Source organism: Indicator indicator, chromosome 16, assembly GCF_027791375.1.
Source record: "Indicator indicator isolate 239-I01 chromosome 16, UM_Iind_1.1, whole genome shotgun sequence".
Lineage (NCBI taxonomy): Eukaryota > Metazoa > Chordata > Aves > Piciformes > Indicatoridae > Indicator > Indicator indicator.
Genome location: NC_072025.1, coordinates 17018146 through 17162324, shown reverse-complemented (window position 1 = coordinate 17162324; position 144179 = coordinate 17018146). Strand labels below are relative to the sequence as shown.

At 41.5% G+C, this 144179-nt stretch overlaps 3 protein-coding genes across 4 annotated transcripts; 2 read left to right on the top strand and 1 right to left on the bottom strand.

Annotated features, from left to right (window-relative positions):
* Positions 1–36812: 36812 nt before the first annotated feature.
* Positions 36813–93922, bottom strand: EFL1 (elongation factor like GTPase 1). Of its 2 annotated transcripts, XM_054388044.1 has the most exons (20): positions 93832–93922; positions 93084–93151; positions 92811–92895; positions 91322–91455; positions 90644–90781; positions 89605–89822; positions 88833–88956; positions 87888–87964; positions 87613–87749; positions 86592–86714; positions 86125–86224; positions 78514–78665; positions 77673–77860; positions 76863–76998; positions 53468–53599; positions 50955–51102; positions 46029–46741; positions 45738–45965; positions 44425–44609; positions 36813–37001 (listed from the first exon to the last, which is right to left on the bottom strand). In XM_054388044.1, exons 1-20 carry the CDS (start codon positions 93920–93922, stop codon positions 36813–36815), a joined length of 3366 nt encoding a protein of 1121 aa, XP_054244019.1. The 2 variants fall into 2 exon arrangements, with proteins under 2 accessions (XP_054244019.1, XP_054244020.1); XM_054388045.1 differs by lacking the exons at positions 92811–92895; positions 93084–93151.
* Positions 93923–94793: 871 nt separating this feature from the next.
* Positions 94794–100471, top strand: SAXO2 (stabilizer of axonemal microtubules 2). Its single transcript, XM_054388204.1, has 4 exons — positions 94794–94834; positions 95782–95961; positions 97768–97970; positions 99495–100471. The coding sequence occupies exons 1-4, from the start codon at positions 94794–94796 to the stop codon at positions 100469–100471; spliced, it is 1401 nt and encodes a 466-aa protein (XP_054244179.1).
* A 15839-nt stretch (positions 100472–116310) lies between these two features.
* Positions 116311–142461, top strand: PLEKHO2 (pleckstrin homology domain containing O2). The gene is made up of 6 exons (XM_054387743.1): positions 116311–116319; positions 121803–121955; positions 128479–128595; positions 136162–136266; positions 138725–138823; positions 141250–142461. Exons 1-6 carry the CDS (start codon positions 116311–116313, stop codon positions 142459–142461), a joined length of 1695 nt encoding a protein of 564 aa, XP_054243718.1.
* Positions 142462–144179: the final 1718 nt, after the last annotated feature.

The window sequence follows — 144179 nt, the reverse complement described above, 5'->3', positions numbered from 1 at the left end:
TTCACATCTAAACCTGGATATATACAATATATCTCTCTCTGGCTGCCCCAGCAGATGCAGGGATGCATTTATGTATCACAGACATTACTGTCCCAGCAGATGCTGCAAAGCTGTCACTAACACAGATGCTTACTGTCCCCACAGATCTGTATTTTCGGTGAGAATTTTCGTACCACAGACACCACTGTCCCTACAGAACCACATCTGCTGGCAGAGTTACTGTTTCACGTGCTCTTCTGCCTCCAGCAGATGTGAGAGACTGCCAGCATGACAGACATTTTTGTCACAGCAAATCTCCATCTACAGAGAATTAAATTGCAGCTTAAACTACTGCTCTTCCTAAGTGTGGACAAATACTGACAGGGAGGAATCAACATAAACCAATGAAAATGCAGTACTGGCTACCTACATCACGTTAACTCTGCCTAAATACAGCACTCAGAAGTGCTGTCTGGGGATGTGTCAGGAGGAGGAAAATAATTACTTGTGCCCTCCTCCCACCCTGCCTTTAACAAGGATTCGTTCTGAGAAATATTTGAAGGAGAAAGTGTCTGACGATCCAAGAAGGCACAAGTCAGTCATGACAATCTTAATGCCCTGCTACAGGGCCCGAGTGAGTGTGCTAGGTCATTGTCAGCTTGCTTTTGAACAGATGGAGGCACTTTGAACAGAACTGGAGGCACTCTGCATGAAAAGTTCCAGAGTTTCCAGTTTGGGGATCAAATCCTCTGATGTTAAAGTCTAGAGGCCCAAGAGCAGAAATAAAAGGGAGGGGTTTGGGTTTAATCTCTGTTAATTTGGGCCTTTGTTTTTTGAGACTCCGTATCATCTTCTCTCAGGTTCAGGGTCCAACAGCAGCAGCAGCCACTGAGGAGTTTTGCTTCTGTGCAGCTGTACTGCCCAGGAGCACCTTTCCAAATACAAGGACAGTGCTACAACATGACTATGGCTGTGCTGCCCTTCTGGAGTGAACTCGGCCTACAGCCCTTATTGTTTATGTATAAGTATGTAGAGAGCCATGTACTTACACATAAATAATATGTATGGTATGTGAGCCTGGGCTTGAGAGCTGTCTTGGGCCTTAGTCTGCCTGATGGAGTAGACATACCCTTTCTGATTTGGTACTGGAGAGAGGACACCTCCCCTCCCTACTCAAAGAAACACAACATCTAACTTTGGAATTCCCCCGTGGGCAGTCTGGGCATTTATCTTTATCCAAAGCATCAAGAGCTGTCCATTGGCAAAGGCAGGACACACAAATCCCCAGAGTAATAATCTGATACAGCACAGCAAAACCTATATCCTTACAGCAGATTGTGGGAAAGCATCAAGATTTTGGTGGCTCTGCCAAACCAAACAAGATGTTTCAAGCCCCATCATCTGCTCTGCAGTTCACACCCTTCCAGTGCTATCTTTTTCAGATGCCATGCCACACTGGCTAGTGGCAATGGTGCTGTCATGTGTGACTCATTCCATTTTACTGGAAATCAGAAAACCACACGCTGTACTGAAGAACTGCTTATTTATGTAGTCATATCATATTACTGTAACATTACATATTACATATCGTATTACTCCTGCCATTACTGGTACAGAGATTCTTTCATCTAGAATTGTGGAAATACAGCTCCTTACCAGGGTTCCCCTCAGAGGACTAATTTATCAATAGCATATTGCTCTCTCCAGAGCCTGGTTAAGCCCCTCACAGTTTCCAGTGCCACCACCCTGACAAAGTCCATGGTATTTTAGAAGAGAGTATCTTTGCCATTACAGGATGTGTGGGAAGCAAAATGGAACAGATAGCAGTGGAATTGGAGTTGTCTTAGCAGAAGAGTCTGGCACATATTTATTGGAGCTTTGGGCAGGTGAATTTCACCCACAAGAAACAACGTAGACTGCTTTTGTCTGGAATTTTAGTAGGGTGCCTTTATAAAGCCTCACCAAATATTTCCTGAGCTCATCATAATGCTGCATTTACTGTAGTGATTAATGCTCTGTGTGAGTGATGAACTGGCATATTTAGGACAACAAAAAACTCTAAGAGATGTCAACAGTTCATTCTTTCTGTAGAAGAAGAATTACCAGATAAAAGCATCAATGCTTTTAAGCAATGGTGACAACAAATCAAGCTGGCTAAACTTTTGAGTTCTGAAGCACAGAATTACATGTATATAACAAAACACCATTTCCTGGAAGAGTTTTTCTAGCTTTTATAAAGGTGGTGTTACTAAAGCAGCAGCACCAGGATCAAAAGTTAGATTTGATTGTGTGTTGACAGACAAAAGCTGACCCCTACAAATTCCTACACTAAAAGACTGCACTACCCTCTACAGATACAGATAAATCCAGTCTTATCTTCAGATGAAAATAACTGTTAAGCATATTCAGGCACCACACATTTAAGAAGAAAGAAAATAGAAATGTGAGCCATTCTTCTTTAAAGTTTAGCATAGCTTAAACATTCCTGGAAATGTTTATTGTCATAACAGGCCAGACCTGCTGAAATGTCCTTGCCTAGAGGATTTGGTCGTTGACACTCTCAGCAATCCTGTTGACTTCAGCTGCACCACAGGGCTGCCATGGAAAACAGAATTTAGCAAGGAAAAGGAAAAGACACAAAGTAGTTAAAGCCCATTTGGAAAAAGATGTTTACTTTCAATGTTAAAGACTATCCCTCAGGACCCAAACTAAGAGCTCTGTTATATATTAAAGCATTGCTTTCAAGCTTGCTGGAAGTGTCAGGCAGTTTGAACAGATCTTCATTTTAATTTCCAATCTACCAATATGGAACAGCTGCCACAACTTTGTGCAACGTGGCACATTCAACATCCTCAGTCCTCTAAGGGCAGTCATCAAGAAGGGACACTGAAAAAAACCAAACATAATATGCTTCTACTTTTACTGCCTTTAGTAACTTACAGTCAAAATTTTACTTTAAATAAAGCACTCAAACCTTCAGTTGTACTTTTAACTTGCACTATCTACAACAGGAAGCAAAGGTGTTGGGTGAAACTTCATGGGATTTCTACAGCTGTTTCACCTACTTACAGCTTGTGAGCTGGAGGTAAATCTACATAAGCCATGGTACCTTATGTACCATGCTCAGTGTTAAAGGCTCACAGTCAGGACTTCGCCCACCGACCTGTAGGAGTATCTCTGGTTGTTAGAGTGCTGTAGCTTTGATGAGTTGGTCCTGTTCTACCTCACATTTTGTTATTCATTTGCAGATTGTTATGTGCACTTAAATAAAGCTAGCTCCCTCATTCTTCCTAATTCTGAGCAGAAAACTCAAAGGAGTTATGAGACCTATCACCACACATCATGATGTCACCAGTGCACAGAAGAAGAAGAAAAACATCTAGCAGAGATACTGTTGCTCCAGGATGGACTATCTGTGTCTATGCAAATAAACCACAATTAAAAAGTCTCTGGCATGGTGAAATTAACATCTCTGCTCTCGTTGCTGCAGCATTTTTGTAGTACTGACTTTATGGCTTCTTGCCTTCCACATGACACAACCCAAGATTCCTCCCTTTGATAGTCTACATTTCTCATGAAACTCAATTTCCAAGCGCAAACCCAACTTTCACTAATCTGTTTCAATATACTAACAGGTACATTTATACATTGGGAAGGACACACATCAGGGTAGCGTGGATGGCTCTTACTTGAATTTGCCTCTAGCAGTTGCCATTTGAAACAGAGGAAGCAGAACAGAAATATCAAGGTCAGCATTTTTCAAACAGACTCCAACTTTGAATGGTATCATTTCCAGTCAATAAGAATAATTTAATCACAAAACCAGATTCCAACCCACCTTCCATCACACAGTCAACTTAGATTCCAAGGGAACAGGTTAAGGGCAACAGATAATACAGGAAGGCAAAGAGGGTAGGTTAAGCACACTTCACCTCCATCCGAGAGTGGTTGGACATGGCAGCATGGGACAGGAAGCAGGCTGCAGCCTCATGTGATCACCTCCAACTCCTATCTATATTACACTGCATTTTCTTTATTAATGGAGAATGTATTACTTTGAGACAAAAAAATGTGTCAAGAGGCAAATATTAATCAAGCTGTGGTAAAGTGAAACCAGGACTCATTCACCACCAAAGACGGAAGCTTTCTGTTTCTGTAGCTTGGCTCTGAGACAGAATATATCTAAAGCCTTCCTCCAGGTGCAGGAGGACTACAGCTCCCCGAGTTCCATGGGAATCTGTTCAGCCTGACTCAGACACAGATCTCCTCTGGGCTACACTAATTCTGCTTCTGGGAAAGATCCATTAGTACTCCCTTCCTTACTTTCACTGCAACTGCTGCCAGTGTACCTTGTGGATACTGGTGACACAAACACGTTCCCTTCACCTGGCAATGAATGGTTCTCTCTCAGCCTGAGTGTGTGCCAAGAGCAGCCTAATCTGCTCAAGAAATTATAAGCTGTATAGCTATTTGCACCGAAACCCCTGCAGAAACAGCCCTCCCCCACTTCCTTCTCTGCTAGCTTGCTCTAACAGCAGGCAGACACAAGTGAAAGGAAAAACAATGAAAAAGGAAACTTGGGAGGAACAGGTTAGAAGCAGAAGGAAGAAGCAAAAGGTCTGACACTGCAGACTGTATTCATGATGAAAAACATTTACACAAATAACCTAATTGCATTCAGTGGGACTGCCGGGATCAGTAAAAGTGCTACCAGTGTAAGCAACAATTGCAGAGGCAGGAAATAAGTAGGAAAAGAAAGAAAAAGGAAGCCCCACATGAATCAGACACCTGCACAGAGAAGGCAGTCTCACATACCCCAGGAAAAACAAATCAACCAAAACATTAACCGCCTTTGAGTTATTGCAGAAAATTCCCAACCTCTGCCTTGCTTCCTGGCACACAGCACCACAGAGGGAATTTGTACCACTGGCATCCTCTTCTTCCACCAAACAAAAATTCACAACAAAGGCAGTAACAGAGACCAGCTGGGCTGCAAGAGCAGTTTGGGCATTACCTGGGGAAGGATGAATGTCCACCCAGGTAGTCAGGGACATACTCATAGGAGATGTAGTAACTGCTCACACAGGGAGGAGTGTGGGCATCTCTTCCTGTATGAAGAGTTGAGGGAAGAGCATTTTGTATAGGTTATTCTCAGCAAGGAAACACAAGGGCCAGTGGTTTCCACCCAAATCCCACATCTATTCCAGATGGTCACTTCTTTCCTTATTTACAAAAAATGATGTGACATTGAAAACAACTGGATGTCCAGTAACTGTATTGCTCCATTTTCAGTGAGCTCTTTCAGGAATTCTCCAAACAGCTTCAATAACAGAGCAATTATAAGTTTATAAATCATTAAAATAATGCATTTATTTATCAAAAGCCCTCCTCCTAAAATGAAACACAAGAGAGCAATCCAATCATTCCAATGAACACATGCATTTGAATTCTCAGGGCTCACACTAATTGGCACTTTTCAAAATGTTTCCAGTTAGGTTTGTCCATAATCTTAAAAAAATCAAGATGTGCCTCTCTGAGATGGGCTGATGTTTGTGAAGCAGAACTATTATACCAGTGAAACCAGGGACTGAATGCAAAGTAATGATGGTTTAAGATCATGCATTAAAGATGACAGGATCTTCTGAAAACACCTCAAACATGAAACACTTGCAATAGTAACTTAAGAACTTATCTGAAAAACACACACTACCACCTACTGGCAATTACTCATAGATGTCATTTGCATATCAGTAAGTGCTAATAATATGCACACCTTTGATCTGCATGAACTTTGCCAGGACAAAGATCAGGCTTCATCTTTACAATTACTAGACTTGTATTTGAAGGAAAATATATTCCTGGGTATGCATTGCCCACAATGTGTGACCCAGTCAGTTTCTTCTTTTCAGTTAGACCTTAAATCAGATTAGCTCTTCATCTAAATAATTCTCACTTAAGGTTGTTGCTTTTGTCAGTGAATCCCTTTAATGGAAGATTGCAGGGTTGGTTTTCTTTTTGCTCAGCCATAGAAGTCTGGTAATGTGATACCACCAGGCTTACAAGCCTTGCCATTTTATACCCACTGTTCTGGAAACTGGACATAAATTATGAGGGTGGTATGGGAGCAGGGAGGAGAATCTGGGCAAGTGCTGCTCCTGGGTGTGACCTCTTTCCTGCTCCCATCACACAGAAGGCCACAGATAGAGGAGGTAACACCAGGCAACAACCACACTCAAAAGCGTTTTTTCCTCAAGCAATTCCTTGTCATCTCTCACCTTGCCCTAAGGTTCACAGTGATGCCATAGAAACATCTTGGAGGTAAAAATGCTGTGAGATACATGCCAGAAAGTAATATTAAAGGGCCACATGTGAATATCACAAGCATCATCTTTGCTGAGCCTGGATGACACGTTTTCCAGATGCCTACTGGAAAAAATTTGATTGCTGATGCGGTGCTGGCATGGATGATGCTTACTTCTGGACTTATATAGGACTTACACCAGCCAAAATACAAGTTGATGCTAGGACTATGTCAACAGGACCTGCAGCATGACTGAGTCCTTACCCGTGAAGGAAAGGTGTTAGGAAAGCTGGGACTGATCTTACTGAGTCACTCTATGACCGGCAGTGCACTCAAGCTCAGTCCTGGTGCTGCAGCACAGCTACTGTCACTTCTTCCACGAGATCACCTTCCAGAGCAGATTCTGGTATGTGGGTGGTCATGTCAGAAAGATTGGCTGGTCCTGCTGTAAAGGCCAGAGACTGAGACTGGGAAGAACTACCCCTGCAGTTCTACAGGGGCACCTGCCAACACAACACCCAGTTAAACCTAAGACAACACCTGCTCAAAAGTCAAACAAGCAACAGTAGAAGTGGATTGGCAGGTACTGTAGCCCTGAAGGAAAACAACCTTTTCAGTGTCTCATAAAGAAAAGATTCTATCTCACAATGGCATTGTTAGATATGTAAAACCTAACAAGCTGATATAATTAATCCAATTGATAGTTTAATGATATATTTTTAACCTTAGTCAATTAAATAATTTTTTTTCCTGTTCCTTGTCTCTTAATTAAACACAAGGTCTCCTGCTGGCAAGTATTAGACTAGCTCAAGACCAGCCTTCAGATATGCTCTGCTAATGCCTGACACTCAGCAACAGACACTTCTCGTTCTCTTCAATATGTGCATTACAAGTAGTATTTTAATTGGGCTCCAATTCAGAAGCCTGGAATGAGCTTGTGAGTCATTTTTACAAGTTGACTCACATGCTGCAAAACTGAAGAATTTGGTGTAGGGAAAAAAAAAGAAGAAGAAAACTAAGAAGAAAAAGCAGACGGTGGCTTTCTGCACATTGCTGTCACTGGGTGAGTTTGTCCCCGGTACCCAGCTGCAGTAGCACAGTGGGTACAGCAAGAGCATCACTTAGATGAGGATCTTTTGTCTGCAACTGTTGAAGAAAGGATGCTCTTAGAAGGCTTTTGTTTCATGAGAGCAGTGGTTAGGAGATTATATAAAGCATAATAATTTTGAGATTCTTTTCTCTTCATAAAAGTGGGACTGTCCTCTCCCTTAGGTGCCAAACCCACAGACTCAAAATTTGAGACAGATTACATTCTTTTCTTCTTGCACATCCCCACTGAGGAAACGTCCCACAGCTCCCACTGCACCCCTGTGAAAACTCCTGTTGTCTTTCTATTGTCTTTCTATTGTACTGGCTGCATTGCTTGTGCAACCTCACAGCCTCAAACAATTTGCATGGGTGCAAGGGATGGGAGCTCCATCGCAACAAAGCAAGTGGAATCAAACCTTTTTGCTGTGTTAGCTTCAAACAGTGGTAAAAAAAACTTATTTACTGAAGCAAGTAAATGTGAATTGCAAGACGGAGAAAATGCAGGTATGCTCAGTAAAAGGCTTTTTTGAACTGTCACTTCTGTGTGGTATAAGCACATTGTAAAATGTTTCTTTCCATATCCTTAGAGGAATCCACACAATGCACAAAGGAAAAGCAAATCCAGAGAAGGCAGAAAACGCCAGGGTATTTTTCATTGTCCTGAGGATAAATGCCAGAGCCTTTCTGGGACATTCAGAACATCTAGTCACTGTATCTTATTCAAGGGAAAAGCCATCTGTCAACAAACTAATCACTGGACAGATTCAGAGACAACCGAAAATAAAAAGCCAATACAAACGTGCAGATGAGGTTCCAGTCAGCAACTAGCCACAGAAAACAAACAAACCCCAGGCACAAAGCCTGGCGTTTGGGCTCAGCCATTTTTCAGTGAAGTCAGAAGCAGCAAGGGGAAAAATGCAAAGTGATTTTCAAATGCAGGCTTTCAAATGGATGAATGTGACTAAGGAAAGATGGGCATGAACCGAACCAAACCTGGCTCCAAATCCTACCCCACACCAACCAGTGACAGAACAGAGTAGGTACACAACTGAGCATGCCACCACACGTTTCTAGTACTAGGAGAAGCCCTACTACTATACATTGAAGCTTTCAATAATAGTGGACAACTTGCTGCTTAGCTCCTGGCTGAAAGCAGCCTTCTTTTTTGTTCATAAACAGGCACTGCTAAGGGAAATAATCCAAGTGAGTAATGTTCATAGTGGCCAGGATTCTATCAGCAATGAAAAGTGAAGCATCTGCCCCATATGTGGACCCAATTCTCATATTTTTTTCCATGACTGTCATCTATGACAAGGGACTTTATATGTGGATTGAGATCTTTGCCAGCTTTCCCCTCGAAAAATGAAAGCCATCTCCTGGGTCACCAAAAGTACACTTTCCTCAAGCACAAAGCCACAAAGGAGAACACTCAGCAAAGGAGTTCCTCAGTGATGAGGCTCTGTAGTTGCTTTGTTTTCTGAATCTCACTTTGGGATGTTCATGTAAACAGCAAAATGATTTCAGTTGCTTTGATTCTGCATCAGATCTGTTTTCCTACTTGTGAGAAAATTTGACAGCACAGACAAAAATCAGGGTGTTTCAGAACATGGGTGTGTGCCATGCTAAATACACAATTGACTTAGACCTCAGTACCAGCAACACAAAAGAAGTTCAGCCTTGCCCTAGCTGAAATCCACCTGAAGTAGTCAGAACTCCTGAGAGGTAAAATCATAATTGCTTCCTTCAAGGCATCACTTGAATAAAATTAAATGCATTTCTCCAAAAGCCCTCACTGGCATAGCAACTGATTGGCCCTTGAGGATTCCTATAGATACTTGTCATTCAGCATGAAATCAGGTCAGCAGCTAAAATTAAACACCCACCTCTCCCCTGCACTGCATGTGGAGTCATCGTTTTTAGTAGTGCTCAGCCTCTGCCTCCCCAAACAGGCTCATTCTTAGCACAAGCTCAAAGGATGTCTTATCAAGGAACACTGATGGATACAGTCGTTCCTGTTTCAAGATGAAACTGCTGGGAGTTAGACTCACAGTCCCTTTGACTCTGTCTGCATTGATTAGCTCTTGGGCAGCCTGCCAAAGCAGTGTGCTGCCTCTTTACCCTCACCACTGTTAATCTGCCTGAGCAAGGCCTGCAAGTCCTACATAAACTGCAATTTCTCTTCATTAGTGTGATTCTGCCTGCATGAATCTGATAACATATGGGATATTATGATAAAACAGCCTATTTCACCAATTCATTTTCTCCTTTATGAAGAGTATGAATGTACTGCAAGTGCATTGGACAGGATAAAACAGAGGAGTCTAGAGTACAGTTTATCTTTGATTTAGTTTCTCAGATGCAGATAGCTTTCCTTTTAAGTTCACATTTCCCAATCAGCCTGTGCCAATACATTATAAAACCTGCTGACTCTCTCCCTGATTTCCTCTAATGGGGCTGCACCACACTACTTGTCACTTGCCTAGACAGAGACTTTTAACGATGAACAGAGCTAGCAGATGCCACACAATGGAAAAAATGGGAGGTACAGTAACTGTTTAGTCAACCCTAATCACTGCCACAGTCTGACTAAGCATGAACATGAAACATGATCACAGCTTGACTACGGATTATGTAATTCCAAACATGTGCTTTATGCCCCCTCACTTCCTGCCTATTTCAGATAACACAAGTCTGTAGGAACAGGCAGCTTCTGCACAGCTGAATGAACGCTGTGTCTGGGAACAATATGGATGCAGGTGGACTCCTACCTACTCGTGAGACTGATCAATTAGCACGTCCCCATTGATGAAGCCCGCATGCCCTCTGCTGGTGCCTGCCTGCATGCCCAAGAACATCAACCCTCCGCAACACAACAGCCTTATAGAGAGGCTGCTGCGCAAGCTCCTGGGGCAATGCATTCGTGCTTGGACTGGCATGCTTCCATGTGCAACACAGGACAAAATGAAATTAAGACCCCCACTTATTCTAAACCTCACAGCTGTTTTGTCTTTAAAACTATTAGGTTGGTTTCATGCCCAGGTTCTGAGGGCGTTTTCTGCTGATGCATACCGTTATAATTGCACAGTGCCTGTCTCCTTCAGAAGAGATCTGGTATGCACTGATCCATTAAGGAGCTGCAGTAAGGGGATGTTGCAGAGGACAGAGAACACAGAAGCTTGCAAGAACTATAGGCTTGTTTTGAGCTGCTCCCAAGAGGAAAAAAAAGTTCAGCTTTCCAGGATTAATCCATTATCTAAAGCTACACTAACTCCTGGCTAATCTGTATCAATTGCTGAGGACAGACACATGCTGCAGAGGTCATTTTAATCGATTCTACTGCCAAATCAAGTCAAGATGCCAAGATCATAACTAAGGGATCATTAGCTTAACCCATCTGAAAGCCTTTTCTGCAGACCCTTTTAACTATACTATCAACCAAAAATAGCAAAGGTAGACCCTAGAAGAATATAAAATAGCTCTTTTTAACAAGGAAATAATAAAATATAGCACAAACCACAGGACAGGCAGGGGGAAAGATGCATCAAATGACAATAAATGTGCCCATATACTAGCAGCTGGTCCCAGTGTCCAGAGAGATGCTGACAGTCCCCTGCAGTTGGGTGGTTCCTAGGGGGAAGGGGACATGCCCAAGTACCATTCATAGATGGTAGTAGAGGAAAAAATACCTTGCTGTGCCCTAGACCCTGACAAATCTCATTAAAAAAAAAAAAAACTTTCATGCCTCAGTTATGGCATTTGAAACAACGAAAAAGGAAACAGCTGAGTGCATGGCTGACTCCTTGCCTTGGGAAGTGTGTTGGCATACACTGATCTGTTCTTGGCAAGTGCAGAGCATCACTGGCTCAGGTAGCACTGTGAGAGTGTATCAAAAGGGTTAACCACTGCATATCAAAGAGAAGGTGCAGGTATGAATGTAACTGAAAACTGGCTACCCCTGGGCATATTAAAAGCTGTGTAAATTTTAAACACTGCTCATCTACCAAGACTCAATTCTGAGTGCTGATGCAGTGACCTATGCCAGTGAGGTCTGGTTGCAGGAGGATGTTACTGTTTAGATGCATACCAAGAACTCCTGTCTACTCTTTCCTTTTAAACTCAGCAGAAGCATGTGAGCACAAACTGGACTGGAGTACAACTGCTGCAGAAGACAGAAATGTCAAACAGCTTGACAAGAATAGAAATCAGATTGTATTCTATCCTGCCTGGATGAAAGTGTGGCACAAAATTACCTATAGTAGCATCTTCTCCATATTTCTGTGATTTCACTTCATTATTAATCTCCAGTCTCGCTGCGGTCTCATCTGGACTAGAAGAGGTCACATCTAAACTTGGAAGCAAAGATGGCGTTAAACACAACTTTCTGACCCATGTGCTGATATTTCAGCTCTGTTAAAACATCATGATCCACCCTCCTGAAAGGAGTGAGGAGGCCCACTAACTCACAGGAGCTAACGCATTTTGAACCACGAGCCTTTTTACAGTCAGGGTACAGCAAATGTCTGCACTCTGTTGCTAATCATGTCTAGAAATCTCATTCTGGTTGTATATTCTCATTTAGTATTTGGTTGGACTGGGAAGAGACTGGATAATCTCCCTTTCCTCCTGCTAAGAAGATGCAAAGGAGAGACAAAAGCTAGGAGACTTTTTATACAAATATGTATGTGTATGTACAGAAAAATCCTGGGCAAACAGGAAAATCCTGCCTGAATCTACAAGCTTTTCTTTCTTCCTTTCTTTCTTTCTTGTCCATCTAATCTATCTAAAATGATCTATCTATCTAAACTGCTAGCCTCCATCTGAAACAAGGTGCTGGCCCAGGCAGATCTGGAGCCTGTCCCAGTAGAGCTGTCCTGGTGGAGCAGAAGGGAGAAGGGAGGAGTTGGCTCTGAGCAGCCTCAGTCCATAACTCTCTTTCTATGCTGCCTGCAAGCACAGGTGCTCTCCCTGCTGAAGGTTGCCTTGCCCACTGGTGGTAGCAATATAATTGTCAGACCAGGTTTCTCAACCAAACATGAATTTTCACATCTGGCCAGGTGGTTTCCTGATTTCCTCCTACCATCCTGTGTCGGTGTGAGCTGAAATTCCCCCCCCCACCAACAATAACCAGGCTAGCTCAGTCTGGAAGCAAATGAAAAGCTGTATTTACAAGCAGAGTCTAAAATCTACAATGAAATGCGATGAATATGTACAAATATACAAAATTCACAACATTCACAAATATATACAATCAACAGAAAAGCACAACCGATCTCCCTTTGCTTCCCCCCAAGGGGACCCTCCCAAAGGGGCCTCCCTCTCCCAGGAGCTTCCCCCCCAGGCCCCCCTGGACAGAGAAGCAGAGTTAGTTAAGCAGAAAGTTGTTAACTTAGCTGCCAAGGTCAGTATGTGTTATCTTCAGCCAGAAGAGAAGAAGAAACAGCAGCCAGACAGCCCAGCAGCTGCCCCCACTGCCGAACGCAGAATGTGCAGAATGCCTACTTTGTTTTGGGTAATAGTTCTTAAACATTTCTATCTATCCAATGGAAGTGTTTAGAACAATCGTTATTTTGCTTTCTTACACCCAATAGTGACTTATTTACATTCTTTCACTTTCTCTGTTCTGAATTTTGCAAGGAAAAATTAAAAAGAGAGTTTCAAACCATCACACATCCTTACACTGAATACAAATGAAGAGGAAGGGAAAGGGAAAGAAATAGCAGCTTTAGAAGAATGGAGTTAGGTAATAAATATCAGAAACTTTATTATAACTTCCAGCCTGTGAGGATATTAGCAAAAATTAAGATCTTGAGGTGCAGTTGTGCAGAATATGGAAGGGGGATGACACTGGGAATCCACCAGACCTTGCTCGTTAGGAATGCTCTATTCTGTTTAGCAACAGGTGAATAGTAAGATCTTAGCTAACAGAAATTGCCATGCTTCAGTTTTAAAGCAGAAAGACATTTAATGTCTGGGTATTCACCTCTTAAGATTATCACTTATAAGGTTACCTGCCAGGTCTATCTTCATTTCTCCTACATGTCCTGATCAAGCAACAAAGAGTCATATAAGACTGGATTTTACTCTTTTAGTTAAGACAAGCATAGAAAAGAGTTTTAATTTCTTGTGAACAGATCTGGCTCACTCAGTGTCTTCTCATGCCTTAATCCTAAGTTTACAGGGACCTTAAGGCTTGGCAGTTACTTTTGTTTCCTCACTATTAACCAGCAGCAACCACAGCATTCACTGCAGAATCAAAGTAAAACCTTTCTCTCATTGGCAATTTTAAATAAGGAAATAAACTATTTCAAGATTTTAAGAGAAATTCCTGTACTCAGAAAGATCTTAAAGTTTAAGAGAACTGAAAGTACTCACAACAGTGCCCCATTGATAAACTTAGAGAATGAAGTCCTGTTTCCACCCAAACAGTAGATAGCCTGCACAGGACACAAGTTCTTACACCTCAATCTTGTTCTGACATCATGTCTAGGGCTGAGAAAGTTGCTTGGTCTCCACATCCATTCACTCATGCTATTCTTGGAATTGGAGTTGTGCCTTCAGGCCTCAGCCAGTTCAAGATCCGTTTGTATGAAGCATTCATAATATGAGACAGTCCCTGCCCCAAACAGCTTACCATAAAAATAGCACTTTCTGAAAGCAAGAAACACACAGTCCAAGCTTTGCATTTCTGTATCAGGCCCTCCACAAGGATGCTAATTCTTGCCAGGTTTTATGATGTGAAAGTCCTGTCTATTGGGGGATCAAATCTCCTACCGAGCAAAGCAGCTATCAGATGACAGTAACTATTTTTAGGCTACTTCTGACCTTTCAGAAAGTAAGGACTGTTTAGAAAGATTAAAATACTAAGTAAATTATGCAGAGAGTTGAACAGTCTGAAGGAAATGTAACTTCATTGAGTCTTGCACAATGCCTTTGGTAACACAGATTCTTTCGTCCCACAACAGTCAGATTTTCCACTGTAGTGTGAGGATGTAAGCTGGGCTGGTTATTGAGTAATAGAGAGGGCTTTCCTATTTGTGCAGGCTTCTTAACCTTCAAGAGAACAAAGATTAATCAACAACACTGAAGAGGCTGTTGTCATGAGATCCAGTCATAAGATTTACAATGCTTAGAACTGGTTTGGAATAAAAGCTGAGAGATGAGAGCACATAGAGAAAACATTTTCCAAGTAAGATCCAATGTGGTTATTCATGACGGAATAAAGGAGGTTCTACCACTGCAGGAAAGAAATCCAGAGAGCAAACATCAGTTCCAGTGCATGAAGCAGACATCATGAGGTAGGAAGAAATACAGAAAAGGCCACCTGGTTCTGAGTTTGGTATCCATAACACTGGCTTTCAGAGCTCCTCATTTGGAAATTACCTCACTTCTCTTGCTTCAGGCTTTTGTTGTTGTTAGTATGGAAGTGACATAAAGGGCCAGCTCTGTACCTTAGAGCAAGGTACCTAAGGGATGCACAGCTGTGTGGCACAGGTAAGCATCCACATGCAGTTGCAGTCCATGCAGTTCCAAGAAACTGGGGACAAGATTCCTACAAATGTTTGAGATTCCTGACTTCACCCTGCTCAGCAACAAAATTGGCCTCTTAATGGGAGGAGATCTGCACAGATGCTGGAGAAGCTCTTGAAAATTGCCTCAAAGGATTTGTAAATATTTGAAAAGTGGGCCATGGTGTTCATATGTCTTTGTGGCCATACTGACAAGTTGCATCCAAAGAAATCTTAGCAAATACTCCTTCCTAAATTATGGACTAGGGAGTTTCTGAAATTCCTTAACTAGGAAAGAAGCCTCCTCTCCAGGCTTGGCACACAAGGCAGCCTGAGACAGGGTGGGCTCAGCTTGTCGTATCACCTTTCTCTGAGCTGCTGGCTTATAAATAAAGTGCTTAATACTACATGGGAGTGGAGTTGGTACAACACTGATCAAGTCGAGGAGCTGGGAAAGTACCAACCCATAACCACATTAGAAAGTGCCTCCTGAACTCCCTACAAAATCATTACTTATCTACCAAGCAAATAAAAATCTTGAGATGTCATAGTATTGAAACATCTAAGGCTTTGCTACCAGACCTCTACAAACAGGGGAGAAAGGGAACAAACAGCTAGTGGGAATCATCAAAATGAATGGGCTCAACTTAGAAGTATTAGCTGTCTGGAAAACTTGGAGGAAGAAAAAGGAGGAGAAAGCTGGAAGCAGCTGCTTGTACAGCTGATTGAAGAGCACTGATGAGGAACCAGTGGAAGTAGTCATAGGACTAAAAGCCTGGGTTGGATGCAGGGAAGATGGTGCTCCAGCTGGTTGTTCTGCTGTGGTAAGAGCAGGCAGGTCCAGACCTGCATGTTACGTTTCAAAGCAGCAGGAACAGAGCAGCCAAAGCCCAAAGGTCACATTTTCTCAGCTACCAGTAATCAAAATGAAGGTGGCACAGGAAAGGATGGTGAAGGCAAGCTAATGCTTGTGGAATTTTGTGGAGTTTTTGAGTTTTCCATGGGCTGTCATCAGCTCTTTGAACATTTCAGGGTAACCAGGAAAAAAAAAAAAATGAGGAAATGAAAACCCACAGGTCAAGCTGAAGGCAAAGAAGTGCACAACAATGTGTGAAGAATTAAGACTTGTCTTTGCAGCATCCAGTGGCTGGGAAACAAAGGTGTGCAAGGGGGAAGGGAAGCAGGACACAGGCTCCAGGCCAGCCCAGATAACCAAGGGGACCAGAGGAAGGAAATCACAAAGCTCTGCAGTAAACACAGGGATTAGAAGAGAGATGGAGGAACAAGTCAGAAAAAGTAACTGGCCCAAAAACTCTTCTTCTCAAAATTCAGACAAGATTTGTATTTTAAAAATATCTAATGCTCTTTTCTTCCCCCACTTCCTATAGACTTTTTTTTTTTTTAAACTTTCTGGTTTTGGCCAGGAATGGATAACAAAGTGCCAGGATACCACTGCTCTCGCAGTGTTTCTGGCCCAACCAGGAGTAGGAGGAAACAATGGTGTCATTGGTAGGCTACTGTCATGCCATTACAAAACATGGAGCATGAGAGCCTCCCATGCTACCTTTTTCTAAATAACTCTGTCTCTTTCCAAGGCCAAGTCTCTGTTTTGTAACAGAAGCTACATGAGCTTATTTAAAGCATTAAGTCAGGGACAGCTCCCATGTTCCACAGTACCAAACAGACACTAAATAAAATTTATTTCATTAACCATTAAATATTTCTTTAAGTTCTGTAACTTGCACTTAAAAAAAAATAATTTGAGAAACACTTACCATTGTGAGCTGGGTGATGTAGGCAACATCTGGTTAAAATGCCAGAAGATGCTCAAGGGTTTACTAGGCAAGGGGCCCTTGCACGCTACTCACAATAAGTGCTGTGATTCTGTGGGGTAGCTGAGGGTGTTTTGAAAAGGCCAGGGAGGAAAAGCATTCAGGGGCTGATGACTGAAAGGCAGGAAAAGCCTCTCTGAAAGCAAGCAGAAGTAAAAGCAAAGCCTTGTGGGAACTGTCAGCATGGGTGTAACTTGCTAGAGGTTTGTTTGTCTCCCCACTCCTCCCATGGCTGCAGAGCCTGCATCAGTATCATTTTGACTTTCAGCTTCTGTCATGACACCACTCTTTGTGTAACTCTTCTCCACAGACCAGCCCTGACAAAAACTTAAAAGAACTTTGTGATGACTCTAAGTGTCATTAAGCAAGTGGAGAAATTGAACCTGTCACTCAAAAGGCCTGGGGAGTCAGTACAAGAATTTGTCTAGCTTTTCTTTAGCACTTCCCTGGGGTTAAGTTCTCAGCCCTTTGAATATATTTATTTTCTTTCAGCATACCAAAGAAACTACCCATTTAAAAACATTTACTTTAAAAAACCTGAACCCATCCAACAATCAAAACTAAAAATATATTTTCTGGAATTCAAGAGTGAGGAGAAGCAAGGATTTGTATTTTAGATTTTTGAAAGAAAGTCACCTTACCTCTAGGTGCAGTTCAGACCTTTACTATTTTTTTTATTTTTATTCTTCTAATGGAAGAAAGTTACTTCAGCCCAACTCCTTCTGTGCTGCCAGCACCACTTTCTAACAATCCAAAGAAAGCAACACCTAGCCATCTGATTACATAACTGACATGTCCAAAGCAGAATGACTGCAGAAGATGTCCCATACCAGGCAGAGAGCTAGCAAGAGACAGAAAAACAGTATATAAAAGCAGCTGCTTGAGTTAAGTTATGTGATGGCAACACATGACACACAAAAAATAAATTTCAGTAACTCCAAAATACTTCCCAGCAAAAGTAAATTCAGAATGAGCAAATCTCCCTCTCTGGAGATATTCAAAAGGCATCTGGATGTGTTCCTGTGTTATCTGGTATGGGTGATCCTGCTCAGGCATGGGGATTGGATTAGATGATCTTTTGAGATTCTGTCCAACCGCTAACACATTCTGTGATTAACGTGAGCTCACACTGGGCTTATCAAAAGACAGTGGGGGCAGGAGTAGAATTTGCCTGTCCTAAATTATTTTATAAAGTATAGTTAAGAAACAAATATCACACTTCCAAACTCTTGACTCCTGCAGAAATACCAATTTCTGATTCCACCTGCACGTTTCAGAGACTTGTTAGGGTCTGAGGATTCTTGTACCAGGAGAAACTTCTTTGTAGGAATGCTCAACCTGCTCTAGGTGACCCTGCTTGAGCAAGTGGGTTGGAGAAGACTGACCCTTCCAACCCCTATCATTCTGTGATTCCTTGTGTACAAGCCCAGGGCTATGGGTGATGGAGAGAAGCAGAAACAGAGGCATACATTTTATCCTTGCTGAAAAACGTTCACTCTCCAGCCCTCATTTGCTCTGCACCATCCCATGCCTCTTCTAATGAGCAGCCTCTTCATTCCCTTTCGTCTTCACAGTATTCTCATGTAGGTCAACCCTGAAGACAAACTTGCAACAACTCACCAGGAGTTTCTACACAGATACAGCAACCAAAAAAAACCCAGTTGGAATTCCGTCAGTGGAGATACCTGTGGGGATACTGTCTGGAAGCAAACACTGAAACCTTAGCAATTTAAAGTGCTGCTTAAAATACAGAGGTGCATGCACCCCTCCCAAACTTGGACTTGCCTAGAAGATGTGCCATAATTTAAATGTTTTTTCAAGAACTTAGGCAAGATGTGAAAAACAAGCTCACCACGAGATAAGGTGAAACCTTAACTGAAGAGGCTACAAGATTTCCAGTTAGCAGGTATGCTACAACATCTCTCCAAACCTGTTTTAAATGGCACAAAAAAATTAAAAAAAAAAGTGCAACTGCTATTACAAAGTAAATATTTCACATGCCTGCTTTATCTACAAAAGTTTTAGAATCAGAAACAAAGGAACAGTGAAGGTTAAACAATCATAAATGGTACAGGTAATGGAAACCTGGGCTACTAATGTTCAGTGCTGCACAGATGCTAAGAAGCAAGGGCACAAATGGATATCTTACAAACACCATAAGAGGCATTTAATTTTCTGACTCTGAGCTTGATCAACATGTGGAATACTTTCCAAGCATGTTAGTTAAAGCAGTCATAACATGCATGAATGCTTAAAGGCAGCCCAGGGCTGAGAGAGGAACCAAGGATGAACTGCCAGACGGTGTTCATTACACAAGGTGTCATCTACCACCTCAGAAGGAAGGATTTTAAAACCCTCTACAGATAAGAAGCATTTTCTAAAAACAACTTTTGAACATCAATATCTTGTTTTGAGATTATTGAAACAGCAGCAGCTTCTATCACCCACTCACTTCTGGGGAGAAGGGCAACTACACAGCATGATACAGACAAACGTTTGACCTCTTTGATGTTAGATGCTGCCAGACAATTACCAGAATTGCACAGCTGCCTTAATGTTAGAATTCCTTGGTTGTGTGTAAGTATTGTAGGGTTTAGCCTTGGCAGAAATGCCCAAGGCCTCCAGCTGATGTGATTTTCAGTCATAAGCAGTAATTGTAAATTAGCATTCTGAACGTTATTTGGCCACTCCATAAATTCTTTAGCACTGTAATACCTTTTTCAGTGCACTGAGTCTTGACCCAATGACTACCCTCTAGTGATTCAGTGGATCGTAGTTTACCTTTGTAGGCACTGAACTTTAATGAGTCTGTGAACAAAAGCCATAAGGCAGATATGTAATGAATCTAACAATCCACTGGGGAACTCAACAAAAACACTCCTATTTTTGCCAGCCATGTAGCTTTGGGCTTTGGAAGATAAAATACCCTAATTATTAAACCACCCATTCTTCCCATTAAGTGACAGGCTGAATAAACATTTTGGCTAGTTCAGTAACAATCTCTCTGTCTAGGAAAGGAAGAGTTAATGGACATGGCAGATGATGGAGTTTCACCAGCCTTCCTAGAATACACCAGCTGGTAGGCCCTTGACAGCAGCAGCTGCAGGCTCACTCTCAGCCTGCTCCCCAGCTCAGCTGTCATATTACAGATTGGGATACAAGGAACCTCTCTTGGCCTAACAGCTGTCTCCCTTAATGGATTGTCCAATTTGCTGCTTCCAGATATCATCAGTTTCTCCCTGCTCGAACCCTCTTTGCACATATTTATGCAGCTTCTAGTTCAACCCTGCCCTGGGGATAGAGGAATGGTCAAATTCCAGACTGCTTTTGCACAGGTGAGAAACAGAATCATTTCGTTCTGGCATTCAGGCTGGAAAACAGATAATCCCTTAAGCGAGATGAACCAGTCACAGTTTGAAGCTTTCAGAGAAAGCAGTTACAATTTCATAACAATCTTCAAAATAAATATGGTAAACACGTGCCCGAGTCAAAGGCTCCTCTCTGAAGGATTCAGGAGGCAGTTGTCTTCCGAAGCAGATTTGCACTGCTTGTAGTGGCTAAGTCCTGAGATGTGTCTCTAAGGGAACTCTTATTCAAAAGAGAGGCTCTTATCTTTGCAATCTTCTCACTGCAATAGGAGCAGGGTAAGTAAAGCCAAGGTTAGATACTGTTTGGCTAACAATAGAAGCATTTGGTGCCTTTCAGAGCATGAATGTCAGGTTTTTTTACTGCAGGTGCTCATGTGGTGTGGCCACAGGAGGAAAGCGATAACTGACACCCTTTTCCATTCAATTTACAGTCAAAAGAGTGTTTGTAATTTAGTAGTTGACTGGCTGAAGCTCACCCCATATGGTAGCTGTTGTTTGGCAAAGGCAAGAAAAAAATACAGTATTTAAACAGGAGAGAAACGCTCAAAGCTGTGCACCAGCTCAAAGCTTCGAGGGGGTTCTGGCCCATTTTCATTCACATTTAAATGTGCATGTTCACACTGGAGATGGGGATACTGAGCCACATTTCCTAATATTGCAAATTACTCCTTTTCTTTAGGTCTTCTGTGGTATATACAAAGAGAAAAAAAAAAAAAACAAACAAACTTGAACTCAAATTTGCATCAGTGTCCCATGAGGAATGCTGAAGGTCAGAAACAAAACCAGCTGGAAAATACATTACAATTAAAAAAGAGATTACCCAAAGTCCCATTTGCCTTCTGATCAGCAGCTCTAAATGAGGCTCAGAAGTCACTGTCTACAGCACATAATTCTCAACACAAACTGCAAAGATCATTTCAAATACACCCATGAGGTGAAATATAATTCTGAATGGAAGTGTCTGAACTTATGAGGAAAACCTGGTTTTTCTTATCAGTCTTTTTAGGAAAAGATAGGCTGTTACAAACATTTCCTTAAAAACATCAAAAAGGTTAAAATGGCAAAGAGTCCTCCCACGGATTCTTAGGGAGAAAACAATACTTGGAAGAAGAAACTGAACAAACACCATTAAGCTGAAAGGGATAGAATAATGATTTCAGGTTAGTTTTAACTTGAGGGGGGGAATACTGCAAAATAAATCATGATCCATACAGGGTGCACTGGCTGCTTGCAGAGAACGTGCAATCTTTGATTTATATTCTTCCACTATGGAGCTTCTCAAGAAAGCAAGGAATAAAGGAAAAGGGCAAAACCAAAAGCAGCGAGCTGGATGGAAGGAAACAGAAAGGGAACAAAGCTGCTACTTTTTGCAGCTGGATTTCACTACTGTCCAGTCAAGTTTTTTAAAACACATTTATGCTACAGTATCGCTGGGGGCCTGGAACAGACACAGGAGTCCAAGTAGAGAAGTGGTTATTAAATCTGTGGTTAGCAATCACAAGTGCAGGGCTTGTGAAATTGCTCTTTTCCTGTGCAAGCAAATCCCAGAGACAGGAGCTTCACAGAAACTGTATCTGCACATCACCATGCACATGAGCAGCTACTAACAAGCAGCTTCAGTTTTTGTTCATTTTCCCTTCAGTTTAAGACAGGACAGAGACCACACCAAGTCAAAAAATTACGTGTGCCAGCCTGAAATAAAATCAACCAAAAAGTGATAAAAAGTAGTTCCCAAACTGTCCAATGTGCATACCTTGCAAATCACACCTTCTTAGGAACTGTTTTCCTCTTGCACGTGAAAAGCCAGACAACGCAACAGGAAACTGCTTGCGCAGGCAGCAGAAAGGGTGGAAGTGACTGTACACAAATTGCCCTCAAACACACAAGAAAATGCTGGTTTCATTTGGTTGATTTTAATGCCAATATGAAGCATTAATTAGGCACTGTAAGTTAATATCAGTATCGCAGAATATCCACATTGCCCAAAAGCTAAAATGCACACAAGACAAGACATGGAAGGACCAACAATGGAAAAGAGGCTCTCTTTGATTCAACTCCACAAAGGCTGTGGCAAGAATATTAAGTTCTTCAGAGTCAGAAAAATCACAGCTTGTCACCCCTTGCAACACCTCATATGATAACACAGAGGTATTTACTAAAGACACTGATAGGCACCATTCAGAGCTATTTTGAAAGAACCTCTTGCAAGAAGCTCCACTGAAAACATGCTGCATTAAATGAGAGAATTATCTTTGCTGGGTCATGCAAAACTAGCCTTTTGATAAATTAAGACCATTTGCAGTGGGTAAACTGATACATTTTGATTTCTTATAGTGTTCCTGCAATTTAGAAGTTGGTCATTGTGGAGAAGAGTGTCTCTGCTTTTGTGTTTCAGGCAGTTTCAGGCTGTTGTGTTTATAATTGTATTAATTGTAAAGACATTTACACCACAGAATTAAAAGAAAACACCTAAGTCACAGCTTAGCTAATGTGCATACTATATGGCTTGGCATATAATGGACATATTGAGAACATTAAATCAGGCTCCAAGTATCCAAACTTACTGCCTTTCAAAAGCAGGTTTGAGAAGCTAGAAGTTAGTTACACATCTAAAAATACTAATGTAAGCAAGCTGTTATTCCATATGATATTTCTACAGGTTTTGGCAAGGTCAGGAGTCAACATTAGTGATTTAAATTCTACAGTAAGGATGATGTCATTGACATAGGAAGGAGGTCATAATCCCCAAAGGCAAATTATCTTAACAACGAGTGAGATCATGCTCCAAGGGCCAGCAGTCAAACAGACCTGCATGCACAGCCTGTGCTGAGCATTAGATAAAAGCTAGAGCTAGCACTTTCTCCAGTGTAATAAAGGAGAGTGCTCTAAGTTTTGCTCTCAGCTTCACTCATGAAAAAGCTTACACTCCATGGTTCCAATTCCATTTATTTCTACTAAAACATTACAACTAAAAGCTTATAAGCATATGTGAGCTTCAATAGAAGATCTGGTTCCATTTCAAATAGAAGCACATGCATCTAAACAATGGGGCTCCCCAAAACAGGAGAGTTTGCCTTTGAACTGTCCTGTAAGGTTTAATCTACAGCTTTTCCCTACACTAAAATTGCACAGCCTAGTTAAGATCCAGATATGAGCAAAGAATAGAACTGCCCATGGGTTCTCACATCAGAATTAATCAGATTAACTTCTTTGATGCAAAAGAGCTGCATCACTAGCTACCCTATGTTAGCTACCATTGCACAAGTTTACCCTGTTTGAGAAAGCATCCACATTTTTGTTATTCCTTGAGTAATTTCCACAGAATCACACTGGTTGTATCTCTGTTAACTCCTGCCAATATTTTCTTATGGATATAAAGGGTGGAGACTGCTGTGTTGTGGTAGAAAGAAAAGCTGTCTCTACACAGCAAGAAGTGATGATAATAATTTGTAACAGGAACAAGCAATTAATCAAAAATTAAGAAAGTTTTTTAAAGTTATCAACTAATCTGTAACACAAGGTGTCCTCTTATTCAAAGGTGGTAAGTGTTGAATTGTTAGCTTGCCTCTTTCATCTCATATAGACTGCCAAAGTTCAGTGCTTCTGAAGTGAAAAGAAGCCCCACATAGGCTGTCTAATGAAGGACTACAGTTGTGCTCCTGCATGAGCTAACCAACTTCCTGGGTGTGGGTGTTTCATTGAAATTTCTCTGAGGACATCAGAACACATTTACATGAACACAGATCATTGCTTCCGCTGGGTTATTTAAATGTATCTTACAGCTGTGAAGGATTTTCTCAGTATTCAAAACATCCTTCTTAGGAAAAGGAATTATTACTTCCTTTTTATACACATCAATTAAATTGGACTCACCTCTGAACCCCCATATTCTCTTAGCAACAATTCTTGGTCTCCTTCCATTTTGCCCTATCCCAGAACTCTGATATTTGTATCTGACAAACACCTGGTGGCATATTCTGACTTCACAGTCAATGCTCCTCCAGGTGGCAGACACTCCTGGCAGCTATTCCCACCTGATGCTACCACAACACCCAGCACAGCCCACACAGTTTCTAAAATCAGGTCTTTCCACTATTGATTAATGTTGGCATACTGCAAGATTGACCATCGTGAAAAAAATAGCCCTCTGCGAAATATGTTGTCTGTGGGCAACATAGGGGGAGGAAAGGGGGAGGAAAGGGAAAAGAAAAAAGAAAAAAGGCGAAAAAAGAAAAAAGGCAAAAAAAGAAAAAAGGCAAAAAAAGAAAAAAGGGGGGAAAGAGGAAAAATGAAAAAAAAAGAGAAAATAAAAAAAAACCCAAACAACAAACAAACCCAAGCAACCAAAAGCCAAAGCTGTTTCTTTAGCAGGCTTTGCTGAGAATTAATGCTCAGCTTTGGACTTCTTTCATCAGGTAGTTAAATGTTTGTTCATTTTGCAAAACATTTGTGTGGGTGAAAGTGAATGACAGAGCCCTATCAGCTGAACTCAGGAATGCAATCCCGTAAAGAACCACCCTGCCCTGAGGGACCCAACAGGGTGTATGTAAGGAAGGCTGTAGGAATTGATGCTGCATAAACTGGTAATGACTCCTGAGAAATAAGCATGGAAGAAAAACACTCCAGGTTTTGCCACCGATTCCTCCTCTATTAGACAATCTACAAATCATTTATTTCACTTTCCACAATCATGCATTTAGCTTTTTATAAAGTATTGTATAGCAAACTATGTAGTGTTCCAAAAGACATTCGCCGGAGTTGAAGGAAAAGAGAAAACACATTGTTCCAGGAACTCACTGAGTTCTCAAAAAATTCTCCTCTATTTATTTATCCCCAAAGAAAAGCAGCATGCTCTTCAGGGGTGTCATTGCAAAGTCAGTGATTAATATCATCATCAAGAGGTTTGATACAGCAGCATCAGAAAAGGAAATACGGCATAGCACGGGAAGTCCCCATCTTTGCCTTGAAGCACATAAAATATAACCTAGAATTCAAATAATTTCTTTAAATCCAGAGTAATGCAGATGTGACATAAACAAGTTCCTCTTATTTTGCTATAATTCTAAAAAAGGCTTTTTAGAGGCTAATAACTTAAACCCAACATAGCTTCAAGTCATGGAAAATATCCTTTGACTTGGAAATCAACAACAGTTGCAGAATTTCAATCTCTAAGTATTAGGAAATCATTATTTCTGCAAAGCTCCTCTGTAACAACTCCATCAACCTTTCCAAAATAATATCTGTTGCAGCACAAAGGCCTTTGAAGCTACCAAATTATTATTGTTACCTCTGGTTGCACAGCTTTTGCAGGCGAGTTTGTGTTTATCCAGTAAAAATCTTTCTTCTGATCCTGGTTACTGCTTCATCTACAACAGCACTCATTGTCAACAAAAGCAGAGTGAAAAGATTACACTGTGAATTTTTGCCCTTTCATTACTTATTCAAGATGATTAAAGCCGACCTGAAAATATTTCAGACTGACTTTCACATCTGAAATATCAAAGGCAACAACTTGTTGTTTCCCCCCCTTTTGATGAAGTGCTGCATAAGGAGGCACAGGCAGGAAGCCTTCCTCTCACTGGGCACAGCAGAGGAGCCCATTCCACAGAACGGGTGAGACAGGAAAGCTCTCAGTCTCATTTGGTATCACTTGACAGCTCCCCAGCATCAGCCTAAGGACTCTGATTCACAGAACTGATGACTTGAGACTTCTCTAGTGAAAGCACAGGACACACACACACACTTGTACTCTCCAAGCCAAGCTAGGGGCTAAAGTAAGGCTGTATGTTGAGAAAATCTTTACAAGCTCTACAAACTAAAACAGAACAAAATATACTTTAAACATTTACCCTAATAAAAAGCAGAGGTAACTCAGCATGCATGCAGCAAGGAAGGAAGAATCAAGACTAGCATTTCTCCCCCCAACAACAGCTCGATTTAGCTGATTTACTGTCAGCCTCTGACCCTTCTGCTTTGGATCATGCAGACTCAAATCAAGAAGCAAGCCTAGAGAAAGAAGGCATATTTTCAGGGACAATTAGCAGCTCTTTGTTTTACAAAGTGGCCAATGTTCCCAAAGGATTCAACATCTTTTGTTTTTAAATAAGCGTTTTGCAGTGAAAAAAACAAACCACAGTCACTTGAAAAAGTATTACAAAAGTTGCTTTTACACTTACAGTAAAAGGCCACAACACAGACATTATGAGGCTGTCCTTCAAAACCACAGGTCTTTCATTTACTTGGTGGATTGGGCTTTTCTGTTTGTTGCTTTTCAAGTAAAACACTATATTTGGAGGGAGCTGTATGCATTTGGGGTTTTCTGCCATCATGGTGAAACTGCAAACATGTTCATGTTTTTCTCCAATTTGATGCCAACATCAAGCTGGAAACATCGGTTGTTTGGTTTTTTGTTTTTTGTTTCTTTTAAATGAAAACAGATCCTGATGAAATACAAGACCTGAGGTTTTTAGGAAAAACAAAGTATCACAAGATTTGTCAGAAAACCACGGATCTGGCAAACAGTAACAGTCTCCTTCAGCACAGTAGCTTGCTATTTATAGGAGTGCTTACAAGACTGACTGCAGACCCATTTCTGCTCTCCAGTAATAAACCTATGAAGGAAACGGCTCAGCTAGCATTATCACAGATACTGGCCACTTCCTAAGTCAAGAACAAAAGCAAAGCGGCACAAAACCCAGATCCTCATCTGGAAGAAAGCAAGTTGGACTGAAGTCACATAAAGCACACTAGATTATCCAAAATAAGATTCTGGTCCTAAATCAGTCTATATGCACTAAAAACTGAAGGCTAGGCTGTATTAGATACCACACTTCCATGTAATCATCTGCAAAAGAAGTGCTTATCCTCCAGGGAGGCAACACAAGTGAATCGATTTGCCACATCAGTGCGAATGCCACACTAGTCACGGCTGCATTGAAGACTGTCTGACAAAGTCCAAATGATTTCCATACTGGACAGTGATTCTTCCAGCTCTTCAGTGACTTTCTTCACTGAACATCATCCCCTTTGTTCCTTCCAACCCAAGTTTAAAGCTACTATCCAGCTTGCTTCTGTTTTCCTTTGCTTGCTTGCTCCCAGGACAGAGCTCTCTGGGTTACCAAGGCACAAAGTATGGACTGGGGAACTTGTCTCTTCTGATCAGCTAAGAGTGAATCACACAATATGACAACGACATCGCTCAAGTTCAAGCTGCTGCCATCAGTACTAAATCTGCTTGTACAACATAAGCAAGGGAACCTTACAGCTGCTTCACCTTTAACACACATTTAGAAGATGCAGTTCTTTACCTTTTTTTTTTTTTTTTAGTTAGCTTTGAAGAAAGTTTCGTTCCTTCTGGCCAGAAAAACGGTACCTGCAAACTCCTGAGCAAAAGCAGAGCTCAGCTTGTCAACCACCATCTCTTGTCTACACAGTTAGGTGTTTTCCTTTGTCAATCACAATTTTAGCATCTTCTGTTTGGCTTGGGAGAAATGTTGATAAGATCAAGCACAAGCAACAGCTATGAAAAAGCAGTTACCCTACTTCCTTTTTCTGTAGCCCAAACTCCTCCAGCTCAGATGGCAGACTCCTTCATGTGCTTTGGGGTGCTCAACTGAGAGCATCACAAGATCAAAATGCAACTAAGGAGCTTCCCTTCTAGCATTCCCTTACACATGAGAAGAGCAAGCTCTGCCATTCATGACCCAGGGCCTCCCACTTTTTTGCAGCCTGTGGATCCAAGAAACACATCCCTTCAGAATATGCTTGCATGGAGAACTGCATGCTCCACCTGCCACAGCAGGAACATTCAATAGAAGCCATGTTATACTACTGGGTCATGGTAGAAAGGGATTAAAAAAAGGTTCTTTAGACCTGATATCTATACAGCCAGTAAACTGGTACCCAGGAATTGCTGCTGCTGGGAATGCACAGCAGCCTTGCACCATGCTCCCTGAAATGAGCCTGCTGCAGTCAAGGGGTTTCTATGGAATCTAAACACAGTGAGGGAGCAGAGAAACAAGCTAGAGAGGTTTTGTTTCACCATCCTTTCCTTAGCAGAGGCAAGGCACACTCTGACTGGCAATTACATTCTGCCTGTCAAGGCAGCATGTCTTCCACATAGCACACTTGCACACTATCTATTATTGAACACTTTCAGAGCAACAGAGCAACCTCGTTATGCAATTAAAACAGTTACTACAAAGGCATCCATACAAGTGGGATGTTATTTTTTTTCCCCCACATTTCTTCTCCAGCCTTTCCTTTCACACCAGCTGCAGCTGAATTACTCACTGGCCCTGATACTTACAGTGTTGGATGTGATAGGAACAGACTTGATATTGTTTTAACACAGGAAGGTTAATTTAAAATAACCTTCCTAAGCTGCTCATACTGCATGACAGCAACATTACAAGAAGACATGGATTCATAAAGAGGATCGGCTTTCAATCCCCAGACCAGTGATAGCAGCACTTGTCATGAACATGCTGTGCCTAGTCTCCAGGGGAAGTGCAGCTTCAGCTGCCACATACACAGCTCCTTCTGTCAGTCACTCCATGAAGCAATGCCACTTTTTTCTTCCAAAGAGCCACTCTATTGACCTCCTAAAGGTAGATGCTACCATGATAAGAGATGAAAGACAGAAAATAATTAGCTGCAGGTATGCTCCATAGCATTCCTGCTACTGTATTTCAGCACCAGTCAGCTCTGGGCACCTCTGCATCACTCAGGAAACAGATCAGCCTTTGGAATTAGGTTAACTGTTACAAAATGATCATTTAAGGGAGCATTAGAAAAATAAAAAACAGACTTAGGGTCAAACATATTAGAGGCAACTGGAAGCCACTGCTTAATGGTTTTATCATCCCTGCCATGAAAACTTGCAAAGGTTTTTTTTGTCATTGTAGTTCCTTGAGGAAGAAGTTCTTCCCCATGAGAATGGTGAGAGCCTGGAATGGGTTGTCCAGGAAGTTGGTTGAGGCCCCATCCCTGGAGGTGTTTAAGGCCAGGCTGGATGAGGCTCTGGCCAGCCTGATCGAGTGTGAGGTGTCCCTGCCCATGGCAGGGGGGTTGGAACTGGATGATCCTTGTGGTCCCTTCCAACCCTGACTGATTCTATGATTCTACTCCTACCTGACTTTGGCTTTACATCCTCCCTATGAACAAAGTAGGAGTAAATTCTGAGTACTCCAGTGGTAAGTCTAGCCAGAAAGCTGCACTGCCTTCAGATGTGACAAAGGAGTAGGACTCCTAAATCTGCCACTGACTCTTTAAGAATAAATAAATCTGCCTCTTCATCATGATCAACCTTACAGCTCTACTTAGGACAGCATTTAGGCTTGCATTGTATGGTGGCCACTCCAACTATTTTCCCTAATTCTAAAATTATAAGGCAGATGAATGCTCCCTTTTTCAAATGCCACAAAATCATCACAACAGTGAAAAATAGCTTTCATGGGGCACACCAAGTTAGAAGGGCAAGGATCAGTTTGTACTAACTCCCTTCAAAAAAAAGTTTATTGCTTATTCCACTGCCTTCTTATTCAAGGAAGATTGTGGGCTTTCCCTTATTTTTTTCATCCATTTATAATCCAGAATTGTTTTCAGGAGAATACAGCAGAGGGAACATAAACTGTCATGGAGTCATTGCTAAAGCCCAGTTTCTTCAGACTTTTCTCTAAGTTTGAGGCCTTTGCCACCGCAAAACAAATGGCAAAATGTTGCAGGGTAGCAGTTTACACTGGCATAAATCATTCAGAAAGCAATGGAACAAGAGTGATTTATTCATTACCTGATTAAATTTTTTACAACATAAAAGAAAAATTCTGGAAAGAGCTCTCCAAAGAGCCAGCACTGAATTGGTGATGATGATCAGTCTGCCTCTCATTTGTAGTTCTGCTGGAGAAGATGCAGATTTTAGCTGTGCTTTGTGGCCATTTCACAAAAAACTGGCATAACATTACTGAATTCCCCTCCCTCTCAGGGGACAGCAAACATGTTTGTGAGCATGTAGGAAATGCAGAGTTTCAAAAGGCTACAGATTCATTTGACAAAAGTTTTATTTTTGCTGTCTGTGCAGATTATTATTTATTGTTGGCCTTTTAGACCAGCAGCTTTTCTGGGGGGAAAAAATGGATCTAGTTATCTCACTGGAGAACAGTGAGACATGTCACTTTCGTAAGGGTGAAGGACCAGTCTTTTATATGGCCATCAAAAATGCTAACAGGAAATAATTATTGAATTTCGCTACTCTTTTTGTGGTTCAGATTCCAGAATCAGCAAGTTTTACAAAGATAAGCAGTTCCAGTTAAAGGAAGTAAATAGGTTGACAATAAAAATACCCCTCTGAAGAATCAGGGGGTATGGAGCTGGATCTTAAGTAAAATAGGAAATGAAGGAAAAGAGATCAGTAGAAGCAGAGGAAGGGTAAATCAGAAATAAATAAATAACACAGGCTTCTGTGGGAAAACAGCATCTGTTGAAACAAAACTCTCTGTCAAACAGCCCAAACTACTTCATGGTGTCTATTTTTTCCTCCTGTTAGTCATGGTTTGCAGGAGTTTTATAACCATGGAATGATACAGCTGTAAGAGAGCAATGCCCCTCCAAATGTTTAAGTTTAGTTTATTAATAGAAACTAAACAAATCAGTATTAATTTTTATCTTACTGACTTTCAGTAGAGCCAAACCAGCACAAACCAAGTCAAAAGGCAGATACTCACGTATGACTAAGCCACATTAAGTAGACAAGAGATCAAAATACAGAAATACTGCTAAATAAGAATCACAGAATTGTCAGGGTTGGAAGGGACCTCAAGGATCCTCTAGATCCAACCCCCCTGCTATGGGCACTAGATCAGGTTGTCCAGAGCCACATCCAGCCTGGCCTTAAAAACGTCCAGGGATGAGGCTTCCACCACCTCCCTGGGCAACCTGTTCCAGTGTCTCACCACACTCATGGTGAAGAACTTCTTCCTAACATCTAATCTAAGTCTACCCTCCTCTACCTTGGATCCATTCCCTCCAGTCCTATCACTACCTGGCACCCTAAAAAGTCCCTCACCAGCTTGTTTGTAGCCTCCTTCAGATATTGGAAGGCCACAATAAGATCTGCTTGGAGCCATCTCTTCTCCAAACTGAACAACCCCAACTCTCTCAGCCTGTCCTCATAGCAGAGGAGCTCCAGCCCTCTGATCATCCTCATGGCCCTTCTCTTGGCATATTCCAGCATATCCAGATCTTACTAATAGAGGCTCCAGAACTGGACACAGTACTCCAGGTGCGGTCTCACCAGAGCAGTGTAGAGAGGAAGAATCAACTCCCTGGCCCTGCTGGCCACACTTCTCTTGATGCAACCCAGGACACAGTTGGCTTTCTGGGCTGTCAGTGCACACTGGTGGCTCATGTTGAGCTTCTCATCTACCAGCACCCCCAAGGCAGGGCAGCTCTCCAGCCAGTCACTGCCCAGCCTCTGTCAGTGCCTGGGACTGCTCCAACCCAGCTGCAGGACCCTGCACTTGGTCTTGTTGAACCTCATGAGCTTGGCTTGTGCCCACCTCTCCAGCCTGTCAAGCTCCCTCCGGATGGATGCCTTCCTTCCAGCCTATCTGCTGCACCACACAGCTTGGTGTCATCAGCAAACTTGCTGAGGGTGCACTTAGTGCCACTGTCCATGTCACCGACAAAGATGTTGAACAAGACTGATCCCAGGACTGAGCCTTGAGGGACTCTACTGGTCACTGGCCTCCACTGGGACATGGAGCCATTGACAGCCACTCGGCTGTCAAGCCAGTTCTTTATCCACTGAGTGGTCCATCCATCAAACCCATATTTTGCCAGCTTGAAATGGTATTTACATGGAGATGTTTTATCTTGTATGCAAACTATTTGTCTCAGCACCAGTAAAACCAGCCAGGCCTATGCAGACATCTCATGCTAACACTGTGTTTTCCTTCTCTGGGCTGTACTGGAAGCAAATCACAGATACCACAAATTTGAAGAGTAGAACTGCAAACTGATGAAGAATAGCAAAGTAAAAAAGGAATGCACCTTTTAGCATTTTACAGACATTTATGCATGGTTGACTGTCTAGACAGACAGGCAGAGTCCAACAGGATGGCATTCAACAAGTCCAAGTGCCGGGTGCTCCACTTTGGCCACAACAACCCCATGCAGAGCTACAGGCTGGGGTCAGAGTGGCTGGAGAGCAGCCAGGTGGAAAGGGACCTGGGGGTACTGGTTGATAGCTGGCTGAACATGAGCCAGCAGTGTGCCCAGGTGGCCAAGAGAGCCAATGGCATCCTGGCCTGCATCAAAATAGTGTGGCCAGCAGGAGCAGGGAGGTCATTGTACCCCTGTACACAGCACTGGTTAGGCCACACCTTGAGTACTGTGTCCAGTTCTGGGCCCCTCAGTTTAGGAAAGATGTTGAATTGCTGGAGCATGTCCAGAGAAGGGCAACGAGGCTGGGGAGAGGCCTTGAGCACAAGCCCTATGAGGAGAGGCTGAGGGAGCTGGGGGTGTTTAGCCTGGAGAAGAGGAGGCTCAGGGGTGACCTCATTGCTGTCTACAACTACCTGAAGGGAGGTTGTAGCCAGGAGGGGGTTGGTCTCTTCTCCCAGGCAACCAGCACCAGAACAAGAGGACACAGTCTCAAGCTGTGCCAGGGGAGGTTTAGGCTGGAGGTGAGGAGAAAGTTCTTCACAGAGAGAGTGGTTGGCCATTGGAATGGGCTGCCCAGGGAGGTGGTGGAGTCATCATCCCTGGAGGTGTTCAAGAGGAGATTGGAGGTGGCACTTGGTGACATGGTTCAGATAGTCATGAGGTGTAGGGTGACAGGTTGGACTCGATGATCTTTGAGGTCTCTTCCAACCTTCTTGATTCTTGATTACAAGAGTCCGCTCCACATTCTGCCAACCTCTCCCCAACTCTGTTGGACCCCACTCTGCAGAAAATTCTCAAGAAATCTGAGTGGAAATGGCATCAGCTTTTCTTAGAAACACCTTGTGCCAGGCAACACTACCAATGTGGATTTTGTGTCTTACACACCTCAGATACTATGAATGAGTCCAAGAATTCAATTGCAGGCTTGCAATTAAAAAAATAATAATTAACAATAAAAAAAAGAAAGATGTTTCAGCCAAGAATGTGTATTTATGTGGCTTTCTGCATATAAGATTTTTATCTGTTGGGGGTGAGGGAAGAAATACAGGAAGAAAATATTCCTGTCAGAAATTTAAAAGCTTTGGTGCATACTCCTTAGCTTAAAACACTTACTTTCAGGTGACTTTTCCTATCAATGATAACCTATATTACACACAAATTTAATGAAAAGGCTTTCAGATGTGTAGAAATGGCCAGCTATAGTCAAAATAAGATAATGATAACACCAGAACCCCCCTCACATCACAGTATTAAGAGAATATTTACTACCAAGAAATTGGTGTAAGTATTTGCTCTTCAAAAATCATGTTTGAGAATTGGTTTCATTTCCATGGATTTTTACATATCAGAAGTAATGTCAGTTGATGGGAATTTTAAAAAAAACAGTGGGGCTCTAGTAGTATGCAGGGAAAAAAGAAGAAAAGTAACATTTAACACCCTCCAAGGAAAGATTTCAAGTCATTTATGAATATCAAAGGAATATGTGTCAACATTACAACAGGTACTAAAAAAGACCTTGGCACTATTTTCTTGCCTGTCCTTCTCCTATACATGATGCAACAAAAAACCTACACTCCTTTGCCTAGTTTCAACTCTTGAGTTTTCACAGGCAGCCTGGCATGAAAAATAATCAAAATGAATCAGAAGCTATGTGAGAATTCAAACCAAGCACTGAAAAAATATGGTGCTGACAAAATAATCCAGCTCATTCACATCCTCTCCTCCACAGGCTCTTCTATTTCTGCTTCCAAAGGAAACTAGGAAGAAGCACAGAAAGTCTACACAACATTCTAAACCACAGTTAGAAAGAAGAAATCCCTGTAGAAGAATCAAAACCTTTAGATACCCTGTTCAAAGAATTCAGGTTGATATGACCAGGGCCAGGAGAAAGTCACCTGAATTCCCAGTTTGAGTTCTGCTGTCAAGTCACACTGTGGAAGGTTTCAAGCAGACCTGCAAGCTTCCGTTCCTCTGGTTGACTCATCTGTAAATGGTACTTGTCTGGCACTAGGTTTATAAATGAAAAAGGTTTCAGACAGATAGATTCAAGGAATACCTCTCCAGTCAAAAGTGCTGCTACTCCCAGAAGGGACTTACTAGCTTCTGCTTCATCTTTATTTGTCTCCAGGGACATTCAGCTCCTGTTTTCATTTATTCTTTCTACAAAGTAGAATCATTTGGTTTATCATATGGCTTGCTCAGTGAATAGTTACCATTCTCTAATAAATTTGACCACATAGGAGCTGACTGTTGTTTTTATAAATTATCAGTTCTAAGGAGCTGGTGTAGCCAAAACACATCAACTGAGGGTCTAGATTTAGAAAGTTAAAAGTGCACTGAACACATATAAAGTATTTTTAAAGCTGTGTATGGTTATTTTAAGTATGTATTGTATTTAGCAATAAAGATGGTAAAAGAAAATGAAATCACATAATGGCTAACTTTCAATTCAATTGTTACATGGCTTGCTCCATCAGCAATTTATTTATCCTGCTTTACAGAGATCTTCCAAAATTATGTCATATTGATATGTATGGGTAACAAAAGTGGGGAAAAACAGCTGTATCAAGTTACTTCTTGAATAAAACAGAGAAAAATGGTTAGAAATTCATGGCACATCAGCAATGAGATTCTCCTCCCACTAGTAGCAACAGTCGCAGAAAACAGATCTCAAACACTGCTGCTAGCAATTTGGTTTGATTTTCTTCTGCTAGTCAGTGAAGTTTTTGCTCTTTACAAATAAAAGTGTTTCAACATCCTGAAGCATCACCTTTATGCTGTTTGAGATGCAAGCTAAAAATACTCCAAAAACATGAAAGCTATTGTTACATCTTTTCAAAATCTATGTTAAGGCTCTTTCTGCTCACTCAAGTATAGTAGATTACAGTAAGCAATTATGTAGTCAGAAGAATGACCAACCTGTCAATCTCTGCATCTATACTCAAGCACCTTTGTGACTCCAGAACACATATCACTAACTGCCTTGGAGTCAACTAGTAAGATAGCTGTATTAGCCAGGATGTAACTATAAACATTTGTATCTGGACTCTTTTGCAGACTGCAGTAAATTACCATACATTCCACAGCCATACCAGCTGGCAGTGCCCAAACTACCTGAGTGTGTTAGCTCAAGCTCTAATAAAGCTTCTATGCAGACACCCCTTGAAAAACAGCAGCCATTTATGGAACAGCCTTCTAAGAAAGGCAAATATTTCATTTGCTTGAATAATTCATAAATTCAATCTTAAAAAGAAACATTTCCACAATGAAAGCAAACAAGCTGGAAAAAAAGCAGCTGGTATTTAAAAGCTAGGGATTCAAAATCCTTCTATGTGTAAAACAAGTAATAGTTTTCTTTCTCATAGGAAGCAAAACTGACATGAGTTAATTCTGCCTGCTGCATTAATTGACACACAGAATATTTACTCAGAAAGATCAAGTAGGTGCTAAAGGAGTGCAAGGCAATCACAAATTAAGGAAATGTTTATATTCTGGGAAAAAAAGGACAACCTATCTGCATGGTTATCTAAAACTCTTTGCAACTAGTGAAGACAAGAGGTAGCAATAAGTCAGTTCACACAAGATTTAAAGACTTCTTTTCCATTTAACTAAATATCAGAAGCTCTTCCAGGACACCTATCTACTTATTCTTAACCTTCTAGCATTCCTGTCCATTCCTTTTACAAATCAAGATTTCAATATTTCTTAACTAAAAACTATGTCTTGTGAGGACATTTTTTCCTGTTAGTCTTGGTCTGAATCATTTTGGAGCCTTCTGCATCCCAGACACCTGCAAACAGCAAGACCTTCTGTATATTTCCCAAATGTTTCCCTTTGCTGAATTCAAGTCAACAAGCTGAATGGGTAGAAATTTCTGCAAGAGTCTGTAAACAGTCACACAGGATTGGCAGAAGTAGCTGTGTGGCTAGTTCAGAGACTGCAGCTCCCAGCTTAGGATAATAGCAAGATGTGTACTAAGGAGAGGAAAAGGCCAAATCTCACTTGGTTTGCAACTCTTAGTCTTCCATGTGTGCTATTTTTGAACTCTGGTTTAAAGAAAATACATTACTGCTTCAAATGACTGCTTACATAGAGTTTAGAAACTCCTAACAGACTTACCTCTGTTTGCATCTAGGCAACTATGGGAAGTACTGGCGAGTAACAAACATTACAGAAATTAAAATAAAGAACAGACTAAAAAACATTAAGCTAAGTTCAGAGCATAGTCTATTTGCAACAAACTAGCTAACCAGCTCTAACTGTAATTAGCTCTGATGAGACAGAAATAAAAATCAAATTAGGGGCTTCTAATCCTGTGACAGAAAATTCAATAGGGCAGTATGTTTTAAAAATGGAGATCAACTGCAATGCATATGCCTATATTTTATTTAAATAAATAATTTCTCTGTATAAAAGTTGGAAAGGCTTAAGTTTATTAAAACATAAGCCACAGACATTAGAGCATGTAAGAAAAGTGGTGTCAAAGAACAATGTCCAGATGAAACTTTGAATCTGCTGCATAGAAAACAATCCACCCGCACTTAGCTGAGTCAGGAGAGAATGGGAGCAGGCACAGCTACTTATTTCTACTGAGAGTTCTTTGCTTCTCAGCATGCTCCACAATTTTTTCTTCTACATAAAGTCCCTTTCGCTTTCTTACTGCATTCATGTACTTGCGGGCCTGGTTCTCCGAGTCTGCCTTTTCCCCAAAGTGCAAATATTCTTCTTCGGTGGTTGGTACCCAGAATGGATCACTTGAAATGATCTGTAAAAAACAAAACCCAAAATAAAAACAGAACAAACAAAACAAAAACAGCAATGACAAAGGAGTAAATGAGTGAAGGAGTAAAGTAGTACCAAGGCCCCAGGTTTATCAGTGCATTTCTGATAGTAAAGCTCTGATGTAACAAAACATGGAAGTAGAGCAGGTAGGGTTCTCTGGAAAGCCTGCAATTAGCTATTTAAGCAGAAAGCAAGAGTTAAAATACATTCCTGCAGCACTTGCCATAAGAAGCCCATAATAGCTTTCCAAATTCAGTTGCATTTATCTGCATACTATTTTTTTTAAAAGCAAATTTAATCGCCAGTCAGCAAACAACACCAAACACCATTCTGAAAGCATCATTTCAAGAAGAAATTCCTTATTTAGAACATTATCTCACTATGATTTTATTAGAATTTATAAGAACTGAAGGTTTTGTTTCTGTGCCCCATGTTCTTCAATCCCTCAGTCAGGCAGATGGTTTAAAAATCATTATTTCTGGTGCTAGCATATTTAGTAGAGCTGTTTTTACAGCTTAATATCTCAGGGGCCCTCCTCTAGAATAGATTTTAGATATAACATGACCGGAGAATAACTGCACATGTCCTTGTTGCCAGTTCATCCTACAGACCCCACACCTCTCAGATTAAGAGAGCATTTCAAAGATGTAGTTGTCTTACAAAGACTAAAAATCTTCTGTCTTTTCAGCCTACACAGCAAACCTAGACTTTTTAATTCCTCAATAAAGTCTGAAGGGATATTTGCTCTCTACCTTCTGACTATGCAGACTTCACACAAATTCTAGGCTAGCCAAAGTTTTAAGCATTTCTTTCCTTACTGGTAGTGATTCTCATGCAACTTAAGAAACTTTAGTTACAAGTAACGGTTTTAAGACCTATAGGGAAAAAAAAAAAAAAAGAGGAGCCACCACCAGTTCTAAGCTCCTAACAATCTACACCAGTTCCCCTCACATGTTAAACTGTTGCAGGCACAAGAAACTGCGGTGTAAGTGTAAGCAGCTCACAGAAATGCTCCTTAGTGAAGAGGTGTCTGGGTGACCAACCAAAATTGCATAGGGTTATAGTCCTGAGATTTAACTTTCCTTCCTATTAGTGGCAATTAACCATAAAACAGAGTAAAAAATACTGTAGTTAATGAACATTAAGGAACTTAGTGAAAAATTGGACATGGCACGTGGTGACATGGTTTAGTAGTCATGAGTTCTTGGGTGACAGGTTGGACTTTGATGATCCTTGAGGTCTTTTCCAACCTTATTGATTCTGTGTGATTCTGTGTGTGTGAAATAACAGGATGACCTTCCAAGAATGGTAAACGTGAGCATGTTACTCAGGTTCTGTTGTGAATTTCAAGACTTATTTCACCTAAATGATTACAGAGTTCCTTACATTTTTACTAACCCCCTCAGAGGTAACACTGTCTCCATTTCCTAAAATCCTTGTGGAAAAAGGGGTGCAGACACGTATTAGTTGCTCAAAGAATCATGATAGCTATGACACTTACTGAGGGCAGCATTCCATTATCATTTTCAAATATATAATACTAGCACTAACAATAATAGCTGACAAGGAGGGAACAAACTTCCCAAAGCTATCAACCTTAGCCTAGTGTTACAAACCTTTTCTAGTGTTATAAACAGACCAATACTTTTAACTGCTATGTGATATTTCAAACTAAGCAAAATTTCTTAAAGCTTGTTACACAAATGAGCAAGAATAGGAATTAAAAAATGCTTTAAGATGGACAGTCTTCCCCAGAACTATCAACCACTGAAACCACTGCTTTAATACTTCATCTTAAATAACATCTAACACAATCAAACAATGTACTTTATGGGGAGTTAGGAAAATGACTATGGCAGAAGATGGCTGTTTTGTATTAGGTAACATTGTAGGTTCAGTCCTGCAAAACAGTATATTAAGCCCTTAAACCAACAAATATAGTTCTGCTTTCTTACAGTTAAGTATATACATAGTCCTGGTAAATTATGAGCTGGAAGTGACATCCAATCTCAATTATTTATGTAGGAAGTGACTATGCATAGGGCTCTCTGGCTGAAAACCAAAAGCAAGTAAAACTTAGAAATAAACAGTATGAAATTTAGCTTTCCAAATGTTTCTGCATTTATTTTTAACATAAAAGGACAGCCTGTCTAACCACAGAAGAATCTGCCTGGGTCTTAGCCATTTTTTGATGTCTTGTACAGGGCCTTATAACCAATGCCTAGAAACTTAAAGGGGATTCCTTAACTGCTTACATCAATAAAAAAGGAATGGTCTCCACTCCTGGAGAACTGAAAAGTTTTACCATTATTTTATGCACTAGAAATGAAAGGGCAGTGAAGAGTACTGCGATTTTCCCCAGCTTTTGGGCAGAAATTGCATGATGATGAAGTTGTGGTGATGTTACCACTGAACATCTTCATGGTAGAAAAGCATCAAGGACTTCCCCACTCATCATCTCATTAAAGAGTTGAACAAACAAAAAATTCATAGTCCAAGAACACATGAATAAGGTGATTCATGCTCAATGGATTTGCTCTGGACTGCACTGCTGAAGGAGATTATACAGCTACAGACTATGATAACTTAAAAGGTTATTAGTCTCCCCTTTGGTATTTTTTACATTAGCAAGAAATTTAACAGCTCTGCCTATGCAGAGAGAAACACTGGTTCTTGAAGAATGAGCACAAGTCTAAAAGTACACAAAATTGAACTTACAGATTTAATCTACCTGTAAATATTTAGATAACGTGGTGATGGATACTTAAGAAAATCCCCAGGTTTGACAGACTTGTTCTACTAATGTTAACTGAAGTTTTGCTGGGACTCTTCTTCCACTGATAATAATCCTTTATGCTTCAACAGCTCTCTCTGCCTCTCAGGAAATTCACCACAGGAGGTTTGAGCATGTGTACCATTTAGTCTTTTGCAGCCAGCAAGGGTAAACCTACAAATTTATTGCAGTTTGGGGCTACAGAATCCTGAGTAAACCTTTGATGGAGAGCAGCACTGTAAAGAGACCTGAATGAGGATTCAAAAAGGCACCTGAGGAGCTAGCTTTGCTTCTCAGCCTAAACACCACATTCTAGGCATACTGGTTCTAGAGCAAGTTATTGTGGCATCTGAAAATTTCCTCTAGAGGCTCACAGGCAACTGAATGGTGCAGACACTGCAAAAGATGAGGTTAATCAGAACAAGCTATTTTTATTACCACACCATGGCAAGAAACAAGAACAAGGAAGCAAGACTTACAAAGTCAGCTGGAACCTGGGGCATCAGCTGTGCACTGCCTTTAAGAAGCCTGCAAACAGCCACCTTAATATAACCCTAACATGACTCCACAGAGCTGACACTGACACAGCCATACCAAGAGGAGTAAGTTCTTAAATGTTCCCATTCTGTAAGTGTATTTCTGTGCCACATCCTGCAAGACTCTTCTGAAAATAATTTTCTTTTAAAAAGTGAATTAGGTTTGTGTAGTGGATCACAGCATTTACTCTATTAGAGAGCAAGCAATCATTTAAAATGTAATACAATAAAATTAATTTGTTCACAGCAGCTGATACAAATACAATTCTTAAGTGACAGAAACGTTCCTTAATAGTATTTTTTAACAATATCTTCATTGATCTGCTTCATAGAAGTCTGGAGTGATATAGTTTGTTTGAAGCATGACTATAAGCAAACCACTAGAATTCCATTATAAATAAAGAAAAAAACCCAACAATTGAACAAATGCTTACTACAGAACTAAGCCCACTCTAGGTATAAATAAAATTCTGTTTATAATGAAGTCAGCTGGGATTAGGTATTTCGAAAGAAATCAAATCAGATTACTTCAAACACTGTAAGTGCAAGGGTATTCTTGAGAAAAATAATTCTAAAGCAAGATGTTTCATTAAATATCACCTGTTCAAACCAATGCACCCAAACAAAATGAAGTCTCATAAGACTTGTTCAGTAACAGCAAGCAGACCAGCATAGGCAAAAGAGCTGTCAATTTCTTTTAGCCTAATAACCTACATATCAATTATTCAACCAATAAATGCCTGCATCTTTGTCAGAGACAACCTGAATACCTGTAATAATTAATCCATAAAAATACAAATATTGTGAGTGTACTATGTTAATACTGAAAGATAACACAGTACTAAATTCTGTGAATTACTGGGTAAGCTGATCTAATACTGAAGATTTGAGCTAGAACAGAACACTTCCAAGTCAAGGGGTCTTGGAATTTTAAGCCTTAATTTGAGGATAATTTATTATTTGCATGTTAGTGGCACCCAGATGACTCCAATAGTGATCTTGGTCCCATTGTCTAGTGTATTTCACAAAATGATGGCATGAAACAGCCTCTGCCTAAGGCAGTCTGATTATGCAAAACAAGGTTGAGAGAAGTATTAAAAGCAAACAGAAGGGATCTGCCTAGTTCATCCACGAGGTCAAGCAGATCTGGGAACATAGCCATGTTCCTAGTAGCACTTCCCCTACTGGGCCTTACTGACTGATGAGGACAGAGAATTTCTTTTGAGCCAAGTATCACCAGTGTGGAAAATGCTTTAGTTGGACCATGAACAGAAAGAGCAGTTTTACACTGTCCAATGAAGACCAGCAAGTGACTTCATGGCCTTTGTCAACTGCTTAATAAGAAATCACAAGAGCTACTAAATTCAGTGTCACTGGGTAATACCACAAGCAGCACTTAGAAGGTGAGGAGAAACATTATGCCAGAAGCTGTTTTAAACCCAAAATTTCCCAAAGAACTATTATGCACAATTCAAACATAATACAGGCTTCATCGTATCTACCTTAGACAAAACGATGCTAGAAAGACACCTCAAGAATATTCGCAGGTCCAACCGTGTCCATCACATAGTAGTGACAGACCAAGCAATTGACTAAAAGAGTACAGCTGATATGCATGTCTTAGATGTATGAAGCATCCCTGTCAAACAAAAATTACCTCTACCTCTCAGGCAGGATGACAGAACTTTGCAGAGGTTTACGGGAAATGTGACCTTAAAAAACTTTTATCTGCTGGGAAGTGCCATAAAAGTGTTTCTGCACTGAGAATAACCAAATGGTGCAAGGCCACTCTCTTGTCATACTGCCACCAGAGATTTTGAAGATTGTATTTATTCAGCAGTTCTGCTGTTGAAGGGACAGTAGCATGACGCCCCTCTGCCATCACTGCACAGAGTCAACACTGCTACCAGCTTAGTAAAAGGCTTATTTTGTCACAAAAATATGTGAGCATGGTTTTCAATGTGACAAAACCAAAGCAACTTCTCCCACCAACTGGTGTGCCAGGTGGAAAGGTGACTGGCTTACACAATCATTTTTCCTGCTACCACTACATTTTAACATAATAGCTGTAATTATAATCTCTCCTGAGGGTCAGTTTTAGAAAACAGTGACAGTTGTTCAACCCACCCCCTCCTATGCATATCTGTAATTACATATGAACATTTTCTTATGTGAAATTTGTAACAGCTGACAGAGTGAAAATATGGACTGAGGTCTGGGCATAGAAGGGAACGTCAGAGAGGCAAGGGGGTTATGTTTTTGCTTAGTATTGGAGCACAGTAAGCTACAAATCCCAAAGAAACTGGCACAAAACAATGGTTAGGTGGAATTAACACCCTCTGATGGGTATCACTTCAAGGCACTGATATCAGAGCTGCTCAGACAAAGGACCAGTTAAGCCACAAAAACCTGACCCCTGCACTTCAGACAAGAACATCCCAAACTGATGAGACTACCACACGCTACACTGACACCACTCATTGGTTTGAGGTACACCTAATCTGTTACTGCCTCACATCTAGATTCCTACACCTCAAACACTGTTGCTTTATCTATTTTTTTGTGCACTACCTATGGAAGGTTGCCTTTTTGAATATTTTTTTTTCATACAGTGTAGCTGTTTCTTCTCTTCCATGGCTCTCTGTGAAGTCAGACTCTGTTACAAGAAGATGCAATTAAAAGTCTTGAGGGGAGAGAGATAAGTCCCTGGTCCACTCTATTTTGTAACACCAGTAAAGCACCACTGTGAAGGAAGACATCGTATACTTTTCCAGGTTTACTGTTCCAAGGATTCCCAGCTCTTCTGATAGTACATGACTTGGCTAGTTTGCCTAGAGCCTCCTTTTCCATTAGCATCCACATAAAATTTCTGACGAAGTTACAATTAATTACTAACAAAGAAATACTGCTAGTAAGATATTTGACAACTATTACCTACTAGGACAATTTAGCCACAGGAAATGAGGAAGAATCCACACCACATGAAAAACCTCACATACTTTGGAGAAAAACAGTGGTAAACAGACCATAGCTGGCAACTGCATTCACTGCTACAGACCTCAAAAATCTGTAGTTGTTTTTCTCAGAGACTTGATGTTTGAGGTCAAAAAATAAATTAAAAGATGAAACAAACAAAAAAAGACTAATTCGTTTACAAAAGTTTCTATGGTCCTAACACCAAATAAAGGACCCTCCCTGTCTAAAAAAAAGCCCAAAAAGCAGAACAGCCTAGACTTCAATTATTTTCAAAACTGACTGTGAAAAGCTGGTACCCACTGACTCTTGCCCTTCAGCCTGCTTTTACCTCCTTTAGTGGTGTCTTCCAAGGAGCCCTACAATGCAGCTCCATTTGTCTTGAACAAGGAACTCTGATTTACAGCTCTTATACTTCTCCTTGAAGATCTACTCTACAGCAACAGGAACAAGCCACAGTGCACTCTCAGCTGATGACACTCCTCATCAGCTTCACACTGGCATTACCTCCTTTATACCTTCACTTTCATCTCTTCATTTATCAAAGATGACTAAAAGGAGTAATTTTGAGGACAACTTCCACTTACGATAACCATACTTAACTCTGAAAGACTGAAATCTATTCCCTTTGTCTTTGAGTATGAAAACATATTCCAAGCCAGCATATATAAGGACAAAAAATAAATACTTAGCCACCTGCTAACCCCTAAAAGATTACTTATCATATGCATTAGATTTATTGTTACATTTTCTCTTAGTGGTACATTGGGGTTGTTTTGAGGAGGTTTCTTTTTTCCACTCCTCAAAGAAATTTACCAGAGAACTCATTAAAATAGGCAGATAGAATTCAGGAAAACACATTTATGAAGAATCAGTTTCATTTGCGAAGAACTTATTTTCTATTAAAATTAAAAAGCATCCCATCTAAACAAAATAAGTACATTTCTGAACAGTGTACCTATAAAAGGAACTAAGATTAATGTAAAGCTACTTTTTCCCTCTTCATTTCAAAAAGGAATTAATCAAATGTCTTGACTAAAACTTAACCTTTTCCACTTATTTCAGTCTGCCACATCTACAGGAAAAGGATCACCAAAACAGATGGAATAAATAGATATTTTTACCTCCCAGTGGCTGAACACCAGCTGTGGACTGGCCAGGCCACTAGTTCTCTTCCTGATTTCATCAGCAAAGCCAAAACTTTCTGCTACTGGCAGGACTGCCTTAATAATAAACACATCTGTCCCCTCTTTCATCTCCTCCTGTAACACTCTGCCTTCTCTTTTGGACAAGACAGCATACACACGACCTGCAAAGACATAACTGCAATGAGCTTTCAGATATACTTATATCCTGCATCAGGAAGAAAAAGACATACATTTAGTCAAGAAATTTCAGCATTAAGTAAAATACATAATTTCTTGGGCTAAAATCGTTCTTAGTAAGTGGATCAATTAAGTGAACCCATTAAATTCAAACATCTGTCAGTGCAACATGCAGAACTGTAAGAGAAATATGTAATAAATTACTCCTGTAGGGATCCAGAAAATGGTCATACTAGATGCATTTTATACAGTCATCAGGCTATTTTAAAAGGCACTTTGACACCATGTGCCTAGCTCACTTGATTTCTCACAAGCAAATATTTGAGAAACATTACTAAGAAATACTGCTTTGTTTCAGGAATTATATCTTAGCTACCTTCAGAAGTTTTTACAGAGTTTTTGTGGTTTGAAAATTGGTATCTTACAGTCTGGCAGAGAGATTCAGAAGTACTGTACTAATGTGCTCCTGGAACAGTATCAAACTCTGGTTTTGATAGGCATTCTTATGTGTTAGAAAACAGTAAAAGGTAGTTTAAAATGCTCAAGTTCTGTGCCATAGTAAGTTGCAGTTTAAGGTACTGTGCTAATAAGCTTACCACAGGACATCTTTTACCAGGCCTACTAAAGAGTACCTCCAGAAAAGAACAGGATCATGCATCTGTACAACACAATTGCTCAAAGGCACTTTTTTTCCACTACATACAATTTTAAGTTTTGCTCTTCAGATTAATTTGGTTTTGTACAACTGCTATCATTATGCATATGTGCACAACAGCAGAGACATTTACAACAAATAACCAAATTTTAATTGTTGTTTGTGGGGCAGGCTACAATTTCTGTCACAATTAGTACAGTCAGAACATATTTGCTGATAGCTTAAATGCAGTGGAAGATAATTTTAAAGAAAATCTTGGTTCATTGGATCAGATTCAGTGTGCAAGCAACTCCCACAGAAAACTCCAAGAACAAATGTTAGGGTAAGGTAAGTGGTGGTGTAAACAGGTCATTAAAACAAGTTCAAGTAGGTGTAAGCAGTAAGGTAATATAAGTGACACAAATCTGGTACACACTGAGTTTGCATACCAGCCAAAAGTTCATTTTTTATGTCTTACCTAAAACTTCTGCAGTAGCCATGATTTCACAGGTGTACATTGCTGCCATTAGCCTCTGTGGTTTTGCTTGCAAAGCATAACGACAAGCTTCCTTCATGGTGGCAATCAGTTGCCCAGAGAAGGGACCATAACAATCTGCAAGTAAAACTTCCCCCTTTTGTTTACTAACTTTCTCAGGTGATTTTGTAACACTTTGACTGCTCTCCTGGTGTTCATTCAAGCTGCAAACTTCATCAGTGCAACTGTTTGTTTGAGTAGTATCTTCGTTCTGTTTGTGTTCTATGGTATCACCTTCCCCTGAATCCTGACCACTAGTTGACAGCATCTCTCCAGCTTTATGTATTTCCCATTTTTCCACTGTAAAACAAACACCCATGAGGGGTTCTTCACACATGGGACCTGAAAGCGTAGCCAACTGAAATCCACTTACTATGCTGTTGTCAAAGTCTCTGTATTTACTTACTTCTTTCTCAGCGTTGCCAAGGCACTGCCACACAGACCTTTTATAGCCCTCAAAATTATACAACAAAATATTAGGCCCACACTTCCTCGGCCCAAATGACCAGATCTGATCAACAGCATTTCTCCACTTTCTTCCCTGCAGATTTTGCTCCAACTTTTGTTTGAATTCCTTGATCCTGTCAAGAGTCTTCTGATTTATCTCATGACTTTTTTTATCTTCATTCAGAGATGTGTTGAGCTGCTCCATAGTTCGAATTAAGTCACTGTTTTCTTCAAGAAGTCGAGTCACCTCTTCAGGAAGTGGCACTGCTCTTACACTGAGAGTAGCTTGTTTGTTTGGAGTAGACATTGTAATAAGCCCATCTGGATCAACCTGAACTCCTTCAGGAATTTTATTTTGGTCCTCTTTTGTTTGGTGTATGACAGCAACTTTCTGCTGTTTTCCTATTTCTTCATTCACCATATCGACTTTTGGAGGTCTTGTTATCGTCTCTCGGAATGGTATGATAGGTGCTGATACACTAATCTCTACCTTTGCAAACCTATAAAACAAAGTCTAGAAGTTAGTTTGAAATTTACAAAATACTTTTAAAGTTGAGGTTGAGAGGTAGGTCTTAACATGGAACAGATGTTTATGAATAAATCTGATTGCAACACAGACTACTAGGTGATGCATTTCAAACTCAAACAAGAAACATTGTCTTTTATGTCTGCGGGAAGATTTGGAAAATAACAAGAGAATAAAAGAAAAAGCATTGCTGTGCCTCTGTGTAAATCACTGCTTCACCCACATCTTGGAAACTATGTGCTGCTGTCCTCTCCCCTCAAAGGAGATTCAATAGAACCAGGAAAAGAAAAAAGAAATGAGAAAGAGTAATGATGATCAAAAGCATGAAAGTACAAGCAGCTTTCACATGGTTCAAGGACACAATAGAGGTCCACAAAATCATGGGGAGGGAAGGCTATCAGGATTAACTGACAATCAAACCACAAAAGGCCCTGAACTGAAAACAACTGGAGCCCAGTTACTCTGTTTTCACTCCTCCCCAGACACCTGTTCTAGGCTACACTGCTGCAGACATGACACTGAGCAAGACTGATTTGAATCAGTCCATCTGGTTGCATGGGGAGATGCTCTGGAAAGATGAAGCACTGGTTAAGCAGTGTCTTTTGTAAAGAAGCATGGAGCCATAGTTCTCTAACTTTTGGGTTCACAGCTAGTGGAACCCTTAACCACCACTCTCCTTGCAAACCTAGGGGATCACTCGACTGTGATCTTACAACAAATGTAAATATGCGAGGCACCGTCTGGAAGGTAGAAGTTGATGACTAACTGGAATGCCTTTAAGTTGGCTTGAGGAAGGGAACAAATTTCAAGTGAAATAGCTAACCCTGATTATCACCAGACAGGACACATTTATTTCAGAAATATATAGATAATTATTTCATGTACAGACCTGGCATTATAAGCAGCTTTTTCTCAAACCACAATCTCTCCTTTCCCTCATACTTCCCCAGAAGCTTTATACTGTACAGTCATTTCAATGAAAATTAAGTGATAATTGTTATTTATAAAGTTACTTATATGAGCACAGATTTATACAAAACTAAAACAAAACAAGAGAAGGGAGATCATTAAAATAAATTGACCATTAACTATAGATAAGAATTAAACTATCTATTCTATCCCAGGTCATTAAACACTCCTCAGTTTGTTAGAAAAGCTTACACTGGAGGAGTCTCTAAGATAATAAAATTCCCTAATGGAAGAAAGCAAACAAAATTAATGCTGCGGATGAATGTTATTTTTGGACTACTCAAGAAAAGGTAAACTCATCTTTGCCTTTAAAGGACCACAGAAAGCACAAAATAAAATGGGATATAAGACTGCAGGTGAAGATTTTGGTCTTTTTCTATGACAAAAGAAAAAAAAAATCTTACCAATGCAGTTCAGCCTGTTGAACTATAACTAGTCTCTATTGCAAGAGTGCTAGCAAGTTTTAAAGGAATTACTTTCTGTCAAGAGATGATACAACTTAAGAAGCTTTCTTTTTTCTTTTAAGCTAAGCTAGGAAATTCTCTACAATAATAAAGAAAATCTGTGTTGAAAAGAAAAACATTTAGGAAAGGCCAAGTGCAGCAGACCACAAGACAGAATGAGAGGAGGTTTGACAATGTTGTATTATTGGCATTTGGAACAGGGATAAAGTGTGACTATTAAGGAACTGATATATTGCTCACTGTAATGCTATTAATCAACAGCAATTTCTTTCAGATTAATTTGCAGTTATTACTTCCTTGCCTTGAATTGAGTACTCTGCAGGAAAACTTCCACCATGCTTTAAAGCATATTTCAAAACATGAGGAAAATTAATTACTACTGATTAAAATGCTCTACAATTAAAAGCTTTACAGGATTAAGTATGCCAGTATGGTATTTTACCACCCAGCTAAGAAGTGCCAGATTGTTAGCTCTTTCATATATTTAATAAACATCTGTGTATTTATCCATCAAGGATCACCTGCTGTATCTTCAAGTACAACATGATGACTTCAAAATATCCTGGATGACAGTTTACCTGTTTACTGTAATCACAGGAGCTGAAAAATCCCAATGGTACCATGGCAAAACCCCACTTCTTTTAGAACTATGAAATGGATACATACTAAGTGCACATAATCTGCATCTTGTTCAAATACACCCAGGATTTAACTCAGCTAAAGATACACCAATGCTGACAGCTTCCCATCAGATTGGGAAAATAGCCTGCATTTTTTACCTCATCTGAAGGTGAAAAACAATCATCTCATTGCAAAACCTCCCAGGACAAACCTTACTTGCAAATGAAACACCCAGACTTCATCAGTTTGTAACAGCTTTTTCTAGCTATGCAATCTGTAAACATTATATTCTACTCATTCTTATGGCATTGCTACAATTACAACCTGTGGTACAGCAAGCTAGCACCACATTAACAGGAGTTTTAGTTTATCATTTGTGTACAAAGGTATAAAAACACTGTTCAATACAGCCAGCTGAATCAGGCTCAGTTTTTAAAACACGTGGAGAAAACAAGGCCATATTTGGAATTACCTGTTTCTAAGACCTGGGATGTTATTTATTTATACAACATTCTTGCTGATGAATGTTTATATAGAACCATTTTATTACAGATGTAGAAAAGTTAATTTTTTTTATAAGTCAGGGACCCCTGTAAAGAAGGTGTAGTTAGGTTTTCATGCTGCTATAATTCACATTCAAAGGAAAAATTAATGAAAACCATGTTCCTGTATGCATGACTTAAAGGATTAATTGCTTACATGATTACATGTACATCTCTGAGGCTAGTAAAATGCATTCAGGAACACTCATACTTCAGCTCTATCTCATTCTAAAGCTGAAATATTTAGCTGTAATCAGTTTTAGAACAGCCATTACTCTCCATCAATCTTCAGTTCTAATTACCAGTACCTACAGCTGCAGCTAGTAGCTGAATAGATGCCTGCAATAAAACAACCACAACTATTGCCACCTGAAATCATAGGTACTGATATTGAAGCAAACACAGTCAAAGAAACTCAACGTGAGCCTTGAGAAATAACCAGAGGCTCTGTCTTTTGCACTGTGGACTACTCAGACCTAGGAGCTCTAATGCAACTTACTCAAAATACTTCTCAAGTCTGGATACAATTGTTATTAACATTATCTCTGTTTCTCTGTGATTGCTAATCTTAGTATTCATAAACTTCCTTTTATTAAACTTTGCACTAAGCCTTCACATGAGGTACAATTCATTGCAAAACAAAACTGCTCTTGATTTTAGAAGCTATCAGCCTACACCCCAGGAAAGGCCCAATTCAAAGAGACAGAATTGTGTCTGAATTTTTGTTGTAACTAAGCATGAAAAAGAAAACTGCAAAGGGTTATTATGCAGGAAATGGAAAGTGACACACTGCTTTACTTGGGGAATCAGCATTAAGTTAATTTTGTCCTTTGGTCTGATAATCACTATTATAACAGTTTCATGATAGCATTTTAGGCATATTAAATGTGACTGAAAAAAAGGAAGAACCATTTATTACCTGTTACCACACTTATCTAACAGATTAATGGTTGTGTACCCTTCTTAACCACTCAAGAGATCTGAGCAGATTCATTAAATGACAATAAAAAGACTAATCAAAGTTTCCTAAGTTCTAGTAAATTTTGGCAGAGTGATAAAAAAGTTGCAGAGAAAAGCAAATTGTAAGCTTTATTACCATGGGCATTTACATTTGCAGAAACAAAGCTGCTGCTCATGAGTAAGAGAGCAGATTAAAATTTGAAAAATAAATTTAAAAAATAATCAATGTGTTGTGGAAAGGAACAGGACAGTGTGCACACACAGTTTTGGTCTTGTTGCCTTCTAATCTTTGAGAGTTTATCTGTCAGACATGATTTCCCTCACAGTTTTTATTTTATACAAATGGAGCATTACATTCTTAACTGGACTCCTGAACCTACTGCAATTTCTCATTTCCAGAAAATACCCAAAGGGTGTGTAAGATGTATAACAGTGACAAGCTAGTGGCTTCTGCCCACTTGCAGATAACTTTATAGCTACAGAAAGGTCTGTTTATGATGCAGCAGTAAAGAACTGCTAGTGGATAAAGCTTCTATTTTACCAGAATATAAATCAAAGATATGCATCTGACAAAGAAATACAACAGACACCTACTGAACCAGAAATATTTCTTCCTCCTTGCCCCTCTAACCTTTGTTTCAGGTCATCCAAGCAACGCTGAAGATGAACTTCTCCCGCTGTCACTAGCACATGCTCTCCCGTCTCCTGGATTAAAACTTGGACACAGGGATCAGCTTGGTTTAAAAGCTTCATTCCTCTAACCAGCTGAGGCATATCACCTGGCAAAAGAAGGTGTTATTAACAAAGTAGTACTCTAGAAGGAATACTTGATGTAGGATATATTTAAGAGAAAGTAGCACTCATTTCTCTGTAAGTCTAAACACAAATGCATGTTTCAGGAACACTCACAAACATTGTGTGGGCAAAATTCTGCCCATAAATCACAAAGAGTATTAATTATGTACTCATAATTTGTGAGCAAGAATTTATGTACTGATGATCAAATTCACATTATATAATCTTAACCATGGTCCATATTTGAATAGATTGCACAGGTTTGCTTTGCCCAGTTTTCTAACAGGTTTGGCATACCAAACTATGACTATGCCATCCTGCTTCCTGTATATAATTAACTCATATATGGCTCATGAACAGCACACAACCAATTAAAAAAAAAAAAAAGACTTATCAATATGAAGTGATTAAAATCTTCAGGATTTCACTCATTTTCACAAGTTATCAAAAGATACAACCTTTCCTATTTATTACAACTATTTAGAAGTTATCTTTTACTGATGTTTTCTCTCTTTGCAATCTTTCACAGCTAAGTGTAACAAGCTGCACATTGCTAACACTTAAAATGCTCCAAAGACTAGTAATAACATGTTAACTTTACTAAAATCAAAGCAGAAATTATTCCATATGGATTACTTAGAGGGCATAAGAGTGGATGAAGCACAGGAAGGATTTGAAAGAGCTGGAAGCTGCTGAAAAGCCTTAATGCTATTATGACCTGAAAAGGAGAAAAATTGGGAATGTGAGAGCTTTTTGGAGAAACAAAACACATCTGTCTCTAAAATGAAGGTGGTTTTTTTATTTTTAAAGAGTTGTCTTAAAGGTAATGCAGAATGAATAGCCACAGCTGAGCCAAATTTTGCTGGATTACATCAAAGCCTTGCATAAACACCTCAGGTCAGCAGCCTTTCAAAATTCATACATTTGGGGAAAAAAAAAAAGATTCCTTTTTCTTATTTTATAGGTAAAGAATACCCACAGGCTTTCTACAAATGCATATTCATATTAAGAAGGAAGAGTGACATTAAGCTTGTCATTCACTTGAAGACTGTTTAAAAAAATTTGATATTTTGTATTTAATGCTAACCTTGTAAGGATATAATAGAAAAGTATCCCTGAAAATCAGACATAAAAATAACAAAATGTGAAAAACACAGTGTTAGCTCAATGGCAAATGCAGCTGAACACAGACTTTAAACTTGTGTCTTCTACATTTAAGCCCACTGAGAGGGATGAACAGAGTTTATGGTAACAATACAGGAAGATTTTGACATGAATGTGAAGGACATGCAGTGATTTTGTAAGACACATAAGGAAACAATTTATATTTATTTAAATCATTTTTTCCAAATAAGCAGATGCAGTTTTAAAGTAGATTTGCTGTGGAAATCCAATGCACTCATGTGTGACAAGGTGCCAGGGTCACCTCTAGACTGTATGCAGCTCACTGGACAATTGATTGCTTTCAAGCTGAGCCTGCAATGACTAAATTTTGCTTATCTTCCCCTTACTGCAAGCAGCTGACTTTCAGGAAGCTTTTGCAAGCATAGCTACCTTTGAGGCTTCTGTCCCTCCAGCAAATGTACTTCAAACCATAGATTCAGAAGTTTGAGTAAGCAGGGAGGAGAAATCAAGCAATGGTGTATAAATAATAAAACTTCATTTCCTTAAGGGAAAAAAAATTGCTCCAAAATCAGTCAGCAGCTCTAGAATTACATTCCTTTAACATTTTCAACAGAACCAGTATTTTCCAATACTTTCAAAACTACTTTAGCGAATGCAGGATGTACAATATATTATTATCTGTTATTCAGACATGCAGAACAAATACCTCCTAAGCTGTCCAATCACTTTCTAAAAAACACATAATACTGGTGTTATTTTGTAACTGAACAGAAAGCCAGTTATTTTTGGTTCTAACAACAGCACAACAGCAAATTCAAATTGGGCTAAAATTCAAATACAGCCAGAGACATGCTAGTGTCTGTTGGGGAGGGCATCAGTTTGAAGCAGTACTGCAAATGTGCACCACGAGCCAAAAGATAAAACAAAGATTATCAGCAGAAGGAAAAACCCAAAGACAACACTGAACTTTTGGCATCCTGTAGCTTCTCATTGAACAGCTAAGTCTGACCATAAACAGTACAACAAGGTCTCTCACCTACTGAGACATGAGCTAGCCTGCTAGAATTCACAAGGACAACATGGCCCTCTGGGCAACATACGTACTCCTGAGTCAGTCTCTGATTCAGTGGACAGATCATGAAGCAGGCAAACAACTCAAGGTGGGAAGCTGCATTGCTACCACATGGAATTTCTGTCAGCATCCCCACTCTGCTTTACACTTACTCGGATGTTTGGGCTCAACAGCTACCCGCACGATCGGCGTGGCCTCGAAGTTGAGAGGTGTAAATGGAGGACATGCAGGTGACGTCGACAGCGTGGCAGACTTCAGCACAACATCTTGCAGGCCTCCTATTCCTAACAGAAATTGGAAGTGAGAAATCAGAACAAAACAGAAATAAATCACCCATTGTCGTATCAAATGAGACTACAGATACGATCGTTGAGCTAAAAAAAGCTGAAATTATTCTACTTACAAAAATCAGATTCAAAATTTCCTCATTGTTCATATGAAGCATCTGTTAAAATATTTGTGCATAATCTGAGTACTCAGGTCTCCAGTGTGGCATTGGATACTTATTCTCACAGTTCCCATGGCATTCCGTCCGTATTTTAAAAAGGCATGTTTGTAACTCTTAAGATCACAGAGAACACGAGAACACATCCAGTCCTTCGTACAGCTCAGACTTATTTTGGGTGGTTTAAATTTAGAAAAATTTAGACTGCAAAAGCCCTCCAATTGACATTTAGTCCAACCTCAAGCAGGGGTAACTTCAAAGTTCGATCAAGTTGCTCACGGCCTTGTCCAGTTAAGTTTGAAAAACTTTTAGTGATGGAGACTGCACAGCCTCTGTTGGCAAGTCCCTCCAGTGCTTCACTACCCTTATAGTGAAGAATGTATTTTTTTTTTTCCTTCCCACCTCCTTCCACTTCCCTTATGCCCATTTGCAATTTTTCTTTTCTACAACTTGAATCTTGTGAAATTTAATTTCTCCTATAGTAGGCTATTAATTCTAATCCTAATATATTGTATCATACTATCAAGTTGGGGAAAACAGACCTTAAATTGTAGTGCTAAGGAAAAAATATAGAAAAAAGAATATTAGCTATAAATCTGCTGAATAGCTGCTGTAAATGCATATTTAGTCTTGGCTGGTTGGCACATTTAAGACAATTTGAAATTATTGTCTTCAAATTCCTAACCAAAGGGACATCATTCATAATCTCATCAGAGCTGTAAAAACACTGCCAGAAGTGTTTGAATAAGAAAGACAACAAATAAAGCTGATATTGATACATACAGTCACCTTCCTAATTATCCTTCAATCATAGGCAATGAGTCTTGCAGTACTCTGATGCACATGTAACTTAGCTCATGAGCTATACCTGCTTAAAAACTAAGTTTGCATTTGTAGATTGCAGGGTATTTGTGCTCCTTTCCTCCTCATCCTCTCCTACATGCCTAAGTAATGACAAGCAGAGAAGTGCTTAACTCCAGCTCCCCATCATCACACTAATACTTTTTCAGGTTCATTTTTCTGGGGGTCTGTTTTCTTTATTTGAGGCCAGAAACAAAGAGGGTCAGCTTCCACCCTATGATATCATGAGGGAGATTTAAGTTCTGAAAAGCCAGTCTGCTGCAGGCCATTCCTACAGCTCCACAGGCTTGATGTCTGGCCAGCAGGATATGCCAAACCCCAAAATGTCACTATTTAAGAAAACCTGTCTCAAAATAACTGGAAGCATAAGATCATTCAGCAGCTTTAAATGCAGGACAGCAGATGATACAAAGAAAATAAATCTGTATAAACTCTGTGTTGCACCTGACCTCTGACCAGCATGTATTTCCTCTTTTTCACTTATTCAACATGTGGTTTGAATGAAAGGCAAATGCTGGATCATCACCACCACTAGGGACTGAGAAAAGGGATGGGTCCATTTTATTCTGATCCTCTCCAGCTGGTAAAAGGAATATGATTTAGAGTGGGAGGTGAACAACTTCTTTTCACAAAGTAATATGAACCAGAGAAATCAAGTTACCAAATCTTACTTCAGATAGACTCCCTCTTTTCCTAACAGTTGTTACTGTACTCTTACTATCATAAAGAAAACTTACAGCTCTCTGCTCTTTTGTTTCACATTTGAAGGTAAAAAAGAAATTAATTATAGTAGTGTCTGGCAACAACAATACATCAAAAATAAAAATTAAAAAAAAAAATCTGTCAGTTTTCATGAAAATCTGTTAGGCTTATAGCCTGTGTGTTTTGGTTGCTGAACTGCATGTGCCCTGCATCCGGCCCAGATGTATCTATTTAATGTACAAATTCTTAGCAACAAACATTTGCAAAAAAAATCCCTGAAGATTAGAGGTTCTTGGATACCTTTTTGGATAATGACTAAGTAACTAGCTATGTATCTTCTGAATAATATTAGAGGAAGATGTAACACAATTCCAAAGTACCACATGACATAGCAATAGGATTCTGCTAATTATGCTGAGACAAAAATCTTAAACTTACTTATTGTTCATCCCACCAAAATTTACACCTACTGCTTGAGACCTAGTTAATATGTTCATTCCTTGAATGGACTTAGAAAAGCCACTCCAAAATTAAGCTTTTAAATATGCTGTTTTCAGATTGGTTTTGTCCTGTTCGGCCCTTGAAGACACCATTATAAGACACACATTTTACTTCATGTTGCTTTTTTGTAGTAATTTGCAAAAACACAGAAACTGAAGAAAAACCTGCTTAAGCAAGGAAGGTGAAACAAACTACTGCTCTTTTGGTTCTAGGTAAGCTTAAAGAATGACATACTGAAAAAGTACTGCAAGGATTCTGCAACAGTCATCTCTCAAAGAACAACTTAGCCTACAAAGTATGCAATCTGTCAGACAAATAAACATGCCCATTGGTAGGCAATTTGTTGCATATTGCTGTTATTTATTTATTCATTTTTAAGAGAAGCTGGAGTTAGGAATGTTTACAGAAATTTTAAAATATATTAACTTGGTCAGGAAATTGCTTCTTTTTATTAACTTTGCCTGTGGTATGTCACCTGATTTCTATACCCCCCCCAAAAATGCTAAATTCTGGATGTTTGGGGTAGTGTGTGAACTTCAAAGACACAAGACTTTATTAAAAATTCCTTATTAGAAATATCACATACTTGGCTACACACTGTGTAATACTACTACTAACACTGCACTTCCTAGCAAAGTCTTTTCTTCCCAGTCCTGAGTCAAATCACCTTTACAAATCACCTTTACTGCTAAACAGTTTCTATTGTATTTTTTTCCTGTGCACAGTCTGTTGAGATTAAGGGGATTACAATGTAGAGAACAGACAACCACGCTATCCATGCTGAAAAGTCAAGTCCACCATTTGTGATTTGACAGAAGCATGAGACTAGGCTATTTTTTCTTAAATTAGTCATCTAAATGCTTTGCTCCTACTGCAAAGTAATATTTCTGTTTTGAAAAAGCATTCCCACAAACTACAGGTCAATAAAGAAACACAGTGCCTGAACTCAAGCGGACTTGGACTTGAATAATAACAGGCACAGAAAAATACCACTCTCCAGGGCCCTGTCTGTGTGCCAAGGGCTTCACTGAAGGAAAGGTAATTTTACAAAGCTTAACACTCAGAAGGAAACACCCAGACAGAGCAGCATTAGTTGTCCAAACATGATTCTCTCTCTAGAAGAAACAGGCCAGGCTTCAGATATATTGTGGAGATGTCATTTTTAATTTAATTACATTTTAATTGTATCTCTCTTGTCCTAAGGAAGCCAATCCTGCTCATAATTGTTCATCAAAGTAACTTTTCTTAGCATATATTGAGTATTGCCCACATGTTCCAACTGCTTAATTTTAATATAGGCTATATTCAGATTACTCCGACAAATCATTCACAGTGGCCAACAATAAACACATTTCAAAGTATTAAAATTATTATTTCAACAATTAATTATCAATCTGTAGCTTGAAAATGAGAAGTTCTCTTAAGGAACAAGGAACTCAGTAAAAGCCACTGTGCTAATGTTAAGAAAGACCCTCTGAGTTTGTTTTTTGTTCTTTAAAAGTAACCAAATCACGGTGTACATCAGCAAGAATTATTACACAGCTAGAGAAAGACAAGAGTTACAAAGCTCTTTTCTTTGTTGAGATCTTTCTGTAAGATAATAATACTAAATCAAGTATATACCTACTTGTATCACCACTGTCTTTACCACAGAACAGTAAACACAGGTAAGAATATCATGAGTGACATTTTCAAAAGGAGCAGGAAATTTACTTCTAAATCTGGCTGGTAACCACCACACCTGACACAATAATTTTGCTGCCTGTAAAGTATACTTTTCCTGCTGAATTCAGCCAAGATGTGAATACATAATAGATCCAATTTTAAAACATATGTAATTAGTGTGCCTTGATGTAGAAGGCTTTAGCATTTAATGTTTCCTTAAGATAAAAAAGACAAGGCAGATGCCACCACCATGCATAACTTTTTTCAACTTTTTCAAATCAGATAAGGAAATAACTTGGCAGTGTGAAAACCAAAGAATGAAAGCTGTTTAACCTTCAACTTCTGCCATACCATTGCTAGCCTCAGCACATCAATTCAGTGTCTCTTTATCCTCTCTCACTGCTGATATCATCACTTAAGAATCTTTGGCTGCTTTGGAATGGAGACACGTAGAGCTTCAGACGAACACCACAGAGCTTCAGACTAGCACCGTAAGGAACTAAAGAAAGCAAAAAGCTCATCTGAATCTTCCCAGTAAGGCTCTGTCTCCACTGAAACAGACAATTTCTTGGCAACACTGTTTAGGAAGAGGAAGACTTTACAATACACAAAGCCTCCTGTTTTCAGTGCTCCATGCACTGCACTATATGGCAGTGAAGAAAAGCCATGCAAGTTCACCTGGAATTCCTGTACAAGGAGGTGTGATGCAAACTTCTGTCAAATCTAATCAGCCTGAAATCCTGAAGCCTTTTGTTTCACAGGGAGTGCACAAACAGACTAATACCTCTATAACTGCTGGGTGATACTACCAATGCTTTTTTTTTTGTCCCTCCCTAGTGAGAGTCATTTGAAAAGAAGTATTTTTAAAAGGTGCTTTAAAAGACTTATTTGAGAAAATAAACTCACACATTCACCTTCAAAATGCAATTGGCTCTTAGATGTTTCCAATTTGTCCTTAAAGTAAATAGATTAAAAGTTAACTAAAGCAAACAGAAAAGCAAAATGTCTTTGACAAAAAAGTTAAAATAATTTTAAAAACTAATAAAAATAACTCCATAACAATCATCATTCTCTTTCAAGTATATCCACAGAATTCTCCTTTTCCCAATTTCTAGCATAAGCCTAGAAAAAGTTATACAAGTATCAGATCATTACCTTTTAGGGTGACTAATATTACTTCACTGTTTCCACACACACATTAAGCATCTGCCTCCATCCTTCCCTCCCCATTACTATCCTTAACTATATATTGGAAAAAAAAAAAAAGGGTAAAAAAATAAGAGAGATTTTGCAAGGTGAAAGTGACCTTTGGTAGGATTAAACTTGAGTTACAACAGTATGACTTACGTATCTCAGGAATGTTAAAATCTTTCACAAGTAACTGGGATTAAAGGATGACAATTGTAGGGACTTTGAACAAGTAGCTACCATGGCTTCAGAATACTTTGTGTGATATAGTTATCACCTCGGATTTTAAGCATGTTTCTCTTGAGTCTCCTGGCCACTGCATAGAGACAGTACTTGACCTTTCTATATTACAAACTGTTTCTGGAAGAGAAGGGACCATAAATCAAGAGACAGACCATATTCTAGTTGAGATTTCATCAACTTTCTCCATAATATAGACCACATGTTAGCACAGATTGCTGGTGAGCCTCTTCTTGTCATCTGTAATTGTGCACTTCCCTCTCAATTGTTCTTTTTGCTTCTGAAGCAAGTGAAATTGCTTGTAGAGAAATCAGACTATTGTAAAGTCCATGCAGGATTTCAGCTGTTCTCAGTACCTTCCAATCATTCTACAGAAAAAGTTAATTCAGCATTTTATTTTGTATTTCATTTCCTCTTTCCCAATGTGGGGTTTTTTTTGAGTTGAATCTCTAAAAACCACCAGTATCCAACAGCCTGTAGAAGCCTTTGTCCTGGTTTCTTCATGAGCTTCAAAGAAACTAGTTCTATCTAGTATGTGCTAGAGATTAACAAGCAGAAACATGAACTCTCTTCCTCAATGCAAAGGTGTTTAAGTTGTTCTATTGTAAAACTTAACCTTTAGGTTCATAGCAGTTTGAGGGCAAATTGAGCATAACTTTCTAAGCAGAGTAAACACAGCTACATTATTAATAACATTTTAACAAAATTCCCTCTCTCCAATGGGCACAACCCTGCCTTAAATGCAATAAGCGACTTTGACACGAAGAAGCACCTCGGTGCTTTACTACTGAATCATTAAGCAGAAGATGAAAAAGTACCAAGGCACCCCAGTGAGCTCCTTTAGGAAAGACTAACAGTTCAAAGTAACTTGTCTGCTTTTAGAAGACCAGCAAGGAAAGCCTAGGAGCTAACAGCACATTTTCCACTAAAATCTCCCATCACGAGGCTATAGCTTCAAAGAGGGCTACAAATACACTTCAGGAGCAAGCCAGCATTTTTTATCTCCTACTGAGATTCTTTGGGAAAAAGCCCCATATGTCTGAGTATGTACTGAGACTGCATGAGAGTGTGTTTACTAACTGCTAATTGTGAACTTTCCTCAGACTAGACTAAAAACAATTTCAAGAAAACTATTAGAAAACCCCTTCACATTTAACAGTAACACCCTTAAAATGATAAAGTGGCTAGAAAGCTCCTGAAAAAGTGGACACCAAAGCTGTCAAGAATCTGCTTGCTAAAATACAAATTTACCTTGAAGTAAAGAATTAAACTAACATCAGTTAACATTCAAAATCTGACTTCGGGGTTTACAAATAGGTGTTGTCAAAATGAAATACTGATTTCCTTAAGTTGTTTAATGAGGCAAATAAATATAGAAGACGAAAGTATTTCAGATAATGATGTTTTTCTCATGCTGCAAAATTATTTCATTTGTCATGCCATACTAATTTTTGGAACTCAAAACAACAGTAAACGATCCTGGTTTTTAAATATTTATGCTTATACTTAATTTCACCACAGAAACTTAGAAAATTCATGCTTAGACCTTAATCTGTCTCCAGTCCCCTTTAAGTCTTATGAAATAAACGCACTTCATGGGCACACATCAAAAATCAAAGTATTTTTAATACTCCATTTTTAATCCCTTAACTGTAGGGCATTCTTGATAAAGGCACTTTTTGTAGTTTTATAAAAATGTCAGAGGAGCTCCACCTCAGCAGTATACACATAATATATTTTCCCTGATCCTACACGTTGTAATTCCTTTCCACACACCAGGTCGACGTGACATCAGCAGCAATGCTGAACAACAGCAACTGTGTGGTCAGATCTTTGTACAATGTGACCACAGGCACTGGAACTCACGTCAGTTAGCCTGTAGGTCCAATTAATAATTCCATTACTACACATGGAAAACATTTAGCACCATACAAAACTCTTCAAGGTTTCCCGAAGCACAAACCAATGTTTTTGATTTATCATTACTTTGAATAACTTATTTTAATTTTACCTGACAGCAAAATATCTGAATTTATTTATACTTTTAAAAAAATGACTAGTGGAACTTCAGAGTCAGCTCAGCACAACTTTCTTTCTAGTAAGTGTATTGTTTCTATATATTTATTTTGATAATCCAAAAAGACTATTAAATGCTTCCTTTTTACTTCCTTTTTTTTTTTTTAGTAGTAGTAAATGTTCTTCTATAAATAAATTCAAGAAACTGCACTGGAAAACAGATCAGCTGAAATAGCCTATGCAAGAAAAACAAAAAGCCTGGACAACAGAGCAGTGACTAAACTCTAAAGAGAATATATACTTTCTGGAGATGAGAAATGTCTTACAGGTGTAACTCTCTATATTATTAGGAAGCCTCCCTCCTTCATCCCAAAGATAAATATATGGCAATCATCTACTGACGATTTCTACTGTTTCAATGAGAAAAGTGTGTAACACCCCCCCCCCAAGAAAAAAAAAAGAATACTTTTGCTTTAATTTCGATACTGAAACACTTCCAGACTTCAGCTGTAACATTGACATCTGCCTTGTAGAGGACACAAGAAGATGAGACTAATGACCCTTGATAAAGCTGGTTTGTACAGAATTATAAATTGATGATAGACGTTATCCAAGAGGAAATGTCAAGAAGATGACAAATCTCTACATTCCAGCAAACCTCTATCAAAGGCACAAGATTATATTGCTTATAATTTGGGCATTAAAAAGAAGAATATTTAACATTTTAAAAATAAACCTCTCACTTATCCTAGTAATAACTACATTAGACAATAAGTAGAGAAACTGCACTGCTACTCTTTTTCAGGACCACCATTAATAATGTTAGCTATCTACACATGCTCATTTCTGGAAATCTATCCAGTAGACACTGGGAAGACTTAAAACCCCATATAATATTTCAATATTTTTGAGAGCACTTCAGGCAAGAGGCAAGTGAAGATCTAAAGTTCACAATAGTAAACTGAATTCTAGTTTCTTGACCAAGTGCTTCCCACGACAGAGCAAAATAACTAATCTCAGCCAACAGAATAAGGTCAAACGATTTCTTCATAAATCAGACTACTTATAGCATAGTCTAACAACCAATCAGCCATTAAGAGAAAATTACATTATAGGTTTTATTCATTTTTAGCAGCATGCCCTGAAAACAGGCAGATTTCATGTATATACTGTTTTCTTATACTGAGGATTATAAAAAATAAGGAACATCTGTTACTTCCCAGAATCAGTTATAAGTGGTGTTAAAATTAATGAGACCTTCAGGCACTGATCTTGCAAGCAATTAATTTTAATCTGCAGAACTCTTGGAGGTTTTGTCATATTTGCATGGAAAAAGCTACATGAACATATTGCTACAAGTTCTGCATTACACATCCTAGCTACACTGGGAATTTAGAACCTACTACCAGAAATGGCAATTATGAAAGACAACGGTAGTTACTTGAAAACTAATTAAATTAGGCCCATTCTTGTGTTGATTTCAGAATTTGTTTAACTGTAAAATCCAACTATGCTTGATTTACATTTCATCAGTTCAGAATACAAGGCCTTTATAATTCAATACATCAGCTAAATGCAAAGACAGACCCATCGGTTCCTAGGGTGTTTCAGACATCACAAGCAGAAGCAGGACACCAATTACCAAATGTGCACAATATCCTGTGGGAAATGCCCTACTGACTCACTGACCATTGATCCTGTTAACATGTAAGACATGCAAGTAACTAATTAAAATTCAATCCTCTGAGACCCTGACCCAATGCCTAATGCTCTTTAAAGAAATCCCCCCACCCCCGTTACATCTGCCCATAAGTAATTTCTGTTTGTTTATTTTGTTACCTTGGGAAATTATAGCTTGAAGTGTTCCAAAGTACCATGAATAATGGATCTTTTCAGTCTATATTATGCAGAAGCTGATGTTTATTTTAAATACAATCATTTCCAAGAAGGATAATAAATAATACAAAAATTGACTTCAAGCTAAAAGAAACCTATAAATAGCTCATTTGTAGTTACAAGCAATACTATTTTGGGGAATAATTAATCAGAGGAAAATATTTAACAAAAGAATGCACCTTTCCAAATGCCCAAATAATAGGGTGTACAAACAGATGGCATGAGAGGGAATAGGGTATGCCTTAAACTTGTTTTATCAGCAGCCTAGGTAGTTGCTGATAATGTGCTCCAGTTAAATAGCAAAATAAATTCCAAAATAAACTGAACATGCATCCAAATGCAGTAAAGAAGTTACTGCTACACAAAAACCTATGACTGAGCCATTAATACTGATCTCAGAGGGAAAGGCAGGGATATACTTCAAACACATCAAAATTTAGCTGGAATTGTGACATTTTTTTAGTGAAAATAAGAAATTCCAGAAAGTTATTTTAAAACACACACACATTAATCATTGACAAAAGCACCAAAGAACCATGAAATAGTAAAATTTTGGAGAAAAGATTCTGCCAGCCCTTCATGGGCTTTTATCACAATGATTAAAAAAAAAAATAATCTTTTTTCCCCACAAAACTAAAAGTGTATTTAAATCAAGTTATTGTATGAGTCAGCTTCATGTTAAATATTCCTGGCAGTCTGCATCTGAGTAAACTAAACATACCAAAATCATGCCTATTTAAAACATAAAAAAATTAATACTGCTAACTCCTTTTCCCCCCAACCCTTTTTTCCCCAAAAAAGGGAAAGAGACTGACATTTCCCTCCTAATTTCTGATGACTTCAGTTAATGTATCATTGAGAGTTATTACTGTTCATTGTCCATGTAACTTTAAGTTCCTAAAATATTGCAAAGTATTAACTTTCATTAGCTCCAGGTCAAGAAGAAAAGGGGAACTGTATAGAGATCCTTTCAAAGATAGGAGAGTTGTTATGACTGATGCAGAAGACCACATAATTGCACCGTGCTTAAAAACATTCCTTGATTTCAAAACAGAAAAAAAATGAAAATAACTGATCTTGATTTTCAACGTCCCCTTGCAAAACAGTAACTAATAAGATTTAAATTCTTTCACATCCCAAAAGTTTATATGCAGTGATAACATCCCCAGTGTTCCTCTCTTCACTTGTTAGAAACAGATAAGAGCCTCTCACTGACAAAAGATACAAGGAAGGGAGCTTGGAGATTTAACATATCCATGTCTGGAAACCCCTTAGTGTTTAATTTCCTTTTCAATAGTACTAACACCAGCCACTGAGTGCTTCATCAGTGTTAGAGGATAAAAGGAAGAGACCCCACCCCAAAGGCAGTCTAAGAACTCCCTCTCAAATACAGCTAGAGTGATCTAGCAGCCACTTGCCATCAAAAAGAGCAAGCTTGCTCCCACTTCTGGCTTTCTGGCACCAGTACCAGCATTTGTCAGACTCTGTCGCTCCCTCGACCAACAAAGCATTCTAAGAGAGACAGTTTCTGACATGTGGTCTAAGGAAAGGCAAATCAACATGTTAACTATAGTTTCCTTTAGCATGAGGAAGCCAACCAGAAACACAGGTTTAACTAATAGCATCTTGCAAAACTAGTTAAGAGACCTTTTCTCCCTCCCATCCACGTGGAAGGTGCAGCTAACACCTCATGGTGCTGAAACAAGTTAATTTGTCTCCATACCCCACTGCTACTCCCTCAGAAACAAGACCATTCTGACTAACATTTTGCTGACTAAGCAGAAGAGCCTACAGATGCAGTCTCATGTCTCAACCACAAGCGACAGCAGTGGTTTGGCTGCTGCTTCAAGAGAAAGCAAAACCTTAAAACACAAAACATCAGCTGCTTTCCTGAACAAAAGAAACAGGGCCATTTGCCACTGCTAGGTGTCAGTTACAAATGCTTTGGAAGAGTAGATGAACCTTTTCTAATAAAAGTGAAAAGCATTTCTGCTAACAATGGCTGATTACTTACATGGCTGGTTTTGGGTGAGAAGCAATGCTTCCAACACAGTATGCCATACTTCCTGATGGGATTATGTACACATAAAATAATCTGTTAAAAATGGAGCATGTTTTTAAATCTCATTTCCAAAGTAAATGCAGCTCCTGTAATCACACAGTCTCTCCTCAACAACTTTTAAACATGTTATCAACTTCCACTAAGTTTACCAGGAAGAGAAAGGAGAGGGTTCGGATATCATTAAGTTTCCACAAGTTATGTAAAAATCAGAAGCTGAGTACTGAAGGGAGGCCAAAACTGGTGAGCTCTCCAAAAACAGGGAAGGCAAAACACAATCATTATATATCCCACTTGGAAGCTGCTGCCTGGCAACCAGCATGTGCATCCTGGCTGACCAACTGGGACATGCACAACTGCAAGATAGGCGCAGCTCAGAGGAACCTGAGTGTTTTAAGGACTCAAGTACACAGGCATCCAAGCTTAGCTCAGAGAAGCTGCTTTTTGAATGTCACAAAACAATTAAGTATTTTGTGGAAAAGCTCCAAAAATGTAATCATCCAGATTCCAAACATTTTAGGTCCCATTTTGAAACCTTCTCGACACACAGCTCTTTACATCAATGAGCTATGTAGGCTGTCTCTAGCATCCATCACTTGTGCTTTCAATTTCCCTCTCAACAGCTCCAGCAGACTGAAGAGGGTGAATCAGTCTGGATGTCTTTGATGATGTTTAAGTACAATAACTGATGTAACAAGAACTACCAGCAGGTTTGCATTTTCATTTACATTAACAGGTTCACAGTCATGCAACTCACAATGCCAGACCCAGTACTTCAACATTACATAAAGCATTGACTTGTACTTGAAGGTTACCAAACACAAAACCTCACAAAAAACAGTAGATAGAGTATGTGACCATTATGACAGTGGAGCAGACTCAAAAAATCGAGCCTCCCATTTTTTAAAATCACTGGCTTGAACTTTGCCCAAATACCTAACAGACCTCATTGGAGACAATTAGGTGCTAGGGAAGAAGAAAGGCTAGAAAACAACCATACCTCTTTCAGTCTTAATTACCTGCAAAAAAGTAAATACATTTGGTTCCACATATTAATGGCAAAATTTCAAAAGACAATCAAGTCAAGTCACCAGCTGCTCTGCATCTGAAAATAAAAGCTCAGGTGTAACAGCCCCTCAAACATTACCCATAGGAACCTATAATTGTAATTAAACAATTCTTTATAAATAAAAAAATTCTTAAAAATTCAGGTTCTCAAGCATATAGGGTAAAAATAGAACAGTTATCTGTTTGCTATGGCAATAAACTTATAGTAACTATTACTATACAAGTACAAATGGAGTTGAAATTCACACTGGTTGACTTGTAGCCTCTGCAGAAGAGTATTTCTAGTAAGTATCAGCTTTTCCAACTATTTACTAAATGCTAAACTAACACAAACAATCTAAACTTTCAGCCCAAACTAGCCAGTGCTGCCCCTTTAACATTGTTGTTTAGCAGTGCGCCACAGCTCGACAGCAGTTGATACTCCTAAATATAGCTCTGCTTTAACTCCCCCCCACAGATCACAAGCCAGACAAAGCCAACTTCATGACTCACACCCTGATACAGGCCAAACAACCCTCACAACACTTCTACAATTTAATGTGAAGCATGAAGCATCATCAAAATTTCAGGAAATATTTAGAAAACAACTCAGGAAAGCAGAGGCTTTATTAACAACCTCCTGCCTTTGCACCCTTCTCAACTGTTAGAGAGGATTTCAATTCCCTGCAACAATGTTTGTGCTCGGGGTGGTTGTGTGCAGAACTCATTCCAAACTGCTCTTCCCATGCCCCCAACGCAATCCCCCTCCCCCTTGCTTTTTCTGAACTCTTTGAAGCAATTTTGGTAACAACAGAATATGGAAGCAAAAGAAAAAGATACAGAGCAATAAAAGGCTTTTGTGGCTAGATCAAAGGTAAAAGTAGAGGCATTTCACAACCACAGATGGCATTTATTGCAAGAATGTTGTATATTACAGGCACTAGGTCTGTTACACAGTAAGACAGATGCTACTTCACATGCAGGTGTGAAAGGTGCATCCTGCTCCTGCCTTAAACAGGAGGCCAGGATAGGATTAGGAAGTGCTCCAGCAGGAATTTAAAACACATTCAAATAAATTGCCCTTGTAGATTAGTGGTTTAGATCACATATACAGTGCCAGTTAGGAGAAAAGCTTTTGCATTTGCTTAGGTTGTGGTTAACCAAAATATTCTCATATAGTCTTGCTTTATTGACACAGGATAACTAAGGTAAAGCAAAATACAAAGCTGAGGTAGAGTAACAGACAGAAAGGCAGAGAGAAATGAGGAATCCAAAGAGAAAACAGGAGGTTAACACTAAGATTTGGAGTGGGAAGCTCAGGGCAAAACAGGCAGATTTCAGAGTCACGTTAACACTCCAAAGATAGGCTGGACCTCCCTCACCTAATTTCTACAGCCTGGCTCTTACTCTGTGCAGAAGCAATTAGTGTAAACATGAAAGCCAAAGAAACATCTAGAGAGAATTTTCTTTTACATACAGAGCAGTAGCGTTTCTCAGGACAATTGAAGTACCAAAGAAAAAGCAAGATAAACAAGATTTTTCATGACAGTGGCTTTACTTAACACTGCACTGCCTCTGAAACCAGTACAGTAGTTCCGAGTTGAGCTAATAAATAGGCACCACACCAACTCCAGATTTGGGGCTTTTAGAATACTCCATGCAATTAATTTAGTCAAAATATTTGTAGATCTTCTGCATGAAGAAATGCACATTAAAAAACCATAATCCAAAGCTTTCACTACACTGACAGTGCTGTGCATCTGTGAGACCTTTACCCAAAGTTGAAACAGTGACACGTTTTTGTACTGCATGAAAAACAGTGCTCTCTGGCTTCACATTAGATGGGAATAGGAAAAGCACCCAAAGCACAAAACAAATTATCTGGTTCCTATTTCCATTTCTAGTAAAGAAACATATGAAAAATTACATGACAATTCTCTAAATACCCTCATTTGTAAAGGAATCATCATCATCACCACCACTCAGATGCTCTGAATAGCGAGATCATTTGATATTCACTTTAAAATACAATCTTTACCAAGCAGTCATGCATGTCATGAGAAACTGAAACTCAGTGAGAAACAAAGAAAACCACCAACCTTTTTCTTTAGAACTGTTTTGCTCACAGGATATGCGTTTAAAGTATAAAGTTGGGGAAAAGCCTTATTCAATCAAAGCTGTGTAAAGGAGTTTCAGTTTTACATAACCTTGGAAAAGAGATTATACAGAAATAGAGACCATAAACTCAAGAAAAATATAAATTTCCTATTGCTAAAACCCACAAATAGAGAGGACAACTTCCTGATGCACTACAACCAAAAAAGCTTAGATTGGAGACATTACTCAGAAGAGCTATGCAAAAATAGTGAGAAATTAGATTTAACCAACAAAACCTACGCTGCCTAGAAAAACCACTTCCACCACTCGTTCACTGCCTCAGAGGGTACAGAGAGGGTAACATTCTGAGATGACTAAACTGTAATTTCTAGGTCCAAGTTTTTTTCATCCTCTTGTAAGTTACGCATGGTTTATCTCAGCACTGATAAACATCAGAAATGAAAATATTTTGTCCAATTAGCACATTTATCAAGGCAGGTAGCTGGTTGTTATTTAAGGATGTGTTGTCCTGACTGAGACTGCAAAAGGATCAAGAAGCAGCATGCAAGGCCTGGCAAGTGAGAAGCAAGGTTTGGAACAGCAATGCACCAATGCCTAAAATATATCTCTAAGACACAGAAAATAAAGATTACCTAAATGGATTATTTCACTATTTAATAGAAATTTTTATGCATTTCAATGTCCTTGCAATTCCATGCTTAACTAAAAGTCTGGCCTAAATGATACCCATGAGACAGTATTCCAGTTAGGTTTTATTTAGTTATGCACCCTGAAGTATTCTATGACCTGATACCATGACAAATACCTACATTTAACAGCAACCATTTAGCACATGAATTGACTACCTTTGCAATGACGCTGAAAAACTTAATTCATCTGACAGAAAATGAACTTTATCTAACCAGAACAGCTAAAGGAATAGTTAGCTGATTAAAAACCACACACTTAAAAAAAAAAGTCATGATCTGATTCAAGTACAGCATCACAGATGCATGAAAAATATGTATTTTCCACAAATAACACTGTAAAACTTAAAATCCTTTAAGAACAAAACTTTTTTTCTGCATTGGTAATTGCACACATTCCTATATAGATTTATGGTGTCTTTTTTATGTCTGAATTGCTATACATTAAGCACAAATGGGTTTGAAATTACATATAAATTAAAGCAATTATTTAGTAACTTGAATGATGCTGCGTGTTCTCAGTTTGCATTTTAGAAAACCCGTGGCCACATTAAACAAAGGAAATGTTCCTTTAAAACAAGTTTCTGAAAGTCTGAGTTCTACAGCAGACTACTGGGAATTCTACAGTGTGTTTAATTCAGAAATAGGAAAACGAGCCTAATACCATTTTCTAGGGAGGGATAAAATGTTCAAGTATAAATACAGTTCCCTGGTAAATCAAGTAATTCACAGCTCTGTTGAAAACTGAACCTTAAACACCATTTTCTCAAATCAGGCATGCCTGCTGACTCTCTTAGCCATTTACCCTAATGCCCTAGTGTCCCAGTTCATCCCTGAAGTTTCCCACTTCTTTCATTATTTCACAGTGGTACTAACAGGCAAGGTATTCTAACAACTTTGAATACAAAACTGAAGTCACCTTGGTTCATCTATCACACACCCTCATTTAGTAATGGAAACCAAAGTCTCCTTAGTGATTTTCAACCAATCGAGGCAAGCTAGACACTTCTTCTTAGAGCCACACTGCAAGAAAGCAGAGAGCTCAACTACAAACTGCCACTTATTAGACAACACTGACATTCTATTTTTAAAGAGGGTACTGGTTTAATACAAAACACCAAAGACAAAACCATGCTCCAAGTAATCTCTATAAGGACAATGAGGGAGGGGATAATTTTCAGGCTCTTTAAATGAAAATGTGAGGTAATTTCCCCACATTATCAGTGGTGTATCTCGGTATGCTGGAAAAAAATCCCAAACATGCCATTATGGATGTGAGCTCAGCCAATCATCTCTAAACTTCACCTTAAGACTTTTATTACCATTTTATATTGGTTTTAACTACTTAAACAATCCTCTTACAGTATTGGAAAAAACGAGAGGTTCATTAGCCAAGCAATAAATGTGTCTATTTCTGCAGATAACTGTTCTCCCCTTTTTAGGCCATAGAGGAAGAGACTAAAACTAATACATCAGTGCTGACTAAAGAAACTAACTGAAATACGGGGGAAAAATCCCTATCCTCTCACTTTTAAAAGACTTGGAAAATGGTGACCAAGAACTCACACAGAAGATTTGGAAATCTGGGGCACAAGGCAGCTAGTATCTGGGATATAAACCCACAGTTAGCTATGGAAAGGTTGAGTAACATTTGTCCATAGGCAATGACTATGGAAGTCAATAGTGCAGCCTTACATAAGGAAAAGGAGTCATTCCTTTAACACTGTCTCCAAACTCTGATCAATAGATATCAGTGTAACAACAGGTATCTAATAAATGCGAGGCTGCAAGGCCAAAATTGCTTCTTCCTGAAGCAAACTAAGGGGTGTTACACTGAGATGACTGCCTGAACCTCAAACCCTCTTTCCAATCATATTTCTAGATCTTTTCTCTTAAGCAGCTGCCAAGCATGTCTCTCTGGCTGTGCTGTTGAGTTCCTTCAAGCAGCAAAGATATGAAGTCCTCTTGATTCTTTTTACTCTCACTGCTGCCCACAGGCATATAAGCAGCAAAAATGAAGACTGGAGAGTCTGTGCAGTTTTCCTTCTGGTACTACTTGGGAAATCTCAAGAATCAGCAAATATCTATCTGCATACAAACTCCAAAGAATCAGGAAGGATTGCCTCACATTTGAATTATTTAGAAAACTGGTTTTCATTTACATGAAAGCTCAGATTTTACAGGTTATAACAACTAGAAATTGCCTTAACACTCTCCTCAAAAGACTTATTATTTGCATTTTTGACATTATAATCCAACAGTGGTCAAGAACAAACTTAAAGACATTTTTCGTGAGATTAATGTATTATGACCTTAGCTTAAATCATTCTCTATGGTTCAATTGTGAAATATGCTAAAACCCCCTAAACACATTTTTTAAGGTCTCACAATAAACTGCAGAAAATTAGAACAGAGAACATTCCAGAAGCACTAGAGAATTTAGAAGTGTTTTGTTTTCAGAAAGTTACTACACTTATGATTACCTTTTATAGTCTTATGAAGCTGCAGTCAGAAAAAAATAGAAAAATTATAGCTACTCAAAAAGCAATTTAAATTCTTCAATATAAATTTTAAAAACCACCCAACCTAAAAAGGCTTTAAAAGGAAATTATTAACCATTCAAAGTATTCTCCAAAAAACCTTAGGTGGGTCAAGAAAGACAGGTCAGTGCTATGCCTTCTGGCCTAAGACATGTCCTATTTTTTCCTCTCCAGTGATACGTTGATATTGATTTAAAAACAAGGTAATGAATCACTTCTTTTACAATAAAGTTTAAGTCAAGCCCCCTGAAATGGAATCACTAATAATAAACAGGCAGAAATGGTAAGACAAACAGGGTAAAGAAAACTTATCCATCAGTAAAATACACTTCCAATTTCATTTGATACTATTTCATTAGCTGTGCTACATGTTATGTTACATTGCCCAATAAGAGGCACAAATTGCTCAGCCTATTGGAACTACACACAGCTAAGAGCAGTTAAGTGGGACTAAGTTCTCTACAGCAAAAATAGAATGAAGAAAATTGTTTCAGTATCCAGCACTGAAAGAGGCCATGCTGCAGATTAACTATTATGTCTTTACCTCAAAGGAATAACTCAAATTTCTTTAATTTTTTCAACTACTAATCATAGACCACCAATTAGGTAAGAGATCAGCAGAGATACAGTGATGTCAGGCAAACTCAGCAGTTCACAGAGATAAAATATGATTCAGCAACGAAACCCCCTTCAATTATATGAACAAGGGCATGCATAATTGATTAAATGATTATACACACGCCAATAGCTATAGCATTCAGAAAAACTGAATAATGCTGGGCTACTATAAACTAGTTTAAAGCGCCAGTTTTATTTTATTTGGGTTATGAAACGGCAGTTAGTGATAGAAACTGTAAGCATTCGAACAGGGAAGGCAAAGGTTCGAGGATGTCTTTGTTCCATTCGTCGGTTTCCGCTCATTCCCTTGACCTCTTGCGCAAGACTGCCCTCCTGTGGTCACTCAGCACGCCGATACGACACAGCCCTAGCAGCTGCAATCGCTTCAAACCGGCTATTTTAATTTTTACCTTTTTTTTTTTTTTTCTTTTTAAATAATCACATTACTGATTCAGAGAGTTAAATTAGCCCACCAAATGTTTGCACAGAACTAAAAGGCTGGTGCAACAGCAGGACTGTTCCTAGGGCTTTCACAGAAGGTGGTAATGCTTGCTAGTTGGCATCAGTCCTAGAAAACCATTCTGGGCTTTTAAAATGGCATCGCTGCTTGCAGCTGCTTTTTGCTCTTAACAGAGGCTGCTTATTAAAAGCTCCTAAATTGTCTGATGAAGTCCTAAAGGAACAAAATGCCTGTCAGACACCTTGTAATGAGGTTAGCTATACTATTTCATATCAACTCTTGAAGCTAACTGCATGGCACCTATATTTGGAAAGGAACAAAAAGTCCCAAGTATGAAGCTGTAACACGTCATATTGTTTACATGTCAAGAATTCTGTATGTGCTTCATAAAGAATTAAAATATAAAAGAATATTGTATGGGAAACCAAGCATTTCAGACATGGAAAAAAGATGCAGAGCAGTCTGCTGTGCTAGAAGTCAGTCCACAGCGAGTGATGCTTGCTTGTAACAACGTCATTTGATAATTAAAGAAACAAATGCTCTTAATTGGCAGAACACTTGATATGCACATAGCTAAGCTTTTGAAAACACTCAGGAAATCATCTAGCCTCTTATGAGCATTACATTAACGCACTACCAATCTAATGGTAAGGGAAAAGCTTCGCTTTTAACAGTATTTGACAAAACACAAAAAACGCTTCAAACAGTCATATAGGGAGCCCTAAGAAAAATCTGGTTCTTGCATGCTAGCAAACACAACACTGTTGTTCTAACTGTGGATAAAAAGCAATATACATGTCAACTTTAAGATGGATGTTACTCTGAACTCAGGTCTGTGCACACGCAAAATGCTTTGAGACAAACTGTTCCAGTCAACAAAAATATATTGCTTGATGCTTCTCCAGTAATTCATTCAGAAAAACACATCACCAAGTTGAAAACAACTCCACATTATTCACTTATACAGGTACCTAAACATGTTTGCACTTCTACAAGTACCTAAACCAGTGTTTTCTGAAAAAAAGAGTCCCTATCCAGTACAGGAGTCCCAGGCCTTTCATCTGTGCACGGTACCACCTCAAAAAAAACACAATTTCTTTTTGCCTATTTAAAAATGTATTTTTACACTACCTCCATCAGCTGTTTTTGTTACTAACTCCCCTCCCTCCTTTTTGTATGGAACAAAAAAAGGCATTCTGCCTTCAATTACCACACAGCAAGAAAAATAACAGAGGAGGGGAGAAGGAAGCTATTATGTGCATCTGAAGGGTGTCTTTACTTACGAGGCCAAATTACTTTTCCCTTGGATATTGCCTTCTAATTTTTCCTTTGCCACTTTGGGGATTATCCACTAAATTCTTTTTATTGTCTTCAACCACAAAATATCAAAACAAGTGTTAGAAAATTAGGCTTTTCCTTTGCCTGGTTTAAATAAGCAAACAAATACATACATACATACATATATATGTGTATGCATGTGTATTTATATTATATTAAAAAATATAATACATAAATATATGTTTATGTATATTTAAAGAGAGAAAGATTCTTTCATGGGAATAAGTTAATCAGCCATCCCCTCTTCCTTTTTCATTCCCCAGAATACAGACTTACTAATGCTTCAGAACACTTACTGGTGTGATAGTCCTGATTTAGACAAAGTATTTCTCACTTGGAAACAGAGTACTCTCTCAGAAAACATTTTGTTCACATACTCCTCTATTTCTCAGAGTGGAGAACTCAATAGAGCTTCTAAATTGCAAATTCTACAAACCAGGTGTTTTCGTCAGACAAGAATTTCAGTCATTTCAAAGAATATTCTGACAAATAATTTTAGAAAAAATATTTATTACAGAGACTTTATTATCCTTGGTCCTCAATAACTTTGTAATTTATTTTAAATCATATTTTACCTCCTACTCAAGGACTACAAAAAAAATGTAGTCACTGAGACCATAAAGAAAAATTATTAACTGCTCTGTGGAAGGAGGCAGTGTTTTGTGTTTGCCATATGATTTGAAACTGACAGACTGCTTAAAGCTTTCTGACAAATACTTCTGACAGAACATTTGAGCTGCAAACGTGCAATACGAACTAACTCATGTTTTCTTTTAACTTCCAGGAACTCAACACTGGCAGTAAAAATCCCTCCAAGCTTGCTGGAATGGCTATGTGTATTAGATAAGGCCATAGTATTGCTTTGTGACTGGATGTTCTTGACTTCTGTTGGTGTGACAGCTTTGTAGTTCAAATACAGTATGCTTCATTACCTTTCCCCTCATAAAATATTTTGCTATGAGTTTTCCAGATTTTTAGCAACTGAAAGGAGATTAGTATTAACTGAACACAAGGCACAAGAGATTAAGTATTTTAATCTTCAGTAAAACAACCTATGTTATCAAGCCATATCTTTGATCATTAAACCTTTGCATAAGCCAAAGTAAAGGATAAAAAGGCTGCTCACTGGGACCAAGCAGATTTTCCCTTGTAAAAAACACACTAAACGTAGCAAAATAAAACCAACAACAACAACAAAAAAACATACGGTCCTTGGAGGAAAAAAAACCAAACCAACAACAATAACAACAAACCTCTATACCATAAGTTTTAAAGTGGAAATAGGCAGTCATGCTTAACTGTGAATTCCTTATGGCAATAATTTAATTATACACAGTAAAACTACACAGCTTTCAGAAAAGCATCCTTAAACTGCTAGATAATCTACAAGCAATTTCCTTATATGGCTGGAGTGAAATTGCTGCTGGTATGCTATAAAGCTGGAAGATAAATGACCTCTGAGACAGAAATCTTTGTTACTAACTGGAATAATAAAAGTATTGCATCACATCTGTTACAGACTCCTTTCACATACATGTACTGCATTTTCTCCTGCGTGTGGTAAATCAATGTCAAATCACTAAAGGTGTTTGTTGAGTTTATGTGAATTAATAATGCAGCTTTACAGTGAAATGGGAGAAACAAATGAACAAGAAGGTATTAAAGGCTTTTAGCTTTAAATATTCTTGAAAATTACGTGAGGTTAAAAAAAGCCACCATATATACTTCAGCTTCTACATTCTAGGTAAAAATGAAAACCTGTTCTGTCAGTATACACAGAGACTCTAGGTAAGAGATGAAATAGCAACATAGTCTGGCTAAAAGCTATGACTGTTAGTTCTGAACTTGAAATTTCAATGAATTCTTCTAAATACAACAACTCTTGTCCCCCCCATTAGAACTTTTACATTACTCAATACACCTCTCTTTATGGAAGAGCCAGACCCCACTGAACAGTACCCTTCAGCAGTGGCAACTACTTACTTTTTTGGTAGATTTAATCACTCACAAAAACATTTTTTGAGATTTGGTCCAACTCCTAACAAGAATAATATAATTCTCATAATGTATTTTTCTCTGCAGAAGGCAGCTACAGGAGTATTATTATTTGGCAAGCACAAAGACAGTATCTTTTCACTTGTACTGCAGTGTTTCGGGGCAGGTTTTTTTCTTAACTCTTCATCAGTTTTTGAGGTAAACAGTCATTTTGATTCTTGAAATGGTCAACTTGGGCATCAGACTAGATTAAGGTGTAATTCAGAATTTAAAAATACTAAGCTTCCAAATAAAACTAAATTCACCAACTGTTTGCATCCTTGAACACTAAGCTCATGCTAAAAGCGACCAGAATAATTAACTGCTTAGATTAACAAACTGCAACCCTGACAGAGCATACCTATTTTTAATTTACTGTGTATTTGCTATAAATTTCTGAAGATCAGACAGTAGACATGAAAAACACACCTTGCTTTGCTGTAGTTTCTATATTTTCATTCACAGAATAAAAAAATAAAGAACCAATTAATGTTTAATGGTTACACTTTCTCAACTCCGAATGTTACTTTTGATATTAAAAAAAAAAAGATAAAAGAAGGACAAAACCAGCGAAGAATGCAGTTCACACTCGAGTCAAAGCAGCTCAGAATCCAGCACAAGAGAGCATACATAACTTGATGATTAGGATGACATGAATTAAAGACTCGTGTATGGACAAAGTTCACAATTTGTCACAGCCATAAAATAACTAATTTTTAGCACCATGGTTCTAGCAGACCCATAAATAAAACTACAGTTATCCACATCACTAGACAAGTCATACAACAGAATTTCCACTGTTGGGAAAAATATTATAAATAATCCTTGGAATTTATGAAATATGAGACCTTATTCCTCCCTTTGGCAATTCCTAGCAGCTCTGCTTACCTGGCAATGCTCCAATCACACAATCCCTAATTTTGTCCTATTCATGCATCTTTTCCCTTCCACAGAATTCAAAGTTCACAGAAATCACAGTTTAATTAGAGTGCCTTCAGGTTTGCACATATAACATACCTAAAAACAGACTTATTTAAGTTTTCTCATTATTAATCACATCAAAACAATCTCAGTCCATCCTGGATGATACAAAGATTCAAGCTCTAGGAAATTTAATACTATTTACATCTTACCTAAAACATTTCCTGCAGGTACTTCTTCAAGATCTTCAAGTTCTCTTCCCATAAGCAAGTAGAGATTCTCTAATGTACAGCAAGTCATATGAGGTATTAATGGCAGATCATTTGTAGGGGAGCATTGTGATGACAGCTACACAGAGTGAAACAATCAGTGTTGGGTATTTATCGCTCAGTACTGGTAAAAACCTGTCCCTCAAAACCTCCTAGCATTCAAAAGCTAAGAAATACATTCTAAAGCATTTTAATTCCCATAAATATTAAAAACTCCTATATACTTGAAAATCATTTTTCCCCCTTACAAAAATACAGTCTTGTGGCAAAGGAGCAAATGAAACTAAAGAAATACACCATAATGCTTTCTCTGGTAATTTTTAGGTGTGTGCTACTCCTAGATCACTTTTCATTGTCCCTGATAAAACAAGTCTTTTAAAGTAAATTCATGAGTAATGAAATTCTACGATCACAATCTGAAAACACTTAACACTATTTTTTTTTTCACCACTATGTACCTTTCTGTTCCCCAAAATCATTGCTTTGGCTTCACAAGCTTTCTTTGAATCACGGTATGCACACACTGGATTTATTATTAGCTAATGTAACACTGTACTTAAACTATTTTGGAAATGTTAAGATTTATACTAAATTTAGACACAACCAGCTACTACTGCAATTACCTAAATTGGAAGTCAGAGAATCATTTAGGTTGAACTTTTTTAAATTATTATTTGTTGAGTGAGCAGTGTATAAGAATTTAAGTCATTAGTGTTTCAAAACAATCCCAAGTTATGGTAATAGTTCACTGACACCTCTTACCTTATGCAAAGACTCAGCAGGATCATATTTTGGTCCTAAAACAAATATCTTTTGCCCTCTTCGCACCACACCACTGAACACTCTAGCAAAAGCAATGAAAGACTCCTTGTTCTCTGCTTCCTGTTTCATTGCCTTTGAGGTCATGATCTCTGCTTGACCAGTAGGCTGTTGCTCCTCACCTAACCACAGAAAAAAAAAATATAAAAGCAGTTTCTGCCTCATCATCTGAAGAAAATAAAAAAATCAATGACATATTATCCTATCACATCTGGGACACATTAAAAGACAGCAAGAACATCCCATCGTAACTCATAATCTAGCCCTACTGCCTACACCCTGCTTTTGTATCAATTTGTTACTAGGCTTTTGTTTGTTTTTCATGAAACAGTTACTCTCAAAAGCTTAAAGGAATTAGTTACACTGGCATAAAGTATTCCAGTGAATGCATAAGAAGGTTCTAGCAGTAAGCTAAAGAAACCTGAATCTTTCTACCCCATAGACAAGGGCGAACATCAATCCCTGCACCATTCTACTTGTAGTGAAAAGAACATTTAATTTTTCTGCATGTCCTTCAAGCATCATCTATCTTTACCTACTCCACGTCCTGAGACCAAGCACAGGCTATAGGGACAGGTATCCATGGCACTATTACAGCATTTATGAACTATCAGCTTTCTTACAAATCATTCCTCATTCTCAGTTCAGATTCATCTGTTGAACTGTGTGGACTGCCAGGTGGATGACTCTTAGTAAGGTACACAGCCCCTTGACAACATCTAGACTGTACTACTAGACATCCACTGAGAAAAATAGTTAGTAGAGCATTACATACCTTTTGTATCACCAGTGGTCCCAGTCACTTCAGATGAATTTTCACTTTGGGGCTTTTCTGCCATCTCCTTTCCTTGATTTGCTGCCAATTTTTCTGCATGCCTTTGTTTTGCAAGCTCACGCCGATGAGCTATTTCTTCTGGAGTTAAAGGCCTACATTGTATTTTAAAACAGCAGCATTTGGAAAGGTCATTTATTTCAAAACAATTAAGTCACAGCAATCAGAATACTGTATTTGACATCATTAAAAACCTACACAGTATCATGGAGACAAAAGGCATTCTGCATATTTTAAGTCAGCTAAAATTAGCAAACTCTTCCTCTACCACGTTTAGGAACAGGACACAGTATTAAACTTATTGTGAGTAAGTCAAGTTCCACCCACTGATTGGAATTCTCATTGAGAATTCTCATTCTTACAGAAGGCAATATAAACAGACTTGTTTTTACACAAAACTGTTTTCAAGCATTTTAAATAGCAGAGTGAGTTCCACATACACGAAATCAAACAGCAGTGCCTGAAACTGTCCGTTTGATTTTTAAATCTGGCCCTACATAATACCTGTGATATGAAATTATCTGCTAACTTCATGAAATCCAAACAAGAAAATTAATTTAAGATACAAGTCATCTTCTCTAACTGCCCCCCTGTTTCAATTAATTTCCCATATAAAATAACTGAACTTGTGACCCTGCTAGAATCACCACAGATTCCGTTAAGAATAATCTATTTTGTTTAGTAATTTCCCTAGCGACAATTTCTCAAGTAAAGTGCAGTCAGTCAGGGTACAAACAGCTAAGTTATGCAGATGCTTTTTTTCTTCCATGGAACTAGAATGCTTCCAGTTTCAGCTTGTTGTTTTTTAGTTTGTTGTTGTTTTATTTTGGGGGTTTGGCTTGTTGAATTTGGGGTTTTTTTTGCATTGGGAGCCACGGAAAAATACAGACTGCTATCCAGAATTAGTAAATAATTCATTGCAAAAATGATGTCCAATGCATTTATTTATTTGTATTACATGAATATTCTTAATGGAGTTCCACCTTGAGAGAAGAAACAGAAGAATTCTCTCTATCATAAAACATGTACAACACAACTAGACAAACTAATCATAAAGTTCTAAATCTTGACAAGAAGGTGAACATCATCCCACAGCAAAACCCCATCTACATCCTGTGTCCTTAGGCCTGCACTGGGCAGGAACAACAGTTCATAGTATTAAGATGGTTTAGGATTCTTTCAGAGAATTGTATCAAGCATACAGTCTGGTGAACACTGCAGCAAAACCAAAGCACCTGTTGGTTTAGTGGCCTTGGACAAGTTGCTTCCTCTCTCTAATTCCCTCAGTTCAAAAACATTTCAAGATTTTGTGAACAGTAATATTCGTGATGAATAATAAAAGGAAGAAAATAATGGGAAGCACTACAGCAGTAATATTTCTTGTCACAGAACAGGTACAGAAATATGATTTCTAATAAAAAATAAAAAGATTGAATCACATCCCCCATCAGCTCTTCCACAGTCACCAAACAGGCAAACAATCCATCACTTAAGTTTTGACATGCAGCCAGCAGACAAACTTAGTGGATGCTTACTCTGCCTTTAACTGCATTAATTAGGGGAAGAAAGGCCTGAAAAGATTACATGGCTGAGACAAACTCATTGCCAGTATGATTTTTTGTTGTACCACAATATGGATGCTTTTCTGCACATAACCCATTCTGCAAAACACTTAGTTTCAAAAAATGCTTAATGAGACCCTTGTTTTTATCAAAATTCTTCTCAGAACTTGAGGAAATCACTCTGTTATCATGCTTACTTTGATCCCAAATTAGTACACATAAAGATCTCTCTACAAATGACCTAAGAGAGGCTTCCAGGGGAAAAAAAAAAAAAAAAGGCATAGAATTTGAAATATAGATTTTTCAAAACTCAGAACATGGCAGGCACACTATATATGTCATAGAAAAGGCAAGCAAGCAAAATTTCCACTACAAACTTCACATAAAGCTTTCTTCTTTTTTTTTCCCCCTTAAAAAAATACCTTTTTGACAATCACTGTGATAGAATTAAGAATATACATCTCTGAAACGTGGGATAGTGCACTGTTTCTATTTGATTTGTTTCTTTTATTGCAAACCAGAGCAAGGCTTAACAACACGAAATGCAAAGCAGACGGTGGGGAAGAAAACTTGCATATGACAATTTTTATTTTCTTTTCTGAAGGCAGCTGTTCAAAGCTATTTAAGGGTTTGGAATGTCTGAAGAAATTCCCAGAGGAGAGAGATTGATAGGGAAAGTACAGATGTGACAGCCAAGGGTGTCATAAACGCAGTCTATGATGGCACAGTACACACATGAGGACACATGTATGCATTCCAACATATTTTATTGCCCAGAAATACTTTTCATTTCTGCAAATAACCCTGAGTAAAAGAAAAAAGTTTGTTTGCTTTTTTCCCTCTTTACATCATATTTTTAAAGGTATCAGTATACTTAGGTGTCAGCCATAATTACCAATGGAAAAGGTACCTTAAAATTCTGAATGCACTGGTGAAAGTTGCAATATGCAGTTGCACAGTTAATTAAATTCTTAAAGCACAGTTAATTAAATTCTCAATTTGATAAGAAGCAGATTGAGTGTGGGTGGGACTTCAGCTACTAGGTACAACCTAGACTTCCATCCTTTCTGTCAGTCACTCCCAGTAGTATCATTAGAAACCACAAAAATATAATGTTGTCAGGTAAATCCTTATATAGAATTGTCACATGCTCAAGCAGAACACAGAACAAGATTAATGCACATAAGATACTAGATCTGCAATAAAACCAGTTTTAAATTATACCCTGATTTATTTAATTTCTCCAGTTGGCAAAAGCAATCCCAAGGAAAATAAATTCAGAACAAATGCTGCCCAACACAGAAGAAAGATTATCTCCTCTCCTTCCCTACCATATTTCTTCCCTCCCATTTATCCACTCCGTAAGAAAGGATCTACAGCCTCAAAATATTGGCAGGAAAAAAAAAATGGGACCATGCAGTCACACAAAAAAAAAAAAAAACAGTAAATGAAAATTCTGGCAGAAAGAAAAAGAGAGATTCTCTAGCACCAGAGAAATGCTGTGGCATCTAGACACTGCACACATGAACCAGGCACAAGATCTGACACAGATGGGTAACCACACTATGGTTAACTCATAACAACCTGGAGAAAAGCATAACACACACTATTAACGTGCAGCATCAGATTGCAGGTCAGGGAAGCAAGCTACTGCTAACTTCTTTATTCCTGCATTCCCCTGGGAAAACTCATTTAGTACAGCCTGAATGACAATTAAACTTCTTTCATGCCATCCATCGATCCTCTGAGTACAATGTTATCAAAGAGAGACTTCATTCCAAAACATTTCAAAAATTCATAGTGAATAACCAAAACAAAAACCTCAGACATATATTTGGCCTCTGATTATTAAAGAAAAGGTTATGTTTATTTTTTTAACCTTTTAACCTTCAGACCATTTTAAAAAGGAAATACCACAGTCAGAGTATCAACTGATTTCCAAAAGAGTGACACTACTGTCAACAAGTGTCTATGATACATCTCCCAAGCCACGAACAGTATTTTGTAAGTGGCTGAGAATACTTTCTCTTCTTTCCATACAGCTCAAAGACTGCTGACAACAGCATCCCTAAGGACAGCTCTCTCAACTGCAGCTTGTTTGCTGCAATTCAGCATAGAGAATTAACAGTGATCTTCCTAATCCCTCCGAAGTTCATTAATTTCTGGATTCAACTCCTTAACGTCTATGGAACTACTTCCATTCACAAACTAATGTACAACTACTAAGTTGATTTTCCATTTTTTCTATTGCAATTGAAAGCACCAGGCAAATCACAGCAGAAATAAATGCATATACACAAAATGAACAACTGGAAATTATCCAAATTCAAATTTACATGCAAGGAGACAGTAATTTCTTATGGAGCTCAGAGCTTTACAAATGTTCTCTTCTTTTGATCAAGACTCTGCAATGTCTTTTTGGATGAAGCCTGGGCAAAAATCACAAGATTTACTTTTTTTTTTCAATACTTTTTTTTGTTTGAAATGTGAAATAGATGAAGTACTATACAATCTGCTGGCTTATGACATGCAAACAAACTGTGTGACAAAACCAAGAAATAATTATCATCACAATTTCATATAAAACTGTATGGGGAAGTACCTGTTCATTTGTGACACCTAAGGGAAAATAAATATCTTCATTTCAAGCTGACTGAGAAGAAAGATGTTGTCTGTGATGCACAGTTTAGAATAATCATTATTTTGCTTTCTTACACCCAATAGTGACTTACTTACATTCTTTCACTTTCTCTGCTTGAATTTTGAGAAGAAAAATTAAAAAGACAGTTTTAAACCATCACAGATGTAACTTTCATATTTTCTGGAGGAAAATGGTAAGAGTATATATGTCTTAAATCCCCATGTGCAGTCATGAAATACAACTTTAGTGCACAGGCTATTTGGTCAATAGATACGTCTTTATTAGCACACAAAAGTAAAAATAGAATTACTTTAGGGTACTCTATTTCTTCATATTATTCAGCAGGGCTGTAAGAATGATGGGCCTGAAGTAGCATAGATGGTTTGCTTCATATTGCTGACATGACTGTGACATTTATATAGGGAGCCCTACTGAGTTAGTCGAGGATTTCACCTCAGTATTTCAGAATAAATACACACAGCAACAGCTAAAACTCCTTGAAAGTGATTGTAACTATTTACTAAATATTTCTCTTTTACACTGGGTTAGATAAAGACAGAATTCTGACCCTCAGGAAGAGCAAACTGGAACATTTATACTCTGTATCTAAATGCCAGACTCTGTTGGGGTTTTTTATACGCCTACTCTCAGCCCTTCTGGTTCAGGGTGCATATCAACATAAAACACTGGTAGAGAGCAGAGAAAGAAACAGCACATGCTGAATACACACCCAATTCTGCACACAGCAATACTTAAAAATAAATAACCACAGGCATCATCAGATAACCAAAGCAACAGTCTCCAAGAGAAGCTAATATGGTCCATTTTTTTCTACTGGTTTTTGGTTTAGATATTAAACTACCTAAGGTGAAGGCAATTACACTACCCTGTTTTACCAGGGGTCGCAATTTGTTTGACTACTCTGCCCAGTCATCAATTTTCAGCAAATGTGCAACTTTGTCTGATTTGGTTGGAAATAACAAGTAATTTCAGAAGTCTGGACAGAATAAACTGCATGACAGGACATAATTTATACAATTCTTGGTTCTGTAGAAAACCTGATTAAAAACCCCAGGGACATACTGGTACCACATAAAAGCCAAATTTCAAATCTTTCCAAAGAAAGATAAACTGTCAAACAGTTGTAACCTGACAGGAAATTATTTCCCCATGTATTCCAGTGTTGTAACAGATGACAAACTTTGTTATTTAAACAGTAAAAGCAATACCATAGCAAGTTTACTATGGAATCTATTAATTTTTAAAGTTACCAACACCAGTCTCAAAAAGGAGGTTCTTTTAATTAAAAATCCAACCTTTGTGATCATTTACTGTACAACCAGGACTTGGAAGAGCTTTTTGCTTTTCCCACTCTATGCTTAAGAAGTACTATGAGCAGATGGCAGAAATAAGGCAGCCTATAAAGAAATGCAAAGTCAATTTGTAGCTTCTAAGAAATTTACTAGAAGGTACCCAATACTACACTACAAAAGGAAAGAAAAAGAAAGTAGCATGGATCTACTTTTTTTTTCCTCTCTGGAGTAGAACAGTTTCATAAATCTTACAAAAAAAAAAAATCTCAGATTTTTCACATGCCTAAAAATACTGATGCCCCTCCCAAAGGATGCAAATGACCCAGCAGATAGGTCCAGCAGTCAAACATCAAACTACACAAGAATGCAGTTACGGCTCCTCAAAAATATACAGAGCTGGCCATACACTCATCATCAACCACAAAATTCTTCCAAATTCTTCTTTTGCCCTCTTGAAGAAGTTTTTCTTTCTTTCAAAAGAGTAACAGTTTAACATGTGGCATACAACCACAAATGTAAAATTGTTCCTTTCCTCAAGGTGAATGACTAAGGAGAATACTAAAAAAACCACAAAGAAATGTGTAAGAAGAAAATTAGGGCAAACATGGAAGGAGAATTCATCCATGAGGCAGAGCACTGACATGCAAATGAAAAAAAACAAAACAAGAAAACCAACCAGGAACTGCTGCAGATAGATTTTTTTGGTGTTTGGTTTAATTTTACTAAAATCTTGAAAATGCATCCAAGACTTTCTGTGTCAGGTGTATGTAAATGCCACCTTTGGCTTTATGCTATAGCTTCATCACATCAAACTACCTCAATCCTTAAAAAAAAGAAAAGAGAGAGAGAACAGGACAATATGAGTGACAGAACAGCCAGAAAGTGACAGCCTCAGTGGAGTCATCTCTGGTAACTGAGTATATAACCATTCAAGCAGACAGAGCAGCAATAGCACTGCTGTGCTACACCAGAACCTGAGCAAGAACTCGTTTCAGGGACATTTAAAGATAGAACTCAAAGCAAAACTGCACCACCTACTGTCTGGTCAACGTGCAATTCATCTTTCCCTGAATTCAAACTTCATGCAAGAAAGATTTTGGGTGTAAGATTCATAGGTAAGCATGGTAAGAAAAAAGCAAAGTAAATCTAGAAAGTATGTGAAAAACCTAAGGTAGCAGTAAAGCTTTCAAAGATTACTACATCAGCAGTAACATTTCTGGCACAAAAGGTTTAACAGTCACAATCAGTCTAATTTAGGAGAAAAGATTAGTATTTTCTACACAGCTTCACTCTACAGTGACAACCTCAGAAAAACATAGACAGTTCAATACAGAAGTTGACTACTGAAGATGCTACAGAGGCTTAGAGAGATGAAAGGTTAAGGTGAACCCTGTTTTTACACACTCATCAGAAAAGTGCATTTCTTCTGTAAAAAAGGAGATGGCTTCAGCTAAGAGCATAGTTCAGTATGTCAAGGAAATGAAATCAGGAAAGCTGTGTCCCTCAAAGAAAATAGGATGACCATTAAACCATACAAATCTGGAGTAAAAACTCTTCCCAACCTCCCAGAAGAAAATCTTTTGAAATGTATTAACACCTTTCAGTTTACTGCAAAATGTAGTCAAGGTGTAGATTGTTTCAATTGTCCCATTCTTTTTGCACTTGCAATGGAGTGGATGATTGCTCAGCTGTTATGCCAGATTTGATGGGCAGTGATTCTTGGTACAAACACAAGCTGTTATGACCGTGCCATGCTTACTGAAAAACTAATAAAGGATTACAGCTCAATCCTATCCTCAACCAAACATTCTGAGATGGCATACAATGTATGCATCAGGAAGATGTATTTGGAACAAAAAAAATGCTATTCTCCAACAAATTCGTTCTCAACAAACTTGCTAAATGTTCTACATCTAATATGATTAAACAGATCATCTGCTGAACTGACTTAGAAAATCTCTTCTTCCTGAAAAGAATTTATTGCATCTTAAGAATTTGTGAAGTACCTTCTCAGGTCTAAAATGTTCCATTTTCTTACCTTGGTTTATTGTGTGGTAGTGCCTTTGCATCAACAGCAAACATTTTGGAAACAAAGACAATAACAGGGGCTTTTCCTTCACTACTGCATTTCATAAAAGCTGAAGAAACACAAAAGAAAATTATTTGCATCATTTTCTTTTCCCAACAGTATGGCCAAAACTATGGCTTTCCATGAATTTATAGGAACTGACTTTTTATTAACCTCACATCCTTCCAAAATTTCCAGTTTCAGAGTCTTAGACTTTACATCACATACAGCTTTTTCTCTAAAAACCATGAAGAAAAATGTTTGGCCCTAAAAGTAACACGTAATACTGTGACACATCACTGACAAACATCCACAAAGATACTGCAAGTAAAGTAATTACAAATCTAAGTAGAGATTTCCACACATCTTATGATTCAAAGACAAGTAAAACCAAGACAGAAACAAACTCCATGTTAATGGACAAAACACCTGCTCACCACTTTTTAGTTCCTGAGTTTCTGGTGGCAAAGAATCAAATGTTCTAGCTCCAACACACATCAGCTTTTCCACTCTCTCTGCAGTGATGTCAAGAGGACTGGGAAGTTTATTACACACCATGGCTAAAACACATTGTTAAGGATATGTTTGTATTTCCTTACTGAATGCAAATAAAAGGAAGACAAATGCTTTCAATGTTTGCTTCTTCAAAAGAACCTCATGCACTAACTGCCAGAAATCACAGGTATCTAAAATCCAGTTCTGCCTGTTACAGCACACAACACTCCCTCTAGCATTTAGTCACAGGCAGAATGGATAGTTAAGTAGGGGTGGCTCAGCCTACATGCAACTGGGAAACTACAATAGCATAATCTGGGCACGATTTATAAAACTAATCAGTCCTTATACATCAATAATTTGTGTGTATGTGCTACAATATAATATGCATGATATTACGGTCAACAATCTTACAGGTCTTTTTCCAACCAAAACAATTCTGTGATTCTCTAAGATTGTCTACACAGCAAAAGCTGATCGTGAATTAAGTACAGGTATGCCAAAAACATAACATCAGATACTTACAGAAACTCAGGGATAGAAGACCTAGGAAACTATCATAAAAAGGAGACGGGCCCACCTTTCAGGAAAAATACTGAAACTTGTATATAAAAATATGTAAGGAGAGTGTATTGTTAAACTACCTCCAGGTTCACAGCTTATTTTCTTGAAAACAAAATATAAAACCCAGTATGTGTGCTAAAGCACAAAGTTGGTAGAATGTAAGACTAACTGTAGATGTGTAACTTCACATTACAACTCAGAAAATAGGTCCAGTTAGCATAGGCAGAGATATGGAAAAAAAGAGAACAAATCACACCCAGACAGATACACAGATATGTATGTGTGTGTGCATATTTGTATCTTGGTGTACCACTTCTGTGTCACATCTGTGACAGTTCCCACACTCTGGAGTCTGAGAATTGTCAATAGAACAAGAAGTAGTATCTCCCTTAAGGATACAGAGAACTGCATCAGATATTGGTAGCCACTGACTACAAATAGCATTAAGCTGAACTTTAGGGTCTGCATGCCGTGACTCCCGTGCACCAATTTTCAGTCCCAAAGAGGTGACAATCTTTTCAATTTTTTCTTTGTCTCTGTAAGGAAAACAATAAATACATTTTTAAAACCACAGCAGCAACACATAAGAAGTGCTTACAACATTTCTTTTTTTAGTATTGTAAAAATCAGCACAGAACACAGAGATTCCATGACAGCTTTACAGATCTTCTCACCTTTTCATAACAGCTTCATACAGACTCCATATGTTGTCCAGCACCAACTGCACAAACAAAGGTTTCTTTCCTTTTGACTGGTAGAACATAAAAAAAGCTAATTATGAGCAATTCCTCACTTTTACAATAGCCTTAAGACTCTACTTTTAACTGACCATATTCATAATGAGCAAGTAAAACCTTTATTCAAAATTAAGTCAGTTATTTCCTTCTACACAAGATCACTGCTTCAACAGTCTGTGTTATAAGAACAGTATAAGGCACAAAATAATCAGGAAATTTAAAAGTGAAGGGTAAGGGTTTCAAATGCAGGGGAAAAGTCTGACAAATACAGAACACATCTACCTTAAGCCTAGTTTATCTATTAATCTTTTATCTATTTTATCTATTTATCTATCAATCCTCACCTATCAAAACACAAAAAGGGGAACTCCTTTCACTCCTTTCTCCTAACTTTCTGTGGTAGAAATGCTTAACGCAAGAAAAATGCACTTTTCAGGCCAGGGTTTCAGTATAGCATTCAGTGGGATTTCACTAAAGCAAAACAGATTTTCCAAATCCTAAATCCTTAGCTGTTGAAGGACTCTTCAAGTAAGAGAGAGACCCACTCACTACTCTCATTTCTGCACTGTTAGTATTCCATTAGTCTTCTGTATTCTGTGCTGAATCCTTGAAGATGCAGTATCCCTCATTTTGTAAGAAGAGATATTTAAGAGCAATTGTAAGCAGTGTTAGAGATTTCCTCCATGTAGCTTTTGAGTGGTATCTTTTGAAATCTTCTATGCTACAAGGGCTGATGCAAGGCTATCCTTGTGACATTCTATCCCACTGATGCTGAGTGAAAAGATGCTGAGGTAAATTTTCAGACTACACTGGGAGAAATAAAATTTAAAAAACAAACAAAACCAACTGAAAACCAGGCAATATTTCTGGCAACCTTCCTACCTGATCACCTTTCATTATCCTCTTTGCTTTTGTATTTAAATAATAATCTCCCCATAAGGTCTTCAAAAGTACTTCAGGCCTGATTCCAATCCTTTGGCTGTACAGTTGGGCAAAATGCTCAATGCTGAAAGGAAACAAAATGCATCTCATATACAAGGGTAATGCTGTTTTTACAAAACGTGCTAATCAGATACTAAATAACAAGAGGTAAGAAATGTACCTAACGAAGAAAATTTAAAAAAATAGATTAAGGCAGATTGAGCATAAATACTTGAGGACAAATGCATAATTTCAAGGATAAGTCAAAGTCTGGTACATTAAAAACAGATCACATTAATGCTATGAATCAGAATTGTATTGGACCTAACTGAACAGCTAAAACTGTTGCCCTTGATGTCAGTTGCCTGCAGTATGCTTCTTACAGGTGTCACTGTCCCTGTAGCTGGAAGGTCCACTCTACTTGTGAACAACTCCTATACTGCTATAGTTTTTTGCCTAGCAAATATCAGCAATTGATAAAAATATTAAATTTACCAGGCTAGGCTGGACACTAGTGGGCTCAGCAGCTGCTCTGTGAGTACCACAATATAAAGTTTGTAGTATTTTCAGCTGTTAGAACTGATCAGATACAGTTGCATATCACAGAAAAATATAAAAAAATATCTTTAGAAATATTAAGCAACTGAAAATACTTGAAGATTAATTGTAGTAATTAAAAAAAAAAAAAAGAAAAAGAAAAAGAAACTAAGTCAGTAGGAATTTCCAGACTTACCCAAAGCCCCAGCCATCAATTGCACTGGCAAACACCACATTTCCATGGTCTGGTGAAAAATAAAGATGTGAATCATCAGTATCTTCCAAGCCAGCGCTCCAGTCATAAATTTGCTCTGCTCCTGGTGTGGTCTCTGAAATACTTTCACTTTCTGTTCCTTTCTCAGCTCTTTCTTCTAAGACTTTGGAGGTAAAGAGTGTTCCAGTGACTGCATTGATCTACAAAAGGATGTGTAAAAACACTAAGATTTGTTTGCCATTAAAATGCAGTTTCCTCCCTTCAAGACATAAAAAATAGGGGTTTTAACAAGATTGCAAAATGAATTAGAGGCTATCTGAAACACAGATCTTGTGTATCTAAGCCTGCCCAGCCTGAAGACAACCAGACTTTGATGAGACTAAAATTTCAGTGCAAACACCATGCACTTTCTAAGTCAAAGTCAGCCACATCAGGATTCAATCAGATATAAAGTATCATATGTAATGCACCAGGTCTCTCAGAACAAGGAATGGTGAAACAGGAACTTCTTATTGACAACACACAAACAACAAAGGAGGGCAAAGAGAAACCAGGTAGGTAAGAGCTTAAAAGTTAAGTTGCCTTCAAACTTTTTTCTCTAGCATTTAAGTTATAATTTAAAAGAGTAATTAACTTTATCCTTGCATAAATCCATCAATATCAGGAGCAATCTAAAGATATTCTTTGTCTACCTCCAAGGAAGTGTAAGCCATTTAACAGGAAGAACAAAACATTCAACACATTATTTCAAGACAAGAGGCGTTTAATACTCTTTTATCATGTGTGTTCTGAATCATGTGTGTTCTGAATGAACCTTAAAAGGAACTAGAAATAAAATGTATCTCAATGTGAAAAAATTAAACAAGATGTTATAGCACTTGATTCCACAAAGTAAAAACACTGGTTCTGCTGCACTGAATTTATTCCAGTGATAAAGCAGTGAGAATTACAGTCTCTCTCAATTCAAGAATGGAGAAAAGAGGGAAGAAAGTAAGCTTAACAAAATCTGCTGCATTAATACCTGCTCTAAGATATTCTTAAGGTGCAAGTATGCTTCCTGTGGGGTCAGCTTGAGTTCCACAATCAAGCGATCGATTTTATTGATCACCAGCACTGGACGTATGTTTTCTAGCCATGCTTGCCGTAGAACTGCTTGAGTCTATCAAAAAGGAAATGGTTAAAAAAAAAACAACAACAACAAAAAAAAAAAATCACAGAAAGCTTGATATTACAAAAAAAAAATACAGACTGTTAAAGAAAACGACAGGGTAATTCTAGTATTTAATGAAACATATAATAAAGGACAGGTTGGCTTTCAAACCAGAAATCTGACTCACACAGCATACAGTATTATTTATCACTGAATTCTGCAGGTGGCAGAATTTCATAGCAAAGCCATTCACAACAAAACAACCTCTCTTTATTGAAGTATGCCACAAAATAAAGCAATCAATGTCATTTTGCATATTTTTTTTTATTTTCTGTATGCTAAAAGTACATGTAAAGGTATGACTTCCCTTAAGATATTAGTTTATGAAACTAACTTACCCTCTTTTACATCTCAAGTACATGGTCACTTACTAAAGGTTTAAAAAAACTTCATAAACCAGTTCATCTTTTATTTCTATATTATACACTTAAAACTTCGCTTACTCTGTCCTCTCTGCCCTCTTTCTCTATTTAATATACTTTATTTCACCTGTGGACAGACTCCTTCAACAGCATCCACCACTATGATGCAACCATCACAGAGTCGGACAGCAGTAGATACTTCTGAAGAAAAATCCACATGCCCTGGGGAGTCTATTAAATTAATCAGATACTCTTGATCACCTAGGATCAAACAATAAATTAGTATTTCAGAACAGTTTTTTAAAAAAGTCTTTCAACCACCTAGTTATACTGCTTACAATATTTATTTCTGAGTAATCACCACATTTAAGAGAAATTCTAGTAGGACAGGAAGACTGTCAGCAGCATGCCACCTTATGGTTTGTGCCCAGTTAATTCAATCTCACTCTTAATGCCAGTCTTCACCTTTCAACACCAAACTATCTTTGGAAAATTAAAAACACCACCACAACAGATGACCAAAGAAAAACAAAAACCCAAACCCTGAAGAAGCTTATAGGAGCATTACAAATAGATCACTAGCTAAAAACAAATCAACTGCATTTTAAAGACAGATCATGTCAGACAATCATGAAAAATAAATCCTACATTTTGGACACAATTCCTCATTTCAGCCTTGTGATTTTTTTAAAAAACATGCTTTTGACTCCATATTACTAAAATACCTTCAATACATGAAAACAGAAGGTTTCACTATTTTCTACACTACTCCCCTGCAACAATCTGCTTAGTAGACTCCAGTCTGCTTTTGACCAACTCACCGCATTCATCATCAGCTATAAACAAAATCAGATCAAACAACTTTCCTGTTTCAGAAGTTGTATTAAAGTCTACATTTCAATACCATAGAAAAGTAACAGACATAAAAGGTTTTAACCATTAAAACTAAGGTCATTTCAGAACCAACAGTAAACCAGCCACAGCTAACAACAGCTAGCTGGAAGATCATTGATTTAAAATATTTTCCATAGTCAGCTACAGCTGAAACAGAAAGACTAATGATGGCTTCACTGTTCATGCAATTTTTCTGTCAGTTTTTATTTTCTTCTAGACAACCCTGTTAGTAGCATATTTCATGCTTTTCATTCGCCTTGCTGAGGATAAGACTGCTGAGAAACACGGAGTCATAACAAAGACAAGACCATTAACTGCACCATAAAAAAAACCCTTGGAACATTTATAGCAGAGTAAAACAAGCACCTTGACATATATAAGATGGAAAAAATAATTTTAAATGTTGTTGGCTTTTTAAAGAGATCTTGTCTTTCAGTAACATTATTTCAAGACTTAAGATCAAAATATAAAGATTTAGAACTAAAATAAAAAGATAAATGGAATTCCACTTGTATCCAGTTTTTCTAAGCCTGAGATGGAACTTGATTATCTTGGTTAACAGCTGAATATATGCCTAAGTCTTTGCAGAATCATGGTCTAACACTGAGAAACACAAAACTAGAAGTTGCATACAAAAAAATCTCAAGAGTAACAATGAAGAAAGAGGGAAAATTATCCAAACAAATATATTAAGTTTATACTTGCCAGTACCAACAACTTACCTTTCACAAAATGCAATGAAATTGCACTAGACTTCATTGTTATTCCTCGGACCTGTTCATCTTCTCTACTGTCCAGGTATCTCAGCTGATTAAGAAGCAAAACAAGAAGAAATAGATCTGTAGAATTGCCTTCACAAGTTGCTTATCAACTGTCAAAAGAGCATGACTGTGAGAAAACAAGGTTTAGCAAGACTGGGAGTGGAATTTCCTTAAGAATCACAATCCCAGCACATACACATGAGAATTTTGTGGAAAACAACAGAGTAACTCTACCTTTCCTGCCAAGCGGCTAGAGATTATTCCATTGCTGGATATTAGACAATCAGCTAGAGTAGTTTTGCCTGGAAAAGAAAACAAATTTTCAGTTTAAATTAATACAGACAATGGAAAAAAGATGCAACAGTATTATAAATGCTGACCACATTTTCTTTAATAAACGTTGACCATGGTTTTCTGAGATATCAACATTAATAAAAGCTTCAAAATGTAAAAAAATACAAGCTAACTTAAACCCAAAACATCTGATTATCCAGCTTCACCTGTTGGGTACAAACAAATTTATTTTTGACGAGTGGATGCATAACCAGAAATGCAGCTGAAATAACAAACAGGACATCAGTGCCTCAACATATCATGCAATTAAACAAAATAAAATGTGCAGTTATTATTTTCTCCTACTTAACAAACTCCTTCCATTGAGTAAACATAAAAATAAAACAGCCTACTCCACACACATATATTTAATTCATGCCAACATTTAGCATCAGGAAAGTAGAAAATATTCAGTTGCAACTATTCTAAATTACTAGTGTAATGCTCCCTGAGGTTCTAAAAGAAAAGCCTGCACCAGGACAAAAGAAATGAGCATAAAGGAAATTGAATTCTCAGGTTTGAGGCAGTTTAAAGCTATAGCCATGAAAAGCTATCGCTTGAAAACAGTGAACAAAATACCTCACTGTCATTCAACACACACAGAGGCTTTCCTCACAAGGTTTCTGCAAGTCACAAACACCTCTCTTACCATGATCCACGTGGGCTAATACACAGATATTTCTGATGCCAGAAGTCTTCTTCTGGAGCTCAACCATCTTTCCCACGCTTGTAAGCACCATGGTTAGCGAACTCTTGTCAATGAAGGAAAATATTTAATTTAGAAGGCAACTTAAGAAAAAAACTTTATTAAAAAGAAAAAAAACTTTATTAAAAAAAAAAAGTAACAATGACGTGGGTTGTAGCTAGAGCTACTCATGAGGGAGGCCTCCTCTGACACGCGGAGTGCGTCACGGTCCCCAGCCACCACCTGTACCGCACCAGGGATACTAGAAACTTACACAGCGTGAGGCACGCTTATCTCTATAGGAATCAGACTGGGGTTTGGTCAGTTTTCTGATTCGTAGTCACACGAAGCGGCCTCGGCTCGCCGCACCCGAAGCTGCCCGGAGAGCCGTAACTTTACACTCGGGCCGCGCAAAAGCGGCGGCTGCCCCTTCCCCGTCCCGCCCCTGCGAGTGGGCACCACCAAGAGCAGCAGCCCTGCTGGGCTGCCCCAGACAGGGTCTGCTCCAAGCCCATCAACGCTGCGGTTGCGCACAGCCGCCTCACGGACCGGTGCCCCGGGAGGAGACAGCCAACTTTACCCGACGTTTCTACGCCGGAGTCCGCCGCGACGGGGGAGGCCACGCCGCGTGCCCGTCCCGCGCCCCTCTCCTGCCTTGCTCGTGTCCGTACCCGCCGTCCCTCAAACCGCGCCCCCTCCACCCGCGCCAAACGCCCCTCGGAGAAGCGGACCCCCGACCTTCGTTCCCTCACGCTGTCTGCACCCGGAAATTCACTCCTGCCCTCCCTCTCTCGTCCCGCCCCTACCGGCGCGTGATGCCTGACGGAATCCGGCAGAGATCGCTCATTGCCGGGACGCTGCCGCTGCCAGGCGACGGAGCGCTTCCTTAGTTACCACGGCGGAGGCGCGGGGACGGACGCACCAGCATGAAGCAGCCTCGCTGTCTGTGTGAGATTTGTATCTGCGGGTAAGCAGCCCCGAGGATCGCCATCGGCTTCGGGGATTGGGGGAAAACTTCGGGTCCCCGGGAGGGTGTCCTCCGGGCAATTGGCAGCTGCTGCCCCTCGGCACCCCGGATCTTCTCAACGCCAGCCCTGCAAAGCCACTCCTCATCCTGACCCCCTCCTCAGCCATCCCGGAGTCCGCGGGCACTCCCGTGCCTGGTCGTGGCGAATGTTTTAGCACTGAGAAGGCAGAACCCGGGTAACATTTCCATTTCAACATTTTCTGGCTTCCCTTTTTTCGAAAAGAGATCTTCTCGGTAAATATGAAGAAATATGTTTAAATCAGGTAGGGGAGAAAAACTGGTCTTAAATGCAATAAATAGAAAAGAATGGAATCAGTCTTTCAAAGCCAGCTAGACTAAATCTCAGGATGAGCGTTTCCATAAAGCAGAGCCAATTCTAACTAAGGACTGCACCAAAGGAATCCTCAAAAGGATCATCAAAAAGCTGTGTTGAAATCAAGAGCTGTGGTCAACGTAGGTAAGGAAATGTACAGAAATAAAAGGAGATGAGGCAAAACTGTAAAAAGGAGAAAATGTGAGAAAAGTGAAACATAGGTAACTATTTTTACAAGTAAGATTAGTAATGTCATTAAAATATTTTTAAAAGAGGAATGTGCATGTTGGTGGTAGCATGGTTTAGAGGACTGAGATGACCTTTATCCTTTGTGTCCCGTGCTAAGGACCAACTCTGCTGCTGATCCTGTTTATTTCTGCATTCCTACACTTTGCTCTGGGACCTGTGCCATCAACACAGTGGTTTGTGTTTTTATCACTAAGTAAAGATTTCAGTACAAGCTGCTGCCATTGTTCAATCCTCTCTGTTTGTTATTCACTCCAGCAGACCAGGTATGGGGTTTCCCCATAAATGAAACTATTCAAAAGGATCTCATCTGATGTGTTTTACCCAGGCGCCATCGCTGCCCTCATAAACCCACAAAGATTTATGATAATGGACCACAGCCACGCTTCACAACTGAGTATGGGGAAAACTACCCCATCTACGGCAACGTCCCTCCTCCCCGCAGCCTCAGGCCGAAGCAAGAGTACCAAGGACATCGTGGAAGAATGGAAGGAATGACAACATTTAAGTAAAATGTGTTTCACAATTATTCTGTAGACTTTCTCCTACATTCTCTTTCAAGGGGGGACTGAACACTGTATTGCAATCATTTTCAAAATGCAATCATTGCATTCTTTACACTTCTGGCATATTTAAAAGTATAAATTTTGAGCATAGAGGTACAGCTACTGCAAAAAGATCCTAAGAAACAGTGAAGCACACATACAATGAGATTTGCATTCTTTACAGCATCCCTTAACCTTTAAAGATAATCTAAAATTTTTCTACTACTTTTCAGCCTGTTTTGAAAATCCAGGTCTCATTGAGCATGAAAAAGTTGGCAAGCTGGAGAACTTTGTGTAATACATGTGTGGAAACAGATAGTGGGAAAATGAAAACTTAAGAAAAAAGAAAAGCTTTTGTTTGGTTTGGTTGTTGGGTTTTGTTTTATTTTGTTTTAATTATTATTATTCAGACAGTTCTAAATTATTAGGAGCTTGAAGAAAGCCAACAGTAAAGGTGTTCAGTAGGTCTGTCCTGCCAGTGTACAGACTGATGTTAAGTTTACAAAATGAAAGAGCTTTTTTCAAAGTTAGAAAGAGACATCATGCATTCATTATTAGTGATGTGACAGGAGTGGAAACCTTTACTTTTTCCATTATTGTTTTTCTTTGAAGCTACAAGGGCAACAGGTGAAACTTCTTTATTTGTTTATTAAAAAAACCAAAAGGGACATACATGGAAAGGTCAAATGCTATCTGCAAAATTGGTTGTGTACTGCATATATAGACACCTGCAGAAGTGATATACACCCTTTTAATGTAACATGCTGTGTCGGTGTGAGCTGAAATTCCCCCCCCCACCAACAATAACCAGGCTAGCCCAGTCTGGAAGCAAATGAAAAGCTGTATTTACAAGCAGAGTCTAAAATCTACAATGAAATGCAATGAATATGTACAAATATACAAAATTCACAACATTCATAAATATATATAATCAACAGAAAAAGCACAATCGATCTCCCTTTGCTTCCCCCCAAGGGGACCCTCCCAAAGGGGCCTCTCTCTCCCAGGAGCTTCCCCCCCAGACCCCCCTGGACAGAGAAGCAGAGTTAGTTAAGCAGAAAATTGTTAACTTAGCTGCCAAGGTCAGTGTGTTATCTTCAGCCAGAAGAGAAGAAGAAACAGCAGCCAGACAGCCCAGCAACTGCCCCCACTGCCGAACGCAGAATGTGCAGAATGCCTACTTTGTTTTGGGTAATAGTTCTTAAACATTTCTATCTATCCAATGGAAGTGTTTAGAACAATCGTTATTTTGCTTTCTTACACCCAATAGTGACTTATTTACATTCTTTCACTTTCTCTGTTTTGAACTTTGCAAGGAAAAATTAAAAAGACAGTTTCAAACCACCACACATGCCCACATGAAAACAGTGAATTGCTGTTCCTGATTACATTCCATTCAATTCCATGCAAATAGTAACTGTTGTCACTGGCAATAGATCTTTGCCCTGCTTCTGATTACTGGATCATTTCTTTGTAAAAGCACATCAACTTTTTCTAGGCTCCTTTCAGATATTTAAATAATATTTTTAAATTGAGACTTGGAGTATTGAAAAAGTTGCTTCACTACCTTCCTTTAAATAAAAGTTATGTCGTGCATCCAAGACCCTAGTTTTCTTTCCTTTAACATACAGCATCAGATGGATTTTTCAGAGTAACTACTTGAAGTTGTTGTTTTTCCACATAATGGAAATATGATAAAAGTGACTTCATTAGGGGGAAAAAAAAAAGAAGAATTTTTTTAACCAGTGTTTCCTTTTCCCCAAATTCAGATCTGATTATTTACCGTATGATATTGTGAAGCGACCTTTTCGGGTACAAGAAGAATATAAACCAAAGACAGGAGAGATGGAACTAAGAACCACATACCGGAAAGATTATAACGCTCATAAAATACAACCAGTGACACTAGTAAGACCTCTAGAGAGAGAACACACTACAGGAGGAAAATTTGATACCATACCAACCTATCAAGGTAATAATATATGGCACCTTTTCAAAGAGAAATAACCAAGACATGATAGAAAGCAGGTGATAACGCCTTGAGATGTACAGCAATCCAGTTGGTTAGAGGTTACATTTATTGATGCTAAACAAAAAGCCTTCTCTAAGGTTTTGTTTGCTAGCAGAGAAAGTTTAACATACACTGGGTTGGACTATCTCAGACAAAAGTTGGTTATAATTGAAGTACCAATATATCTTTCAGATAACTTTAGCTCATGTAACACATTTTTCCAGAGAGTAGATCCAGCTGATTTTAGATTTCTGTCTTGTGTACTGTATAACTTGCATCTCATCCTGGTAATGATCAGTTTGGATATAAATTATTCCGTTGCAAAGGCACTAAATCTTCTCTTAAGTCATTCTGGTAAGTGAACTGGATATACTTCATACCCTAATTTTCTACATAAGATGTGATTGAATTTGCTGTACGTAGCCCCAGTTAAAAGTAGAGATAAATGAGATTATACTATTTACTAAAGTAATGAAAATCAAAATGTTTCTGCTTATGAGGTCCAGTGGTGTTGAAAAGGTAGTTGAAATAAACAAGAATTGAATATGGCTTCTAAAACAGGAAGTTTGAATGCGTGGTGCAAAATGAGCAGAGAAGAGAGTGTAGTGACAGATAAAGCTGAAAGGATAGAATTTGAGGAAAAGGGTTCTCTAAAAAAAAAAAAAAGAGAGAGAAATACATTAATTTGTATTTCTATTTATTAATTGCACATCATTTATAAGAAAATTTAAATATTTCTGTTTAGCCTACTTGTAAGTGGTAAGTTAGCAAACAATGAATAATTTAGCCTGCTTTCAACATACAACTAAAACAGCATGTAACTGCTGCATTAAAATGTATGTTAGCTGTTTAGCAGGGAGGAAGGAAAGAATACTGAAGCTGAAGTAAGTACAGTGATTGCTAGACAAGTAGATTTCAACTGACTGTGAAGAAGTTTAGACTGGACAGTAAGTTTTGTAACTAAAGCAGAACAGTCTGTTAGTAAAAAAACCCAAAACAAACAAACAAAAAAACCCCAACAGAAACAAAGAAAAAAGTAATCCCAACAAGCTTTAAGATGATGTAATGTTGATACAGAAATTGAGAGGTTTCTCTCAATCACTAGTGAACATGATCCACTGACTTTTCAGACTCGTGTATTTGCTTGAACTTCTAAGTAAAATGTAAGATACTGTATATAAAACCTGCAGAAAATGGCTATTTTCTGCACAGAACACACTAAATATGTCCACACAACATTTTCTTTTATCTTGAGGAAATAGTGAAAATGGGACATCACGTACAGGTTTTTGTCTGGTTTTAATCACCCTAGTTACAGAAGAGAATTTTGTTGTATTACAAATATACAGATAACATTGTAATTCTTACTTACAACCATTTTATTTATTTTTCAAGATTTAATACCAGAAGAATTTGGCTTAAGTTTGAAGGAATGGTCTTAAGTAATAACATTTGTATGATGAAGTTTTGGTTTTTGCCTTAAAGATGACTATAGGTCATGGGCAGTTCAAAGACGAGAACCTAGTAAGGTGGATGCATACCAGCCACCTACAGTGAAGTTTGGAAACTCTACTACGTTTCAGGACGAGTTTGTTCCTAAGGAACTGAATCCCAGACAAAGCTTTAAACCTCGTTGTGTAGCCAAGCTTTCAGATGTGCCTTTTGAGAGTGCTACTAGCCATCGTGCTTCTTATATTGCTCATCAACTGGGACCAAAATTCATGAGACCAAAAGAAGAATATAAGCCCAGCAACCAACCCTTTGAAGGTCTCACAACCCACCAAAATGATTTTAAAGGGCTGCCTGGGCAACTTGCAAAAAGCTGCAAGCCTGAATACACAAAAGTTGGATCCAATGCTCAGTTTAATGGAGTCACTGAATTCCAAGATCATTTTCAGCCATGGTTGGTCTCCTTGCCTGAGGTCCGCAAAACAAGAGAGTATGTACCACCCTCAGGCAATATGGATTTGAACTCCACCACCCATCTTGATTATGTTAAGCATAAGATTTCTCCTGCTGTCCCCATAAGACCAGTTTCTAATCAAAAAAGAACCAATGCCCCTTTTCAAGGGACCACTACTACAAAAGAAGACTTCAAAGCCTGGGACATCTGCCAGCAAGAGATTACTAAGAAACAACAGGAAATACCAAAACCCACTGGAAAATTTGATGATCTAACTACATTTAAATCTCATTACATACCATATCAGATCATTCCAGCTCAAAGTTTCAAACCTATACATTTAGTTCCCAGATCAGCTCCTTTTCAAGATGAAACTACTTATCGCACAGAATATACTCCAAAGAAACAAAACATCTGCCCAGCAATTTACTCATCTCCTCCAGGTTATGTTTACGTAAACACGGATTCTCATGGCCACAAATTCTTCTGCCAGCTTACTCCAGAATTTTCTGAATCAAATAATAATCTTATTCCAAAGGAAGTAGCTGTTGTGTCATAAAACTTAAATGCAGTATTTCAAGCACTCTGGCGAAATAGTTGGAATCCTACTTTTTCATTTTTACCTTAAACAACAATGAAAGGAAAATAAATAACGGAAATTCTGCTTTTAAAGAATTTAAACTAATACCGTGAAGAAAATAAAACTGGAGGGCTGTTACAAGACTAATAAAGATTTGCTAGTTTATGTAGAAATGGTGCATCTTTGTGGAATCTATTATTTTTGTCATCATCCATTCTAGTTCCCTTGAATTCCTACATTTCATTATGCTCCAAGTCAAAGATGTGTATTTTATCTTAAATTATTTGAGATTTCTGCAAGTGGAATGATTGCACTTGTAAAATAGCAAGTATCTTTTGACCATGACTTTTTTCCCCCCCATAGTAAACAAATGATGCTGTTACAATCTAAATAATTATCTCATTGGTCAAGTTTTTCATCTCATCAATACCTGGAGTAATCTGATAAGACTTTCTTCTTTCTGTTTTCCTGCTGAAATCATAAGATAACATCCCATGCATGACACCTATTTAGATTTAGTCATCATTACTTTTCCTTCATTCAGTTCTAAGGAGAATATAAAGGTCACACTGTAATTTCTAATAGCACTTAACAAGAATTGACCTTGAAATCATTCAGATATGAAAAGCAGGTCATTAGATGTTTCCTGATTTCCTTGATAGTGTTTTTTTCAGCTTTACTTCCAAAAGAAACAAAGCTCATGTAAAGCTTTGGACACACTGACACATTGTGTCCCCCCAATCTGAGTAATTTTAAAACCTAGTGTGCAAATTCAATCAAATTTCACCAGCAGACTTCACACATTATTTTTTTTTTTTAGTTTCTAAGGTAAATAGTGAGGAATCCGAGAGAATCCGACTCAAAACATTAACATGCATCCATTGGTGCATGTTTCTGATTCTGCTGATTTTTAAAGCTAACCAGCCTTTACGATTGCCAGAGTTAGGGTTAGAATTAGGATTAGGGTGAGGGGTGAGGATTTAGGGTTAGGGTTAGGGTTTAGAAGTTAGTGTTGGGGTATCTATCATCTAAGTATCACCTATGTATCTATACATTTGCCTCTATTTATCACCAATGTACAACTATGTATTTCATCTGTTTATCTATTGGCCTCTACCTATCATTTATCTATCATCTACCTATCCATCATACCCTATATATCCATCCCCCTATCTATCTATCCCCCTACCCTATATATCCATCCCCCCCTATCTATCTATCCTCCTACTTACCTAATCTCCCCCTATATCCACCACGTCCCAACTCAAACCCTCTGTCACAAACTCAGCGCACGCATTATACACATACTCCTTGCTATGCAGTCGGCGCATGCGCCACAGAGCCGGAGTCGGATGGACGCGAGTCGAGCCGAAAGGAGCCGAGCTCAGCCGTGCTGGGCGGAGCTGGACCGAGCCAAGCGGTGCCGGCGGGGTGCTGCCTCCCGGTAAGGAAACGCCGCAGCCGTCCCGCGTGCGCGGTACCAGTGGGCGCCCGGCCAGCAAAGCGGGGATTTGCAAGAGGGCACCAAGCGGACCCGAACCCCGCGCAGATGGGGCTGAGGATGAGCAGCCGGGGCGGTCACGGGTGGAGCCCAGGGCTGTAGGGGGAATTTCTGTGGGCCGCGGCACGCTACTGTTCCGCGGGAGACGATCCTGGTCAGAGCTGGGACAGGAGGGTGACGATGAATGCAGTAGACTGTCCAAGGCTGGCGGCTTGCTGAGAAGGAGCTGCTGGGAGAGCTGCCGAGCTCGATATCTCCGGAGGCTAAAGGTGGGCGCTTGCCTTGTTAGGCTGCATTAACTAGATCTGTCCTGCTCAATGTGCTGTACATTTACTACAGCTCTTTGCCCTCTTATCCCAGTCCACAGTTGGGAAGATGAGGCAGTGCCCTCTGCAGCTGTGCCCTTGGGCAGTGACAGAGTGTTGATAGACTTGGAATAAAGGGATATCACCACTCATGCACATTCCACCTGTAATTACCCTGTCAGGCCAGTGAAAAGGCCCAATGGACAGTGGGGGCTCACATTTTAGGAGATAGAATGCTGGCCCCATACCTTTAACTGCCACCATGACAAACATTGCAGAGCTGGTAAGAACAGGTCCAGAGTGTGGTCACTGGGGACCCTTCCATCTCCCAGACAGAGCTCAGAGTGGTATGGTGTCACCTGCAGGCACTGCCCAGAAATCTACAGCATGCAGGCATGTGTTCAAGTGTCTGTGATGGTGCTAACTAACAGCACCCACCTCGTAACCTAATGTCTGCCAGCTGTACGGTGACCCAGCACCTTTTCTTGTTCACAAGTCCTCTGAATGGCAGAAAACTGCACCTGGGATCATGGACTTCACTATGCCAATCTAGAGTGTCCGCAAGGACCGTTGATTGTCATCGTTTGGGTATTGATCTTTACGCTTACCTCCAAGCCAGAATTTTAATTGAGCCACAGGTACCAAAACCTGTAAGTTGGGACCACCATGATCATCATTTGTGTGCCTGCTCAAGTGCTATGGACCGGGTGTCAATAAGGAGAATGCTGTGTTGAAAATGTTGGAGACTTTCATTAAATGCACCTTGTTTTCCCCTGCAGGGTGTGATGCTTCATGAAGGGCAAGATTGTGGCACAGCCTGAGAACACCCCTACCCTCAGAGCTGCTGCATGTGAATGGATGTTTTGCCAGCTGATGGGGTCAACAGAAGGACACAAACACCAACAGAAGGGATGACTCTGCTCCACTTGTTCTTCCTGGAAATTCTACATATTTCTGCATGCAATCTCCATCATTCCTGAATAGAGACAGCTCTGATGGAATGACTGTAATTGAATACAACACAAAAGGAAATGGGAAAGAATTACATGGAAGTGGTTGTTGTGAGTCAAAAGCACCTCAGCAGCTGTGACTGCCTCCAAAATGTGCACAAGCCTTCTGGAATTGTTAGATGCCTCGAGACTGATTTTTCTTACCAATACCCAAGATGAAGAGTAACTGCAGCAAAGAAATTAGCTGAACCTACTCCTGTAGCTGGTGAATTCTGTGATTTAGTTGTTCACTCTCAGCAGAATGGAAACCCAGCACTGGAAGAATTAACATCCATGGACAAAGTCTTGATCCAGATGTGCAGCTGACACAGTATTCATGATTTAAGCAGGCACTGATTTCACTGCACATCACCCTTCCCTATTGCCAAATACCTCCTGTGCCTCCTGGCAGCAGGATTTTTGGTGAAAGCAGGAAGGGTCTAGATCACAAGTCTTGTGAGGAGTGGCTAAGGCACCTGGGGTTGTACGGCCTGAAGAGAAGGAGGCAGAGGGGAGCCCTCTGCAGCTCCCTGAAAGAAGCCTTCTCTTCTCCCAAGAAACAAGTCATGGGACAAGAGGAAACAGCCTCAGGATGCACCAGGAAAGGTTTAGGGTAGACATTAGGAGATATTTCTTCACTGGAAGGTTGGTTAAGCTGTGGAACAGGCTACCCCAGGGCAGTGGTGGAGTCTCCATCCCTGCAGGAATTTAAAAGCTGTGCAGATGTTGTACTTGGGGGCTAGGGTTTCAAATGATTTTGTATCAGCAAAGCTGGGTTTCTGTATTAGATCTTTGTCTATTTCACATAGAAAATACTATCAAAAAACTATTCTGTATTCCACAGACATCAGCTTCCAAGTGAAATTACACAGGAAAATTTGCTGCAATTCTACTCGATGATACATAAGTCTGAGTAATAAAATTAAGCCAGACCCAGGCTGCCTGGGCAGGCCCTGAGAAAAACAGGCCAGAGACAGAGCAAAAGCTCACCCAGGCAGGTCCTCAGGAATTCATTTGGGGCTGATTAAAAAACATGGAGACTGAAGTAAGAGAATTAGGGTGTCATGGGTTGGGTTCAGTCTACTGCTGATACTCAATCCCATGCTGAAGTCCTGCCAGCTTCAAAATCAAAGTGCTGGCTGGAGCAAAGTATTATGGGGCTTGAAGTTCAGATTGGAACATGAGAGGCTTCTTGTTCTGGTTGCTGCTTCTGGTTTCCTATTTTTAGGTGTTGGTCTTTTCTCCTGGGCTGCAGGTCAGGGGCTGGGGGAGATTGCTGGCTTCTGCTGCTTCTGCATTTTGCTGCACATTTCTGCAAACAGGCTGAGGTCATTGTACGTTGGAGTCCTCAATAGAGGAAGGACATGGACCTGATGGAGAGGGTCCAGAGGAGGGCCACAAAACTAATCAGGAGATTGGACCACCACTGCTATGAGGACAGACTGAGAGAGCTGGGGTTGTTCAGCCTGAAGAAGAGAAGGCTCCAGGGAGACATAATTGCAGCCTTCTACTACTTGAAGGGGGCCTACAGGAAAGGTGGGGAGAAACTGTTTACAAGGGCTTGTGGTGACAGGACAAGGGGCAATGGCTTTAAACTAGAGAAGGGCAGATATAGATTGGATATCAGGAAGAAGTTCTTCACTATGGGGGTGGTGGAACACTGGAACAGGTTGCCTAGGGAGATGGTTGAGGCCCCTTCCCCAGAGATATTCAAGATGAGGCTCGACAGGGCTCTGGCCAGCCTGGTCTAGTTACAGATGTCCCTGCTGACTGCAGGGAGGTCAGACTGGATGACCTTTGGAGGTCCCTTCCAGCCTCGACCATTCTATGATTCTATGTTCTCATTTATATGTGCTGAGATAAAGAGATAAAAAGTTCACTAGTGGATTTTGTGTCTTAATTATCCATGACTCAGCAGGTGGGTGGGTTTGTTAGATTGTTTTTTTTCCTCCAATCTTTTTAAGGAACCAGAGAGCAATGGTGAGTTTTTCTCTCAGAGTGCCTCTCTCTCATCCCATCTGTGTGTAGGACTTGCTAGGCACAGAAAGACAATGGAAGCTGGCAGACAGCCTCACCCCACCCCTGCTGGCTCTCACCCAGTCTGCACAACTCAGGATGAGAACCACTTCCATCTTCTAAAAGATCAGTTATTGTCCTGTACTGACTTTGATAGGAAGGCTTCAGGTCCCCTTTCCCACAAACAAGATGCCTGTATTTTGGAGAGAAGGGAGGACCCTGAGGCTGCCACATGTGGAGCCCTTGCCCAAGGAAGGCTTGCAGCCTAAAGCTTGGACCAATAAAGACCTTCCTGCAAATATTGCCTCACTGATGTCCTCTGCAGGCCTGTTCTAGTACAGAATCTGAACCATTCAGACATGCTAAGTCACTGTGGCCTCCACAGTCTTAAACATCTAAATGATAAAAAGGGAAATGGAAAGTCCTACATTAGTATTTGGGGAAGGGTAAGAATAGGACATTGTTGGGGGTTAAGGCTGTAAAGCCTTTAAGAATCAAGTCACCAGAAATTGTAAGCAATGTTATTTTATCCCATAAGCCTTGTATCTGCTATATAATGGGAGTGAAGATACCATTTGGTTCCTTTTTTCCTGGCCTTCTTCCTTCTGTCTGTGCAGTTATCACTTGCAACGTGGGGGAGGCCTGCTGCCCAGTTCAGGCAAGCTTAGGAGGGTAGGGAGAAGGAATGGGAGGCCTGGGAAGGCATGGAAGTCTACTTTAACATAAGCCCAGGAGTCTTGTATGCTTGTAAATAGCATATAGAGCTGTAAATAGGCAAATCATTTGAATTTCTAATTCTGGTGTGGGGTGTTTTTATTTTATTCCTTTTGGGGAGGGGTAAAATACATTTTTTTCTGTCCATTCTAAATTAAACTTAGACATGCCTAAATTAAACTTAGACATGCAAGAGAACATTTCAGTGCTAGCAATCAGAGTAGCTAGGTTGGTTTTTTTTCAGCTAGCACAGGTTGTTGGTTTCAGACCTAGTCTTGTTTTCCATTTATCTGAGCATTTTTTGCCCTACAGCACTTGGCACACACACTTTTCAGTGAGCACAGCCTCTAGAAATCAGAAGCTCAGAACAGTGGCATGAAAGCTCTAAGTTAGTGGTTGTTTCAAGACCTGGCTCTCAAATTAAGCTAGAGCTATGACAGCATCTCACCAAGTTAAAAACATAGGTACACAAGAAACCATATTCAATACAGATTTCTTTCATCTGAGGGAAAAAGTAAAAGTCTTGCTACTACAGCAAGCTAGACATCTGCTGTAGAAAAAATAATTATGCCATGTTTTTCTCAAGGATTAAGATTTTATTCAGTTGCCAACACTGAATGATACATGATTTGTGCTGAGCTTTTCAGTGCTCTTTCTTGGTCGTAACAGTTCTCTTAAGTACAAAAGCTTAAAACATTTTCTAGATTCACATCGAGATCTGAACACTAGAAGAGAGTATTCCTCTCAAATGTTAACAAAAAGTCACATTCACAAGTGGAAATGCTCAATAAGTACTCAGACTTGTTACTAAGATAGTTACAGTACCCCTTGGAATGGCCTCTTCCACACAGAAGGGAGCATTCACTATTGACCTTCAATGCAGTGACGCTCCATAGAGCTGGCACAGCAAAAAGGCTGCCGCATACAATTTAGTAACTATAGACTGCAAAACAAATAATGGGAAATTAAACAGACCTTATGTTTAGCATGCTGAAATCATGACCCTTCCTGCTCTTGCTGCACCAAGTTGGCTCTCTCCCTCACTTCTATACCCAGGAATGGGAATAATGTACTCTTTTCCTACATCGATGTCTTTCATCTTCTGTGAGCACCAAGGTTTAGGTGTGTATTTTCACCTCCAATACCTGAAAAATAATTAAATTCCATTTCATTATATGCTATGCTCAACAGCAGTTACTTTCAGTCATGTATTTTTAAAGTTTTTTTTTAATTAAAAAAAAAAATAGAAAGCAATTCTAACAGTTTTATTACAACAGGAATGTGGCTTCGGAAAGCCAGACAAGATTAACTTCTCCTGAACTAGTTTAACATGTCCTGAGGTAACCAAATAGTGCATTCTCAATGCACTGGAGTATTGTCATACTTCCTCCCTTAGAACTCTGAAATAAAATACAATTAAGCAATCTGACAGACTAAAGCAATAACTACAGTGTTTAGTCAAAACCTTGAGAAACTTCACTTGGAAGATCAAATCCTTGAAATCTTTTGGCAGTGTCTGAAGTTGAACATAGCCAGCAACTCACCAGTTAAAAAGTTTTGCAAACCTGATTTCTCTACATATATCACATCATAAAATTAGTCATCCCACACATGCTCTAGACAAAAACATCTTCCTTCCCTATAGCATTATTCAGTCACTCCAGAGGCTTGAGCCTATTAAGTGTGAACATGCACAGGAAGGAGTCACGTCTTCAGCGTTGCAGGTTCTCCCTCAACCTACCAAACTGCATAGTAAGGTCAAAAGGAGAAATAGTGCCAAAGTGTGTGTGTGTGGAGGGGAATTATTTCCAATGCAAGACTGTTTTGTAACTGCTTTATTGCGTCCCGTCACTTGCCTTAACCTAACACGACGGCAGAGCCCAATCAAGTGACATTAATTAAAGCCTGCATGGGCAGGTTTGGTTTGGTGCGCCGGGCTGCCACCTCTGCGCGGCTGCAGTAAACCGTTCTCCTTCCACCCTCCGCCGGCAGAAGTCGCCTCCAACGCGGCCAGTCCCGGTCACCAGCCACCCCCGACTCTAACCGGCTCAGCGCTTCTTCCCGCCGCCACCGCCCAGAGCCGTATGTGCCAGCGCCGTGCGCGGGTGTTACACAACGGCAGCAGGTCCCGGGGTTTCTACACCCTCGCGGCTCTCCATCCCTCCAGCACCGGGGAGGCAATCCTGCCTTCCCCATTCTGAGGGGAGAGGGGAGGGAGAGAAGAAGCTGGGGAGAGGGAGAGAGAGGGAAGACACTCCTTCCTCTCATCTCCCCCGCCTGCGCCGCACCATCGTCAAGAAGAGAGGCCCTCCCTGCCCAGGGACAGACCCTACCACCATCCAGGGTGGGCCGGACAGCGACTGCACCAAGCTCCCGGCAGCGAGAAACACAGAGCAGCCCTCTTCACTGGAGGGTGAGGAAGGGGGACCACCGTTTGACTGGCATCCTCAGAGGAACAGGGCAGCCAAGCCGCCTCCACAGCCGCCTAGCAGACTCCTCGCCCACACAAAGGCTCGCTTCCCGTTCCCACCCCAACACTCCCCCAGTAACGGGCGGGACAACCCCGCTCACCTCCGAAAGGCAAATAACCGCGTTGCAGCTTCTCCACCAAAGAGCCACCAAACCACACATCTCTTATAGCGGTTCCGGCGTGCCCAGGGCGCCTGCGCTTGCAGGGGACGGGGCCGCGGCGGCTGATCCCGCGCGATGCTCCGCGGGAAATGTAGTCCACACGACCCCGCCCAACGCCTGCTCGTTGCCCGCCCGGGAATTACATTTCCCAGAAGGCCCTGCGCAGGGCTCGTTTCCTCTTGGCCCCGCCTGCCCCGCCCCGCCTCTTCCGGCCGCTCCTGCGCAGTAGAAGTGGTCTGCAGGTCGCCACTGGCCGCATGGTGGCACGACGGAGTGATATGCTGCAAGCCGTGCCGTGCCGTGCCGTGCCGTGCCAGGAGGAGGAGATGGACATAGCTGCATGTCCTCTCACAAAGCGCTTTCAATATCCTTAGAAACCCTGAGCTGTGTCTTGTCCCCTGCTATTCTTGAATCCCTTGTCCTCTGCTGACGTCTTTTCACCAGCCACCTTTGGCTGAGGCCTCACTTAAGTGGTTTCTATGACAAGTGCCTTATTGCACTGCAGTCGTTGCTCTCCTGTCAGGAATGTTTGTGAGAGTCAATTTGATAGAAAGCTGAAATAAATTCAGATGAAGATAGAAGATAGGAATCTGAAACTAAAATTGGAACCTAGGGTATTCCTTCCAAATCAGGCCAACAGTACAGGTCAAAGTGTCACTATGCAAGGAATGGTGCAAGGACATCCTTAAGGTACCAAAGAATCCTTTCAGAGCTCCCTGACACATGGTTACACATCCTGCAGGGCTCCAACTCCATCTGAGACAAAAATGAAAATCTGTTTCACTGCAGGTGATCTGATACTTTGGGACAGCACTGACAGACAGATGCACAGAAGCAGAGCCCTTCCTAGGGTATGGCAGTTGGGAGCATCTGTGGCTGATACATTTTGCTGCATTCTGTTCTCCAGAACTCACAGTGAGGCAGTTTCAGATCGGGCTCACTGAAGTGTTACAGGGAAGAAGCTGCAAGGTGCACTTCATGCTTTATAAATGCTATGTTCCAGCAAGAGGTGGATTTTAAGACAGAAGCCAGGAGGCAATTTTGAGTCAGTCCTGAACAATCATTCAAGAGGCCTTCGCCTGCATCACACACTGGAGCATGGGGGTAAACAGATGTGCAGTTACTGAGCAGTGTAGTTAAACAGCATCAACAGAAGGGACAGAATAGGAGTAATGGAGGGAATTGAACTGTGATGAAGCTCCAGGTGAATTAAACTGTGGAATCACTTGTACTGAGTTTCAGGGCATTGATCTGAAATTGTTCTGAGCATGATCAGTGTGTCTTTGGCCCCTCAGCTGTGGAAGCAACCAGAGCTGCTTTTCAGAGGGGGTTGGCTGGGTTTGAGCTCATGACATGCTGAAGCCCAAAGGCTCTGCATCAAGTGCCTAGAAGGAAAGAAGAACATGAGCCTCCATTATTCCAGAGTGGTTGCAAAATGTATTTGTAAAGATGAGCAGAGTGTTATTTAAGCCAAGGGAGCCAAGGCTCTTTGTTCTGTCCTCTGTCCTCTCTTTCTCCACTGCTGGAGTGTTTCTGAAAGTAAAAGGGAGGATGTGAGTGCTAGTACAAAACTGTGCTGGTAAACAGTGGTGTGTACACTCCGAGTAGCTGTGGGCAGTGGGCCAATGGCAGCATCAGCAGTGTTTCCACACCTGTGGTCCTGCAAGTGTACCTACTCCTTTCACATGATGGTGGGAGGAAAATGTTTATGTAGGCATCTCTCTCTCTCTCCCTCTCATATATATATATATATATATATACACACACACACATCCCAGCACCTTCATGAGGACCCCACTGGCTGCACACATTGCACAGAGGAAAGCTGGTGGCTGTAATGCCCAGAGAGATCCTATCTTACCTTAAACTTATGCAGAAAAATTACTCCAGCACATCTGGAGCTGTAGCAGAGGGATTTTGAGGATCTTCCCTGTCTATATGGAGCAGGGAACCAGTGGGAGAATGGAGCTCAGGAAGTGATTCCCCCCCAGAGTAAGGCCAGCCTGAAAGCCTGGTGAGCACTAACACTAACAAACAGTCAGTGTGTTTACATCCCACCTTCCTGCCGGAGTAGCAGAGACAGAGGACTATTTTTGGCATATTTTGTCACTGCTGGAGATGTCAGCGAAGGTCAGGAATGGCACAGAACTGGGAAAGCCCAGAGGCAAGTGCCTTAGACATGGAATGATGCAATGAGGGATGCAGGAACCTACTACCTACGTCTGCAGGACATGGGACACATCCCTGACTTTGAAGGACCTGGGAATTAAAAGCAGCATGAACTGAAATAGTTCTTCCAAACCACCTCCTATGCTTCCTTTCACTCCATGCGGCAATGGAGCAAGAGAATCACCCTGAGCCCGCACCCACTAGGTGCTTCATGTCTTTCCACCCACAGAATCCCAGAATCCCAGCATGGTGGGAGATCAAAGGGAGCTCTGGATATCATGTAGTCTACCCCCTTTGCTAAACCAGGGTCATCCAGAGCAGATTGCTTGGGATCATGGCCAGGAGGGTTTTGAATATCCTCTTGATGACCCCTTCACATGGCCATCACCCAGCACTGGCACTGATGTTCCATCATCACCAGGCACCTCTCCCAGCCCACACCTGCTGCCTCTCAAGAGGACTCACTATTAATGGTGAGTTGAAACAGAAATGAAGAAGAAAGCACAAAGCAGCATTGCTCATTGCCCACTTGCCATCATGCCACAGGGGCTGGCCATGTTCAGCTAACTGGCTGCTGCTTTTAAGGTTACTTAAACCACCCATCTACCCCATTTTGTCCCAGCAAGTTACCTTCTTGCCCACAGTTTTGGATCTGCTTTGTCCCCTAGTGAGCCCAGGCTGGAGTTTCTGGCTTGTGGGGGCACAGCCAAGTGTCCTCTGCAGCAATGACTTCTTCTTACAAAGCAGCAAGATCAGCAAGGAGAGCACATGAGTCCTTGCAAGCGCTCCCAGGCTGATGGCCTAGGCAGATAGCTGGGTCTTTTCTTCCAACCATGTAACTAAAACACAGAGCACAAGTGGCAGGTTTGATTTGGGCAGAAGCTCAGCCTAGTATCAGCCAAGAGGAAAACAGGTAAAACCAGGACCTTGTCAGGTCTGCAGCTACTGGGCAAAACCCAAACGAGGCACACCAACTCCCCCACTGCAGCAGGGAGCGTGGCTGGAAACAGAATCATTTCACATGGCTGGTCCATAAATAAGCCCAGAAGGCAGGCAGGGAGGTGAGGAGAACCCTTCTTCCATGCTAATCCACATCTGTATAGTCTCCTATCTCCTCCAGCCTTTGCTGCTGATTCCCCATGCATCACCTGAGGATGGGGTCACCTCCAATCTCTCGTCTAGCAGAGGTAGTTTAGAGGACTGCACTCTGCCTGAGAAGTAGTTTATCCCTATAAACACTCTGCAGTAGTGAGGAGAAGATGCTATGGACTCTGCTTGGCATCAAGAGCCTGAAGGCAGCCCTACCTTTGGGCATCCATCCAGAACCAACACTTTCTCTGGTCCTCTTTATTTTAATTCCAATCAAAAAGATTAAATTAAGAACATCCGCTTTCACTGTGCATGTGAAGGGGCTGAAGATTTCTCCCCCAGCTGAAGTCAGGTGCTCCATGGCCACCCTGAGCCCAGCACTGACTCCCAGCCTTTCCAGCATGTCCATCTCCTTCTCCATGCTGCTGAGCAGATAACAGAGCAGTTGTGATAATGAGCATCTGCCCTTCCAACCATGCTCAAAGCGTTTAATGAAGCCAGGTGCTAATGAACTTGGCTTCATGGCGCCCAGGAGATGGGTTATTGCCTTTTGAGGCAGAGGGAAAACAAGGCAGGAGCTGATGGAGTGGCTGACCCTGGTCACGAGGTACCTTGGGCTGGATGCAGGAGCCAGAGCTCCCTGCCTGGAGCAGGGAAAGGAAGGCAGGTAGACGTGAGGGCAACCACAGCTCTCTCATGTGGTACCTGTGGCTGGAGAGACAGGTTTGCCCACATCTGAGAGAACAGGGGGGGCTCTCCACCCATCTCAGTCCCAACTTGGCTCCAAATGACTTCAAGGAAGCTGTGTCTCTGCAGCCAGTGCTCCTGGCCCCCTGCCCCATAAGTTTTGCTAAATCCCAAGCACAGCCCCCAAGGCACAGAGCAGAACTCACAGGTCCACTTGTAGATGAGCTTCTTCCATTTTGTGACTCACTAGTCCAACTTCCTTGGTGTCACTCACAGCTCTTTCACTTTGCTGGAGCAGCATTGCACTGCCTCTTATCAATGAAGACAACAACAGTCTGGCAACACATCCCACCTCAGCTGCAGATGCATGTCTGACCCCTCTCCCCACAGCATTGTTGGATTAGCCTCCACATTCGCATGCAATGAGCATCAGCTCTCCGCACCATGGCTGTTCTTGCTGATGGGGTCTCAGTGGCTGTCTCTGGGTCTGCCTGCAAGGGTGAGGACAGCAGTTAAATGACGAGGATGCAGCCTCCGCATTGCATGCTCTCACACACACCTTGATGGCACACTGAAAATATTCTTCACTTTTTCAATGAGTTGAATTTTCCGGGAAAGTCAGAACCACAGCCCACACCCTATCTGCAGCACCAGAGGTTTCCCCTCACCTCCCACAGCCCTGCCAGGAAAACAGAGAACACTGAACATTCCTGATACTTTAAAGGCTTTTTGGTAATTTTCAAAGCCTGGGTAAAATATCATCATCTTTTCTAAATAATTCATTTTGTGAAGGTTGGCACCATCCCGGAGCCAAGCTCAGGGCTGCACACCCTGCCTTGCTCTCACAGACTCACCAGAGAGGGCTGGGGTGGAGCTGGGATGCTCCCATTTCCCACCCAAAACCTCATTTTGATGGCTCGGAAAATGAAACAAACAAAATATGTTTTTCAACCAGCTCTTACCTGATGTTAGGCAGCAGAGAGCTAACCCTGGCTTGGTGACAGTCCTGAATGGCAATGGCCAGCCACAATTTTTTGGTCAAATCTTTCCCAGGTGCCTGTTGTGCAAGAAAAGGAGAAATGTGAAGGATGCTCACAATCCCCTGGCCGCTTGCCAGGCCCCTCTATGCCATCACTGGTGCTTGTGGCAGCATTTTCTTTGCCCAATTTGGCTTTCAACCATGGAGGAGGAGCAGTGGAGGCCACAGAAGGTGTTTACACAACACCAAGATCGTCTCAGTGAGACCAGAGCTTTTGCCAAACCCAAAGCTAAGCTGATTACAAAGGAGATCCCATCAGTGTTTTTGCTAATTATCATTAATAATTATTTGCATGTAGTTGCTTTTAGGAGCTCTGGTCCTGGCTCTTCTCCTGCAGCTCTTGCAGCCCTGTTCAAGTGGAACAAACTGGGGGGTCCTGCGCCAAAACTCTGTGGGCAAGAGGAGAGGGAAGGTGAGTGTGGTGTCTGGGAAACTGGACCCCCATGGTGATGGTCAGTAAGGTCCTCTCTGTCCTCCCTTTGCTTTCCTGAGTGCAGCTGGTGCCTTGGCCTCTTGTTGCAACCCAGATTCATCACAACACATCTATGATCAGCTTCCCCCCTTCAGCCCCATGCAGAATGTCTTTCTGCTGACAGGGCAATCATTCTCCTGTCAATGCACCTTGACAGCACCAGGATTTCTCATTTTGAACCCCAGCATGTCCCAGGATAATTCCCAGCTCCTCCATTAACCCCTGGCCCTGCAGGATGGGGGCAGTCATCCCTGATGGATGCTGTGGTATCTCTTCCACCTCTGGTTAGCAGAACCTCTCTCCTGTTTTTCCTCCCAGCCCTTCCCATACCTGTGCAGAAGAGCATTTAGCCTGGAGGTAACTGGTGTTGAGACTTTCCTTCTCCTTTCTTCTTCTCTTCTCTGCTGAGAACAATGGAGGCAAGGTTTGCAGAGGGAGGTAATACCTTTTTTTAGACTGACTGAAATAATTAGAAGAAAAAACAGGCAGGCTGTTGGGTACACGAGCCCTCCAGCAGGCCTGAAATAGCAGCAGAAGTCTGCAAAGCTGAACACCAGTGAAGAACAATAGCTCCGAGCGTGACTTGTGTTAACCAGTTCTGCCACCAAAGACCATTCCCCAGCTGTTTCCCTTGGGCTGATGAACCATGTCACCCCTCTGGAAAATCCCTGTCCTGAGACCACCTCACTGTCAGAAGCAGTGGCTGAGAGAGATGTGCTGCCACATGGATCTGAGCCCCACATGTTGGTCTAGATGAGACTCGTGGTGCCCAGCGTGCCAAGAGGGCATCCCTCACCTCTCTGCACCCTGTACCCTGGTCTGCTGCTCCTGACCCATTCCCAAGGACAGTCCCACTGTAGACCCTGTCTTACCTCAGGACCCTGCTTGACTCTGGGAACCCTCTAGTTCCAAAGATACTGTCCTACCACAGGGGTCTGGCCTGATCCCTGGAGCCCTTCTGATTCTAGGGACACTGTCCTACCACAAGGGTCTTCCTTGATCTCTGGGGACTGTATCTGGTACTGGGGACCCTGCTTGACCCTGGGAGACCCTCTTATTCCAGGTATGCTGTCCTACTATGGCAGCCTAACCTGATCCTATCTGACCCTAGGGACCCTGCCTGACTCTGGAGATCTTCCAGTTCCAGGGATGTTGCCCTGCCTTGGTGTCTGGCTTGATCCTGTTTGATCCTGGGGACCCTGCATGATGACCCTGAGGACCCTCTGAATGCAGGGATGCGGTCCTACTACAGAGGTCCATCCTGATCCTGCCTGATCTCTGTGGACGCTGCCTGACCCTGGCACTCCTGCCTGATTCCGGGCAGCCTGTTCCAGTGAGGTTGTGCAGTCTCTTTCTCTGGAGACTTTCGAAACTCACCTGGATGTGTTCCTGTATGGCCTTCCCTAGGTGATCCTAGGGATCCTAGGTGATGCTTTGGCAGAAGAGTTGGACTCAATGACCTCTAGAGGTCCCTTCCAACTCCTAACATTCTGTAATTCTGTGAACTGGAGGATCCCCAGAATCAGGCAGTGCTCACAGGTTCCGGGATGCTGTCTTGCCAAGGGGTCTGGCCTGATCCTGCTTGATCCTGAGGCCCCTGCTTGACCTTGAGGATGCTCTCCTACCATGGAGGTTTGGCCTGATCCCTGAGGACCGTACCTGATTCTGGGGACCCTGCACGCTCCTGAGGACTTCTCCCACTCCAAGCTCCTTGTTCCACCCCATGGTCCATGCCCTACTCTGCAGCCACTGTCTGACCCCAGGGATGCCGGTTCGTCCCACTGAATCCCTCCCTTGGGCTCCATCCACCCTCCCTCCCCAAGCCACAGCCGGTCCCGGGGGCTCCCTACTCCACGCCCGCGGCAGGAGGGGCCGGGGCCGGGCCAGGCCGGGAGAGAGGAGAGGGGGGGCCGGGCCAGGAGGTGGCGGGGCCGGGGCCGGCAGCGGGGGCATCCCCGCCTCCTCACTCGCAGCGCCGGAGCCGCCGGAAACCCGGCGTTTGGTGCTGCCGCTGCGCCCCGAGAAGTTGGTGCGGAGGCGAGAGCCACGGGGCCCAGCCCAACACAGCCCGTCACGGCTGGGCTCAGCTCGGCTTGGCACAGTCCGGCTCGGCTCGGCATGCCCGCCCGCCCGGAGCCGAGCGGTACAGCGGGGCCGTGGCGGAGCCCCTGAGGAAGCTACGAGGAGCGATCGGTCCCGGCCCGCCATGGAGCAAGTGAGTCCGACCGGGACTGGGGAAGGGAGAGAGCTCCCGGGACGGGGCTGTACCGGAGCCCCTGGGGCAGAGCAGGACGAAACCCCCGAGGCGGGGCTGGGTGGGAGCCCCGGGGCGGAGTGGGAGCCCCTCACTGCCGGGAGGTGGGGCGAGGACTAGCACGGGACATTTTAGGCTTTTTTCTGGGACTCCGCCGGCGCTGGAACATCCCCGCTCCTCCCGGGTCTGGTGGAAACGGACAGCACTGGAGCAGCTATTGAGACCCAGGGGATGGGGGGTCCCTACTCCCAGGCACCACACGTTGCCTCGCACGCTCGCCTCGGTGCGTTGGAGCTGCTGGCAGAGCAGAGCATCCCGAGAGCTCATGGGTGCAACTTTGTGACCGGCCGGGTGAGGCCGGGCAGGCAGATGTGGTGGTGCCGAGGACGAGTGCTGGCAGACTCGGGCTTGTTCAATGCCACGCTTGCTCAGGCCACCTTCTGCTGACTCCTGCTGGGGTGTTGCTCTTCCGTACTGGAGCCGGGCCTCCGTCAGACCGCGAGCTTGGCCATGTCCACATACCTAGCAGCCTGCCCCAAGCCTGCCCTCCTGCTCCGTCTCTGGTTTAACTTGGAGAAGGTGCTTGTCCTTCACATCTAGGTTTTCACCTCCATGGGATCACACCCTAATAATCCATCCCTATGCAGACTGATTAAAATGTCACAAATTTGTTGGCAGGTTAAACAGGTCATTTTCTCCCCTCGTTTGGCCACACAATTATTCCTGCTTCCTTTTCATAAGTGAGGTTTTGCTGCTCCTGCACAAAGGCAGCTTCTGGTTGGCTAGAGGACTTAGATCCTGGTAGCTGTGGCTTGTCCCCCTCGCTCCCAGTCCTTATTTCAGCTCCCAACATTTAGTGGCAAGAATGAGGCTTTTTTAAAGCAGTGGGGAGGAGGCAAAGCAGCCCGAGTTGGTAGTGATTGAGAGTTGTTATTATCCACTGGCATCCATGAAATTAATCCACAGCAGAGAAACTGCTTCCAGCTGGTGCCCACTGGCCAAGGCGGCTTCACACCCAGCCCAATTCACTGACTGCCTTTCCAGTGATCATTTGTGGGAGGGGGTGTCAGATGCAGTTCCCCAAGTTCCACATGGATCTGAGCAGTTAATTTCCGGTAAGATGATTTTGCTTCTGTGGGTTAGGGAGAAGTAGAAGTGCTGACAGCCAGGCTTGGAAGATGACATGGAAAGGGAGAAAGAGTAGAGGTCTGGAGATGTGGGTTGTCTTCTGAGAGGTGTCCACCCATGCTTTGCTAGAGAGGAATGTGCCATAGGTGAGCTGCTTACTTTGAGTGAAGTTACTGTAGCTGGGCAAGACTCTTCTGTGCACTAGGTGTAGTTTGTAAAAGCAGCACCATGATTCAGCTTCAGGGGTCTTTCTGTTGGAAGACAGGAAAACTGTGTGGGTTTGTGGGCCCTTAAAATACCAGGACAGAGGAGGGGAGAAATCACTGCCTGTCAAGTAAAAAGCTGTCTTGTCCTCCTAACTGGGCATCTCTGTTGAGCTGTAAAACCTGAGTGTAAGCCAGGCTGGAAAAGTGAAACTTGTGTTTCCCTTCATCATGATATAAACTGCAAAACTAACTCATATGGATTGGGTTTGGGAGTGATGCTTTTGGCATGAGCTAGTGGCAGCATAGCTCAGTTCTCCCCTCGTTTATGTTTGGCTGATGCCAGTGGGTTTCCTCTCACAGATTTACACCAGTGCTGGGAATGAATCCAGCCTGAGAACATCCCGGAAAGGAAATCTTCATATTTCTTGCACAAGGAATACCCACATGAAGCTGAGTTAACATCAGCCATCCATTTCGTTGTGTCCTGCTCTGCTTTTAGACATGGAATCACAGGCAGAGAGCACAGGATGGACACAAAGCCCTGCCCTTAGTGCCCTTCCCTGGCCAACTTCCCCTCTCCAATTCAGGACAGTGGTAGCATAAAAACAATCCACAAAAATGCCAGGAGACATCTCTGAGATTCTTCTTACTTTCACAGGAGAAAATGGTCAAGTTGCATCATCTGTGTTTTTATGCCCTCAACCTGCAGGTGAGGGATTACAGCAACTGCACTCCCATCTTGTGATGTGCTGTGGGTGTGAGGGGGGAGCTGCTGACCCAGAGCCCAGCAGCTCAGCAGCCCCCGGCACCCGCAGAGCACACGATCACACCCATCACATTTGCCTTGTAGCAGGGACTGGAGGAGGCACCAGGCAGCTCAGGCTCAGGTGGCTCCTGTGCAGTGTCAGGGACAGAGCCCTTTGCTCCTGGATGTTGTCATCTGCTGAGACTAGCAGTCTCCATCTCAGGAGCATCCCTCCCCTGGGCTGCTCAGGGCTTGGAGTCACAGATCCTCTCTCTGGATGCTACCAGGGGAAGAGTCCTGTCTGGTGTGAATGCCATACATGGTTTAAGCAGCACCATGGGAGGTTTAGGCTGGATATTAGGAAAAATTTATCCCCTCAAAGGGTTGTCATTCCTTGGAACAGGCTGTCCAGGGCAGTGGTGGAGTCCCCATCCCTGTAGGGATTTAAAAGCTATGTAGATGTGGTGTGGAACGTGATGGTTTAGTGGGGACCTGGCAGTGCTGGGCTATAACGGTTGGACTTGACAATCTTCAAGGTCTTTTCCAGCCAAAATGATTCTGTAATTCTAAGGCTTTTTTCAGGTAGGTGGCTCCAACCAGGGCTCCTGAGCAGCTGGGGGAGAGAGAAAGCTGCAAGGCCACCCTGTGATGTCCTGGAGTAGAGGTTGCCAGAAGGCTGGATAGCTGGCAAGCCTGTAGAGAGCAAAGCTCTGCCCAAGCTTTGCCATTCTACCTCAAGCCTCCGCTCCAAGAAAAACAGTTACTGGGGCAAGGCTTTTTTTTCAGAGGTAGATGTTAACTGCTGCATCTTCACAGGGCACATTTTTATGTTAAAACCAGAAGAGACAGGGTAGGTTTTATTCTGCACAGCACTGGGAGAGGCTGTCCCTGGAGGTGTTCTGTGTGGATGTGGCACTTTAATGGCCATGGTGGTTCTTGGATTGACAGTTGGACTCAATGATCTTGGAGGTCTTTTCCAACTGAAACAATTCTATGATTCTGTGATATTTGCCATGCACTTTCAGATGGCTTTTCTGCCAGGTGGGGAAAAAGAACAGCAAAAATTTATCTGCAAAGCAAAAAAAAAAACAAAACAAAAAACCCACCACCTTTAATAGGTAAAACCATTTTGGCAGCTGTTGATCTGAAGTCACTTGAATAAACTCTTTAGACAGCTACCTCCATGTTAAACTGCTACAAGGGAGGTTACAAGTCCGTGCCCAGTTATCTAAAAATGACATCAAAAGGGTGCTCGATCAGGAAACCAGCAGGTCTATATTTGTGCAGCAGTTGATGTTTGCTGAAGTCGCAGATCACAGCTGAATACAACTTCCTGGCAACCTAAAAAGTCAAGTTGAAAAAAACCCCACACAAGTAGCCCTCACTTCCCGGAAAACTTTGTCATGCTCCGTCATCCTGTGCTGTGGCCATTTCAAACGGGCTTGGTACCGCTGAAATAACTTCCACAAAGTGGGCTGAGGATGTTTCTGCTTCATTTTCTTTTAGGTGATACTCAGTTTATTTGAGTTTCTTCTTCCCAGCCTGCATCTGAGCCTACCTGCAAAGCCAAACCTCCTCCTGACCTCAGTGGGGATCAGATAAATGTGGGTGCTTCATGGTGGATTTCATCTGGTTTTCCTCTTTTTGTGGCTGCGAGTTGCCTCTCTAACAGATCACCCTGATGGCAGCTGCTGTCCAAGGGCGTGTTCCCTGGGAGCCTGGTGTGTGAGAACAGATTTATTAGCAAGGCTCTCCTCCAAATTTTTGGAGCTTGTCACCGAATCAGAGAATTACAGAATGGTAGGAGTCGGAAGGGACCTCTGGGGTTCATCAAATCCAAGCCCCCTGCAAAGGCAGGTTCACCTTGAGAAGGTCACACAGGGGTCACTGTGGGGTTTGAATGTCTCCAGAGATGGAGACTCCACTATGTCTCTGGGCAGTCTGTTCCAGTGCTCTGTCACCTTCAAATTAGAAAAGTTCCTCTTCATGTTTAGATGGAACAACTCCTTATGTTCAAGTTTGTGCCTGTCCATATGCACTCACTCTGTCCTGGTCACAGGAGTGTCCACCTCCAACTCCTTTCCATGCACATCAGGTTTCCTCATGTTACGAAACATGTCTGAGCTCTATCTGCTTGCTTTAGTTTGCTTGTGTATTCTTTTTTTCTAAGAGAAGAAAGCTTCATTTAGCAGCTAGTGAGGGCTGTTTGGAGATGGTTGGGGCTCTGCCCTTGTCGTTCAGCCTCTTTTTGTGCAAGATTGCTGCTCATACAGATGAGGAAGTGGAGGAAACCAAGTCTAGGGGGACAGTGGGGTTCCTAGGAGGAGGCTGGAAGGTTTGGGGTTGGCCTCTTCCTACAAGTCATGAGTTTGACGAGGTGTTTGTGTAAGGGGATTTGGCTCAGCAAGGGATTCGGCTTGCCTTACTCTGGGGAAAGAGGCTTACTGATGGTTCCACAGGGTGTTGGAAGCAGTCGGGTGCTCCAAGGGAAGCAAACAGGGATCCTGCCTTTGCAAAGGCTTTTCCAGTGCAGTGAGGAGGAGGAAAACTGTCATCTGTAACCACGTCTGCTGGTGGAAGCAGTCAGCTAATAAGCTTGGCTTCCCCCGCTCCCTGTCTTAGGTTTCCTGTCTCTGTTTGATGAGAATATTGATATTGGATGTTTCTGATGGTTTTTTAAAGCAGGGAAGTTATACATCTCCTGGTTTTCACCAGTGCTGGAAAGCTAACAGTCTCCTACATCAGGCTGTGACAAACAGCTAAAGAAAGGACAAAGAAGAGCCCTCTTCGTGCTAAATTCTCTGCTGGTCCTTCCTCTGCCCTACAAACCATGCAGGAGCCTACTGGAAATGTTTCAGTGCAGATGTGATAAAGTCCTGAGGCCCTTGTGCCATGGATTTGCCCACAGGAGGTGATGACCAGGGACCTAGAGTAGAAGCTTGCAGAAGTGGTCACGGGCTAAATATGAGTGTTGCTACTGATGCCAACAGGGTCCATCCTACTGGGATTCATCAGAGAGATGGAGGAGCAAAGCAGAAAAAAGGATGCTGGTTTTCAAGAAGCACTCAGTGCACAAGTGAGCAGGGAGTACCTGCACAGAGAGGGAAGCAGAGGAGCAAGATGGACTTGCTGCCATCCTGACAGTGTTCCCAGGGTGACCAGGATGCATGCCTACTCCCCTGTCCTGTGAGAGAGCTGGCTGAGTTTTCCTCTGGAATATGCCAGTCTTTTCTCTCGTGATGTGGTGGGGAGGAACCACTTGTGGTGGGTGCTGAAGTCTTCTGTGGGCAGACTTTCTGATGACCTTCCTTACATGGAATGGAAAGTGCTTTTGATATAATTCCTTCTCCATTCTGTCTTTGCAGGATACAAAGGAGGAGGTCTCAGAGAAACCCAAGTCTGCTCCACCTGCAGAGAAATATGGCTGGATTAAGAAAAGCAGTGGGGGGCTCCTGGGATTGTGGAAGGATCGCTACATCCAGCTACGGAAAACACAGCTCGTGGTCTATGAAGATGAGGTATGGTTGGAGCTAAGAGCCTTGCGTGAGGGGCAGGTCCTTGGTGACACATGTTCCTGTGTTTTTCCCTCTTCCCTCCAGCTTGTTTCTTTGAAAAGGGCCTCTCCAGTAATCTCCAGGAAGGGTAAATGCTATAAAGAAGAGACAGCAGCTGCATTGTAGAGTATATTATATATCATTAATATTTTAACCAGTAAATATTTTGACAGTACCACTGCTATAAAAAAAATGGAGCTGGGGGCAGGACATCCTGTGAGAAGGCGAGGGGAGCAAGGCTCTGGGTGGAAGCAGGATGCGCACTGTGCGGTTTTGGCGTGTGAAGGATAGAAGTGGATTGTCGCAGGCTGACTCCCCACCTGCCGCTTGAGGGAAGGGCAGGCAGCCCTGCAGCTGTTTGGCACCTCTCAAGCAGCTCAAATTGTTGCTAGCCAGACCCCTCAGGATTTCGTTTAGCCACTGCTGGATGCAAAGGGAGATTGTGAGGGCCTGCTGTCCTCCTTAAGCAGGGACACAGTCTGGATTTGGCTCATTCTTTCCCTTTACTTGAGCCAGTACTGAGCAAAGTACCCCTGGGAGCCTTGTCTTGGACTTCCCTAGATAATTTGCATGCCTTAAGTTCATGGCCTCATTTGGAGCTGTTTCCAGTCAAATGAGAAATAAAAGCCAAGCCAAATCTGTCCTGCGTCTTCATGCAAGAAGAATGAAGATTGCAGGGCTGGTCTTCCTGGGGCGTAAAGGTGGCTCTTCCTTGAGTCAGGCCCTTGGTTCCTGGGGTGGATGGGGCTTCTGCAAGACCAGAGTTTGCCTCCAAAGTTGGAAATCACAGTGTGGTGCAGAGTGCAAGCTACAACCCAGCAAGGTTTGAGATTAGAGGTGGGTAAGTCTAAGCCCTGCTGGTTTATGATGGCTAGAAGTTTGTGTGTGCATCAGGATGGAGGAGCGTTTCTCACCCTGTGGTCTGCAGAAGGACCACATGCCCATGTGGTGTCTGACACAAGGGTTCTGGGTCATTCATGGGCATCAGGATGACCTAAACCCAAACTGATGTAAAGCTTCTATGCAGTGTGTCAAGGGAACAGGAATGGGGAAATGTTTCAGCAGCTGCACTACTGTGATAGTTTCAGAAACAGCAGGGCTGACAATGAGCTTGGTTCCCTTTTTTTAAAGACACACTATTGCCCAATAAAGATAATTTGTTATAAATAGTTTAGGTTAAAGGGTATTAGCTTCTCCCTTCTGCTCTTTCCAAATCCCAAAGCTTTCTGGAGGCGTTTGCTCTTAGTTCTGATAAGTCATGAGGAGTGCAAGAATAATGAGAAGTCAGTGTCAGGTGATGTACATCTTGGAAGCAAGGGAAAGCAGAGTGGGGTTTTCTCTTACCTAGGGAGGTGCAGCCTGGTCCTGCAAACAGTTTGACCTTCTGCAGATCACTTCCTGGTGCCCTGGACACCTGTTGACTCCGGCTGAAGCTTCAGGAACTTGCGGATTCAAAATCCATAAACATGACGTAGGTTTTTTAAAGGGCATGCCTTTAAAAACAAGATATATGGAGGCTCTCATTACCACAAGGGAAAAGGAGGCTTTTAAAGTAAGATTAATTTTCACAGATGTTCTGAAGAAGGAAAAATCCCAGTCATTTAAGGGGTTATTTTATTATCTCAACAAGGAAAATGGCATTTGTTAACAACCAGACATAATGTTTTCTGGTAGCCTGCGGATCGTGGTAACATCCTGTAATAAATTGCATCTGTAAGCTACAGAAGCTACAAGGTCCCATTGTTGTAAATAAGGGATCATGTTAATATCTATAGGCTATTAAACTGGCTTACAGTGAAGTCAAATGTCTTAGGAGAGGAAATTGCTGCAAAATTATCTGGTAGCACAATAGGATAGCATGTGGTTGTGCAGACTTACTACGGGGGAACTAAAGGAAATGGCAATTTTCTGCACTCAGGAGGGGACCTGTTGGCACAGAATTGATGCAGTTCATGTTTATTACTGTATTTATCTTCCTTTAACACAAGTTAGGGCAGTGTTGCTGTTTCCATCTCACAACTGGGGAATGGAGTTTTTGAGATGATAAGGGCCAATGTCAAAGGAGAGTCTGTGGTGCAGCGTGCTATGGTGGTTTTATTTCTGGAGCTTCAGCTGCAGTTTTTCCCCACTGAACCTTCTCCACATACCTGCCTGGCTTTGTGTGACCTTGTAGACTGACACAGCATCCCAGAGCATCCCAGAGAGATCGTTCAGTGCTTGCTGAATTGGAGCCCTAGAAGAAGAAAGGAGATAAAGCCTCAGGCAACAGAAGCATAAGCATCTTTCTATGTGTATCCTAAGTTAGACCTACATGGGTTAAATAGGGGGGAGGTCAGCTTCCATATGGGAGGACAGGTTTAGAGGCTGAGTATTTCATCTGGTCTGAGCCCATCAGATTTCCAGGAACTGAGCTAGTGACTTGGACAAGTTTTGCTTTTGTCAGTCACTGATGTGTTCAAGCCCTTCACCAAGAGGTGCTAAGATTGCTTTTATGCAATCACATGAGCCTGGCTGCACTTGTAGCTGAGCTCTGTGTGTGTAAACCAAGAGCAGAGGGGTTGGCCAACACGAGATGCAGGCAATAACGTGTCACTGGAAAGGGCATCTGAGCAGAACACAAATACTGTATTTATCCTCATCAGCTGCAGTCTCCTGGAATGTGTTCCTGACCTGCCCTGGGACTGTGTTTCCCATATTGCATCTGTTAGTCAGGCTTTTGGTTGGATTTAAAGCAGAGCTACCTCCTGAAGGCAAATTGCAAATGGCTATTGTATTACCTGGAGCAGGCTGGGGGGGGGGGGGTGAGGGGGGAGCAGGGGAGGGAAGTCATCCCAGCTGGCTTCAGGTTTCTTTCAGTGGAGGTGAAATGAAGGGAGATGGATTTCTTGTTATCTCCTGTGCCTCCATTTACAGCACCCCACATCTGTACCCTCATGTAAATGGGGTTTCTTGTCATCTTGTCTCTGCACATTCTTGCCAGAATAAAAATTAATCTTTGCAAAATTACAGAGCATCTGCAAAACAGGCAACCCTGTGCAGGCTACCCAGATCAATATCATCATGCCATGGGCTGGAGAGAATTGGTCTTGGGTTGTTATTTTTTTCCCCTAAACAGTGCAGCTAGTAGTTAAAGCTTTTTGTTGTTGTCAGGGGGTATTTTAAAGAGTATTATTTGACAGGGAAAAAACCTACTAGACAAAGAATCTTGTAGAGACCAGAGGATCGACTCAGCATTTAACAGTCATGCAGTTAACATCTGTGTTTTGCCCCTGGTAAAGTGATTTATTGAAACACTTTGAGATCCTCAGATGGAGAAGTAAATTACGATTTCAGGCGGGCTAGACATTGTACACGGAATGGAAGGTCATAGTCTGTGGTTGTGTGTCACTGAAGAGGTCTTTGCTGGAAATTATACCTTCATATAAATGGGTCATTTTTGCCCTTTTTATTGGCTTTTTTAAAGGAAATTGTTTGACAAGCATGATGCTTTGGTTAAGCACATGCATTAATGTGTTGAGGTGTTTAATTTTCTTCTTAAGGGACAAGTTTGCAGACACATATATGTTGAAGTCACAGTGTCTGCTCCACAAGTTGCTAATGGAATTCTGCATTAAATCATCAATGCAGGAGTGTCTGTACCAGGATTTTAAGTGTCTTATTGATTGTCCCTTCCAGCAAGGACAAAAGCAATTTTAAATACAACCCCTATAATCTGTAGAGGAAGAGAGAAGGGTGGCCTGAAGGAGGTTCCCTGCCTTACTCAAGGGTGGCACCATGGGACAACCTGGCTAGATGTGGGCTGCAGCGAGGTGTGACCACTGAATGGAGACTCAGCCTTTGTGTCTCGGGACAATGTAAAAGGATTGCTTTAAGTTCTTCAGGATGCTAGAGACCAAATGTAGCAGGAGCTTATCCAGACAAAGTGTCTGAGACCCGTGTGCCAGGGCAGGACTCTGGAAGTGACCTTGTCTCTGCGTGATGCTGAGTATCCTTCAGGTCCCAGGAGGCTGAAGAGACCTGGAAACCTGTGGCAGGCTCAGGTCTTTCAGTCTTTATTTTAGTGGTGCAGGGCAAACATAAAGGATCTCTTTGTGACCCAGGTAGGCTCACAGAGAGGGGATGGCTGTGTGCCAAGGGTAAAACAGAGACAAAAGCCCCATTCTGGTGCTCCCTGAACTCAGATGCTTTTGCTTTGCTACAAAAAGGAGACATGGAGTTTCCTTGTTTCTCCAGCTGCTTTCTTCTCCACCGTCCCTGAAGAGGATAACTTACTTGAGGAGTTCAGGTCTCTGAGGGACCTTGGACAGTCAAGCCAGTGTCCCCGGGAGGCAGGGGCATGTACAGCCCCCACATTGCTGCCCTTTTTCCCTGGGCAGGCCAGAGTTCCCAAAACCTCCCTAGCGAGGATAGGGGCAACTGGAAAGCAAGAGGCAATGTCACAGCAAACCCACAGTTCTCCACGGTGCCAAGTCCTTCTTGTCCCTCAGCTTGGTGCTCCACTGCTCTTAGGAAGCGGAGACTCACAAGGGATCAAAGGGAAGGTTCCTCTTCAAGAGGGAAGGATGGTATGGACAAAGAGGGTGACATGCAAGGATGGCTTTGCTGGGGACACAGCTGCTCTCAAGAGCGTGAGGGTGGGCAGGAGTCTTCGTGCTGGTCCCTGGTCAGAGCACTGCCAAGCTGCCTATGTCCCAAGCTGGTAACCGCACTGGCCATGCAGGGCTGTGATGTGGGCGGTCGTCCACCAAAGGCCAGGATGAGATCACCCATCCCTGGGGCATGTATTCCTGACCTCACCCTTCTCTCTCATTTGTTGGCCACTGAGGGGTTATTATTTCCATCCCTGTCCTTTCGCAGTGACATTGCGATACCAGAAATGCAGCAGGAGCCTTGTGCCTTCAAAGGGCTCAGGAACGTCAGCAGGATTTTATCTGCTGGGTTTTAGGTTCTAGCAGGATTAATCTCCTCCTACTACTATATACTTTCCCAGTTCTCTGGTCACATTCACTTACTCAGTGTTAAATGAAATAAACAGTAATGTCATTAAAATAATAAGCCTAAATTAGATCCAGACATCCCTCAGTGGCTCAGAATTTGCTCTGTCTACCAGCATTGGCTCTGCTGGGCCCCTATCCCCAGACAGGAGGGTTAGAAAAAAACCCTAAACTCAGGCTGAGCTCTGCACAGCGACTTAAATGTCAAGTGGTAAAGGGAGGAAATTCCCTGCAGCCCACTTCCCTCTGAACTCTCCATTCCCTGCCTCCAGCCACGCAGCAGCTTCCTGGCTGTGACATGTTTCCTCATCCCACACCCCCTCTTCGCTACAGGAATTGCTAAATACAAACTCGTAGAGGCATGAGGAGCTGCCTGGGAAGCCGAGCCTGAGCTGGGGATGGTTGGGGATGGTCATGGCCAGTGGTTTTAATTTAGGATGGTAATAGAGAGGTTCATGAGGCGTGCTGACTGCAGCACTTTGCCGGCAAGAACTGCCCTGTGATTCTCACTGCTTATTTGTGTAATGCTTAGCAAAAGGCAGCTTTGGTCTCCTCTGGTCTCCTGAGACATGAGGAATATTATCTGCCTAGCCTTACGCTGCGATTCCTATTAGGGATGGTGCTCCACAGCTGAACCAAGCCACGCACCATGTGTGGAATTTTAGTTATGTTACTGGGAGAAATGAGCCAAGATCGCGGCCGGCAGTCCTCAGTGGAGATACACCAGAGAGAAATGCTCCCCACCGAGACGCTGGCCCTGACAGCTCTGCTGGCTGCACGGGGCTCTGTTTCTATCCTAAGCATTTTGACAGCACGGAGCATGGCTCGAGAGGAGCGTGTCCCAGTCACACAAGGCTCCCACTGACCTTGCTGAGGCTCTTCTCTCTGCTCTGCCTTCGCCTTCCTGGGGGCTTCTTGAACCACAGAATCATTTCAGTTGGAAAAGACCTTTAAGGTCATTGAGTCCAAACATTCTCTAATTCTACCAAGTCTGGTGCTAAACCACGTCCCTCAGCACCACATCTCTGTCTGTTTCAAACACCTCCCTGGGCACCACACCTACACAGCTTTCCAGTCTCCTGCAGAGGTGGTTTATGTCAGTCAGACCTATCACAACGCTGGTGTCATTTTCCCTGTGAAAAAGCAGAATAACTTCTCCTGTGTTCATTGTGGGAGGAGGTAGTGCTACTTCTGGCTGCAGATCCCTGGCTGAGGCCAACAGAGATGGCAGAAGCTGGTGTTACTGTCCACAACACATTATTTGCTCAGCCACTGTGGACCACGAGCCACAAATCAGCCTGTAGCTTAAAGGCTAGGGTGTTTTCTTAGTGAGATGCCAGCCTGATTGATGAGGGCTTGCTGTCTGCATGCAGGTTATTTTTAAGGCAGAAGAGCTTTTAGACAGATACAATGGGAAGACATGCAGAGTTTGATGGCACATGATTGATCTCACTGCCTCCTATTCATAATAATGCTTCGTTCCCTCTCTGCAGGATGAACAGAAATGCATAGAAACAGTGGAACTGGAGAGTTATGACAAGTGCCAGGAGCTGCGTGCGCTACTGAAAAGGAAAAACCGTTTCATTTTAATCCGCTCCCCGGGTAAGAAGGTAGGATTGCCTTTCTCATCACCCTCAAGTCTGCTGACTCCAAAACGAGCTCCCAGGCAGCTGCACCCAGAGCAGAGGAAGGGCTCTGAGATGTAGCTCTGTGACAGCTGGGAGAAATGACCTACAGCTGTGAATCATGGAATGGTTTTGGGTAGGAAGGGACCTTTAAAGCTCATCTAGTCCAACCCCCTGCAGTTAGTAGGGACATCTGCAACTAGAGTGGATTGCATAAAGCCCCAAACAACCTGACCTGGAATGGTTCCAGGGATGGAGCTTCTACCATCTATAGCTCATAAGAGGGAACACTACTGTCTTGTAGATTTTTTTTTTCTGGTCATGGGCAAAGGGTTTTCCTGCAACTCAGCTTTTTCCTCTTGATATTTTTCTTACTTTGTAAAATTCTTTCTTCCAGTACTTCCTGAGCAGTGGGGAATGACAAAATGGCTTTCCCCATGTGCTCTGGGTGAGGAAGTGTTCCTATCCCAGCTGTACATGCTGCAGCTTTGCCCAAATCCTAATGAAATCAATGATCTTAATCCATATACTGAGACAGTTCTGGAGTTGGAACCCTTGATTTGAGAACCCCCAGTGCAAAGTTACTTGCAGCCAAACAGTTCTTAGGAGAAAAGATAAATTTTCCGGAATTTGTGAAACTCTACATCTTCCAGCACAGCATCTGGTTAGATTCAGAACCTAACAATCAGGCTGTTGCTGCACAGAACATCCATCTGAGCACTGATTTGCCTTACTTCCTCTGTAGGTTCATCATCACTACACATTTCTGGAAGTTCTTCTTATTTCTTACTTTCATGCTCTCCATTTCAGCATCTCTATGGGCTAGGATGCTTCTGTTGTTGCTCTGAGGCATCACACTTTGACCTAAGAGATCTCCCCATGCAACCCTGAGAGGTTCTGAGGGACAAACCACATTCACTTCCATAAGAATGTGAACAGGCAAAAATATCAACTCGCCTGAGTTCTCCCATCTCCATGTTGTTTAAATAACTGGAGGTTGTTTAGTTCTTGTTGTCATTGTTGCTTATTCTTTCACTCCAGTCACTTAGTATTTATTGGTATAATAAGACCCCAGCTGAGGCCAGAGCATCATTGTGATAAACTTCATTCAAAACAACAAAATAAAGACTGTCCTGCCCAAAACACTCTCATGGACCAGAGTGGGGGTGGAAGAAGGTGAATGATGTTAATTTTGCAAGCAGGCACAGCCTGTACTGTGGAGAAAAGTGAGATTAAACACCAGGCACCAAAGTGATGGTAGCCTGGAAATTTGCACCATGGGCTGGTGAGCTCCTGCTCAGCACCAGATGGCAAAGCAGTAAAGACCAGTGAAGCTGTGGTGTTTGTTTTAGAATTAGTCAGAAATAATGTCAATTTTAGATCAAAAGCAGCAAACCCTGGAAGGCTGGTGTGTTTTCTAGAGGATGGCTCGGAAACTGCAAGGGTACACCTATTCCCAGGAGGCAAATAAAAGCCCATGTGCTCAGAGATGGGCAGCACAGTAAGGATTATGATTATTTGCAAGTGTGATTGCTGCGTGCTTCTCTACACTGCTGCATGAATCAACATGGGGAGTGAGACCTTGGCCTAATTCTTGCATTTCTTGCTAGGAAAATGATTTGCCCAGACTGAGCCCCAAAAGGGTGGCTCCATACTTCTATCATGCTGGCAAGTTTACAGCTCCCCCCATTTTTTCATGCCTCTGACTAAAGGGAGACCTGGATAGAGGTTACTTTATATAAGGCTCTTTCGGTGAAAGGAAGAACTTTTTCAAATGAAAAGTTCCCTATTTGTGGCTCTCCTCCCACCCTCCTTTTGGCTGGGAATCTGGTGAGGGTGTTGACACACAACATAGTTTGGCAGATGTTAGAGCAGGCTTCAATTAGGAGGCCAATGTACACAACTGTCCTTCTTCTGTTTTGAAATCACAGCTGTGGTGATATATATCAGCTAAACATTTCCCATTTGGGAAGCTTGCTGCCATCCACAGTTTAAAATCACCCTGTGAGCTGCCTTGCCAAACCCTGCCAGATCTTGCTTGGACTTTGTTTTTTTTTTTTCCCCCCTCTCCTGAGCACAATGCCGAGGAATGCAGAAAGCTAGTGAGTTTGTGGGACTTAGGGACAAGCTGGGAAAAGATATTTCTGCTTCAGTACACAAACAGGAATTTCCCTGTTGAAAACAGGGAGCCCAGATTAGATGTAGGGGAATTCCAGTTTAAATCTTGGGATGTACTTGAAGAGCAGAGGACTTGAATCAGTCAGTTAACATTACTCTGCAGCTAGAGTTCACCCAAATAAATAAATTGCTTTGCTAAACACTGGCCTTTAGTGGATGTGCCCCAGATTCTGCTTGACTTGTTAACAAGGATGACGTCTTTGTTAAGCTGTGACAATGTCAGTATGTCACATGCCTGCACTAGTGGAGAGCTGAAACAAAATGCTGCTGGAAGTGTGCAAAAGAGCATTTCTGCTTAGGAATCTCAAATGCTTCATTCCGCCCACATGAATTAAATGAAGACTATTGGATGTGGAGAGCTGAGGTTGTAAGAAAGGGCAGCAGCCTTGGCCTGGAGACTTTAAAATGTACTCAGGATGCAAAAAGCAGCGCAAGTGATGCTTGATGTAAGCAGCCTAGAGACTACAGAGATTGGTACAAGTCTGGTTTTCAGTGGGTCCAAAAGCCTTCAGCTGCAGAGAAGTATTAAGAATGGGAAGAAAGAGAGTGGTAGTAAGGGAAAGAGTCTAAGAGCAGGCCCTATAGCTCCCCACACATTCTTTCCTAGTGCAAACTCTGCACCTGCAGTCAGAGGTGGAAACTTCCATTGCTTATTTTTCCCTTCATTGACTTTGGAGGTACCTGCAGCTGCCTTCACCAGGGGCCCAGCCTGGGAAGTGCAGCAGATTCCAGTGAAGCACTTTTGCTCTGTTCACGGAGTAGTCTGCTCCTGGGGTCTGCCAGTTTGGCAGAGATGCTGTGTTATTGCCAGGGATGAGGTAGCTCTTGGTTCAGTTGCAGGAAACCACAAGAATCCCCCAGCTGACAGTCCCTTGGCTTCCACTCTTCCCTCCATGATCTAACCTGACAACATCGTGTACAAGAAGACAGGAAATGACCTCACATCTGGCAGACAGACTCTGGTGCACTCTCAGTAGTTTAAGATGTTATTGACCCAGCTCTGCTCTGGTTTCTAGTGGAGGTGACCACCCTGTGCCAAAAATTGGCAGAAGGGAACACATTCCCACACCTAAACCAGAACAGAATCACAGAATAGTAGGGGTTGGAAGGGACCTGTGCAGATATTCAGATATCTAGAGCCTTCTTCTCTCTGACTGGAGAAGGCTCCTGGAACACCTTATTGTGGCCTTATTGCAGCCTTCCAGTATGTGAAGGGAGCCTACAAGGGAAGGGACTTTTTACAAGGCCTTGTAGTGGTAGGGTAAGGGGAACAGCTTTAAGCTGGAAGAGGGGACACTTAGACTGGGTATTGGGAAGAAATTCTTTACGGTGAGGGTGGTGAGACACTGGAACAGGTTGCCCAGGGAAGTTGTGGATACTCCCATCCCTGGAAGTGTTCAAGACCAGGTTGAATGGAGCCTTGAGCAACCTGGTCCAGTGGAAGGTGTACCTGCCCATGACAGAGGGGTTGGAGCTAGATGATCTTTAAGTTCCCTTCCAACCCAAATCATTCTATAATTCTATGATTCTGCATCTACTCCAACCCCCTGCTAAAGCAGGTTTGCCTAGATCATTTCTCTAGCAGTTCACAGTCCAGTTTAGCCCAGCCCTGCTGAACTGAAGCCAACAGCAGGCTTTGCACTAGAGGAGCTGAGGAGCAAGCACAAGATCCTGTCATTCCATTCTGCTGCAGATCAGCAGCTGCAGATCAGCAGCGTCTAGCAGAACTCCTTGGCAAAGAGCTAGTACTGGAAAAAGGTCTTAAACTGCAGCTATACACTGCTCCAAAGCTTGTCTGTTAAATCATTCAGAGCAGGTACAACGGCCTGACCCCAGGAACACTTCTCTTTCCTGGAAAGCAGGATCAGCATAGCCATAAGACTGTCGCTGCTTGAAGACACTGATGCCTGTGAGAGAATGTGGGGCAATCAGGGAGGCAGTGCTCGCTGCTGTCACGGATGGTGACCCCTGTGTGAGCCTCTTGTTGCATGACATCCAGCCAGTGATTCAGCAGGGGCTGGCTGGCTGTGCTGTGCTGTGCTCCCAGTTAACGGGCAGTAAATTGCGTAGTCTGTATTCATGCCTTACAATGGTCACTATCACGTTGGGTTTAGCCATGACAGCTTTTCCTGGCACACCAGCCTGTTGTTTATGGCATGACTCAGTCTCAGCTGGCTTAGCAAGAAGGAGAGCAAATGCATTACCCTGCCTGCTGCCCTCTTATTCTGGTGTCACTGACTCTCTGCCATCAATTACTGTTGGAGAATTGACTCTGCTGAATGTTTTGTGGGGAGTATTCATCTTCAGGTACATCCTCTGATATCTGTGAATACAAGATACCAAAATAAATTTTTGCTTGTTTGTAGAGGACCTGGTCTCAGACTAGTCTAGAGGGCTCCAGTGGCAGGCAGGACTGACACCAATTCGTCCAGCTCTTCCTGCCTCTTCTCCTCAGCCATCTGCTATATAGAGAGCATCCATCTCACTTTGGGTTGGCCTCCAGTGCTCTGGGGCAGGACACGATCCACAGATGGATGCAGACAGACGAAGGACAGCAAGACAACAAAGAGACTCTGGCTGGCAGTACCCCAAGTGTCAGCAGCCTGGCTTTTCCTTGTTATCTGTGGATATTATTCTAAAAAGGAGACAAAAGCTTTCAAAGATAACTGGGCATGCTGGGAGGAACCTGCTGTGAGCCTCAGAGCTGGCCCTCTGTATCACAGCCACAGGGGCATGTGCAAGCAGGGAGCAGAGTTCCACGCAAGTGTTCTGCTTGCCTGCCCTCACCCAACCTTTCAGGAACTGGAGGGCTCTTTCTGCTGTCACCTTGGGAACATCTTCCCACAAGTCCCTTTCCCTCAGCAGTTGTTGGGACTACTTTTGGTGGCAGGGGCAGCTGGTCAGCATTGCACTCTGCAGCAGAGGGTTGTGTACCAGAGGGACATCTCAGCTTCTCGTTAATGATGAACCACCCCTGCGAGGCTTCACCCTGCCCTGCTGCAGGGTTGCTGACACCAGTGCTTTGTCACAGTCTCAGCTCCTGGAGGCTGGAGGCTTTTGTCAAGAATGACAAAAGAAAATGGCATTAGAAGAGGAAGCTTGAAGTGAGGCAGGAATCCTCCCCTTGAACAACAAGTACGGAGAATTCTAAACCCTGGTGCAGGCTGCCAGGTCTTTGCCAGGCAGTGCAGCAGCTCAGCTGCTCACAAGTAGAGCTTTCTCATAAGCTTTTCTAATCACAAAGCTTTGGGGTAAAATCGTTTCCAAACAGAAGAAAGTTTTTAAGCACACACAAAACTAGGCCTGCTTGGACTCAAACAAAATCTGGCTGTCACTCTCTTTTGGAGCTTTGCCTTCCCCTAGGTTCCCTGGTCAGCATGGCCCTTCTGTGCCCCAGACAAAAGGCTTTTTTTCCCAAGGGCTGTGGTTCAGGCCCTAACCTCTCCTCTGAGCCCTCAGGAAGACATGTGGTCCTGTCAGCTTATGTGCAAACTAATCGAATCAATAATCTTTCCCCAAATTGCTTCTTAAATCTCTGCTTGCCATGCTGATTGTGAGGGTCTGGCACTTGGCTGTTGTGATGGGCAGAGGTAAAACCATGGCACTGAAGGAAGGAATAAATACAGAAGGGAAGGGCAGTTGGTTTCTAACTAAACATCAGGAGTGGGTGTAAAGAGATCAAACTTTAGTTTTGCAGAATTTCTGATTGTACCTTTAGGAGCTGCTGAGACCCAAAACAGTTGCTGCTTTGTTGTGCCATAAACAAACCAGGGAGCTGCTACCAGCATTTCACTGTCAGTCACCATTAGCTTTGTCACCTTCATCTTGTATAGTCCCTGTTTGCTACAGTCACTGCTGGGATTTCAGAATGTGGGGCCTCATTTACAAAAAGGCTGAGGCTACAACTGCTTTGGAAGGCAATGGGAAGGTGCAGAATACCTATAGAATGTTAAATACCCAGAAAAAATTCTTCCAAAGGAGACCCCATTAGAATGTATTTTGAACAAGCCTCTCTGGAGCTCACTTCCCCATGTGTAAGAGGTGGACAATTTCAGGTGCTGTGAAAAGTGATTTTTGAAGCCCTCAGATATTGTAGTGATAAGCAGCAAAGAGAAGATTGTCAGATTGTAAATCTGCTCTCAGGGCAGGGCTGTAGCAGAGTGCAATGAGTAAGACATATGGACCCAGGAGGATAAAACACACGATGGGGTAGCTCAGTAAGAAGTGCCACCCCTGTCATTAGGGATGGTGCTAGGAGGAACATGCCCAGCAGGCTGAGGCAGGACTGCCCCAGCAACTTTAGGATTGTCTAATGTTTAAGTGCTTGATTTTGCAACTTTGATGGTGCTCTTCAGCACAAGAATGTTGCTGTGTGCCTCTGCAGTGCAGATTAGCTCCACATGGAGCTATTTGGATCCAAGCTGGTCTGCTGCAGAGCCACATGTAATGCAAAGCTGGTATTTCTCTCACCTGAAGTGTGCTTTGGGGCAAAGCTACATAATACTGGTGAGGTGCTCAGAGAACACAGCAGTGAAATAAATAACACCCTACCTATTGCTCCTGCTGTGGTCAAGAAGAGATTCAAAACACTGAGCACAGCCATGGGACTGCCCTGGAGCAAGGGAAGGGCTGTCTGAGGACAGGCCATGCCATCAGCCATTGCTCCTTCCTTATTTGTGTCTTGTGCTTCTTGCCATCCCCTTCTTCTCTAGCCAACTCTTCCCTTCTTAGAACAGAGTGTATATCTGTAGCATTCACTGCAGTATTTCTTTGTTGCAAACAGAAAATGGTTCTTTTTCTTCACTGACATTGTCCTTATGCTTCATCACGTCCATGGTCAGCTGAGTCGAGGTTGGTGCAGCCAAGGTCAGAGCCCCAGATTCCTGTATCAGTTCTGTTCTGCAGAGCCACAGGAACAGGGAAGCAGGCAGAGCCTGTTGCACGCAGCCTTCCCATTGCTTGCAGCCCCAGGGGAAGTTGGAGATAAAGTACTTTACTGCAGCAGAACCAGAAAAAAATGGTTTGGGCTTTCAGTCTGACGCTCTCTATGCAGTGTGACCAGTGGCTGTACAACTCGCTGCTGCTCTAAGAGCTATTCTGAGGGTTTTGCAGAAGGGAGACACTCTTACTTTCATACCACTTTAGGTACTAGTGGCAACAATAAAACCACAGCAACAAGCTGTTCAGCGTAACAAAATCCTGTTTGTGAGAGCTATGAAGTGAAACCCTTGCCAAAGCACAAAGGAATCCGTAGTTTAAACACCGGCTGGAACTGGATGTTATATAGAAACTGAAGTGATACACAGAGCAGAGAGCTACCTCTCTGGTCCTGAAAAGGAATGCTAAAGCAAAATTGTCTCCCTGCTTTTGCAGGTTCATGATATCAAATTTCAAGCTCCAACTTTGGAAGAAAAGGAATCGTGGATAAAAGCTCTTAATGAAGGGATCAACAGAGGCAAAAACAAAGTATTTGATGAGGTAAGAGAAACAGTTTTCAAAGTCCTGCCTTTCTGTGTCAGTTCTCATCCACTGCTTTTGTAGCTAAAAGCAGAACTTGCCTGAGCCCCCATATACCCTGTCCTTCCTGCATGCCAGGTTGAAGGAAAGAGAAAGATGGTATTCAAGGCAAACCAGCTTTCATCCCTACAGGCTGAGAGCTTTTAGCCACTTCAGTTCCCAGCTCAAGAATGTAGAACATGTAGAGAGCCCTTTGCACCATCCTGCATCGTGCTACTTTTCCCTTGCTCCTGGCTGGGGTTAGATGCAGGGAGGTAGGGGCAGCTGGTTGAGTAGATGGTGAGCCAGAAGGATGGTCTGTGCTGCCAAGAGCTAACATCTCATCAAGAGGCCCATGGAACACAAGAGTTCACCAAAGTCAGGGGGAGATGGTGTGGGTTTGGGATCAGAGTTCCCCTCTCCCATTGAAAATGGATGGTGCAGAGAGGCAGCTGCAGCCTGAGTTGTGGAGAGCTGGGGCTGCAGCCTGAGGAGCTTGTCTTCCTCACACTGCCATGATCCTCAGCACCAAGCAGTCTGGTATGTGGTTAGAACATAGCCCAGTTTTCAAGACTGGAAGAATGGAAGAAATGACTCAGTCCACCAGCTATTCTGCCTGCAGTCTGGAGAGAAGTCTGGTGCAAAGTTATTCCATGACCTGAGCCAAACCTGCCTGCCTGGCCTCAGCACACCTGCAATCCTAAATCCTCCTCCCATCGTGCTGAGCAGAGGGAAGGATGAAAACTGCACACCCTAGAGCCTGACTAACCTTGCCCTGCTCCCTGTTAGCCTGTAAATCAGCCCTGAGCTAAACCAAAGGAGCAGCATCTATTCAGCAGTTGTTTCAGTAACCAAAAGGAAGTGCACAAATCCCTCATCGCAGGAATGACACAAGAAGAAACAGGCAGAGTAAGAAGGAGACTAAGCAATCAGGGAGATCTGTTTAGCAAAGGAAACCAAAATAAGTTTTGAGAGAAGGGTGAAGTGCTGCAGATACAGTGATAGAGATGCAAACTGAGAACCCGGGCTTTGTTTCTATTAACCAGAGGGCAAAAGCAGGAGGAGAGGTTGGAACGTGCTCCTTTTTTGCCTAAGTAAATGGCACTCTGTGTCAGGGTTTTGCTGGATGTAGAGGTTCCTTGGGCCCCTGGACCAAGTGGGAAGCAACACATGGAATTAAAGGGACCAGACGAGACCAGCAGCAGCCTGAGAGGACAAAACCCAGAAGCAGAGAGCTTAGCAGCCATGTCTCAGTGGGTAGGAGATATGATGTCATGCAAAGCAATGCTGTTCAGCCCTTGCTGGAGGGACCCCATGCCAGCTAAGAGCTGCTTGCAGTGACACAGCACATGGTTAGGGAGTCTGCTTACCCCATGGGCAGTATAACCAGGTGGGATCTCAGGTCACTTCCAAGCACCGTGGCCTGGGGTTATCCTCCTTAGGAGGATCCAGGTTCTCAGAGAGAGCCAGCCTCTAATTCTCATTCATTCCAGCAAGGATCAAACCTCAGATTTAAAATGTTACCGCACACACCAGGCACAGGTCAAGCCCTCAGCTGGCTTGGATTAGCTGTTCTCTACTGAAAGAGCTCTAAACCCACTCTGCCATATCAGACAGGGATTGGGACTCATTTACCCCTTTAAATCCTTATTTCACCCTCACCAGCTTCCCTTTGTACAAAGGCCAGCAGACCAAGGGCACACTGATGTTCCACAATTCCTGGTCACTGGTACTGCCCCTCTGCATGGAGCAAACTCCATCCCTCAGTCATCATAATATGAGTTGGTGGAGAGAGCCATCAGAGAAATAGCTGCTAGGGTACTGGGACCTCCCCCCCACGTGTGGGAGGCAGTGGAGTTTTCATCTGATTCCAGGAAATAAATTTGTTAATCCAGCTAGAATTGCAATTAATCCAGGTCACTGCTCACACCTTCTCTTCAGCATCCTACAGTCATTAGAGCTGTAGAAGGGAAGGTCTGTACCCGAGTGCTGCTGGTGCAGTTCACAGTCAGGTCAGGGTTATTAATGAGCTTTCACCTCTAAGATGGCAGCAGCAATGTCAGCACTGTGCTCTGCCACAGGCAGGAGCTGGTCCAAGCCTGGGCTGCATCAAGGACAACAAAGCTGCCTTGTGTCCTCCCTTCCCTGCCCCTTAGGTGGAGGGGGGGAGTCATCACAAACCTCTGAAGGCTGGCTGCTTTGCTTTGGAGTGTCTGAGGTAAACAGGGCTCTGTATAGGACAGATCCTCCAGATATCCATCATGTACATGCAGGGCTTTGCAGGCAGGCTGGGACTAGGGTCTGAATTAACTAGTGATAAAATATTCATCCAAATGCTGCTGCGTCCCTTCACGTGTGACAGTGAGAACTTTATACGCCTATCTTGAGAAATTAATTAATCTCTTCCTGTTTTCTATCCCTCCTCTTTTCCCTTTCAAAGGTGAAAGTTGATGAGAGCCTTTCCCTGGACCATGTAACTCGGGACAGAGTGAAAGTGGCCCATGGACGCAGGCCACCCACGAGAAGTCACTTAAAAGAGGTAAGGGCACCCACCTTGGGGTGATCCATCTCCCCAGCCAGGATCACCAAGAGCTGCTCCTTCCACTTAGGTACAAAGCACCAGGGAAAGCCCCAGGTACAGAGAGCCCAGGGAAAGCTGACAAAGGAAACAGGTTCCTCTGGGAAGAAGTGCAGTAGCATCTCTCTAAAAAAGCTCCAGGTTCCCACATATCTGTAGCTGCTGCAATATGTTAGGATATATTTAGCTTTCCATAACTCATGAGCTGCTGCACCGTTTGGTGAGAGTCATTCTAGTTTCATTTTAATCAGAGGAGACTGAAGCTTCTATATTTACTTTCTAAGCAGTGATGATTTTGTAGTCACAGTGGTCTAAAGGCAGAAGAACAGCACAGTCTGTGGGGAGAAGATGTACTTTTTTATTGAGCCAACTGGAAAAAGCAGACAAGCTTTCAAGCTTACAAGCCCTTCCTCAGGTCTGAAACAGAATACATTATTCTCCCAGTCAGTTTTATAGACTAACCTGTCTGCTCTTAACTGATTTTCTGGATCTATGACTTAAAAAAAAAAAGAAAGAAAACCCACCACAAAATAAACCTGCAGTTCATGTCCATGGGGGAGGTTCTTCCTAATGTTTGATTCCTATGATTTATGAAAAAGTTTCTGCAGACAGATACTATTTCAGTAGAGCATTCACCTCAACCAAGGAAGATGTTTTATCAAACCTTCTTCCATCAGACTTCCAAGATGTTGTCTTGTGTGTCTGCACAGCATTCAGATGACCCTCATGTAGAAAATGAGATGCCCTGAGACTTTTTGCTTTGCATAGAAATGGAGGCAGAGTGTCTCTTCTAGAGAAATGCATAGGAATGAATCATAAATTCCCAGCCACCACTCCTCCAGAAAACCGCAGAACAAAACATGACAAAAGTCACCGCAGCAACGAAGTGTGGATCCTCTGTTGCCTAATATGGGGTTGGTAAGGTAGGAAGTCCTTCCTTAGGCACTAACAAGATCTCTCTTCCCTACTCAGCTCACTATTTTTACAAGCTACCTCCAACATTAATAATCCATAAGGCCTCTTGCCTTCAGCCAAATTCAGGGAAAACTAACTCACAAATTCTGAAGCAGGAATGAGGGGAAAGGGAGAGGATTGAGCCTGAAGAAAGATGTGTATCATGGCTGTTGGCTGCAGTATCATGAAGGAAATGGGATGAACGATGATTTTTGGTGTTAGGGCCAAGCTGCCAAGGTGCAGCTTGCCTTTATCTTTCTGATAGGCTGGGAAGGCAAACAGAGACTTTAACTAAACCCTGCACTGCAGGAGCCTGGCCCTGGCTGCAGCTATGCCCTCCTGTGGTTTTCGGTTCCCTCACATAGGAACTATCACTGCTTTTCTCCCTCTGGGCCACTGAGCTTACATGCTGCAATGTCTTTACCAAGTCCATCCTTTTTAGGAAACCCCCCCTACTACAGCAGTTTGCACACAGCCTGTGGTTTGGAGGAGGTTTAACCAGCTGAGGCTTGGCCCTAGTAAGACAGGGATGACATTGGGTTGGAGGAAGCAAGCAAAGGCAATGGTTTTACAATAGTATCCACGGCCAAGTGACCTAAAGATCAGCTTGGTTTATGTGTTCAAGTAAAACTGTGACAGTGGAGAAAGGAGGTGTGCTTTGGATAGACATGTTGGAAATGAAGAGGGCAAGGGATCCAGCTACCAGAGAATAAAGAATTAAAATATGTCAGAACTGACCACTGAGCACCAACAGGAAAACCAAGAAATAAGGTTATTGTGGAACAGGCTTTGAGTTTTCTTCTCAAAGGAAGCAGTAAAGTAAGTTCTGCACTTTTGTTCTAATTCTTGACTGCTTATGGTTATTGGCTTTGACACTCTTGTGCAAGTTGCTGCACTAGCAGGCAGAAAAAAACCTCAGCAGCAAAATGCTCATAATGTGAGAATGTGTTGGTCTGGGAAAAAAGCATGGCTATGCAGGGGATGGAAGGGCTTCACCCAATGCATTCAATGTATGTGACTTGACCCAACTTTCTTCTTTGTCGGGTGAAATGTTTGGCACTTGTAATTACTGTAGCTCATTAAATTTTAGCATATCAGATCACATTTGGTTTTGCTTATCAGATTAATGCTGGTAGAGCTGGTAGAGCTGGCTACTGCTGTTAGAGGGTACCACAGGTTGATGCTCTCCAGAAGTAGCACAAGCTCCACAGATTGCTCTTGAGCTATAGGAAAAGCTGCTCTTAAAAACACCAGTTTTGTGATCAGATTCTCCTTGCAGTTTCAACAGATATAAATGGTGTGGGTGTGTGAACCAGCAAGCCCTTGCTTGCCAAACTGCTTATGAGAGCCTTGCACTTTAACTTCAAGTTAAAGGATGGAGCACAAGATTGATGATGGGACAGACACTGAAAAATTTCTCTCTTGTATTTCAGGCTGCCAAGTCCACATCAGATGGTATCTTGAGGCTAGATCTGGATATAGTAGACAACGGACCGCCAAATTTTGATTCCACTGTCAGCGAAAGTGACAATGTGCCACCCCAGAAAGAAACTCCAAAGCCACCTATGCCACCTGCAAAACCCACTGGCACAAAGGAAAACCAAGAAGCAGAGAATAATGCTTCTGACCAGGAACTTAAAAAACCTCTGTCTCCTCCACTGCCTCCAGATAAGAAGCTTAATGAAAGCATGACATCAAAGGACAATGTAAGCCCAGAGGAGAATGTGGAAGGATCCCAAGCACCAAGTGAGGAGAACAGAGAGAACCTCACTGAGGTCAGCAACAAGGGCAAAGCGAAAGCTCCAGTTGCCCTTCCCAGGAGCATGCCAGACAAGCTGAAAGTAGCTTGGGACCAACCAGTCTCTGAGCCTAAAATCACAGAAGACTTGAAATCATCAGGAGGTAGTAGTGAAGAGAGCCTTGCTGAGACTGATGCTGCAGATGTTACAAAGCCTCCGGTTCCTCCTAAAGTTCTGTCAGAAAAAATGCTAGCCACAATGAACTCCAGCCATGGTGACCTGGAAGCTGGGGGCTGTGAAATCCTTGAGTCTGCCAGCACCAAGCCCCCAGTGAATGGGATTACAGCCAGTGAGGTAGCAGAGTTCACATCCCCAACAGCTGAAACTGAAGAAGGAAATGGGGAAACCACTGCTGAGGAACAGCAAACTTCAACAGAAGAGACAGAGACTTCCTTAGCTACAGAAAGTGGCCATGAGAGTGTAAAAGCAACTACTGAGAAGAAAGTGTCTGCAGAAAGCACTTCAGGTTTTAAACTTCGCAGTTCTTCTCTGGGAGACTTGCTGTCTGATTCCAAAAGTACACAGAGAGTGCTTCCAAGCCAAGGTTTCCCCAAGGATTCCCATCACTGCTTAGCTAAAATGGAGGAGAAAGTTGCTAATGAAAGGGAAAAAGCAGAAAAGCTGCTGCAGAAGGTTTTACGTGAAGGCTTGGAACAGACCCAAGAGGGGAATGGACCCCCAGTGATGGCAGAGACTTTGCTGAATGAGGCAGTAGAACAACTTCGGCAAGCTACTCAAGTTTTGCAGGAAATCAAAGGTCTTGGAGAACTGAAAAAAGAAGCAGCACAGAAACAGAAAGAAAAGCAAAAGGATCTAGTGACTCTTTATAGGAGAAGTGCTCCCTGACATACTCCTCAAAGATCCTTCTTTTTCACAATCAAAGCTAAACATTTGCCATTTATAGATTTGTACCATTGCTAGGCCAGTGTTTAAAAGGTGGTGTTTTGCTGGGCACACACCATGGGACAGAATTGAGCTTTCAGTTACAGCATCTTTCTCTCTTTCTTCATGCTGTACATACCAGTATGGTTCTAATCTTAGCACAGCAGAAGGTTACAGGACATTGAAGGGTTTCAAAATGTGAATGCTCTCTGAGGACTCTGTCCAAAGTCCTTTCCATGGGTCAAGCCTTAAAAATTCCTGGTAATCAGAGCAAGCCAGATTTTTGAAAGGAGCAGAATGGTTACTCTAGCAAAAACCCCTGCCTATCTGTATTTATAGACAAGCAGAGACCAGATTGCATTGGCACCTATCTGGTTTTCTCAGTTAAATCATTTAGGATAAATGTGGTCAGTGTTTGTTCACTTGCTGGCAAGGTTTCCCAGACCACCTGGCCTGGTGACATCTAGGAATGTAAAGATAAATGGTTTAATCTTCTCCAGAGATAGTCGTAAAACCACATCCACAGTTAAAAAGTGACCTCACACAGAGGCAAACAAAACTGGCCAACTCTTGACTACAAGTAGTGTCCTCAGATCTGGAACAGCTGTATGAAGGCACTCTTCTGAGTCTGGCCCTGCAAAGCTTTAGGTGTGCTAAGCACTGCTTAAGTGAACCCAAGTCTTGATGCATCATTGCTAAGCAAGTATTAATTGTTCCTGTTTCATTAGTAAGGAGACTGAGGCAAAGAGCAGGTTATTCTTGGCCTTTGAAGGAGTGTCTTGTAGCAGCACAACATGTTGATGATTATTGAGGACCATACCTCACAGGTAATTCTGAATCCCCTTATCATCACTGGGAGCAATTAGCCAGGTGTTTGGAGAACTTGTGTCCAGGAGATCCCCAGGAGCTTCCTCCTCATTAGGAAGCTTTAGGGATGTGGTTCCCTTAGCTGGAGGCTCACTCTCTGTGTTGTCTTGGGATGCTAACTGATGGGAGCATGCATACCAGGCAGCAGGTGGATGAGATCCCTCTTCCTGTTTAACACATCTCTACCTGCTGGGTCCTGGCTAGGCTGAAAGCCACAGTTTGGCATAGACATCTCTAACTGGAGTAGAAGGAGGGAAGGGCATTTTGCATGCACAACTTTGGGGCTGGTCCCAGTGGGTTAAGTATATTTAAAATAAAAATGCATTGCTACAGAAGGGTGTGAGGAAGGCACTGCAGAAGGCTCTGGCACAACTCCCACAGCTTCCCTGCCCACCTGCTGAAAGCAGCCACTGTTCCCATGGTCTTCAGTGATGATCACTGTGATAAAATCCTGTCTTTGCACCACTGCTGTATGGCCCCATAGCTGAGCTGGGTCCCTTCCCCTATTCTCTACAGTTGCTCTGAGGAGAATCATGTGACAGCCCAAAGGGCTTCTCCTTTCCTTGAACCAGATTCTGGAAGCATGGAGAAGGGTGATCTTCCCAGTCTGGTTTTAAGGAGTGACACGATACCTGAGCGCTTTCCTCTCGTTTGCCAGCACCACCCTCTTAGCTCACCCATTTATTTTTCTTCTATAATTTCATAGGTTCCACAAGGCTGTGGTAGGCTGGAAACACCCCACATAGCAGCAGCTCAGTAAAGCTTCATCTGAGGCTCAACTTAGACTAGGCAGTAGGCACTTCAGGTCTGAGCAC

Excerpts from the sequence above, each read along its gene's own strand:
- EFL1 (XM_054388044.1), bottom strand. The coding sequence starts at position 93,922 with ATGGTGCTTACAAGCGTGGGAAAGATGGTTGAGCTCCAGAAGAAGACT. Across the intron at positions 89,823-90,643 it reads TTAAGAATATCTTAGAGCAG|ATCAATGCAGTCACTGGAAC; the intron begins GTATTAATGCAG and ends ATCCTTTTGTAG. Across the intron at positions 87,965-88,832 it reads GGATAATGAAAGGTGATCAG|TCAAAAGGAAAGAAACCTTT; the intron begins GTAGGAAGGTTG and ends ATGTTCTACCAG.
- SAXO2 (XM_054388204.1), top strand. The coding sequence starts at position 94,794 with ATGAAGCAGCCTCGCTGTCTGTGTGAGATTTGTATCTGCGG. Across the intron at positions 94,835-95,781 it reads TGTGAGATTTGTATCTGCGG|GCGCCATCGCTGCCCTCATA; the intron begins GTAAGCAGCCCC and ends TGTTTTACCCAG. Across the intron at positions 95,962-97,767 it reads GAAGGAATGACAACATTTAA|ATCTGATTATTTACCGTATG; the intron begins GTAAAATGTGTT and ends CCCCAAATTCAG.
- PLEKHO2 (XM_054387743.1), top strand. Across the intron at positions 121,956-128,478 it reads TCGTGGTCTATGAAGATGAG|GATGAACAGAAATGCATAGA; the intron begins GTATGGTTGGAG and ends CCCTCTCTGCAG. Across the intron at positions 136,267-138,724 it reads AAAACAAAGTATTTGATGAG|GTGAAAGTTGATGAGAGCCT; the intron begins GTAAGAGAAACA and ends TCCCTTTCAAAG.